At 50.0% G+C, this 144,179-nt stretch overlaps 1 protein-coding gene, 1 long non-coding RNA gene, 1 other non-coding gene and 1 pseudogene across 3 annotated transcripts; 2 read left to right on the top strand and 2 right to left on the bottom strand.

The window, feature by feature from the left end:
* The first annotated feature begins 10,975 nt into the window (after nt 1-10,975).
* LOC786054 (chromobox protein homolog 1-like) lies at nt 10,976-12,057 on the top strand (annotated as a pseudogene).
* A 19,994-nt stretch (nt 12,058-32,051) lies between these two features.
* On the bottom strand, nt 32,052-32,123 carry TRNAS-GGA (transfer RNA serine (anticodon GGA)). The gene has a single exon. It is a non-coding gene; the product is annotated as a tRNA-Ser (tRNA).
* A 5,781-nt stretch (nt 32,124-37,904) lies between these two features.
* Nucleotides 37,905-103,749, bottom strand: CRISPLD2 (cysteine rich secretory protein LCCL domain containing 2). The gene is given in 15 exon segments (NM_001100299.1): nt 37,905-40,284; nt 50,994-51,127; nt 57,354-57,429; nt 60,499-60,571; nt 63,863-63,906; nt 65,059-65,189; nt 65,691-65,757; nt 70,820-70,880; nt 72,695-72,835; nt 77,954-78,054; nt 81,362-81,477; nt 81,903-82,035; nt 83,824-83,942; nt 86,794-87,109; nt 103,617-103,749. Coding segments are annotated over 14 exon segments (1,491 nt in total). The 5' UTR covers nt 87,034-87,109; nt 103,617-103,749; the 3' UTR covers nt 37,905-40,229.
* LOC112442263 (uncharacterized) lies at nt 45,141-55,989 on the top strand. The gene is made up of 2 exons (XR_003030294.2): nt 45,141-50,734; nt 55,855-55,989. It is a non-coding gene; the product is annotated as an uncharacterized lncRNA (long non-coding RNA).
* Nucleotides 103,750-144,179: the final 40,430 nt, after the last annotated feature.

The following is a 144,179-nucleotide window of genomic DNA, read 5'->3' as shown; positions in this document are numbered from 1 at the left end:
ATTTGGTCAGAAAAGAGAGGGAAGCACTGACAGCAGCAGCAACACGGATGAGCCTGGAAAGCCTCGTGCCAGGTGAGAGGAGCCAGACACCCAAAGTCACAGATCGCGTGGCTCCCTTTATGTGGAATGTCCAGAAGAGAGAAGCCCACAGAGGCGGAAGGTAGGTGGGTGGCTGCCAGGAGCAGGGGGAATGGAAAGAGGGAGAAACAGCTTCCTGGGTGCGGGTTTCCTCTGGGGTGAGGGAACATTCTGGAACTGTGTAGAGGTGGTGGTTTAAAACGCTGTGGACGTGCTAAAGGCCACTAAAGTGATCACTTTAAAAGCGTTAATTTTACCTGATACTACCTCAATAAATTAAACAAAACCTACCAAAGTGCGCAAGGCTGAACTCCGGAGAGACCAGCTGGAGGTGCTGCTCAGAGGCCGCGGCAGAGAGGTGCAGGCAGGGCGGGGGTGGGGGAACTTGGGATGTGCTGGGATTTCAGAAGGACGCCCCACCCCCAACAAACGGAAAAGGAGGAGTAGCCCCGGCTTCTGTAGGCCTGGGTGGATAGCGGGGTTCATCAGCGTCTGGAGCACAAAGCCCCCGGAAGCTTCAGGAGGAAAAGTGATGAGCCATCTGTGTGTCGGGTTTGTGGTGCCTGGGCGCCTCCCAGAGTGGAGGTGTGGGGTCCACAGCATCTCCCACCCAGTGAGTCGGTGGGAGGACTGCTAACATCTTTCTGGAAAGACAGGCTGTGGGTCCTGTTTTCTGGAGCCGGCTCTCCCCACCCCACCTTCTGGGCTGAGCCCTGAGATCAGAGTGGCTGCTGTCAGCTCAGTGGGCATCAGATGGGGAGTGTGTCTGGGCTGGGTGTGGCCCTGGAGGTTGGGCTTCTCAGGGTGACAGGGGGCTATGCTCGCGTCAGGGGCATGGCCGGGGTCCTCCCAGCTCCACCAACCTGATGAGCCCCTTCCCTGGGGTTTGTGGAATTTGCCTTAATCCATTTCTCTTGTGGGGCAGAATCCAGATGCTTGGCCTTCCTTAGCTGGATCAGGGCAGATCCGCTGGGAGGGCCCACATGAGGACCCCAGGGCACTGCCCTGATCCACCGACCAGGCTGGGGCCCCTGCCTCACAAGGGTCAGCAGGGAACTGGTCCTGCTGTGTGTAAACCTCAGAAGGCCGAGTGGCCCCTCTAGAAGCCAGGCCGGGTCCACAGACATCTGGAAGCTGTCAGCCTACTTCCCAATCTACACTGATGCCCTTGGCATTGGGAATGCTGCCCTCGGGATGCAGACGCAGGTCTGGGGGTGCAGAAGAGAGGATGTCCCTACAGGAGCGGGGCCAGGGGCCAGGCTGTGGCAGAAATGGCGCGCTCAGTGGCCAAGGGCCAGCTGAGGAGGCAGCTTTTGCTCGGGCGCTCTGAGGACAGGCAGGCAGCCGGTTCAGGACCTTGCATGTGTGCGCCAGGCCTCATCTCAGGCTTCATTTCCTCACACAGGAGCCGGGGGCGCTTCCCTGTGCTTGGCCTCTGTCTGGATGTTCCCCGCACCCCTCAGAGCTCACAGAAACACTGCCTGCCTCCCATTATAAGCTCTTGCACACCCCATTAAACACTAAATCTCAGGGTCTGTCTCCTGGTTGCCAGCCCAGGTGGGCAGGGTGTGTCTGGCTACTCGTGACTGTCTGTGCCTTGTGCATGGTGGAAATCAGGAAAGGACTCGCTGTGTAACTGGACGGATCACTAGAAACCCCTGAGAAATGCTTTTTCCACTGTTTCTCCTGTTATAAATGCATTCAGTGACACGTGGATGACAGAGCTCCTAACTCTGCTTGTATTTTTGTTTTGAGGGAAAAGGAAGTAGATACAAGCAGAAGCTTCTTGTCAACATTGAAGCAACCTAGAGTTGCAGGGGAATGAACACTCGTCACAGCTCTTCAGCTCTTAAACCTTCCGAGGCTTGTACCCTGGGTGGGCAGAGCTGCCCATTGGACTGGGTTTGGGGTGGGGACTGTGGGATCCTGAATCTTCCAGAGAACCAGCTGTGCTCCCAGAACTGTGGTACAGGAGTCTAAGTTTCCTTCAAGAGAGCAGGGGTCAAAAACAGAGCTGTGCATCAAAATGCATTTTCCTGGGCTTTGCCACTTCGGGTGTGAGGTCTGATCTGGGACCCCAGTGTGGAGAGGCTTGAAGGGCTCCGGCTGACGGAATGGCTTGCAGCCTCTCAAGGGACGACCCCTAAACCTGGAGTCTAGGGCTGGGCAACCTCCACGACCCCCAGCTCGTGTGGACACCACCCCCTCCCCACCGTGGTGACTTTGTGGGAATGAAGATAACTGGGGACAGGGTGGCCCTGATTAGCACTGAGACAAGCAGAATGGTCTGACTCATCAACAGCCTCTCTGAAAGCCAGATCTGGAAAATTTATGCAAGGGGAAAAAAAAAAATGAAGTAAACAAACATGAAGAGAGAGGGGGAAAATGTTTTTTAAAGGACTGGAACTAATTTGGGGGTTAAACCCAGCTGCCCACACAGATTCATTTCAGCTTTTCCAGTGTTATCCCATATGATTTATTTCCTGCTAAAGCATCTGACAACTATTGTGTAAACAGTTTCCATTTATCCTGGAAAGGCGTCTTCTCCAGCTCTGGGGGGGTCCAACCAGGCCCCAACTTAATCAGAACAACAACAACAACCGGTTTTGATTTGGAAAGACAAAACCCACAGAGAAACAGAAGAGTAAGACCAATGAGTCCAGAAGGGCCCTTGAGACAGCCTGGAATGAGTCACTCAGGGCGCCGCTGGCTCTTGGAAAGATCCAGGTTTGAGTCCTGCTGTGTGTCCTGGGCAAGTGACTTAGCCTTTCTGAGCCCCGCTCTCCCCATCTATAAAATGGGGAGAGTACTTGGACCACCTCACAGGGAGGCTGTGAGCACAGCACGTTGTGAACACTTACAAACAGTATTACTTATTATTCTTATAAAGTGAAAACATGGCGCACAGTGAAGGACTTTTTCTCCCTACACTTAATACACGGGCTCATTCTGCAAAGGCTCCAGAAAGAAGGAGAGCACCAGGATTTTGGTCTTGGATATGAGGTCACTTACTATGAAGGAAACAGGTGAAGATCAAGAAAGGCTAGGGGATTTGTTTGTTCAAGGCTCAGTCAGCTAAAGGCATGATTGTCTTCTGAATCTAGGAGTCCTTTAGGGGACCTCTCTGGCAACCCAGTGGTTAAGACTTGGTGCTTCCAAGGCAAAGGACATGAGTTCAATCCCTGGCCAGGGAACTAGGATCCCACATGTTGCACGGCACAGCCAGAAAAAACAGTCCTTTAATCTGAAAGAAAAGGGACCTTCCTTTTGAAAAAAGTGGTCTGCCAACCTCACCACTGAGTCATTCTTTCAACGCCATGACCGAAAGAGACCCTTAAAGCCTGTGCTGTGAAGCTAGCTGGAGGAAAAGGAACTTCCCATGAGCTGATACGGGGGCAGGACGGAAAGCAGGCACGGGGGAAGGGGCTTCTGGAAGTGAGTGAGGGGGGCTTTGTGTGCGTGCTGGGGTCCGGGGCAGCCTGGCAGGGGGCTGCAGAAGAGCAGCGTGGCCCCCGCCCAGCACAGCTCCTGAGTAGCCACTGTTCTGTGGGATGTGATCCAAGAGGAAGCCCCTGGCTTCGGCCCAGGGCAGCCAGGGCTACCAGGTTGGCCTAGGAAGTCCACTCTGGCCATGTCTGTGGCTCAGCACAGGCCCTTGCAGGTCAGGGCACAGGGAAGGGCCACTGCCACCTGGGAAGTTCATCAGCAGAGCTGGGCACCACGTGGCAAGAGGAAGTGAGAGGCCAAGGTCTGGAGGCCAGGAGAGCAACTCAAGGTCAGCATTGGCGGTGCCCAGCAAGGGTGAGAGGGGGCAAGGGCAGGGCAGGCCGGCGGCCCCACGCAGCCCCGGACTCCAGCAGGCAGCAGCCAGGGTCAGCACTGCGGGGCCGGCTGGGCAAGGAGAGCCCAGGGTTCCCGGCAGCAACCCCGGCTGTGGCCTGAGGACACAGTTCACTCACTCTCTGCTGTGACCTCGGCTGCCTCCTGTTGGGGAGGGGCGGGTGAAGGGTCAGCGGAGGAGGCGGTGAGGACAGGGAAGCTGGGATGATCTCAGTGTCTGGGGAGGCACCCGCATTCCGGCCTCTTAGCTGTGACGTCCACTCTGACTCAAAGCCAGGCTTAGCACAGGCCTGGAGAGGCCTTGGGATGGGGACACTCCTCAAATTCCAAAAGCATTCCATGCAAGAGGGACTCAAAGGGGTAGCCTGGCTCCTCCCCCCATGTTCATTAGCCCCTCTGCCCTGGGCTGTAGGTTAGGGCCTCCAGGCAGAGAGCCTGAGACAAGGATTTGGGACAAACAGAATATAGCAGAGGTGCTCCCGGAAGGCAGGTGAGGGGTGCAGAAGGGAGAAGGCAGGGGAAAGATGAGGGAGAGAGTGGTCCCGAGCGGGTGGCCTGCTGGGGAACCCATGACTAGGGGCGAGCCTCTGGGCTGTCCCACGAGAGGGGCAGGACCCAGGCTCCCCACACCATGCTCGTCCTTCCCTACCTCAGGGCAGCTCCCCAAACATCAACTCCTCCACGAGGTGACACCCATCCTCGTCTGCCTGGGACTGAGGGCTTTCTGGGCTCTGGGACTTTCAGCCAGATGCAAGTGGGTCGGCCTACTCTCTGGCTCTTCTGGGGAACACTGCTGCACCCCGGGCTTGCTCCTGTGGCCAGAGAAAACCTCAGATGGGACACGGCAAGTAAGAAGCCGTTGGCATGCATCACAGCGGGGAGCTGAGAGGTGACATGGGCAATGGCATCCAGTAGCATCTGCCCCACCAGCCCTGTCACCCTACAAACCTCTAATCGCCCCACCTCCTTCCTGCTGCCTTCCCTTATCCACCAGCTGCAGCGTGCCAGCCAGCCATGACACTGCCCTAAACATTCCCAACACCAATGACCTCAGGGCCTTTGCACTGGCTGTTCCCTTTGCCTGGAAATCTTTTCCCAGACACAACCACAGTAAAGTGTGACCTCCACGAGGGAAGCCTGCGTGCAATCGGTGCAGTGTTCCCAATTACAGAACAGCGCCTGGCACTTGGTGAACGCTTATCCACTCATAAAGCAATGAAAACGACGTAAAACAACATGAAGGAGAATGAATGATCTCAGTGCACCTGGAGACGAGTTTCCAGGCCCTTCCACCCAAGGAGACTGCCTCCCGCAAAGGAAACTGGGGGAGAGTCCTCTAGACGACTGAGAGAAGGTAGGGGTTCCTGACACTCACCCTGGGGTGCTGCCCCTGCTGCCTCATGCCCTGTGCGGCCCCAGCGAGGTGGTCATCAGAGGAGGCGTGACCCAGAACCAGGACTTCTATACTTCTCCACTTCAGAAAATCAGCCTATGCAGAACCCCATCAAATAAACCCCCAAATGTGGTTTTGCCTTACTTAAGCAGGGGTGAGGCATCTAGGCCCATGGACAACCCCAGGGACTGGGGTACAGCGTGAAGTCCACTGACTCGGAGAGCAAGGGGTTTCAGCACAGACATGGAATGCTAAGACCAGAGCTTCTCAAGTGGCTGCACACCCCCAGCTGCGGGTCGTATTCAATGCAGAATCTGAGGCGCAAGGTCTGAACGAGAGCCAGAGCCTCTGCGTTTCCAACCAAACTCCCAGGTGATGCTGAGGCTACTGGCTTCAAGCCCGCACCTTTGGGAAAAAGCCTCACCTCTGCCCAAGTCAGGGAGGATTTGATCCTCTTGCCTGCAGTTGCAACCAGCTCAGCAGAGGGAAGATCTAGGAGAGAGGCGGCAGAGACCTTGGAGTCATCAGCAGTGGGAAGAGCAAGGCAGCCTCTCAGACACACAGGCCCAGGTGTCTGAGTCAGGGTACAAGGTCCGCTGCTGTGACAGAGAGGCCCCCAAATACATTTGCTTAACAATACAAGATATTATTTCTCTCACAATCCAGAGGGAGGTGACTACTAGCAGGGCGATTTTGTGAGCTTCAGCACATGGTTTTTCTCTCTGGACCCAAAGTGGTTGCTGCAGCCCCTGCCGTGGTGTCCACAAGCCCGACACTGGGAAGTGGGGAGAGACGAAGGCAGCCCAGGCCCGTGCTTTTTAAGGGCACACATAAGGACATGCGATGCGTCTGCTCACACTCTGGTGGCCAGACATAGTCATGCGATCATTTCTAGCTGCAAAGTAGGCTGGCGAGTGAGCAGTCTTAAGCCCAGTGAAAACTGAAGCATTCTATCATTAAAGGAAGAAAGACGGTGAGTACTGGTGACATCTGCAGGAAGAGAAGTTGTTATTTTAAAACTCAAAGTTATATGAATGATATTCCAACAGCCTTATTAGGCAGAGGCTGCCCACCCCAACTATGTGGATACAGAGTGTGTGGTCAGTGGAATACTGACCTCTCGCCAAAGACATGCATGTTTCAACCTCCAGAACCCGTGACTGTGTGACTTCACACGACAAAAGGGACTTTGTGGATGTCATTAAGGACCTGGAGGTGAAGAGAGGATCCTGGCTTGTCTCATGGGCTCCGTGTCATCATGAGGGTCCTGGCAAGAGGGAAGCAGGAGGATCAGAGAAAGGAGACGTGAGGATCAAACAGAGGGCGGAGGGATGAGCACTGAAGACCAGGCTGCGAGCCAAGGGACGTGGGTGCCTCTAAAAGCTGGAAAAGGCCCGGAAATAAGTTCTCCCCTGGGGCCTCCAGAAGGAGCAGCCCTGCCCACACCTTGATTGTTGCCTGAAAGACTCATTTCAGACTTCCAGCTTCCAGGGCAGTAAGAGAACACGCTCGTGCGGTTTTAAGGTGTTGGGTATGTGCAGTTTGCTAACAGGAGCCATGGGAGGCTGTGCGGGGAGAAACAGCCTGCTGCTCAGCGGGGCCCTCCAGTTTGCATCCATAGGGCCCTGGGCTCTTTGCTGCTCCCACAGACCCTGCTCTGACTCAGATCAGACCTTCAGCGGCCTCAAAAGACCCCTTTTGGGAGCCATCCTCACCAAGCACAGCTTAGCTTTCACTAACTGATGACGATCATAAGTAACCCGGATGAACCCAGGCCCCATGGGGCTCAGCAAGTCCTCAAAGTTCCCGTCACTCTCCGCCTTGCAGCCACCAGGGAACTTCTGAGAGAATACGTGAGTGCAGCCAGTCCAGAGGTCCCTGCAGTGGCTCTAGACACTACCTCCCTCTCCTCCTGTTCCGTAAGAGTGGCTGGTCTCACTGTGCCCCCAGGCCAGGCTCCGTCTCTCAAGCCCCAGTGTCTGCTGTCACCTCAGCGCCCACGGCACCTCGTGGATCACAGCTCCTGCCGCCCCCTGACCCCCACAGAGGGGCCCACAATCCTCTCTTGACTCTGAAAGCGCAGTTTTCTCTCCCTTGGCCTCTATCTAGAGGATTCCTGATGAATTCTACAAATAAGTAATCTTTTCACAAATATGTGATCTTCACCAAGGGTTTCTTATGCACAGGTGCTTTGCCCAACACAAGCTGACCTCCACGACCTCTAGACCTCACGGCCACCCTTCACAACAAGGATGTCGTTAAGCACCCCTCGCCCCTGCGGCAGGAAGGAAATGGGTGGAGAGGTCCAGTGCTCCGCCAAGGTCACCTTGCCGGGAGGCAGAGGAGGAGGCTGGACCCCGGGCTGGCAGGGCACAGCCTCCTGTGGCTCCACTACTCTGGTCTGTGGCCAGAGCTGCCTGCAGAGAACACGTCCTCCCGCCGACCCGAACAGCCTGTTCACATCTGCTTCCAGAAGGGTGGCCCTCAGGGTCCCCTCAGGCCACTGCCCCCTTTCCTGATGGGAAGATAAACGGAGCTGGCGTTGTGTGTTGCTGGTTGGGCGGGAGGCAGAGAACTCGGGGGCCAGGAGTGATGAATCAGCAAGCATGAGCGCGGCCCAGCCTGAGGGTCAGGTTCTTCTCTGCCAAAGGACACGTGACCTCTCTCCTTGGCTGGGCTGGGAGGCTCTGCTTAAACAGCATCCTTTCAAGAAGCCCACGGAGGGGCCATGACAGCCCCACTTTCACCCGAGGTGACAAGGCTCTCTCCTGCTGTCTCGGAAACCTGGGAAACACTGAGGAGGAGGGGCAGGCTGGCCGGAAGCCCAGCGCTCAGAGACTTAGCTTCTCATCTGTAAAATGGAGCAACAGCCTGTTTCCTGTGTCCAGGTGCTGGAGAGGACCAATGAGATCCTGAAAGAGGAAGTATTTTGGAAACTCAGCTGTGCTTCTTTAAACACTTTGGTAGAGAGCCTGTGAGGCTAGGCTGGGGAGGGGACTTGCTAGGGGGACCGCCCTGCCCTCCAGGAGTTTTCAGCATGGACAAGAAGGCCCCCACACCATCACAGATAGGCCCAGGAACCCAAAAGTGCCAGGACATCCTGGAAGGCCCCAGGGATAGGAGGGGAGCTGAGGCTGGAAGGATGAGTGGGCAGAGAGCAGTCTGACTCTGCAGAAAGAGCAGTCCTGGAGGCAGTCGGAACACAGACTCAGCCCCAGAGTCCTGGCCTTCAGATCCCCACTGGTCACTGAGGAAGCTCCTCAAATAACCTCCAGGGATCTGAGGCCCAGGAGGGAGTGACCTGTTCAAGGGCACACGGCTGGGACCTGGTGGAAGCTTCCCATGACAGCCTGTGCAAAGGCCCTGGGGTGTGAGGGCGTGGGGAGAAGTGACAAGTGTGTCTCGGGGGCCGAGTCAGGTTGTGAGACCTTAGGGCTGCCCCCACCCTTGAAGCTGAACCCATGCAATGGTGACAGCACCATGTGAGCGGGTCCCAGCCAGAGATGAGGCTGGGGACAGAACTGCTCGGTCCCCGTGGGAGGCACACGTGCCGGGAACCCCATCCATCCCCCAGTGGCTCTCCTCCTCCGCCAGGGCTGGGGCGGGCAGGGAGGGAAGACTTTCTCTCTGGCTGGGGATGTGGGGCTGCCTCGCCCCTTGGGACTCTGCTTGGCCCCATCCCTCTGGACAAGCATCTGGAACAGGGTGGGGTGACTTCCTCCTGGAGATAAGGCCCAGGCAGGCGTCCATGGCAGCTGCTGCAAGGACAGCTGTGGACACAGAGCCTGGTTCCCTGAGCCTGGAGATGCTGCCATTTTCTGATGATAATTGAGCCTAAAGCCCCCAAAGATCCTAGGGGCTTAACCCACCTCAAAGACTGTGTGATGTTTTCAGACGAAATGCAGCTGGAAAGCCTGCAGCCTTTAAAAACAGCCCACAGTTCAGCAGGCTGCCCTGCTTTGCTGTGTTATGAGGCCTGACCTTGAGGGCAGCCGGGGCAGAGCCTTTGCTTGCAGATGGTATGTAGCTCATGTTTCTAACCTGTTTTGCTTTTTCGGGAAAAAATTAAAACGTTCACAGGTCACTCTTTCCCTCCCTGCCCTCATTAACAATAAAAAGTAGCTTTAGGGCATCTGATGGGGAAAACATAGCTTTTTTAAGGAGCTCTTCTGGGATATAACTCGCAGGCCACACAATTCACTCTTCTAAAGCACACAGTTGCATGGGTTTCAGCATATTGAGTCATGCAACCATCAATACAATGACTTTTAAAGCATTCCACCACTCCTAAAAGAAACCCTGGATTCTTAGCCATCACCTCCAACCCCTCCACCCCTGGCAACTACTGATCTGCTCTCAGTCTCTCTGCATTTCCTTTTGGACATTTCATATACATAGCATCACACAAGCTGCGGTCTTTTGTGTTTGGATTGGGCTTCCCTGGTGGCACAGACAGTAGAGAATCTGCCTTGCCATGCAGGACACCCGGGTTCAATCCCAGGGTTGGGCAGATCACTGGAGGAGGGAGTGGCTACCCACTCCAGTACTCTTGCCTGGAGAATTCCAAGGACAGAGGGGCCTGGCGGGCTACAGTCTATGGGTTGCAAACAGCGCAACACGACTGAGAGATTAATTTCCTCTCCTTTTTTTTTGACCTGAGCATGATGCTTCCAAGGCTCATCCACGTTGCAGGCAGAGTCAGTGCTTCGTCCCTTTTTAGGGGCAAGAGATCCTATTCCATTCTGTGGACAGACTATGTTTGGCTTATCCATACATCTGCTGATGGAAATTTCGGTTTTTTCCACTTTCTAGAGGCTGTGAATACTGCTGCTACGAACATTTGTGTGCAAGTTTTTGTGTGAACCTAACTCTTCACTCCTCTTGGGTATATAAACAGCATTGCTGGATCACATAGTAACTCTACATCTGACTTTCTGGGTAACAGCCAGACTGGGAAACCATGAAGTATTATAACTTAAATGAAGCATTTATGAAAAACTCACTAACACTTGCGGAGCATTTACTCTGGTCAGGCTGTCAGAATGTTGCCGTTATTTCAGCCCCACGACAAGCTCGCTTGGCACGTACTGCTTCCGTCCCCACTGTGCAGGGCAGGAAGCTGGGAATCAGAGACGCTGAGTCACTGAGTAGGGGGCCCAGCTGCTAAGTGTGGAGCAGGGATATGAACCAGGTTGTGGTCCCTTCCCTCCTGAAGACCTGGGACAGGCGGCCTGCTTCCAGTGTCAGGAGGACTGGGCTTCTTTTTTAGCCAGAGATGTTCTCATTTTGAAGAACTAACAACCCAAAGACCACTTTCTAATTCCTCCTCCTGGGAACTGATCAGAGGCCGGGTCACGATGCTGTGTGGCCGTAACTGACTCACTCGTCCTTCACCTTAACGGTCCACCTGGCTCAGCCCTGGGAAAGGCCTGCCGGCTTGAATCCCTGCTCCAAACCAGCATCCCTGCGGAGAACAGAACCCAACCAGGCCTTTTTCCTTACAGCAGCCCCGACACATGACGGCACGTGAGCCAACTTTCCCAGCTTGCCTGCCGAACTGAAAGCAGTCGTTCTCGGCCCTGAGCTGAGCAGAATCCCGGGGGCCATAAAACCCCAAGTGACTAAACAACCTAAGCGTCCACCAACACATGAACGGATAAAGAAGATACAGTACATATACACACAATGGAATACTACTTGGCCATAAAAAAGAAGGAAATAATGCCATTTGCAGCCCATGGATGGACCTAGAGATTATCATACTGAGTAATGGAAGTCAGCCAGAGAAACACCATACGATATCACTTATATGTGGACTCTAAAATACGATACAAATGAACTTATCTATGAAACAGAAACATGGAGGAGAGACAAGGGGGACGAGGGAGGGATGAATTGGGAGTCTGGGGTTAGCAGATGCAAACTATTGTATATAGTCTGGACAAACAACAAGGTCCTACTATAGCACAAGAAACTATATTCAGCATTTGCGCATCGCCCTTCGGCCTGAGTAGACCAAGACCATGCTACGTGGGCTGGGTGCACAGCTGGGGGATTGGGCTGGAGAGGAAACATAGTAAATTGGGAAGAGGACAGACAGGACAGCCTGGGCACTTGAACCAGCGTAGGGAGGGTTAACGACTGCAAGACCCGAGCAGCATCATCCTTTATACCAGAAAGCTGGCGAGCACTATGGGGAAAAAACAAATCAAGAAGAAAGTGGAAGAGGTGCTAGAAGAAGAGGAAGAATATGTGGTGGAAAAAGTTCTAGACCGTCGAGTGGTAAAGGGCAAAGTGGAGTATCTCCTGAAGTGGAAGGGGTTCTCAGATGAGGATAACACACGGGATCCAGAAGAGAACCTGGATTGCCCTGACCTCATTGCTGAGTTTCTGCAGTCACAGAAAACAGCACACGAGACAGATAAATCAGAGGGAGGCAAGCGCAAAGCTGATTCTGATTCGGAAGATAAGGGGGAGGAGAGCAAACCAAAGAAAAAGAAAGAACAGTCAGAGAAGCCACGAGGCTTTGCCCGGGGTTTGGAACCAAAGCGGATTATTGGAGCTATGGACTCCAGTGGAGAACTCATGTTCCTAATGAAACGGAAGAACTCTGATGAGGCTGATCTGGTCCCTGTCAAGGAAGCAAGGTCAAGTGCCCGCAGGCTGTCATATCCTTCTATGAGGAAGGGCCGACGTGGCATTCTTACCCCTCAGAGGATGATGATTAAAAAGACGGTAAGAATTAACTTTCTTGAATACCAGCCCCTGTCACATCTTACTGGGTTTCAAGTGGGGAAAGAAGGAGTTCTCCTTGTCTTGACACCATAAAGGTGGCTCGAGAAGATGTCCTTTGAAGAGCCAGGATAGTTTCTGTGCCCTACAGCAGCCCAAGGGCTTCAAAGCTGCACACCCATCCGGTGGAGGGGAAGGAGGGTCAGTGTTTCAAGGCAACCCATTCTGAACTTTGCTTTAAAAAAAAAAGCAAAGGGCCTTCTATGAAGGACAAAAAGTAGAACAGGATGTGGGAGAGCAAGAGATACTGTAGATCTTCAAAGAGCATCTCCACAACTCACACAGCCTTCTTCCCAATGGTGTTAACTCTGCATTTTTACAGCATAGCACGTGTGTAAGCTAAGCTAAGTCACTTCAGTCGTGTGCGACTCTCTGTGACCCCATAGATGGCAGCCCACCAGGCTGCGTCGTCCCTGGGATTCTCTAGGCAAGAACATTGGAGTGGGTTGCCATTTCCTTCTCCAAAGCATGAAAGTGAAAAGTGAAAGTGAAGTCGCTCAGTCGTATCAGACTCTTAGCAATCCCATGGATTGCAGCCTACCAGGCTCCTCCGTCCATGGGGTTTTCCAGGCAAGAGTACTGGAGTGGGGTGCCAATGCCTTCTCCAAGCATGTGTGTAGTTTTGGGCTATTACTGGTGTATTATTTGGGGTGGGTGGGGTGGGGTGGGAAAGAAGGGAGATGGGTTAGGATCATTTTTGTTAAAATTTGGGGAAACGGTGAAACAAAGGAAAGAACAACTGATGATTGGGTTCTGTGTCCAGAATATTGTATCCTTTCAAAAATGTCACTGGCAACCTAAATGAGGACTGTGAGAGGCTGTTTAAAAGCTGTGAATGCCTGAAACTTAGAAGCCAAGGTATTCCCTGCCTGAGCATAATGCTGTTCCCAACAAAGGAATAAGAAGCTACCAAAGGTGCCATTTGGGGGATGGAAACTGGTTGAGGAGGAAAAGTCTTATTGGAGTGTGTACACAGGCAGATCACTCTGTCTTAGAGGTGCTATTCATGAAACTGACAAGAAGACCCTTTCTTTTCCTATTGTGAAGTTACAAATATCAGCTTCTCCATCCAAGCCACTGGGGAAGTATTTAGGGAAGGGCAGAGAGTGGTATAGGAAGTGAGTCAGTAGGGAAAGACAAGGGCTGGTGCTCATAGGGTGGAAAACTCTTGGAGCCTCTGCTTTTTGAACTCTGAAACCATCGGTGGCAGGGTTCAGGCACTGACAGCACAAGTTCAAGAGCTGAATGATTTCAAAAGCCCTGGTCTCAGGAGAAGATAAATTTTCATACTGGGGCAGTGGTTCACTTTAAAACAAATTTTTAATCCTAAGAATTAACTAAAATCCAAAACGCTGTCTTGAGCCATGAGATCCATCAGTTGTTGACATCGTCTTGATCTGCATCTAGAACTCTATTGTAATTTTTAGGCGTGTGTTAGGTTTTTGTGAAAACTTTCATTTAAATGTAAACTTCATATCAACACTGTCAGTTTTTTGTCTTAATAAAACTATATACATTTATTAAAAAAAAAAAAGAAACTACATTCAACATCCTGTGATAAACCAGAATGGAAAAGAAAATGAAAAAGAATATGTATGTGTAACTGAGTCACTCTACTGTGCAGCAGAAATTAACACAACATTGTAAATCAAGCATATTTCAATAAAATAAACTGAAAAAAACCCGCTGGGCCTAACCCTCTGAGAGTCTGAGCCTATGGGTCTGGGGTGGGGCTGAGAGTCGGCAAGCTCCCAGGCGAGGCTGACGCTCCAGGTCACTAAGAAGCCAGGTGTATCAGGGCTGGGCCACAAGGCCTGCACAAGGTGTGAAGCGCTTCTGTCTCTACTTGGGCAAGCCTGCCCGTGAGGGATGAGGCCCCTGCTGCACTTGGGACCTTTGTATCCTTGGGCGTTGTTCCTTCAGTTGGAAGGAAGAAGGGCTGTCTAGACGGGTGGGCAGTAGTTTCACAACTTATCAAGGTACCTACTCGGACCCCTGCCTTTCTATTTGTAAACTGATCCCTGGTGCTCTGCTGCCCCCCAGTGGCGGGCAATTCTGCACCACCTCCTTTGGGAGGTGCCCCTCGATTGCTGACTGTAGGCAGGGGTGCCTGCTCCCTGACCCAGAACCAGGGTCCTCATACTTGGTTTTCCTTGGGAACTGATCTGTTGTCAGTCATTTACACTTTAGTAAGAGTAAGTTCAAGTCCTTGCACTTCGTTCCAGCAGAGTGCCACCTGAACTCCAAAGCTCATACTGGAGGATAGGAATGCTTTGCCGCTGGCTTTAAGTTTTATGTACCCGAGAAGGGCAGGTAGGGTCCTTCCGAGAACAGAGGGCAGCTGTCTCCTCTGACCCTGGAAGGTAGGAGAAGCTGGCCGTGGCCCTGCTCCCAGCTCTGTGAGCTCCAAGCTGGAGGGGCGGGTGTGCACTTTGCATCTGCCTTGAGAGATAGACACCAGCCAAGGCCACAGACACCAGCGGGGGCTCAGATAGGCTACGAGCTTTCCTACCTTCATTACTGGCCAGTGAGGAAACTGGAAGACATTTGAGTGGTTGGCCCTGGAATTCTATGGACCCAGAACTCAGCGAGGCAAGAGCTAAAGGGGGTGTGAGGTGACCCGCACATCGATGACACTTAAAACTCTTAGAAGGTGGGTCTAAGAGGAGGGAAGAGGCCCAGGGCTGGGCATAAACGGAGAAGGACAGGAGCTGGCAGGAGAGGCCAGGGAGGGTGGGGAACCTCGAGGGGTGAGGACTGTAAGTGTTGACTGACAGATGCCAGATGGAAGTGTGCGGTCTCAGAAAAACGCGCCGTTTGATCAGCCACTTTGCTGGCTGTGGGGCAAAGCCTGACTGCTTGGAGACAGGGCCAGGGATCCAGCCTGCGGCTCCGTCCTGGGGGGTGGACTTGAACTCGGGCATCTTCCCTGTCCTTCTGCTTGAAGGCCAATTTTGAAGGATGTGGCCACAAGTCAAAGAATGTCTGGGGCCACCGGGAGCTGGAAGGACCCTCCCCTGGATCCTCCCAAGAGAGCTGACCCTGCCCACACCTTGATTTTGGACTTTTGGCCTCCAGACTGTGGGAGAATATATGTTTGCTGATTTAAGTCACCCAGTTTGGGTAATTTGCTATGGCAGCCCTAGGAAACTAATATGACATGGTATCAATGTATCCATATGTGTGTGGATGCTAAATTGCTCCAGGCTTGTCCATCCCTTTGTGACCCTATGGATTGTACCCCGCCAGGCTCCTCTGTCCACAGGATTCTCCAGGTAAGAATACTGGAGTGGGTTGCCATGCCCTCCTCAGGGGATCCCCTCGACCCAGGGGTCTAACCCACAACTCTTCCGTCTCCTGCATTCTTTACCAATAGAGCCACCTGGGAAGCCCTTTTATCTCTATACGTACATAGATACAAAATAGCCTCTCGTGTGTGTGTGTGTGTGTGTGTATATGTATATATATATATATATATATATACAAAACGTATCATGTAATGAGAGTTTACTATCTCCACCAGTGCTTTTCAAAGTGTGGTCCAAGGAACCCCTGTATGGTCTGGATACCTCATCAAACATGAAGATCCCTCCCAGACCTCCAGGATCAGGCTCTCAGGCGTGGCCCCCAGCTGGCTATTTTATGACAGCTTCCAGGTAATTCGGAAGGACCTGGAGGCCTGGGACCCCCAGCGGCCCCTGGATGCGGTCATGAGGGTGGCCTGAGGGCAGTGGGAGGAGATTCCTCACCGAGGGCCCGGGAATGCATCCAAGGAGAGCAGGAGGGACAAGGACAGGCTGTTCTGTGGATGGGAGGTGGCCGGCGTCCCTGCCTCGAGGCTGGTGTGTGTTGTGGGCCCAGAGGTTTGGGGTCACGAGGACCCAGCCCCTCCCCCACTGCAGCTGCCTGCAGGAGGAGCCAGGAGCACAAAGGCTGTTTGACGTGGCCTCCTGATGTTTCGGCAGCTGCTCCGTGTCAGGCTGCTCCAGGAATTCCAGGGCCCAGGAAAGAGGTTGGGGCTGACATCCCAGGAGCAGCTGGTGGGATGGCCACAGGCCCATCTGGAAGGTTTGAGGGCTCAGGGAACACTTATGTGACAGGCTTAAAGGGAAAGTTTGGAAGTTAGCTTAGGGGCTGAGGACAAAGGAGCTCCCCATACAGTGGGCTGAGGGTCCGGGAAGCCCCTTCAGTCCAGTGCCTGCCACGAGGACCCTCTCTCATCCCTCAGGCCCCCCACAGCCCCCACGGGCTCCATGCTGTCAGGGAAGGAAGGACAGAGGGGTGTGTGTAACCTCCCCTTTTGCCCTGTCAGCTTGGCAGAGGGCTGCACACAGTAGGCGCTCACGAGAGTTTGCTGAGTGAACGCGTGCACACATGGACAGTTTCTGCTCTGGGGAGGGGCGGTTTCTCGGGGGGGTGGTCTCTGACCAGCAGCTCAACACCCCCTGAGAGATTAGTAGAAATGCAGTTTCCTAGGGCCCCCCAGATCTCTTAAATCAGAAACTCAGAGGGTGGGTGACAAGCTGTGTAATCATCAGGGGTCCTGCTGCCCCCAGAGTGGAACTACTGTGCAGTGTGGTGATGGTCACCCCGGCTGAGTGCCAGATCGCCCTCAGAGCTCACCACACAAAACCAAGGCCAAGCTCTCCACAGACTGGCTGAGCAGAGTCCCTGGAGGGGCCAGGCACACTGGATCACAGGATCCAGTGATCCTCTGGGGCAGCCAGGCTGGGACCCACACAGAGCCTGCGAAGTGACACGGATCCAAATTTGGATTCAAATCCTGGCCCTGCCTCTTGACAGCTGAGAGACTTGGGGCAACCAAGTGAACGGCCCCCGCCTCAATGTCTTCGTAAGAACACAGGGGACGGTGAGGACAGGACCTTTCCCGCAGGCGTCAGGGAGGCGACTGTGTTTGCTTCTGTCTCGCGTTCCCAGCGGCACCGGGTACACAGTGCCTAGGAAGCGGCAGTGACAGCGGTACTGTCCCACTATCATTGTTGTCACTGGTATTACTTCGAAGCCACGCGTTCCAGGAAACAAACTCACTCAGAAGGACGATGCAGAGGGTGGGGTGCAGTTATTACACCGGCGGCCCAAGGCAGAGTCTCCTCTTAGCCAAGGACCCTGACCAGTTTTTCTGAAAACCTTATATACCCTAAGTGTATGTGCCAAACCCACCTCCCCACATTCCCTGAAACTAGTCTGAACAAAGGAAAAGAAAGATACAATCAAAGCCTAGGTAGTTAACAGGGGACAATTATCAGTAGGCCTGTGGTCATACCCCAATAAGCATAATAGAATTTATGATTCTCTTCGGTTACACAGATAATTAGGGTATTCTTTTAGGCAAGAGACAGTCTAGGTACGAGTCCTGGGGCTCTTCCGTGCAGGGGGCCTGGTTTTCCAGTTGGTATGTCGTTTCCATAGATACTGGGCATAGAGCTCAAAGTCCACCGTCCGGCCCAAGGTGGAGTCCTGCTTTCAAGATGGAGCCTGTTCTGTTTCCTCCTTCATTCCCCACTCTTGATGCTCTTAACTCATAGTATGAGCACCATTCATAGGGATATATTGCACCCTGACTCTCCGACCTCTAATTTGGGAGAACGTCATCAACCTTTGGGTTACAAAGTTCATAATGCATTGTAAAATAAAGGGTCCACAAAGCAGAACTATCAAGGCAGCTATAACAATGGTAAATATAGTTTTCCACCAATCACCCTTCACCCAAGATAGGACTGAAGTCCAACAAGGAAGATTATCATCAGACATAAATTTTACCTGACCTTTCGTGACAGCTAGGGTGGCTGATATATAGCCAGATAAATCAGGAATACAGACACAACATTCAACTTTAATCATAGCACAGGTCCCTGTTTGTACTGAAACTCTGGTTAGTCTCAAGATGATACCAGCAAGTCCTTGTAGCAGCAGTTGATTGCAGAGCTTCCCCTCTGTTTCTTCTTTAAGATGATCTTAGTTTCACGGGGCTCAGTGGGGGCCTGTTGTGTAGTCCACTCGGCGTCCTCCGGGTCTGCGTGGTATGCTCTCCTCACCGTCATGTGGCGGATCCACACCTGCAACTTTAACTCCAGTAGGGCTGGTCAGAACAACAGTATATGGACCCTTCCAATGTGGGGCCAAGGAGTTGTGTTTCCAGGCTTTGACCACACCTGATCCCTGGGCACAAATTTGTGAATCTGTTCCCCAAGGGAGGATGGCGCCCTTTCTTGTACAAACTTAGTTACCTGATTTATCACCTGGTAAGGTGTTCCTTACCCAGTTGTTCCATCTGCTGTGAAATCTCATCTCCCCTTACCTGAGGCAAATTTGTTGGCACCTGTTTTATTATGGGAGGGGGCCTCCCATACACAATTTTGTATGGAGAAGAGCCTTGGGACTGTGGCGTCATCCTGAGTCTGAGCAGAGCTGTTGGAAACAAGTCCACCCAGAAGAGTCAGTCTCTTATGATCCACTTGGAGTGTGTCGCTTTAAGTGTCCGGTTGGTTCCTTCCACCATACCAGGACTCGGGGGCCTATATGTTGTATGTAATTTCCACTTGATGTTTAAAGTGCTGCTTACTTGTTATACTAAATCAGTTATGAAAGCTGATCCAGTGCTGGTAGGAAATCCAAATCTGGGAACTATCTCCCTAAGCAGGCACCAGGCTACTTCTGATGCTCTTTCAGTCCAGGTAGGAAAAGCTGCTACCCATCCCGAGAAAGTACATATTATGACCAGCAGGTAGTGGTAGTGTCGGTGAGGTTTCATTTCAGTGAAGTCTACTTCCAGGTATTCAAAGGGCAGCGTGCCTTTTACCTGAGTCCCTGGAGGTTTCTGTCTGTTCCAAGAGGCAACACTGACCTGTGAGCAGGCAGTGTAGGCTCTTCCGTCCAGGGGGCCTGGTTTTCCAGTTGGTATGTCGTTTCCATAGACACTGGGCATAGGGCTCAAAGTCCACAGTCCGGCCCAAGGTGCAGTCCTGCTTTCAAGATGGAGCCTGTTCTGTTTCCTCCTTCATTCCCACCATGATTATGATCACTACTATTACTACTGCTATCATTACCTCCTACCATCACTATTATTACCGTAACTACAAAAGACTCTGATGCTGGGAAGGATTGGGGGCAAGAGGAGAAGGGGACGACAGAGGATGAGATGGCTGGATGGCATCACTGACTCCATGGACGTGAGTCTGAGTGAACTCCAGGAGTTGGTGATGGACAGGGAGGCCCGGCGTGTTGTGATTCGTGGGGTCACAAAGAGTCAGACTCGACTGAGAGACTGAACTGAACCGAACCATTATCACTGCTATTAATCCCTTGGTCAGGAAGATCCCCTGGAGGAGTAAATGGTAACCCACTCCAGTATTCTTGCCTGGAGAATCTCTTGGACAGAGGAGCGTGGTGGGCTACAGTCCATGGGGTTGCAAAGAGTCAGAGATACTGAAGCAACTTAGCACGCATTGTTACTATTACTATTACTATTATTGTCACTGTTATGATAACCATTGTGTTACTATCATTACTAGTCTTTTTATCATTGCTAGTATTAATGGTAATACCATAACTATTACTACTACATTGCTATTACAATTTCTATTTTGACTACGGTTAGTACTATCACTGTTAGTATTCCAGCTACTATGACTGTTATTGCTCTGCTACTATTGTGTCAAGGCAGAAGCACTCTGTCCTCCAAACTTCTTCAAGGAGGGACAACCACCTCTCGCGCAGGCTGAGATTTGGACTTTTGGAACAGGAACCTGACTAAAAACCCGACACTCTGCAGAACCAAAGGGGTCAGGGTCCTCCCAGGTCTCCAGTGCTGCAGTGCCAGGCTGTGCCCGGCGGGGAGGGAAGCCCTTTGGAAATCAACGGCTGGAGGCTGCAGGGACCTGGAGTGCAGCCCCCTCCCCCACATCTGCATCTGGGGGTTAATCTCCAGGAATGGAGTCACGATCTTCCCCAGACAGTCAGGGGTCCCCCTGCGCTAGACTCAATCCTGCAGGCTCATGTTTTAAAGCGTTTCAACCTTTTGTCGTTCCTGAGCAAACAGACTGGATTTACTGGGAAGGCTGCTTCCAAGGGGCTCTTCCTGACCCAAATCCTATCTTCCTGGGGCCAGACGTGAAACAAAACAGAGCAGCTGTCCGGCCTTTTGAAGCCAGGGAAGGGAACACTTCATTTTTTTTTTTTAAATATAAATTTATTTATTTAATTGGAGGCTAATTACTTTACAATATTCTATTGGTTTTGCCATACATCAACATGAATCCGCCACGGGTGTACACGTGCTCCCCATCCTGAACCCCCCTCCCACGTCCCTCCCCGTACCATCCCTCTGGGTCATCCCAGTGCACCAGCCCCAAGCATCCTGTATCCTGCATCGAGCCTGGACTGGCGTTTTGTTTCACATATGATATTATACATGTTTGAATGCCATTCTCCCAAATCATCCCACCCTAGCCTTCTCCCACAGAGTCCAAAAGACTGTTCTAGACTTCTGTGTCTCTTTTGCTGTCTCGCATACAGGGTTATCGTTACCATCTTTCTAAATTCCATATATATGTGTTAGTACAGTACTCTTGCCTGGAAAATCCATGGATGGAGGAGCCTGGTAGGCTGCAGTCCATGGGGTCGCTAAGAGTCAGACATGACTGAGCGACTTTACTTTAGCTTTTTACTTTCATGCATTGGAGAAGGAAATGGCAACCCAGTCCAGTGTTCTTGCCTGGAGAATCCCAGGGACGGGGGAGCCTGGTGGGCTGCCGTCTATGGGGTTGCACAGAGTTGGACATGACTGAAGCGACTTAGCAGCAGCAGCAGCATACTGTATTGGTGTCTTTCTTTCTGGCTTACTTCACTCTGTATGATAGGCTCCAGTTTCATCCACCTTATTAGAACTGATTCAAATGTATTCTTTTTAATGGCTGAGTAATACTCAACTGCGGGAAGATGTCGAGCACATGCAGCTAGTTTGCTTTGCAAGTTTTCTTTGGGAGAACAGGAGAAAACATGACATTGAACTTACAGAAGAAAACGGCAACGAGCTTATAACATTCGGAGTGCTACACACCTGGATTCAACAAATGGAGCAAGAACTGCTTTCAGAGGAAATGGGGGCTGAGCCTGACTGGCAGATCCTGATGGAAACGGAGAGGTTAAGCTATGGAGTGCCAGCTACGGGAACTTTTCTGCTCTGACCAGCTAGACTTATTCTTTGGGAAAAAATGAAACACTACCTCCATCAGAGGCTGGACTGTCCTAGAACTGATGAAATACACATCCCTTTTCATGTGTGGTTTTCCCTAATTATTGTATTAGTACATGGTCATTAACAATTATTTGGGAAACAGAGAAAAGCAGAAAGTCGAGAATCCTGTGTGCAGAGAGAACCTCTGTTAATCTTCGGTGAATTTCCTTTCACCGAAGTCTTTTTTTCCGTACATTTTAAAACAAGGACAAAAAAATAAATAAATAAAATAAAACAAGGACAATATTGTACTGTAAGCTACGTTTTGTACTTTTTAAGTTTATGATGACAAAGAGTTTTATTTCCCCCTCTCACATGAGTTACCTGGACAAGCAGACACCGCCTGGCCCAATTCTCTGAGCCGGACACCTGGAGGCAACTGTGACTCTGACTTCTCCTTCTGCCCAAACCTGTGAACCCGAGTCCTGTCAGGATGGTCCGTTCAGTACCTCTCAACCCATCCACCTTTCTCCATCCCCTCAGCCCAGAGAGTGGGAAGCACTTCAGAAATATTTGGCTGAGGCCTCTCACCAGGGGTGGGCGACAGCCTCCTCCCTGGCTCCCACCCTCAACTCCAACAAGCCGTTCTCCACAATGTCAGCAGAACACACTTTCAAAATGCAAATCTGATCACTATCACCCCCTGATTAAAACCTCAACTGCTGTAGCCAATTGCTCTTAGGATAAACACCGGACTCCTTCTCCAGGAAGCCTCCCTGACTGCACACACAAGCACTCCCACTTCATAGCACCACGTAACCCTGCCACCGACTGCCATTCTCATGGGTGTCAATGGGCCCACCATCCGGCCTCCCTGAATCATGGCGCCCTGGGAAGCTCCCTATCGTCAGTGCTCAGCCAAGAGCAAGCACTCTGAGAATACATCTGCGTTAGATGAGTGAAAGCAATCCATCAACACAGTACTAGATAGAGCAGCCTTATCAGTCACGTCGTGTTTCAGGGTATGTGATCACCCAGTGCAGCACATCTCTGTATGGCCACAAAATTTTGGCATGGCCATCTTAAATGCTGAGGATGCCATGACCACTCCAATGTCATTATTCAGGGGAGAGATCTGGTTCTCAGTCTACAGAATTTCTAGGGAAATAGCCCAGCAAAAATAACTCAGTTTGTCTCAGGGACTGGTCTCCAGTCCCTGAAAATCCTGTTAGTTATCTGCATCCTTGCCTCCTGGGCATGGAAGGAGGGATGTCCCCTCTCCTGGAGTCGGGAGATGCAGTGGTCCTTTGACCATGCTAATCACTGAGGACCATTATCAGTGGCGGAGCCTCCTGGGGCCGTTTTGAAAGGCAGCTTGCCCAGGTGAGCTGAGGCCACAGGTCCAGCCTAAACACAGAAGCCGCTGGAATCTTTCCAGGTGCCAGCCTCTTAAATCCCTCTCCCCAACTGTACTTTGGGGTTAGGTCCCTGAAGCCCCTGCAGCAGACACACCAAGAGGCCACCGTGGGGTGAATGTGGAGTCTGAGACCCATCCCTGCTGACACCTTAGGAGTTTCCTACTGTTTCCTAAGGTTTGCCATCCCTGTCTTCTTGGTTAAAATAATGATTTTCTTCCGAAGGGCAGGTGGTTAAGTCTGTGACTCACTTTTGGCAAAGCAACGAGGGGAAAAACCACCACACAGTCTGGAAGGAGTGGAGCCGGCCAGAGAAGGAGACTGGACCTCATTCCTCGGTATCTGGGCCACAGAGGGAGAAAATGAGGTGTTTCAGTCTCAAAACGACCGTCATTCTGATCAACACCACCGCTGTCCTTATAAAGCCGTCCAACCTTGAGCCAAGGCTGCGGCACCACTGGTGCCGGTGTTTTAGGGACAAGACGGAGGCCCAGACTCGAGACGTCAGGCTTCTAAGCGGCAGGGCTATGCATCTGGTTCCTTACCTGGGCATCTGGTCTGCGGTGCTCTCCCGCTCCCCGGACATCCCGGCAGCTCTGGCAGGTAGAAGGCTGAGAAGTTGAGAGGGCAGGTTGAGTGGCCCGATTTTCCCCTTGGAGTGATGTCTCCAATGTCATTATCAGGGGAGAAACCTGGCTCTTAAGATTATGGAATTCTGGGGAAATAGCTCCACAATAAGTGGAGACTGGAGACAGTGGTGCCTGAAAATCCTGCTGGTTATCTGCATCCTGGCCTCCTGGGAATGGAAGAGGCAGCCCCTACCCCAGATGTCCCCCCTCCTAGAGCTGTCTCCGGTTCCCATAGATGTCACCCTTCTCACTTACAGGAAGGTGGGGCAGTGAGGATCCCAGGGCCAGCATGTCCCAGCCATGGCACCTGTTTTGGGGCAAGTTAATTACACACCTGGAGCCTCAGTCTTCCCACCTGTAAAATGGGCTCAGGACACCTAACTCACAGACTTGCTGGGAAGCATTTTGCCCCTTCTCCTCTCCTAGCTTTTTCCCTCTTCCTTTGGATCTTGGTGTAAACTATCTCCACCTAGAAGCCTTCCTGCTCCCACCCTGCTCCAGACTACTGGGTCCCTGAGCCCCTCTCCTCCCACCCTCCTCCCCTTGTAATTCCTGTCCTGTGTCTGTTGCTTCCCTGAGGGTGGGGGCAGGGTCTCTCTCACTGACCCTGGGACCACCAGGGTCAGCGCTAGAGCCCAGCATGTAGTGAGTGGATGCTTCTGGCATCTCTCGAGCTAGGAGGAGGAGGATAAGGACATCCAAACCATCCGAGGAATGGGCCACCCACTTGAGCAGGACAGTCTCCAGTGCCCTGGGCGGGGGGTGGGGGGGGACCAAGCCGGCATGAGCGTGTTTCAGGGTTGGAGGAAATCGAGAACCTGAAAGAGCAGTGCTGGGATACAGCGTGACATCACAGGTTTGGGGCTGCTTACTCATTTTTTAGTTATTTTTTGTAACTTTTTATTTTGGTATAAATTCAACAGACAGGTTGCAAGAATATAAGGGATTCCTGTGTACCCTTCACCCAAATTCACCATCACTGACATTTCGCCCTATTCTTTCTCTCTCTATGTGTTCATGTAAATACCATACATATGTAAGTTGCAGACATCGGCCTCCTTTCTCCCTAAACACTCTGGTGTGTATTTCCCAAGAACATGACTTTCTATCACCCAAATACAATAAAATGATCAAAATTAGGAAATTTAACATTTTAATGGAATATAATACAGGGGAACCTCCAAGATGTTGCTGGCTTGACTCCAGGCCACTGCAATAAAGCAAATATTGCAACAAATCATACAAATATTTTGGTTTCCTGCTGCTTACGGAAGTTATATTTCCACTATGCTGTAGTCTGTTGAGCATGCAATAACATTATGTCTGAAAACACAATGTATGTGCCTTAATGTAAACATATTTCATTGTTTTAACATTCTAATCATCACCTTGGCCTTCAGAGAGTCCTCCTCTGTTTGCTGGTGGAGGGTCTTGCCTCAGCACTGATCTGCTGACCGACAGGGTGGTGGCTGCAGCAGTTTCTTAATATGAGACACCAGTGAGGCTGGCTGCAGTGACTGACTTTGGTGAACAGCTTCTCTGAAGCTTGCAGTGCTGCTGGACAGCACCTGGCCCACAACAGAACTTCTTTCAAAATTGGAGTCGGTCCTCTCAAACCTGTTTTATCAACGAAGTTGAGGTCGTAGTCTAAATCCTTTGTTGTCATTTCAGCAGTCTTAACAACATCTTCACAGGAATGGATTCCATCTCACGAAACCACTTCCATGTCGATCCATAAGGAGAATCTCCTCTTCAAGTTTGATCATGAAATTGCGGCAATTCAGCCACATCTTCAGGCCCCACTGCTAGTTCTCTTGCTGTTCCCACCACATCTGCAGCTAATTCCGCCACTGTATTTTGAACCCCTCAAAGTTGTCCATGAGGGCTGTGTATTTTGATACTTGAACCTCTTCCCAAGAATCATGAATGTTCTTAATGGCTGTCTCATCGCCTGCACTGAACGTCTGCTATTCACCGCAGGGCCATCACGCATGAACTGAGCTAGCGCTTCTGCACGGTGCACTGTGTCACCAGGCACTATTATGTTACAGAGATGGCGTCTTTCCTTCAACCTCACGAACCACTTCTGCAGCTTCCTCACCTCTCAGCCTTCGCAGAACTGGAGAGAGTAGGGGTCTTGCTCTGCATTAGGCTTTGGCTTCAGGGAACGTGGCTGGTCTGATCTTCTATCCAGACTGCTCAAACTTCCTCCGTATCAGCAGTAAGGCTGTTTCACTTTCCTATCGTCCATGTGTTCACTGGAGCACCCATTTAATTTCCTTCAGGAACTTTCCCTTTGCATTCACAACTTGGCTAATGGTTTGGTGTGAGAAGACTAGCTTTTGGCCTGCCTTGGCTTTCACTAAGCTTGTTTCCAGCTTTTGATTTAAAGTGAAAGACGTTTGACTCTTCCTTCCACTTGAACACCGAGAGATCACTTCAGGGTTATTAACTGGCCTAATTTCAATATTGTATCTCAGGAACAGGGAGGCCCAAGGAGAAGGAGAGACAGGAGAACACCTGGTCACGGAGCAGTCAGAATACACACAACATTCATGAATCAAATCTGCCTTCTAGTATGGGCGTGGTTCATGGTGCCCAAAACAACTGCAATAGTCACATCTAAGACCACTGATCACCATAAAAATATAGCAATAATGAAAAAGTTGGAAATACTGAGAGAATTATCAAAATATGACACAGAAACAGGAAGTGAGCAAATGCAGTTGGAAAAATGGCACGTGACAGACGCAGGGTGGGCTTCCCTGGTAGCTCGGCTGGTGGACAATCTGCCTGCAAAGCAGGAGACCCGGGGTCAACTCCTGAGTCGAGAAGATCCCCTGGAGAAGGGCAGGCTACACACGCCAGTATTCTTGGGCTTCCCTGGTGGCTCAGATGGTAAAGAATCCACCTGCAGTGTGGGAGACCTGGGTTCGACTGTTGGGTTGGGAAGATCCCCTGGAGAATGGCATGGCAACCCACTCCAGTATTCTTGCCTGGAGACTCCCACGGACAGAGGAGCCTGGCAGGCTACAATCCATGAGGTCGCAGAGAGTCAGACACGACTGAGCGACTAAGGACAGCACACAGACCCAGGGTCACCGCAAATCAGCAATCTGTGAAAAATGGATATTCACAAGGCGCGATCAAGTGAACAGCAATAGACCAAGGCTGGCCTGTACTGCTGGGGTCTCACAGTATGAACGCATTCTGCGTGCTCTAGTATACCTCATTGCTCCTATCTAACCCACCGCTCACTCTCAAGGTCATCTCAGCGACACCGCTAAGAAGCCTTTATTTCCTGGGTCCAGGACTCTCCAGAGACCTATCCCCCTTCACTTTTCCCCTATTTTATTCAGAATCACTGAAGGAGGTAGGCGGGGTGAACATGGGGAAGGAGGCCTTACAGAAACAAATCCTCTTCTCTGAGCTGAGGAAGCAGCCTGCGGCTCCGGCTTGCAGGTCTCCCCCAAAGGGAACTCAAATTCTCCCCCTTCCATCTGTGTGGGCTCAGTTTACAACCACATGTCTTCACCTGCAGCCCAGGGCTCCTGAAACTGGAAAAAGGGGCCAGGCTTGCATGGACTTCTGAACTAGTCTGGTCAGTTTCGCATTCATTCATTCACTCACTCACTCATTTATCCACCTGTTCCTGGTATGATCACTTCTTGTTGCTCAGTTATTTTTATAACCTTTCACTTGTTATTGTGATGTTATCAACACACTTACAGGGCTTTCTTGGCTATTATCCATCAGCCTTTATTAAATAGTCCAGTCCTTTATTAAAAATTGTTTCAAACATGTTACACACACTATCTCACTGACTCCTCATGATCGCTCTGAGACAAGAACTTATGTCTCTTGTACAGTTAAGGAAATGGAAGCACAGAGAGGTTAAGGAACTTGCTCAAAGTCACATAGCTGCAAGAGGCCCCAACAGGACTCCACCCCGGGAGCTCCTCATTCTTCAGTTATACTCCCTTGTCTGATGATACAGATGGGGGTGGGGGTGAAAAATAGACTTTCGAGATAGTGAGAGGCTGATGCTCATGCAGTTGGGGGATGAAAACCAGCACAGGCACATGTGAGGTGTGTGATGAGTCTCTAAGGCAGGTGGGTCTCCCACTGGAGCTCAGATAGGGTTCTGCAAGGCCAACTACACTCAGCAGGTGGAGTGGAGCTGGGATCCAGCCTAGGTCCAGGGTTCTGGTGTGTATCTGGCTGCTGTGTGTCCCAAGTCAGCAGTGGAGGTCACAGAGTGGCATCTGGGTTCTACAGGAAGGTCTGGCCAGAACCTGGTTCTGCCTCTTGTCAGCATGACTTTGGCCAAACGATTTAAGTCAGGCCTCAGTTTCTTCATCTGACAAGTGGGCCTGGTAATAATTCTTAAGTCTTGGTGTTGTTGTGAAGACAACCCACAGCATCTTAGCAGGCTCAGCTCAACAAAGAGTAGCAAATGGGGCCCTTCATTTTGACACTGCGCCGTGTCTGTTACCTTCCTGAAGTTAGCCGGGGGAAGGCTCAGGAAAGGAGGGAGGGGAGGGGGTGGCAGTATGGTTTGAATTAAGCTGTTTATATGCACCCCAGTTCAGTGACAAATGGCTGTAGTGATGGAAGAGCGTGGTTTCAATTTTCCATCTGGGAGCAGACGTCTCGTGGCTCTGCCAGCCTCGTCCACAAGTAGGCAGGTCATCCCAGCGGCCTTGGGAGCCATGGACAGTGGCTCTCTATCCACATGCTCACTCCCAGCCAGGCTGCCCTGCCACCAGGCTGGTGGGGGAGGAAAACTGTCCTTGCCAACCCCACTCAGGCCTCCCCTGGACAAGGTGCTGGGCTACACTGGGCCTGTTTCCTCATCTGTAAATGGGGTATTGTAGGGTTGTGGTGAGGAATAAACAGGGGATGCCCATGAGGTGTGAGGAGTTTTCCAGCCACCCACTCCTATAAGTAACTTGACCTTTCGATCTCAAGTCCTGCCCATGCCTAGTGAACTTGGTAGAATAAAATCAGTCATTCAGGGAAAAGCATCCTGGTTTTTGCTGTCGTTTCAAGTTTAAATTGGTTCATTCAGAAGGCCCTGCTTCTCCTTGAGGTGGCGTTTAATGGCCTTTAAAACTGGAATCAGAGCCCAAACCTCCTTAGCTCAGGTCCCACTCGCAGCCCCGGTTTCTCTGAGCTGAATCCCAGCCCTTCCCACAGCCTCAGGGCTGTCCTGACCGCTCTGGACTCTGGCCTCCCCTCCCCTGCCCCTGCCCTCCCTCCCTCCAGCTTCGGTGGGGTCCCTCGGACCAGGCGCTCTGACTCCCCAGCACCCTGGGGCTCGCTGCTGCCTCCACCTGGGACGCGCCGCCCCTTTGCAAGGTGCCTTCCTGACCACTCAGGGTAGAACACCAGAACACCGACAGCCCCTGCCTCAGTGCTCCCCGCCCCCTTCAGGGTTTATCTTGACAGCACTTCTCACCAGCTGACATACGTGTGTAACTTGTCTTAATGCCTGCCTTCCCTACAGGAAGGCAAGCTCCACGTGGGAACAGACACATTTGTATCTGCTGTGTCTTCATCGGTGGTGTCTCTAGGACCCAGACAGTGCCTAGCACAGAGCAGGTGTTCAATTCTGAATGTCAGGTGGATGGAGGGATGGACAGACAGTGGATAAACAGATGGTAGATGATGGATGGACAGATTGTAGACGATGGATGACAGATGGAGGGTGGGTGGGTGGATGAATGGATGGGAAGATGAGTAGATGGTAGATGATGAATGGACGTGTAGGTGACTGTCTTCAGTCTGCAGGCGGGGGAATTCTGCAAATTCTGGAAGGAAGTGGGGAACAAGGCCCTTCTCCGCTCCAGTTTCCAGAACTGATCTGGGGGTTTCCTCTCTTTTTCCCCACCTGACTCCAGCACAATGAGAGGCAGGCAAAGATGGCCCTTCACAGCACTCACAACTTATTTAAGCAAAAAAGGGACCATTACAAGAATGTTGTGGATTCCCCAGAATCTCAAGGAGAGCTGGAGGGACAGGCGGGAGCATTCTGCAGCCAGAGACCACCCCACAGAAAGGCCTGGTGGGGGTGGGACCTACCTGCTGGGTGACTGCCATGCGGCCCAATGGGACTGGAGTCCAGACGCTCCTGTTAGGCCCCGAAACACAGGCAACCCAGTCCACTATAAACTGCAGATAAACAATAGCATTTTAGTAAAGGTATGCTGCATGCAATAGTTTAATGTTCTTATTCTGTCTAAATCTGGCACCCCCACCTGCTGTCCCTGAAGCCCCTACAGCTCCCCGAGAAAAGTCTCTAGACACCAGCTCCCTCACATCAGAGGCTCCCAGTCTGAAGTCATACAGACACATCCTAGGTCTGCACCTAGCTGCAAGGCATTCTGGGAAAGCAACCGTCTCCAAGCTCCTATAGCAGGAGGGGGCTCCACCTCCTGGGGTCGGGGACTTGCTTAGACCACGGTCAACAGCTGGGTCTGGGCTCCCACTCACCCGTTGTGTGGAGAGCCTGGGCAGGGTGAAGAACCAGATCCTGCCCAGATCTGTTGTGTGGTCCCTGAGATTTGGCTTTTGAGATCTGAATATTTTTTTTCCTCAACCCATTTTCTCAACTAAATATGTCTATTTAGATACAATCTCCACTAAAAGGAAGTAGGGTTCCTTGGAGAAATGGCTGATTCCAGGACTAGGGCAAATTAAGTACAAGGCAAGCCAGGAACACCATGTGCCAGAAGGCTGAGCCAAAATTGATGGGGCTGTGTCAGAAGGACATAGGGCCAGCTGGAAGGGGCTCCTGCTGCTCAAATCTGGGGTGACCTGAGCATGAAAATACAGAAAAAAAATGTAATCCACCACATGAAATAAGAATGAGTCCGTAACAATAAACATGAGTCTATGTTTGTATATAACATAATACACATGGAATATACATTTATAAAATACACTGCGTGAATAAATGAATGAACGGAGGAGAAGGGAAACGTTTTCCTGAGGTGAAACTGCCAACTGACAGATGTGGAAGGCACAACGTAATGAGAAGTAACATCTGATAACCATCACAAAATGCTTGTTTCAGGGAAGAATCATCACCAGATATTAAAATTGGGGACCAAAGGTTTTATGGGGGTAGGACATTTACACAGTTCCAATACATCTCGCTACAAGATAATTAAAATATTTACCACCAAAAAATATAGGCTCTTTTCAGTGGAGAAACCTGGCAGATATCATCTTAACCAAGATATCAAATTGACATAAGAGCCCCACAGCAAACAGGCACATGGCCCCTGGTATGAGGCACTAACACTTACAATATCCCTTCTGTGAGATTCCTTCAAAAAACATGTCATCTGAATCTCATAAGGAAGAAACGTAAGACAAACTTGATGTGAGGAACATTCCACAAAACACTTGGTCAGTCATCTTTTTTAAAATGTCAGCATCATAAAAGAAGAGCATAAAGTGAAGAGCTTATCCAGATTCAAGGATACTAACGAGATGAGAAAACTGAGTGTGATTCATGATCTGAGATCTTTTGCTGTAACAGACATTCCTGGACAATCGGCAAAATCTGAATAAGGTCTGCGGATTAGATTACATAATGCATCCATGTTCATTTCCCTGATTCAGATAATTACACCAGGGTTATGGAAGAAAATGCCTCCTTTGTCTGAAGAGAACATCTGTGTTCTTAGGAAACACATACTTAGGTATTTAGAGATAAAGGGGGTTTCATGTCTGTAACTCCCTCTTAAATAATTTAGAGGAGAGAGAAAGAAGATCAAGGAACAGCAGTAAGTGTTCCTATCTGGGGAAGCTGAATGAAGGGCAGAGGAGAATCCTCTGGAGTATTTCTGTGGCTTTTCTACAAGTCTGAAATAATGTCAAAAGAAAAAGAAGAAATAAAAATCTGTCTAGTAAGTCAAAAGCTAAATAAAACTCATGTCTTTGTTCCTGCTCTTCTGCTACGGCCTCCCTTCCCAGAGAAAAACAGGGGCTGCTGCCTGAAGGCTTAGGGCAGAACTCTGAGTGGGGAAAAAACAAGGAATGCAAAATACATTTGTTAAAATGATGATACAAACTAACATGTATGTAGCGCTTATTATGTGCCAGGCTTCCAAATGCTTTAAGAAAAATATTAACTTGTTTGAACCTCATAACAACTATACAAAGCAGCTGCTATTACAGCTCTACTCACAATAGCCAAGACACGGAACAATCTGAATGTAAACAGATGAATGGATAAAGAAGATGCGGTACATACACAGAATGGAATATTACTCAGCCATAAAAAAGAGCAAAGTAATGCCATCTGCAGCAACTTGGATGGACCTAGAGATTATCATACTAAGTGAAGTAAACCAGAGAGAAAAAGACAAATGTCACATGTAGACTCTAAATTACAATACAAATGAACTTATCTATGAAACAGAAACAAACTCACAGACATAGCAGATTTGTGGTTGCCAGGGTGGAGAGGGTGAGCAAGGGATGGAGTTTGGGATTAGCCTACGTAAACTATTACATATAGAATGGATAAACAGCAAGATCCTACTGTATAGCGTAAGTGAAAGTGAAAGTGAAGTCGCTCAGTCGTGTCCAACTCTTTGCAACCCCATGGACTGTAGTCTACCAGGTTCCTTCCTCCATGGGATTCTCCAGGCAAGAGTACTGGAGTGGGTTGCCATTTCCTTCTCCAGGGGATCTTCCCAATCCAGGGATCGAACCCGGGTCTCCTGCATTCCAGGCAGACGCTTTAACCTCTGAGCCACCAGGGAAGCCCGTATGTATAGCATAGGAAACTATATCAACATCCTGTGATAAACCATCATAGGAAAGAATATGAAAATTCTGACAAAATATGACATATATATATATATATGAGTCACTTAGCTATACAGCAGAAATTAACACACTGTAAATCAACTACACTTCTACAAAACAAACTTTTAAAAAAGCCAAAGTAGCTGCTATTATTGTTCCCATTTCATATATGAGGAAACTGAGGCTGCTGCTGCTGCTGCTGTCACTTCAGTTGTGTCCAACTCTGCGCGACCCCACAGACGGCAGCCCACCAGGCTCCCCCGTCCCTGGGATTCTCCAGGCAAGAACATTGGAGTGGGTTGCCATTTCCTTCTCCAATGCATGAAAGTGAAAAGTGAAAGTGAACTCGCTCAGTCATGTCTGACTCTTAGCGACCCCATGGACTGCAGCCTACCAGGCTCCTCCATCCATGGGATTTTCCAGGCAAGAGTACTGGAGTGAGGTGCTATTGCCTTCTCCGAAGACTGGGTTGAATAGTATCCCTCCCAAATTCATGTCTCCCTGCAACCTCAGAATGTGACCTTACTTTGAATTGGGATCTTTGCAAAGGTAATTAGTTAAGGAGCTTGAGGTGGCCACATGACCTGGGGCAGACATTGGAGTGACGTGGTGAGAAGCCAAGAGATGCCTGGGGCCCCCAGAGCTGGAAGAGGCAGGAAGGATCCTCCCCTAGAATCTTCAAATTCTAGGAAGTTTCAGACTTCTGATCTCCAGAACTGTGAGTAAGTGTCTGCTGTTTAAGCTACTGGATTTATGGTCATTTGTTACAGCAGTTCTAAGAAATGACACCTGTAGTTCTCACCTGTTCACAGGTGAGCTGGACCTGACCTACCCAAGGTCCCTTCTCCCATTCGTCCTCACAGGACCCACTTGACAGCTGGATCTCAACGTGGAAAAAAGACGTATCTCTCCAAACTTCCTTGCAGCAAGGAGTGGCTGTGGGACCCAAGTCTGACCAAGAAGGTATCAGTGGAAATTCACAGGCTGAGACCTCTGGGAAAGCTATGCTTCCGTTGTTTTTCTGGTTGAGGCAGACTCGGGTTCTTGCTCAGAATTCCAGAATTGAAAAATACACTACCTGGAAGAAAAGAGGCAGAATCAAACCGCCATGTGGCTTCTGCCCTTCATGGTGTCGCTTCCTTCCTGGAAGGTCTGCTACGGGGTAGAGGTGAAGACTCATAACCACAAGGACACACGCCACTCTCTGAGGATGGCAGAGCAGTAAGTAGAAAAGAACCTGGAGGACTCCGCAAGCGTGCATCCCCGGGACCTCCCTGCCACTGTGGTTGGGTCTCCGTTACATGCAACTCAGTGCATTCCCAGCTGACATTTTGACAAAATCTAATTAGGATTTGAATTATATTCGACACGTATATTGAATTAGCAAACTGTTGATGGAGACGGGTGCTTATTAAACAAGACAGCACAAGCTTGGTGCCCAGTTAATCCTGGCATGTAGTGGCACTTGGCACAGGTGGGTTCCTTTGCTGCCTTCCTGGGTCAGACAGGGGCAGGGGGACAGTGGGTCTGGACTGGTGCCAGTGGGATGGAGTGGAAATATCCTTGGACCACAGCCATGAGAAGGTGAGAGCCCACGAGCTGGGAGCCTGCTGGCTGACAGGCCAGCCCATCCCCATTCAGGTGGCGGCAGGGCCCAGAGGGCAGCCTTCTGCCCACGTGGGATCCAGGCCAGGCACTGACAGAAGAACTGGTTTAATGGTCTGTCTCCTGGTCCTTGGATGAAGGCTGCTACCGGTTTAGTTGGCCAGGATGAGTCAAAGGAACACCATGAAGGTTTCGAAACCTGGGCCTTCAGCACCAAATTTATTTTTTTAAGGGGCTAAAAGATTTTTAAAGTCCCAGTGGTAGTCTAGGACAGGTCTTAGTGTGAAAAATTGGAAGGAAAATGGGTAAGACAAACAAACAAATCAACCCCATAAAACATGTAACGGTTTCAGGACCACCCACCAAGCTGCAGGGTTTTCACTTTTCCTTTTTAGAATGAAGTGGCCATGGTTTGAGGAGCCAGGATTTCACAATTCCTGCCATCCCTTCTGTGGGTCCCCAGGGCCCTCGGGGCAGGGCAGGGGAAAGAGGGAAGGCAGGTCTCTGCTGGAAGCCAAAATCAGGGAAAAGGCTCTGCGGTCGATCTAGTTCAAGGATCTTCCAGCTTCTGTTCATATTCTTCCAGGGAAGAGGCGTCACTCCCTCTTCATAAGGCCCAGTTCATTTTTGGAAGTCCTGCAATCTGAATCTTCCTCATTGTACTTGGTAGAAACCTGTCTCCCTGTGGCATGTACCCACTGGTATTAGTTCCATGCTGCAAAGCAATGTAGTGATACATGCAGCAGCCGCGGGCACCCACCATGGGCTGAGCACGCCTCAAGTATGACCTCACTGAATCCACATAAGCACCCCGTGAGCGCTTCATTATTGCCCCTTTACAGAGGAGGCCACCGACGCTCAGAGAGGTTCAGCAACTGGCCCAGTGTCACAGCGCTGGTGAAGAGCTGATGTGGGATTCAAACTCAGGCATGTCTGCATCCTGGCTCGTAACTCTTAGACCACGTGACCCCTTCGTGGCCAACGGTCTGCCTCTCTTCACTCTAAACCTTTTCCTGTCACAGTTGCTCACGATAAACCTCGGACTGGGCATGTGACCCACTGGTGATGAAATGAATGCAAAAACAGGCCCGCTGGGGAATCCCAGGAATGATTTTCTTCCCCAGTAAAAGAACACTGTGGGAAAGAGGACCCACCCCCTCGTCCCTTCTTCCCATCTCAGACTCAGTGTGGGGACAGTCTGTGACCGGCGGCCATCCTGCCCACAGAGGAGGGGGGCAGGTTTGCATGGATGCTGACCAGCTGTCCCAGCATCCCTGAGCCTCTGCCCCCAGATCACCTCCCTTCTGACTTCTCATGTGAGATATCTGGATGTTTTCAGAGTGATAATTCTCCAACGGACCCAGCACCAGAATCATCCTGAGGGCTTGTGAACTCCAACAGGTTCTGATTCACAGGATCTGGGTTGGGACCTAAAAATCTGCTCTTCTGACAAGTCCTGGGTCTACCACATGGGTTCGTGTTAGCTGCCGCCCCAAAGCGTGTCACCCAGCACAGTGGCCATGATTACTAGAGCACCTTTCAGCCCGCAGCTCCCCTGGAATCACTGTTCTGCGGTGAGGTCACTGTGAGAAATTCCTAAATGAGCAGAGGCCCAAACAGGCAGAAGTGGCTTCTCTGGCAGGCCAGTGGTTAAACCTCCCCCATTTCAATCAAAAGGCATGGGTGTGATCCCTGGCTGGGGAACTAAGATCCTACATGCCACACAGTGCAGCTGGAAAAAAAAAAAAAAAAACTGTCCAAGCTTCCTCAGTTGGTAAGGCGGTGGGAGGCAGGCCAGGGACCCTCAGGTCAGTGCTCAGCCCCTGGGTCACCTTGTGCGACGCCTCCTCTGTTGGGGTCCCCAAGCAGCATGCTGGCATTCAGCCTGCTCACACCACTCCTGCACACCTTTGCTGCGTCTCAGACCAACTCTGCAAGAAGGGAGCACCAGCTCCCTCCAAGTTGCCATTGTCTCCTCAGCCAGTGCATCTTTTGTGTGTTGGACATTTAGGGGCAAAAACTTCAGGACCCAGGGTTGCGGCATCCTGGGGGTTCAGAAGAACTTCCTGAAGCAGGAGAAAGAGGTGTGGGCACCAAGGAAAGCTGCAGGCTCTGTAGGAGAAAGGCTGGAAGGGCCGCTCCCAGTGCCCGGAGGTTGCCGTTGATTTGGGAGGGGGGGCATGTCTATGGCCTTGACAAAGCATTTGTCAGAAACCTGCATTTCCCAAACATCAGTAGTCATCATCTCATCTTTGTGATTTCTGTGACCCACCCACAGACCTGCTTATGCAGTATTTTTAAATCAACATTTAAAAAGCCTTAAATGGGAACTTCCTTGGTGGTCCAGTGGTTAAGAATCCACCTGCCAATGCAGGGGACACAGGTTTGAACCCTGGTCCTGGAACTAGGACCCTACTTGCCACAGAGCAACAGAGCCCATGTGCCACAACTACTGAGCCTGAGCTCTAGTCCAGGAGCCACAACTACTCAAGCCCATGCGCCCTACAGCCGGCGCTCCACAAGAAAAGTCACTGCAATGTGAGCCCAGGCCCCACAATGAAGAGTAACCCCGCTCGATGCAACTAGAGATCGCCTGCCTGCAGCAATGAAAACCCAGCGCAGCCACAAATAAACAAACTCTAAAATTAAAAAGCCGCAAGTGCATTTATTAAAAAGGAAAGCTGAAAATTCCCTGGTGGTCCAGCAGTTAGTACTCTTCAGCTTTCCCTTAGGAGGCAAAGGTTTAAGTAAGATTTCGCATGCCACTGCCAAAAAAAGAATAAAGGACCACTAATCCCACCATCCATGGGAATGAGAAGCACTTCTTACAAATAGATGGCCGGTGAAGGCAAAGGCAGAGCGTGGATGGGGAGATGAAAAAGGTCCGCCAGGAACCCCCAAAATGGTTTGTGGATGCTCGCGCTCGAAACACACAGAGACACACGACTCAACTGGACAAAAACGGACTGGCGCCGGGGAAGATGACGTCTATCTAGGGCTGAGCGGGGTTTCCCCCTCCCCAAATTCATGTGTTGAAGCCGTAATGCCTGCTATGTCTGTATGTGGAGATGGGGCCTTTGAAGATGAGCGTGCTCAGTCGTTTCTGACTCTTTGGGACCCACTGGACTACAGCCCTCCAGGCAAGAATGCTGGAGTGGGCTGCCATCTTCTCCTCCAGGGGATCTTCCCAACCTAGGGACTGAACCCGCATCTGCCCGCACTGCAGGCGGATTCCTTACCACAGGGCCACCAAGGAAGCCCTTCTGGAGATAACTAAGGTTGAATGGGAGTCTACATGGCAGGAATTGATCCTACAGAACCCGTCCTCCTAAGACGAAAAAGAAACACTAGGAATGCTCCAACAGAGAAGACTCAGTGAGAAGAGGGCGCCTGCAGGCCCAGAAGAGAGGCCTGAGGAGAGCGGCCCTCTGAGCCTTCATCTTGGACTTCCGGCCTCCAGAGCTGTGGGGTCCGCAGACTCTGCGGTGGGAGCGCCGTGGGCAGCCGAGAGGACTAAGACGCTGATGGAGTGAGGGTAAGGCTGTCATACTCACCACGCCGTGCGACTAGGTGGTCAGGAGGCAACCCCTCAGGCCGCAGCCCAGCCCGGCCGACCGGAACCCACAAGAACGCACACACCCACGTCCTCACACACACATGCCTCCACGTCCCCACGTCCTCACGCCCCCATGTCCGCAGCCCCCCAACGTCCTTAAGCACACACGTCCTCACGCATACACGTCCTCGCGCCCACATCCTGGCGTCCCCACGTCCTCACACCCCCACGTCCTCGCGCCCAAATCCTCACGCCCTACATGACTTAACGCTTTACGCACATCGGAGATAGAAATCCTTCCACGATTAGCGTCTCCACGCCCGTGCGCCGCGTTCCCGGGAGAATGGCATGGAAAAGAACAACCAGCCTGTTGCTGCTGCTAAGTCGCTTCAGTCGTGTCCGACTCTGTGTGACCCCATAGACTGCAGCCCACCAGGCTCCCCTGTCCCTGGGATTCTCCAGGCAAGAACACTGGAGTGGGTTGCCATATCCTTCTCCAACCAGCCTGGAAGGAGCTTTTAAACTTTTTATTACACAGATGAGGTGTGCCCTTAAAAGATAAGTCCCAGAAACGTTTTAGAAATAAAATCAGTTTTATTGAAATGACAGCAACGTGGTCCCTGTTCAAGCGAAGCACACATAAATTTACAATAAATTTTTGTACATAGAAAGTAGTAAAATACATCATTTTTCATAGAAAAAAGCACACATGTAAGCTGCGGGCTGAGTGAGCCTACAGACAGTATGAAAAACCAGAACATGACGGGAAAAACCGGAAGGAAACCAAAACTTTCTATTTTGGGGGTCCCAGTAACACTGTCGGCCAGATTTATCATCTTATGGGTGAGGTGCTGAAGGCGCCGTAGGCACTGTTAAACATTAAATGAGAAGGAGGTCCCTGATTAGTAGGAGAGCTTCTCCTTTGAAGCCCTGTGTTCATTTCTGGAAGATAAATGGTTCCAGTTTCGAAATGTTTGTGAGAGTGAAAGAGATAGCAAGACCTGGTTCTGGGCAAGGAGTTTCTAGTCCATTATATGGGCCAGTTAATGAAGGAACTGGGAATTTTACTTTTAAATGATAGAGTTCACTCCTATTGGATGTTTCAGACTCCCTCGGGCAGAATGCTTCAAAAGCAAACCTGAAATTCCCCTGTACTGTCACTAATGCTGAAAACCCAAACTCAGAGTTTGGACATGGTCACAGCCACCAAAGCCTGGTGACAAGCAGAAGCCCAACAGTGTAATACCTAGCTAGCATCTGATCCAAGGACTCAGATCTTTGGCAGGGACAAGATGAGTATCTGACAGTCTGACCAAATTCTTCCACTCTGACATTTGGAGTCGGACAGTCAGTACTTATGAATTATAACAAGCCCATAGTGTGCAAAGCAAAAACAGTCCTGCTCATTTCAGCTCTGTCAAGGTTAACAAACTTCTACAAACTCCCTCTAGCTGGGAATAGTATTTAACTTCTGTTTCTGCTCTAATTACGGATACACTAACGGAAGCAACCAGCTTGGTTCCTCAGGTAGAGTTCCTTGTCCGGACTATCTTAGTTTTTTCTTTTTAACTTTTTGCTAGCTCTTTTGCCTTCGAAATATGCTGATTGAGGGTGAAATCAACTTTGAAACTGGCATTCACGAAAGTGATCTTTTGGCCAGTCTGGTGGTGGAAGGTGGAATTTTACCTTCTGCAAAGAAACACTATTTACAGAAGGGTTTTTTATTTCACTGTGGGTTCGGGTCGAGGCTTATGAAGTTTTATATGGCAATGGGAGCCAGAGAGCACCACGCTCCTCGGAGCCTCAGAAACATTTGGCAAGAACCGTTCCACAAAAACAGGAAGAGAAATCCCCCGCGCGTGTTACCATCTCTTGTTATTATGCTGCAAGATGGTTTCATAACCACAGGCTGTGTCTCCTTCCAGAGCTGCTAACCTCGGCGAGGAATGTACTGAAGAATGAAGCCATTCCTCCCACTGCAGAAAAATAGGTCATCTGACGGATGGGGAATCTGCACACTTCAGTGCCATTTTAAAGGCAGCAACTAAACAGCCCTTCTTTGGCTGTTTTTAGACATCTTGGTGGGACCCACAGAGAACGAGGGGTTGAAATTAAAAGGTGGGCTTCATACAGAATCACTTACTAAGCAAAGACCCTGGTGGGAGACAAAAAAACTAGTCTGGGTGGAGTGTGAGCCGCAGTGAGGAGGGGATCAAAGAAGGGTCCTGGTTTGTTAGTCCTCAATGAGACCAAAGGTCGAGCAGACAGACAGGCCACGTGGACGTAGGGAAGGACCAAGACAAGACACATCTCTGGAATTAGGGCTGAACTTGTAGTCAACCAGCACTGCTGTGTATAGAACCAGCCCGCATGCAGCAGGACGGGAGCAGGACAGGCGCCAGGGCAGAGTCCCCCAGACCAGCCCGTTTGTCTGACCAGCAAACATTAATCCCATTTTCACCATTGGTAGGGACAGATTGTGTTTCTGAATGTTTTAAATAGCTACCTCTACTCCATCCCTGAAACTCCCCCGCCCCCCGAGTGTTCTCCGTGCGCCTCTTCCCATGGCCCCAGTGCCTCGCGGTATCAGCTCCAAATCCTTCATTCTCTCCTCCGGTAGGAATCCTCTCTGCGTCCATAGAAGGACGCCTCTGCGGGGAGACCCCCGGGCCTCGGCAAGATGATCACCAGCTGTCTGCTCAGGACCCCAGGGATGCTCTCTCTTCCAGGTGCGAGGAGCTGAGCCCAAGGCACGGCAGATGGGACGCTGGATGCCAATCAAAGGAAGCTTCCCGACTCCCCACATTCCCGGCCCACCCCGCCCCATGACAAAATAAAAATAAAAAGAGAACCCCTGAAGCCGTCTTGAGGACGCGCCCTTCTCCCCAGCCCTGCAAGTTCACTGCCTGACGGCAAAGATGCGGAAGGCCTTTCCGTCTCTAGGGGTCCTCAAGCTGAAAAAGAAGGAAGAGCGCATGTTACCGAAAGTTCTGCAGGGATCGAGCTGGGGTGGGGGAGCTGGGTGTCCACAGGTCCCCTCAGTGGAAGCAGTGTGGCCAAGAGATGCTTCCTAAAGCTACAGGAACAGGGCTCGCCCCGGCCAGGAGCAGTTGGCAAAGCCCTCTACCTCTGCAGACACACCTGGGTCTGAATCGAGGTCTGGGTTGTTAAGGTGTTTCTGTTAACTTGGAATTGGCTGGCCCCCGTCTGTCTGAACGCAACTCAGCCTTTAGGACTTCTGCCTGGTTTTGCTACCACCTGTCAACCCAAAGAGAAACCACCTGCTTGACTGATTAACAGGGTGGTGTTAAAACAGTAGTGCATGTATTCCAGTTATTAAAAGAGGCACCACAGTTGGGCTCAGATATTGTATAGGAGTGTAGAGAAAGTTGCTCAGTAGTGTCCAACTCTTTGCGACCCCATGGACTATACAGTCCATGGAATTCTCCAGGCCAGAATACTGGAGTGGGTAGTCTTTCCCTTCTCCAGGGGATCTTCCCAACCCAGGGATTGAAACCAGGTCTCCCGAATTGCAGGCAGATTCTTTACCAGCTGAGCCACAAGGGAAGCCCTGATGTGAAGAACTGACTCACTGGAAAAGACCCTGCTGGGAAAGATTGAAGGCGGGAGGAGAAGGGGATGACAGAAAATGAGACGGTTGGACGGCATCACCAACTCGATGGACATGAGTTTGAGCAAGCTCTGGGAGTTGGTGATGGACAGGGAAGCCTGGCATGCTGCAGTCCATGGGGTCGCACAGAGTCAAACACAACTGAGCAACTGAACTGAACTGAACTGAGCTGTAAAGGAAGCATTTTCTATCCGCCTTTACCTCCCTCCCACAGTGGAGCCATTTGTATCCCTATTTTGCAGGCAAGAGTATGGAGGCAAGGAGAAAGTCAGTTTCTACAAGTCACACAGCCAGAAAAAACCACCCTCTCAAGATGGGAGCTAAATCCTTTTTTAAAAAGGAAAAAAACAAAACAAAACAACCACCACCACCCAGCTTCATTGAGATACAACGTGCCATGAAATTCATACTTTTGAAGTGGACGATTGAGTGACTTTTAGTGACTGGGGGGCTATGCAATCATGTCCACAGTCCAAGTCACTACAGTCGTCCCCGGAAGGTCTCTGGTGCGCGTTCACAGTCACTCCCCTGGCCGGTTCTGTTCCCATGGACCCGCCTCTTCTGGACCTCATGTCAGTGCAGTCACACAGTGTGTGACATTCTGATTGGCTTCTGTTCTGGGCATGGTGTTTTGACGTTCACCCATGTTGTGGCCTCAAAACACCATGCTCAGAACAGAAGCCAATCACAGAAAGCCAATCATCCCTAAAGGAGAACAAGTCCATCCTAAAGGAACTCAACCCTGAATATTCACTGGAAGGGCTGATGCTGAAGCTGAAGCTCCAGTACTTTGGCCACCTGATGTGAAGAGCTGACTTGTGGAAAAGACCCTGACACGGGAAAAATTGTGGGCATGAAGAGAAGGGGAGGGCACATAAGGAGAAGGAGACAGCAGAGGATGAGGTGGTTGGATGGCATCACTGACTCAATGGACATGAGTTTGAGCAAACTCCGGAAGTCAGTGAAGGACAGGGAAGCTGCAGTCCACGGGGTCGAAAAGAGTCGGACACGACTTAGTGACTAAACAACAAAACAGCAACATGTTGTAGTGTGTTCAGCACTTCATTACTTTTCTTACCAAGTGATATTCCATCACCTGGGTAGATCACACACCATTAATCCCTTCCTCAGTTGATGGACTTTAGATTTCTTCAATTTTTGGCAAATATAAATGACGCTGCGATGAATATTTGCATACAGGTTCTTGTGTGAATGTATGCTTTCAACTCCTTGTGGGTATATACATGCGAGTGGAATTACTAGGTCGTGTGTTAAATGTATGCTCAACTTCTTAAAAACCTGCCAGACTATTTTCCAAAGCAGCTGCACTGTTTTCCATCCCCACCAGCGACACATAAGCATCTTCCAGCTTCTCCACATCCTGTCAACATTTGTTTTTGTCCCTTTTACAGCCATTGGCTCCCTGTACAAAAACAGCTTCCTCGTGCTTTTGATCCAACTGCATAGTATTCTCTCGTAGGAAGCTATCGTGTACTCACTCGCTAAGTCATGTCCGACTCTTTGCGACCCTGTGGGCTGTAGCCCACCAGGCTCCCTTGTCCATGGGATTTTCCAGGTAAGAATACTGGAGTGGGTTGCCATGCCCTCCTCCAGGGGATCTTCCCGACCCAGAGGTCAAACCCGTGTCTCCTCTGGCTCCGGCACTGGCACTGCACCACGCTATTATCATATAGTTAACTGGGTCCCTGAGGATGGATATTTAGCCATTTCTAATGTTTTGCTTTTGCAAACAATGCTACAGAGAACAACCTGGTCCATGGGGCTGCCTATATCTATAGGAGGGCACCCAGGGATAAGCTCCTAGGAGTGGAATTACTGCATCAGAGGAATGCCCACTGGTGATGTGGGCAACCTGCTGAATTGTGTTTCAGGAAGGTTACCGTGATTCACAACCTCCTCAACTACGCACGGGGTGGCCTGTTAACCCACATGCCTCCAGCACAGCCCCTCATGTGGCTTTTTTATTACCATTCGTATTTTTTTGGTTGAGCTGGGTCTTCTGGAAATGTGTATCAGATGGGAGCCCTTGGCAAGAGGGGGCAGTGGAGAAAGTCCAGAACCCAGAAACGACGGAATGTTGGTGCCAGAAGCCCCCATGGGCCCACAGAGGCAGAGGGTGGACACTGTGGTGGGGGCTGCGGCGACCCTGGCTGCCCTGCAGGTTTCTCAGAAGCTCAGGGCCCCCTCGGGCCTCTGGGCTGCAAGACTTTCCTGGATTCTCTGCCCAAATGAATCGTCTGGGAGAATCACTCAGAGCCACAAGCCAGGGACAGGGGCCACTCAGGCTGTCATCCAGACGGGAACCCTAAGGTTCCTGCCAGACATCCCCACTGAACAACCACCCCACCCAGAAGGCACAAGCAAGCTCTGCTGAACGGGCTGTTTATTTCTCAGCACATCAGACAGTGGGCCAACTGGGTCTCATGTGCCATCAGGTGGGTCCCTCCTGCTGCCTCAGGCAAGGTCCATGCTTCAAACATTTACCAAGCTCCAGTTCTGCTAGCAAAGTGGACAACTGTGTGGGTCTGATGAAAACCAAGTGTGACCTGATAAATTATAAGACAACCTCCTTTTCTAAATCTCACCCTCTGACTCTTTCTAGGTTAGTTTGTAGCTCCCAAGAGGGAATGTAAACCAGCACATTTCTGAACAATTTTCACCAAAAGTGTTGGATGATGTTCCCAAAATTATTGAATAATTTTCATAAAGGGTATTAAAAATCCTACAACTGGTTCTGAACAAATAGCTGAACTCATCATTTTGTCAGTCACTCAACCAGTATTTACTGAACACCTACTATGTATGGGCATTGGGGTGGGTGTCGGGGACACAGGGTTAACCACACCTGTGAAGGGGTTCTTACCTTCATGGAGCTTACGGTCTGGGGGTGAGAGATCAACTGCTAAATAGGTGTAGGAGTAATTGCAGACAGTGGTGGGTCCTGAGGATCTGGTTAGATCGGGGGCGCAGTCAGGGGGGAGGGTGAATGGAGACCCCACAGCAGGAAGGTGCCTCCTTGGGGAGCTGGCATTTTTGTGTAGATGTGCACAACATGAGGGTCCAGCCACGGGAGGTATAGGAGCTGCGAGGGCCCAGGGTTGGGTACCAGCAGGTGCAAAGGCCCTGAGGTATCCAGGAAAGAGAGCAGGCCAGTGAGGGGCACTGCTGTGACGAGGCAGATGCTGTACCAGGAGGGTGGGGAAGTGGGTGGGGTGACCTGCCTGATAAGAGCTGGAGATTTTTTTCTCAGCAGGGCTTGAACAGGAGAGAGACATGCCATGCATCACAGAAAGAGGTCAATTGGTGGCTGTGGCTATGCTGCTAACAGGAAGTTACCTAAGCAAAGTGTAGGGAAAGCACACAGGTTGTGCAAAGATGTTCTTTGCTGTGTTGTTTACAAAAAACAAAAAAAGGAACCAACCCAGATGTCAGCCAACTGGGTAAAGAAACAGTCCGTCCATGCAACAGAATATCATGGAGCCATGGAATGATGGTGTGGCTATGTCAGGCATGGGAAGTATTGGGAAGACACTCACAACTGTTGTTGACTGAAAAAAAATTAACAGAACAATGTGGGCAGTCTGATTCCTTTTTCTGTAGGAAAAAAAAACAAAATCACAAGGGAGTTCCCTGATGGCACAGTGGATAAGAATCTTCCTGCCAATTCAGGGGACACGGGTTTGATCCCTGGTCTGGGAAGATTCCACGTTATATGGAGCAACTAAGCCTGTGCACCACTACTGAGCCTGAGCTCTAGAACCCATGAGCTGCAACTCCTGAAGCCCATGTGCTCTCGAGTCTGTGCTCTGCACCCAGAGAAGACACTGCAAAGACAAGCCCGTGTACCACAACTAGAGAGTGGCCACTGCTCGCCACAGCTAGAGAAAGCCCTCGGAGACGCAGCGCAACCAAAAGTAAACTTAATTAAGAAAGCTAAGAAATAAACTGTTACTGTGCAAACAGAAAAAAAATCTGGAAGGAAACCGCTAGAGTGTTTACAGTGGGATTTTCTGTGATAGTAGTTTCTTAAAACTATTTGCACTATTTCTTGAAATTTCTCTAATCTTACTATGAAAAGTTAGGGGGTGAGGAGGAAGAGACAAAGAGAAAGAAAGGAAGGAAGGGAGAAAGAAAGAGAGAGAAAGGGAGGGGGAAGGGAGGGAAAACCAGCATAAAAACCCCCTCTGAGAACTGGGGAAGAACCGGAGCTGGCCTGGGAAGCCTCTGGGGCATCCCCAGGGTCACTGATCTACTTGACGAGCTGGGATGGGAGCTCTGGGAAAGGTTGAGGCACTGTAGCCTCGGGTGGTGTCACAGCCCAGCCCTGGGGAGTGAGTCCAGGCTTCCGACGGCCCCTCGCCTGCCCTGGGCACCAGTGCTCAGCTCTCCCAGCCAGCGGCTGTGTCTGGCACACACACCGCCGCACCCCACTGCCGCCTCCGTTCGTTATGTAATCTTACCCCATCCAGTCCCCGCAGCCCCCTGAGAGATCTCCAGGGTTCCTCCCACTTACAGAAAGGAAAGCAAGGCTCTGAGAGGTGACGTGATTTGCCCCAAACAGAACACCTGTTCCAGGTGCAGCTGGGACACGGATGCAGCTCTGTGGATGCTCTGGGACCCTTTCCCAACCCTCATCCTAAATGGATGGGCTGTGGCCACACCACTGCTGAGGACCACACTGGCCAACCCCACATGGCAGTTGGGGCTCAAACTCCGGGAGCCCCTTGGGAGGGGGGAGGTTGCAGGTCCGCCAGGAGCCAAAAGCATAAGGCTTTTCCTGGAAGCTCACTCCTGTGGGCGAAAATTACTCAGGGAGGAAGTGGTTGGCGTTTGGCAGCACATGACAGAGACTGGATTAAAGAGAGAGGACAGTGTACCTCTGTCCTGGGATGGACGGTCCACTAGTTGGCAGCTAACCCCGGGGGTATGGAACCCAGCAACAAAAGGATGGCAGAGGATTGCTATCCTGGCTTTAAATGTGCAACATCTTTTTTAGTACTAAGCAATATCACTTATATGCATACATGAACATGTATGTATTTATATGTATAGCGTATTATACATACATAAACATTTTTTTAAATATTCTAATCTGTTCTCCCAGATTCTCACCCTCTACTGATCTTCCAGGAAACTTCAAGAGTCAGACAGAAATAGTTCCAGATCTTATCTATCAGACCTTGGGGTGGTTAATCCATTTCTCTGAGCCTCAGTTTCTGCTTCTGAGGACAGAATTTGCAAAAGCACCCCCTCCTCAGGGGCCCTGTAGGAGGTGAATGAGCTCATCCAGGGAAGGTTCTGGGTCAGTGCTGTGCACTTGACCGGAGCTCAAGCCCTGGGCCATGGACAGCGTCACCCCACAAGACTGAAACCACATTCTCCCATCAAGGGAATGGTGGGCAGGTGCACGGCGGTGAGTGAATTATCCATGCATTATTATCAGTGTGTCCTTACAATGCAGGAGACTCAAGTTTGATCCCTGGGTCAGGAAGATCCCCTGAAGGGAATGGCAACCCACTGCAGAATTCTTGCCTGAAGAATACCATGGACAGAGGAGGCTGGCGGGCTGTATAGTCCAAGGGGTCAGCAAAGAGTCAGACATGACTGATCAACTGACACTTTCACTTTCTATTTAAATAATATGTCTAGGGATTAGAAAAGAAGAGTTCCTATAAGCATTCTGTTAATCTCTGTTAACTGCTTTTTTTTATAACTTTTCCAGACTTCCCCTACCCCACCCTGGGCAATACACATAAAAATGAAAATGGAGATTGTATTTTTTTTCCCTAAAAAAATATCTTCTAAAATTGTTTTCTCCTAAAAAATATTTTCTATTTCATGAAATGAGATGAAGAGGTTTGAGGATTCCAGCTCTTATGAGAAAAGAGGAGTGCAAGTTTCCCACCAACACTTCTGTTTGTACATATTGAAACAATAATAATGTTGATTCATTGGATGAAATGAATGTACTCTAAATTCTCCCTTCTGTTTCTTTTTCACTATGATTACTAGAAACCTTAAAATCCCCATGTGTTGGGGAAAGAATCTAAAAAAAAAAAGTGGATATATGCACATGTAGAACTGACTCACTGTCTTGTACACCTGAAACTAACACAACACTGTAGATCAACTGTGCTCTAATCATTTGCTTCTAAATCCCCTGTGTGGCTCATGGTATGTATCTGTACATGCCCCAGTAGACAGAGGCCTCTGAGGACAAGAATTTTGGCTTCTTCTGACCCTGCTGTGGCCCCAGCCCCAGGGACAGTGCCCAGCACACAGGAGCTGCCCCATAAATGCTACTCCAGGTGGCCTACTATTTGGGTAAACATTGATCCACGTATATACCATCAACCTCTGTAAACAGGTCATTGTGACCAAGAGTATTATCTGTCATTGTTTGGTATATTTCCCAATCTCATTGTGAAATCTGTCTTTAAAATCAGTCCTGGCCTCAGGAAAAAAAAAAAAAAATCCTGAACTGATATTCTTCCAGATGTCACTTCTTTCTGAGAACATCTGGACAAACCCAGGTCCCAACATCTAAAGTTCTCCCGGATTCCTTTCCCTTCCATGCTTTCACGAGCACATGTGTGTGAGAGAGAGAGAAAGTGCCTGTCGTCTTACGTGGTCCCGGTTCTGCATGGTCATCTTTCAAAACTTTCAGGAAATCCTCTTCTAGAAAAAGACAATTGCTAAACTGAAGACACTTTGACGCAGAACCAACTTTTGGTCCGTGTACTGAGAATTCTGTTGAGGAGGTTTGTTTGTTTGACTGATTGAAGGATTCCCTAAATTTAAAGGTGGCTTTCTGTGAACGGGTGCTGTATGTCCAGTGTCCACAGTCTCCCTTGGGATAGCTATGATCACTCCAGGGGCCCTGCAGACACTGAGGACAGAGTTACCAGCCTCAGGCTGGGTTCCCACAGTCCCTAATGGGAACAGGCTCCAGGGAAATTTCTCAGCACTGGTCCGTACGCAGAGGGGCTCTGAGGTCCCATCTAAAGAAGGGGAGGAGGGGGCTGCCCTGCCTGGGGCAGCCAGACATCTCTGCAGGAGCCACATTACCACAGAGGCCCCTCCTGACAGTAAGATGGGGCCCTGCTGGGTGTGCTCGGCTCCCGGCACCACCCTCCACAGCAGAGACGCCTGTGCCCTGCTACTGAAGTTGTTATTTCTGCACTGTCTGTCCTGCAACCAGGTGACAAGTCCCAGGGGGCGGAGATGGGGACTACGTGTTCCCCGCTGGGTCCCAGTGCCTGGGACACTGTAAGGGTTCACCCCATGTGTGACACCTGATAGGTGAGAGCATGCGGAACGGATGGATATCAGGATGAAAGAGTAATTCCTGCACGATGCTTTCTCCCTTGTCCTGGAATAATCCATGTAGGCTACTTCCTAGAGTCGCGTTACCTGACCCTACGTGAAAAGAACCAAAGCGTCCTGAGGTTCAAAACTGGCCTTGAGGTGTCATAACGGCCAGACCAGCGGGTCTATTAGACACTTGCTCTAAGCCGCTGGTGAGCGCTTTGCACATACTTTCTCATTTAATCCTCACAGCAGACACTGACGGAGGCCTGGGGAGACTGCCTGCCCCAGGACACCCGGCTGACGAGCAGTGCAGAGGGCTCCCAGCTGCCCTCAGACCCCATGTTCCCTCTGGGCTGGCCTCTCCCCTGCACACGCAGGGCAGACTACCCCTGGCGCCCACCCATCCCGGCATGGGTCTGGGCCCCCGCAGATACACTACCTCACAAACTATCAGAATCACGGACAGTGCAACTGTGTGTGCCGGGACGTGGCCACCCTGCATCACCCCCTCTGGCAGTAGCGGTCACCCTCCAGCAGGAGTCAGGGCCCCCAAGGGGAGGCTACGCTCCCTAAGTGTCTGTCCCGGGTGGGCCAGAGAATGTGCTTCTCTAGCAAACTCCCAGTCAATTTGGATGCTGCTCTGCAGAGCCTACTTGGAGACCCACTGTTTTCCCCAACACTGGAGGTGGCTGCTATCATTTTCCCTCTACAGGTCGGGAAGCTCACCACAGAATTCAGCTGATCACAGATTTCAGCCTGCACGACCTACTCAGGGGGAAAGAGCCCAAGAAGGAAGGGAAGCAAACTGTCCGCTCAGTAGAACCTGTCTGAGTAGTGGGCATCAACCACTCCGGGGCCTGGGGAAGGCTGCCTGCAAGACACAGTCAGCCCTCTGTATCCATTCCACGTCCACCCGTGGCTGTGGAGTCCATGGATGTGGACGGCCTCCTGTTCTTTGTCATTGTATATAAGGACTTGGGGGCTTCCCTGGTGGCTCAGAGGTAAAGAATCTGCCTGCCAATGTGGGAGACGTGGGTTCGATCCCTGAGTCAGGAAGATCCCCTGGAGAGGGAAATGGCAACCCACTCCAGTATTCTTGCCTGGGAGATCCCATGGACAGGGGAGCCTGGCACGCTACAGTCGATGGGGTCACAAGAGTCAGACGTGCCTGAACGACTAAACAACCACAACGACAATAAGGACTTGAGCACCTCGGGCTGGGGGATCCTGGGGGCCCTGGAGCCAAGGCACCGTGAGCATCAAGGGCAGGTAGAACGACAGCATTTCAGGCGGCTCCTTGGGCAGAGAGAACTACAGATGGACGGGGGCAGTCAACAGTGGGGAAGAAGGCACTTTGGGGGACCCTCTGTTGGTCCCCAGTCCTCCGTAGAGACCCCCCTGTGTCCCAGCCTAGGGTGGGGGTGGAGCTGCTGGGGCCCTCTCAAGGATAAGAAGGCCAGCCTATCAGCTTCTCACCAAGGCGTTTTCTCTTTCAAAGGGACACAGTGAACTCAAGAGATGGGTGTCCTGGGATTTCTTTCCAGCCCCACCAGGAAATTCCACCTAATCAGCTGCTTCATTTCCCTCCCATTAAATCAATGGAATTTCCCTTCATTAAGCTTTTCCCACACAGAGGTTGCAGGCTTTGAAGGAGAAAACGCAGAAGCCACTAACTCCGGGTGTTCGTGGCTGATGGCTGTGACCGAGCACACCCCGTGCGCCCCTACCCCCTGCCAGGATCCCTGTCATTTGATTCTGCAGGGTCCGCCCTTGCAGCGCCCCAGGAGGCTGGGAGGGTGCGGACAGTGGCAGAGTGCCAGGGAGCCACGACAGCCTGAGTTTCACGGGGCCCGGCACAGTCTGTACCCTTGACTCTATATGCCTTTTCCAAAGCGGTCCCCCAAGTACAACATCTTCATCATTTCCCCTGGAGTGGGCTAGCTGGCTTGTGCGCCCCCACCCCAAGTTCCCATGTGGACCTCCCAATCCCCGCTGCCCTCGGAACGTGACTGTACTTGGAGAAGGGGACTTCAAAGAGGTGATTAAAGTAAATGCGGTCATCAGCGTGGGCCCCAGTCCAATGTGGCTGGTGTCCTGGCCAGAAAAGCTGGGCAACAGCCCCATCAGCATTGCAACACCCCCCAGAGGTGGGGACTGTAGTTCTCCCCATGTTCCAGGCCAGAAAGCGGAGGCTTGAGAAACCAGGCAACCGGCTCTGGGTCACAAAGTTGGGAAGGAGCAGAGCCTAGGTCTGCTGCACTCCAGACTCGGCTCTTAGCTGGGTAACGGAATGCAGCTATATTGTGACGCAGCTAGAGAACTGCTGTGTGACTATAACTTGATCCCTTTGTCTTTTGAGGGGAGGGGCGGGGGGGCATGCACACATACATTCCGAAAAAAGGACCATGGGGACGCACACCAAAGATCTCTAACTCCCCCAGGTGAGAGGAAATGGGTGATGGTTTTCCTTGGGGCTTTTCTGACACCTCTAAATTGTCTACAAAAACATGCGCTGGGCAGACAAACAAGCTCTTATTTTGAAAAAAGAAAGGAAGAGAGAAGGACAGGCTTGTCCTGGGTGTTCTACTGAGAACACGCGCCAAGTCTGCCCAAGCTTTATATTAAAGGGCACTGACTGTGGCCCTTCTCCAACGGCCGCCACAGGCCTTGGGTGTTGAGTGTCCAAGAAAGCAGCCCTACCTTTCAGACTGGACTCCATTCCTGAGCGAGGCCACGTAGGTCTTCTTTTTATCCACGGGCATCACGTCCACGTAGCCCCCACTCTCGTTCCGGATGACCCCTGCGTGCACGGCAGTCTTACAGATGCTGGAAGTCTGAAAGTGCAGGAGGGCTTTGATTAGTGTGAAGGTCAGGCCTTCAGTCACGCCCTCATGGGGTCAACCGTGCCTTGGCTTGCTGGTTGGTAGGATGTTGACCCCACCAAACCCTAGGAAGTAACCATCACTACCTCAATTCCTCCGCGGCCTCTCCAGTGAGACCTGGCCTCATCCCTCATTCGTTCCTATTTTGACAAATATTTTCTGAACACCTACTATGTGCCGGGCACTGTACTAGATGCAAGAGGATTCGGGGGGAACAAAATAAAGGTTCTGCCTTCACGGAGTCAAGAGAGACAGACAAACAAATACACAAACGAGGAACTCACCCACGAAGAAAACAAAACCTGATCATGAGATAAGATTAAGGGGCTCTTTTAGAACAGTTAATATGGGAAGACTCCCACAGGCATGGGGACGTCTCTGGGAGGAGTGTCCCAGGAAGAGGGAGCAGCCCGTGCAAAGGCCCTGGAGCACAGTGAACTTGTCATATCCAAAGAATAGAAAAAGGGGCCAGGGTGGCTGGAACACAGTGAGTCAGACAGCAAGCAGCAGGAGAGGGGGGAGGAGGTGAGCAGGGGCCAGTCACTTGGGGCCGTGAGGGCCGTGGGGCATCTGGGTTCACTCCAGGTGCCACACAAGCCCCTGTTTCAAGCAAGGGCAGGAGATGCTGTTTTCTAAAGTCATTGAGTCATCCAATCCCTGGGTAGGACAATCGTCGGGTTCAACTTCCATTAGGGTCTTGACTTATCCAGTAGAAAAACGCTCTTCAGACTGGGTTGTCTGAGAGTAATTAATCAACGTTTCTCAAAGCTGGGGAGACTCATTCAGGGCTGGGGAGGCCAGTGCTTGTGAAAGATGCAGGCTCCTGGAGCTCACCCTGACGTACCTACAGACTCAGAACCATCCCCTCAGGTGAGGGCCAGGTGATGCTGAGGCCGACTCAAAGTAACACCCTTCTGCGGTCCTTTATCCAGCCTGTGCTGGACTCCGACGCTGGCCTTGGCAGCGAGCCTCCACCCTCACTGCAGCTGTGGTCTTTACCTGGTGATGCCCTTCCTATGCCCCCCGATTCCACAGATTTGGCTGCTCTGGGGTGAAGCCTGAGGCTGTGTTTGCCAGGTGCAGCCAGGGCTGCAGGCACGAGGGGGGCCGGCCCACCTGTGGAGTCGACAGGCTCCCACGGTGAGCAGAGCTGATGGCGACTGAGCTTACTGAATACCAGCCCTGGGCTGCTTTTGCTTGTCATCTCATTTCATCTTCCAGTGAGATGGGTGACTACATTACTCCCATTTTATAGTCCAGAAACACAGGCTCAGTGAGACTGGACAACATTGCCAAGGCCCTGAAGACACTTCATGGTTTAGTAGCAATTCCAAACAAGATCAGGCGAAGGGTCAAGTCTGAGCCTCTGTGGTCAGCAGAATAACGGAAATGCCCACTGAAGATGCCCACCCTCATTCCTGAAACATGTGGGCACGTGACCTGACACAGCACAAAGACTCTGAAGACGTGACAAAGCTAGGGACCTCGAGACGAGAGGGTCCTAAATTACCCCAGTGGGTCCAGTGGAATTCCAAGGGTCCTTGCAAGAGGTAGACTGGAGGGTCAGAGGCAGAGAGAAAGACCCAACATCCCTGCAGACTGCCAGCTCCTGCCACGTCCCTTCCAAATCCAGGCTATTCCAAACAAGCTGCTGGTTTTGCAGAAGAAGGAAAAAACACTCACAGTAGAAGGCCCTGCCCTGCCCGCTCCCTGGGAAGTTAATATTGCTGTTAAAAGCTGGAGAGTCTCAGAGCCGACTGGCACCCTCACACTAAAGATGAGAGAACTGGATTTCTTGCTTCCCACCACTGACTGACCTGAGGCGCTGAAGGCCAGTTTTTCTAATCCTGCGTGAACATATCTTGTCTTCAGTTCATACATTAAACAGATAAGGGCCGGATTCCTTAGCCTGAAGCAGGCTCCGGGACATCTGCGAGGCCCTGAGGCTGCAGGCAGAACTCTGTGGGCCTAGAGTGTTGGCAAGAACTTTCGAGGTTTTAGCACTGAGCCTGGGAAACCCAGCATCCCAGGCAAACTGGGATGGTTGGTCAACTTTATCAATACAAAGAAGCCTTCTCCACCCCCACCTCCTCGGAGGAAGGATCCACAACTTTCCAGTTCTCAGAAGGGTTTGTGTCCCTAGAAGATTAACAAGCAATAAGTCTGCTCCATCTCAAAGAGAGGCAGGGAGACTCTACGAAGGAAATGATCATTGTGGAATCCTCCTACGTTTGCTGTTTGCAGGGCTGAGCTGGGGCTCACTGTCCGCCAGTGGGCAGGACTGGGGGTTCTTCCGTCTCCCTCTCTGTATTGCTCACACTCTATGAGTGACCAGACCCAGGGCCTGCCCAGGAGGCATATCCTCTGACCACAGCTGCCAAGAGGCCGGGTGCTCCGGTGTTGGGGCCTCTGGGACGGTCCTCCGCCCCGGCCCCCGAGGGTGTCTGGGCACCAGCGGTACAGAAGTTCCCACGATAACAGCAGGCATGGGACCCTCACACCCAGGACCTCATCCTCCTCACTGCATGGGCTGGTAATCATCGCACACGCCTTCCACTGCTGATGGCAGACAAACACTCTCCTCCGCTTCCTCCTCCCACACGTCTCCTCTCACCTCTGCTTCCCCAAAGGTACAAGGTATCTGCTTTCTCTCCTCAAGACCCGAGGCAACACCAACTTCGTTGTTGTTCAGTCACTCATTTGTGTCCGACTCTGCGACCCCACGGACTGCAGCAGGCCAGGCTTCCCTGTCCTTCATCATCTCCCAGAGTTTGCTCAAACTCATATCCTTTGAGCCAGTGATGCATCCAACCATCCCATCCTGTCGTCCCCTTCTCCTCCTGCCCTCAACCTTTCCCAACATCCGGGTCTTTTCCAGTGAGTCGACTCTTCACATCAGATGGCCAAAATATTGGAGCTTCAGCTTCAGCATCAGTCCTTCCAATGAATATTCAGGGTTGATTTCCTTTAGGATTGAGTGGTTTGATCTCCTTGCTGTCCAACAGACACTCAAGAGTCTTCTCCAACACCAACATATTGGCAACACCGGTATCTGGATACTTATTCACAAGCACTATCAACAGAGATCTGGTCTCAGCACCCCTGCCCCCACCACTGGTTGGCTGGGTGGCCTTGGATGACCTATTTTAACCCTCAGAGGCTCTATCTTCTCAACATAAAGCAGGGATCATCATAGGTAATCTTTCTGAGCATTTATCACTACAGGCCAAGTTCTGAGTGTTTCAAGTGATTGATACAGTAACTCCCAGTAACCTACCCAGTATCATCATCGTCATCATTATTATTATGTCATCATCACCACCACCACTATTATTCCCTCTTAACAGAGGTTTAAAGACTTGCCCCAAATCACTGGGCTGGCAAACAGCAGAGTCAGGACTGCTGCTCAGAGCCGGCAAGCTGTACACTATTCCACAGGGTTCAATAAGACCCCGAGAGGGGCTAGCGAGGTGATTATGTAAAGATCACAGGCTAAATGCAGGCCTGCACACAGCAAGTGCTCAACAGATGTTAGGTAACAAAACAAACACCACCATAATCATTGCTCTTACCATCACCATTATCGAAAATTCCCACAGGACTGTCATCTCCAACCGAGGGGTCCTTAAAGTGCCGTCTCAGACCAGCAGCATCAGCACCACCAGGGAACTTGCTAGAAATGCAGATTCCCTGGCTCTGCCCCAGACCCCCGAGTCTGAAACGCGGTGGGGGTGGGACCCGGAACTCTGTCTGAACAAGCCCTCTGGGGATTCTGGTGCACATACGAGTGTGAGAACTCAAGGAGCCACAGAGGGAGATGGGACAGATCAGAAAACTGAGGTTCAGAACAGGGCAAGGCTCGTCCACCATCCCAGGCCTGTTTAATGTCACAGCCAGGGCTTGAGTTTTTGCATCTTCTGACCCAGACGTGGTTCACAGGCTGCACCCTGGTGCTCCCCCTGCCTGCAGCTCACCACAAAGTGCGGGGTCTGCCAAGGAACGCTCGCCGAGGGAGGCACTGTTGGGTCCTTCAAAGGCCTGGAGACAACTCTCCCAAAATAAATCTCTTAGCTAAACAGACATTTTCCAGGGGCATCATCATTTCCCAGAATACAGAGTGACCTAGAAACCGAGGCCAGAAAAGAGCCTCTGAAACGGGGTTAGTTTTCTCTTTCTTTCTCCCTTCCTTCCTTCCTTTTTTAAAAAATTTTCTCAAGAGATGTTTAGGCATTGACTACTGCAGTATTTTTATCTACTTATTCTTTTAACAAACATTAATTGAACAATTACTATACTCCAAGCCCTGTCATGGGCACCGGCACAGTGATGTCAAAAGCTCAAAATCCTAGTGAATAACTTAGAGACTGAATACAGGTTTTCACACAGGCCTGTTCACACCTGTGTATTCAGAAGTGCAGCAACATTCATGCAGGCAGAACAGGCCCAAAGACAAGACACGCCCTCATCTGCATCTCGCCTTTGCCACTGCCAGTGGCGTGATCTGGGGCAGGTTATTCTGAGCCTCCCTGTCCGTCTCTGTAAGATGGGAGTGACAATACCTAGTGATGATGTTTTTAAGAACCTATAACAAAGTAAAATGTAGCCTTATATTATTATTAAAATTTCATCAAGTTTTCCTTGCATTTCTAAACTTTTTTTTTTTTGCTTTATATGTTTAGCTGCTACACTGTTTGGAGCATATGGACTTGAATTTCACATCTACATTAATTGTACCTTTTGTGCCACTGCATAATGAATTGTCTCGTCCCATTCAGTATGTTTAAATTCCACTTTATCAGATAGCAATATTGCCACTCCTGCTTTATCTATTTGTCTTTTTGTACTTTACTAGAATCATCTTGCTCGTCCTTTTATATTTAAAGCCCTTGAAAATCAAAGACTTTGTCTTTCAGTAGCAGGTTGTGGCTTAAATATTTGGTATAACATTGATTCACATTGTTTTATTTCCTCATTAAACTTGTAGAGCTCCACTTTGGCTAAGCACCTTTCAAGGAGAAAAAAAAAAAAAAGGCTCATTTAAAGAGGAGAGGAAAAAAAGATGAGGGGTGGGGGGAGGTCAGTCATGAAGTTTGCTTTGACTTTATAGAACTCAGTGAGCTCACACTACCGGAGTCCAGAATAAATGAAGGCAGATGGAGGCAAAGGTGGGGGTGGCGACAGTGGATGCAGGGGAACTACAGAAATGAAGATGAGGAAAGCTGAGCAAAAACATTAGCTGGGGTTGAGTGAAGCTGATCTACTCATGGACTTTCAGATCTGGAGGATTCCCCGAACTAGAAAACCCCAGCCCTGGCTCATTCTACACAGAGGTGAATGGCTTGGTCAAGAAGATCACAGAGCCTGCTGGGCAGAGCTGTGACCGTATTCACATCTCCTGGGTCACCGTGTCCCTAAACCCTGGATCACAGGAGGGAGAGACCTTGTTCTGTAGGAGCCACATCTGCAGACTCTTATCTGTAAGATGGATAAACAACAAGGGCCTACTCTGGAGCACAGAGAACCATATTCACCATCGTGTGACAAACCAGAATAGAAAAGAGTATGAAAAAGAATATGTATGTGTAACTGAGTCACTTTTCTGTACAGTAGAAATTAACACAACTCTGTAAATCAACTATATTTCAATAAAACTTAAAAAACAACCAAGCTAAAGTTTCCTTGCTAAACTTAGGATGGAAAAGTGGAATATAATAAGAGTGGTTATCACAGGAGGCAAATTGGTGGGAGTTTGCATTTTCTTCTGTGTGCTTTTAGTTCAGTGTATGTACATAGCCAAAAAGAAATGCAATGAGTAGAGAAGACCAACAGCTGCACAAGCATCAGGAGAGCCAGAAAGGTTATTAAGTATCTGGGGGAGTGCAGTATGTGATGCATGGCAGCCTTCACATGAGAAGAGCTTGTCAGTGAGGGAGCAGGAGTCAGTTCACCAAACTCTGAAGCTGTCTGGGTAAGAGGAGGCACACCCATGTCTGCGTTCATCAGCACACATTGGTGGAAGCACAAATACTTCTGAAAATGCAGAAACTAAAGCACTGGTAGCAGAAATGGATGGTATAAATTTATCTAGAGGCACAGGAATGAGATTTTAAGTTTCTGATGTCCAGACCCTGGGACGTGGTTTCTGTGAGGCGGTCACCGATAAGGCCAGAATACTCACGTCTGCATAGATGTTGCTTCCAAACACGGGAGCCCAGTAGGATGGCTCGTCTTTGCAGTGCGCTGGACAGCGAACTCTGGAAAACAAGAAGCGTTTAGGGAATGGTTATCATCGGCAGAAAACAAAACTTCTTGAGAAAAGCAGCTGGCCCTCTATTTGCTCATCAAGATTTAGTACTTAGATGAAAGGCAATTATTACCACAGTCTACTCTTTAAGAAAAAATACATATATACCTCTCTCGCCCTAGCAGTGATAAAAGATATTTTTCCTTTTCTTAAAAGCACATGTAGAATTTTATTGACATATACACACTACTATATACAAAAGAGACTTTCTGTAAGATCCCACTCTATACTACTGTATAGCACAAGCAACTATACTCAGTACTCTGTAATGACTAAGGAAAGAGAATCTCAAAGAGTAGATACAGATGGAAAGATCGAGGGCAGGAGGAGAAGGGGGTGACAGGATGAGGTGGCTGGATGGCATCACCGACTCAATGGACAGGAGTTGGAGCCAACTCCAGAAGACGGTGAAGGACAGGGAAGCTTGGCATGCTGCAGCCCATGGAGTCACAGAGCCTAACACTACTGAGCAACAGCAATAGCTGATTACATAACTGATTCATTTTGCTGTACACCTGAAACTAAGCCGACACTGTAAATCAACTACACTGCAATAAAATTTTTTTTTAAAAAGCTCTTCATATTAAAAGACATGCACAAACAATGAGGTGAAATGAAACAAAAATCTAGCAGAGGTGAGTATGCAATTGTAAGGGGTTGTATCTCCCATTCTTGGGTGTTTGCCGGTTCACACTGCGGGTACCTTATAGAGATTGTAATCAATAGATTTTTTTTTTAAGGCCACTGCCCTGTTTTGGATGAGGAAAGGGTGGGGGTGCTCACCTCTGTGAGTCACAGAATATTCCAGGGAGGGAACACTGATAACCTGGGGCAGGAAGGGTTTGCTGACTGCTGTGTCAGTCACCACATCCCTGCCACAGGGGATGAGGAGAGTGCCTCAAACTGGAGCCTCTCAAACCAAGAAAGAGCACAAGCTTGACTTAAGAAAAGGTCTTTTGTCTTCATCTGGCACAAGCACACATGTGCTGGAGCCCAGGGACCAAGAAACCAAAAAGGCAGCCGGAAGCCCTCTGGCCCAGAGACAGGCAGGATGCCGAAGGGGAAGAGAGCCAGGCAGAGCGACCGGGAAGTGGAAAGGGTCCTTTGGGGCGAAGGGGCAGAGTGGGCAGAGAGAACAAGGATGTGTCTGAGATTTAAACAGAAAAAAAAAAAAAGAATCTGGGTAAGAATGTTCTTTCCTGCTTCTAGAATGAGAGGTCAGAAACATTTTGGATACTTGTAGTATGTCAAGTTTTTCTTTTTGTTTGTACTTTCTGAAATTACTTCCTTCTGCTTCTCTTTAACATGCGGGGAAATATTAAAGGGACGTTTTCCCTTGAACATTCAGGGCAGGTCAGCGTGGTGATGGGGGTGGCAGTGGCAGTGAGAAAGCCCCAAGGGGAACGTGAGTAGCCAAGGGGAGGAGTCTGGGGCCCAGTCCAGCCCCCTCTCCCTCGTCAGCACCCTCCCGGGATTCCTCCTGCTCACCCTCGGGGGTCTCCGCCTGCTAGGTTTTGGGGGGTCCGCTGCACCCAGCATGCAAGATCTTGGTTCTCCAACAAGGGATCAAACCCGTGCTCATTGCCATGGAAGCAGGAGTCCTAACCACTGGACCACCAGGGAAGTCCCTCACCTGTTGGTTTTAAGGTCAGTCTTCCCCTTGGAGAACCCACAGGCCTCCAGGCCAGGAGAAGGGCTCAGGGGGTGCTACATCCCCCATCTTCTGAGAGGGTCTAATAGGTACTTCAGAGGCACCTCTTCTTTAGTTATGACGCACCATCTTCCAAAAACCAGCCAAGTAAGGTTTAGGCAGATGTGTATAAAACTCACTCCTTAGACAAACTGTGGTACATCCACAGAGTGGACCACGACTCGGCAATGTGAAAGAAGAAACAAATCACCCATTGGCTCTAGGACACAGGTGAATTGCAAAGCATCGTGTGGAGTGAAAGAAGCCAGACACCCAAGTCTCTGCTGTGATGGCTCCATGTACATGAGATTTCAGAAAAGGCACGACTGTAGGGACAGGAAGCGGATCAGGGGCTGGAAGGGATACAGGAGAGAGCGGAGGGAGGGGAACGGACTACAAGGGAACCTGCTGCGGTGATGAAAACGTCCTCTATCGGGACTGTGGTGCACACTGTTCAAAACACACCCACCTGTATGCTTATTACTGGTGGATTTCACTGTGTGTAAGTTTTACCTCCAAAAAGCTGGATTTTAACAAGCTTGTTCTAAAGTGACCCACAGAAAATATCACAGATCAAATATAAGAATCAAAGAGCAGATTCCAAGGGGACCAGTGTCAACCAGCTTCCAGAGTTCTCAGCTGATCTAAGGGGTCAAGAATGACAGGTCCTGAGGTCTGTCTTGGGGCCTGGGAAGAGCTTGGCAGCAAATGAAGTCAAATACTCTCTTCTGCTTCCCTGGTGGCTCAGATGGTAAAGAATCCGCCTGCAAAGCGGGAGACCTGGGTTTGATCCCCGGGTTGGGAAGAATCCCCTGGAGGAGGACACGGCAACCCACTCCAATATTCTTGCCTGGAGAATCCCATGGACAGAAGAGCCTGGCGGGCTACAGTCTACGGGGTCGCAAGAGTCAGATACGGCTGAGCAACTAAGCACATACTCTCTCCTGCTAGTGGATGCGACAGTGAGCGGGGCAAATCACCTTCTCAGGTAAGTCCCTCATGGCGGGCCGCAGGCACTGGGCTGCACAAGGGACTCACGCAGAAGCCTCCAAAGATGCGATGCCCTCCTGGGCCACCCCTGAAGATCGGGATTCGTCCTTTTAATGCCTCTGCGGCAAGTCCAGTGTGCAGCCAGGGCTGAGAATGAGCGGTCTCAGGGAGAAGTCGGGTGGGCCCTCGACTCAGACCACAAAGCAAATGACTTCCTAGGTGGACACATGCCAGGGCCGCGTCTAGAACTCAGCCGTGCGTGGCTGCGTGCGCTGACCACCCTACCCACCCCGCAGCCCAGACCCCGTGTTTGCAAATCCAGATGCCAGGGAGCCTTACCTTGGGCAGTGTGTCCCCGGCTTCTCGTACGGGCAGAGCTGGGCCACGGTGGTGTAGCAGTCCAGGTCTTGCACTGTGAATGGGAGCAACAGGTCATGGGCGGGCCTGAGCCTCAGGCTTCCAGACTGAAAGGGGTTGCTGGTCCTGGGGGCTACTTGGGCCTCTGAACTCGGATGAGAGCCAGGGTGAGCACCCAGCAGGCACCAGGCCCCAGTGCTCCCAACTCCTCCCCCAGGGCCACTCAAGGAATGAGACAAAACTCACGCCTAAGTGTGTCTACAGGTCAAAGGTCATCACATTTACCAGTTTCTCTGTGGGGCCAGCATTGTGCTTTTCTACTTTGAAGTCTTTCCCTCTACCTTATCACGCTGGATCCTCATGGAAGGTATTGTTCTAATTATGTATACGAGGAAACTGAGGTCCCAAAGAGCTAAGAGACCCCCTGAGGCTGCACAGGACAGGCTGAAGGTCTGGTTTTTGATTCCCAGCCTCAGCTCATTGCTCAAACCCTTCCTGAGGGGTAGGTGACTCCTTCAAGGTCAAATGCTGTGTCTAAGGAAGTACTTCTAATACTGAATACCTGTGGTCTCTAACAGCCTGTCCTTGTTCAGTCCAGGCCTCAGCAAACTCTTTCTTAAAGAGTCAGAGTAAATATTTCCAGCTCCCTGAGCCCTATGGTCTGTGTTATAACCACTCTACTCTGCTGTTGTAATAGAAACCAGCCTTCAGTTCAGTTCAGTTGCTCAGTCGTGTCCGACTCTTTGCAACTCCATGAATTGCAGCACGCCAGGCCTCCCTGTCCATCACCAACTCCCAGAGTTTACTCAAACTCCTGTCCATTGAGTCAGTGATGTCATCCTCTGTCATCCCTTTCTCCTCCCGCCTTCAATCTTTCCCAGCATCAGGGTCTTTTCCAAGGAGTTGGTTCTTCGCAACAGGTATTGGAGTTTCAGCTTCAGCATCAGTCCTTCCAATGAATATTCAGGACTGATTTCCTTTAGGATGGACTGGTTGGATCTCCTTGCAGTCCAAGGGACTCTCAAGAATCTTCTCCAACACCACAGTTCAAAAGCATCAATTCTTCCGCCCTCAGCTTTCTTCATGGTCCAACTCTCACATCCATACATGACTACTGGAAAAACCATAGCTTTGACTAGATGGACCTTTGTTGGCAACATAATGTCTCTGCTTTTTAATATGCTATCTAGGTTGGTTATAACTTTTCTTCCAAGGAGTAAGCGTCTTTTAATTTCATGGCTGCAATCACCATCTGCAGTGATTTTGGAGCCAGAAAAAATAAAGTCTAACACTGTTTTCATTGTTTCCCCATCTATTTGCCATGAAGTGATTGATGGGACTAGATGTCATGATCTTAGTTTTCTGAATGTTGAGCTTTAAGCCAACTTTTTCACTCTCCTCTTTCACTTTCATCAAGAGGCTCTTTAGTTCTTCTTCACTAAATGCAGGGTAGCGTCATCTGTGTATCTGAGGTTATTGATATTTCTCCCGGCAATCTTGATTCCAGCTTGTGCTTCTTCCAGTCCCGCATTTCTCATGATGTACTCTGCATATAAGTTAAATAAGCAGGGTGACAGTATACAGCCTTGACGTACTCCTTTTTCTATTTGGAACCAGACTGTTGTTCCATGTCCAGTTCTAACTGTTGCTTCCTGACCTGCATACAGATTTCTCAAGAGGCAGGTCAGGTGGTCTGGGATTCCCATCTCTTTCAGAATTTTCCAGAGTTTGTGGTGATTCACACAGTCAAAGGCTTTGGCATAGTCAATAAAGCAGAAATAGATGTTTTTCTGGAACTCTCTTGCTTTTCTGATAATCCAACAGATGTTGGCAATTTGATCTCTGGTTCCTCTGCCTTTTCTAAAACCAGCTTGAACATCTGGAAGTTCACAGTTCACATACTGTTGAAAAACCATTCTTAGGCAACACAGAAATGAATAGGCATGGCTCCATGCCAATAAAACTTTATTTACAAAACAGATGGCAGGCAGGGTTTGGCCTTGAAGGTTGTAGTTTGCCTGCCTCTAGCAGAGCCTATCATCTAGATGGGCAGGGGTCTGTGCAGAGGTCCAACAAGGGTCTGTTACACAATGGGATGCTGGGGAGACCATTAAAATTAGGTTCAGAAGTCCACTTGAAGGTATATAAGTATATTCTTTGTATATTATTATTCAAAAACTAAATCAGGCTACCAATTTCAATTTTTAAAAACATATCAGTGTATATATTACCAATGTATATACTCAATGCAGAGGGAAAATAAACTCTATAGAAATCCACCAAAATGTTCAGAGTAGTTATCTCTGAGTGGTGGAATTTAGGTCTTCTTTTTTCTTTTTTCCCTACTGATTCTCCATATTTTTAAATTATCTGGAATAAATAGGTATTAATTTTGTAATGTGGTAAAATTTTTAAAATTTATAAAAATATGGTACATATTTTTATAAAGATATCTAACCAGGTAGTCAGGTATCCAGGAGGAGAAGGGGACGAGAGAGCATGAAATGGCTGGATGGCATCACCAATTCAGTGGGTATGAGTCTGAGTAAACTCCAGGAGACAGTGGAGGCCAAGAAGGCCTAGCGTGCTGCAGTCCATGGGGTCACAAAGAGTTGGACACGACTGAACGACTGAACAACGTGTCTGGCATCCAGGCCAAATGACAAGCATGGCTTTCCCAAAGGAAGAGAGGGTAGGCGGGCAGTTTCCCAGCAGGGAGGGGAAGGCTGGTGGTGCCCATGCACCCCTGCCTGCTTGAGCCCCTCCAGGCAAGTGCCCAGTCTGGGCAACTACAAATCCAACCCCAGTTCTGATTACAGCCTGCTCTCCCATGGTCACATGCCACCCTGCCAAAGGAACAAGCCACAGGTCAGGTACAAAGCTGGACGAGATACAGCAAATATAGGCCACGTCCTTCCCCAGGTTTCACTCTCTCCTCTGTGGCAGACATGACTAACCTCTCCAGCTCCGTTTTCTGCTGAGCACAGAACTGGACCTCAGAATCCTTCTCAACACAATGTTCCAGGTAGCCACTACCACTCAGTAGAAATCAATACTGCCTATGAAGCCTGTTAGCTACTCTAGACCCAGGCGATAGTCTTTCTGTGATAGTCAGCTGGGAACTCGGGCCTGTGTTTCAGCCTTAGCCATCTAGGGCCAATGCCAAGTTCAGATATGTTTAGAAACTAGCTAAGGAATCCTTCTCAGGAACCTCTTCAATATTGTGGCAATGCTGAGAAAAGCAGTACCAACAGTTATGATATCCATTAAATCAGTAACTAAGGGGAACAAAATTCCAGGGTAACCTGTGGATTGTGGTCATATAAGAGAAGACTGTCCAGCTTACCTTTTACTTTTGACACCGTGAATGAGCTGGAAGCCTTGTATTTGCTGTAAAAGGAAGCATTAGGTGAATACAAAACAGAACTGCTTCTAAACATGCACCCTTGTTACTGTACTTAGTTTATTTCCACCTCAATTTCATATCTTCCTACTTGTTTCCCATCACCCTGAAAGCCCTTAGGACATTCCAGAGCAAGGTCTAGACTGAGAACATTCTAGAACAGGGCTCATTAACCTCCTTTGTGCCAAGGATCCCTCTAGAGGCCTGGTAAAGCCTTTGGACGCCCCCTCAGAACAATGCTTTTTAAATGCATATGATACATTTAAAAGATTAAAAGGAAGTCATGTATTATTAATATCATTATCAAAGTATGAAAACAAATTTGTGTTAGCCTAATGGCTAACAGACGGGGAGGAGGCAGAGCTGGGTCCGTTTGACCCCAGAGCCTGCAGTGGGTTCCACCATCTCCTGGTCACCTTATGCCTCAGGTGCCATGGACAGATGAAGACATGGCCTCCTGCTGGTCTCCATGGCCCCTCCAACCCCCAAAAGTCAGGACGGCAAGGATGGTCTGCCTTGTGACCCATCCACATACCTTATGTGAAAAGCACCTTGCAAACACAAGTAGGTATTTTTAAAAAATGAAAAGCTTCATTCTCGGGGGTAGAGGGGTATGTAGGGAATGCCAGTGAACAATTAGCCTGAAAACTCAAAGATACTATCAGTCATTACTGAGGTGTCGGAAAAGGTCTCAGTGACAAGCAAGGGAGAAAAAGCAGGATTCAGAACTCACGTCAGACTGCAAGACTATACACTTTCGAAGGTTGTGTACCGAGACTATCTCGAGCAAGTGGGAAAGAAGGGGTCAATATTTCCTTATTTGTTTTTCTATATCTTAATGGCTATATGTACATTTCATAATTAAGAGCAGTATTAACTTTCAAATATGGAATAAACTTTCCTCAAAGCTACAAAAACAAGCAAACATACAAACAAGAAGCTCAACACATTAGACACACACACAGAAACCCAGTGGAATAAAATATGCTAAACAGCTTATAGGGGTGATTTCTGAGTTATAGCATTGTCATCTGTATTATTTCCCACTTCTTTATATGGTCCAGAACTTCCCAAGGTTTCAACAATACTCTCACAATCAGAAAAGAAGTTTTCAGGAGCCCTGATCACAGAATATTTACCTCAGAGACTGCACGCCGTTTCTCTCTGACTTGACAAAAAAGGGAACCTTCCCGTTCCTAGTGACGTCCACCAAGCCTCCCCTGTCGTCCAGGATCCCATAGTGAATGGCGGCCCGGCAGATGCTGGACGCCTGCAGGGCGGGGCCGGAATGTAAGTACATCTGAATTCACCTTTGTCAGCAATCATTTCCAGGAACACACAAGATGTTTGTCCTCAACCCACAAAAAGCCAAAAAGCCGGGCCAAGGCTCACCCCACTGCTGACTCCGACCTCGCTCTATAACACGTCTTTGTTTCTGGGGTTGCTTATCTTTAAGAACTCATCTGTGTTGCTTTACAAACTAAGAACAGTGACAAACAGCCCTTTCTCCCCCTCCAGTGGAGCATATTAACGCTGGGGCTAACATAGAGACTGATCGGCTCAGGGGTCAGCCCCCATTTCCGAAAGTGGCTTCGCAAATCTGTGACCCCAGAAATAGGCATGGATCAGCTATGCCTATTAGCCTTAGCTAAGAGGGAGGTTTGACTACTGAGCAAAAAGAAAATCTGTTCACCTGAAAACCAGCCACCTGCTTTTAACACAGAGACAGGAGTCCACGCCAGCCATTTAAAGAAGCTCTGGCCATACTTACGCTTTCATAAAAGAGAGTCCCAAAGATCTTTGCTCCACTGTGCAGGCAGCCTGCGGGGCACTGGTACCTGATGGGAAAGAAAGAAGATGATTTTCATAAGTTGAATAAAATACGTTGATAAAACCTCGCCATGAATTTATTGTTTTTGTTCCCCTTCAATAGCTATTATTACATATAGAAAAGTGTCAGTGATCTAGCATACACTGTTTGGGAGCAAGTCACAATTTACCCAGGCTGAAGTGTATAGACACATGGACACAATTACAGATTCAACTTGGCCTCTTTAAAGACCATTTTCATGTGCTTCAGATTCAAGTCAAATAGATGGACGTTTCCATGAACAGATGGACAAATGGCTTGTCCAGAAGAAAGACAAGTGGCTTCAAAGGCACCAAAAAAGTCCTCAGATACCAATCATCAAAGATGTGCAGACTAAAAGTTCCAGGTGTCAAACTACAAGGGTGTTGTAATAGAATAAAATTCATTGATGGTGACCACGCTCACAAACAAATATCAATTAATCTTTCCAGAAAGCCTTAACAATTCATGTCTCTTAAACCATAAACCCTGCAAACTGGGAGGAAACATTTGCAAATGAAGTGACCCACGAGCGATTAATTTCCAAAATATATAAATTCATACAGCTTAATATAAAAAAAAGAACAAATAATCCAATCAGAAAGCCCCCTAAATGAGCAGAAGATCTAAATAGACATTTCTCCAAAGAAGACAGCCAGATGGCCAACAGGGACATGAAAAGATCCTCAATGTTGCTAATAGAAAAAATGTACATTAAAACCACAGTGAAGTACCACCCATCACTAAAAAGTTTACAAATAACAAATGCTGTAGAGGTGTGGAGAAAAGGGAAGCCTCCTACACTCTTGGTGGGAATGCAAGTTGGTGCAGCCACTATGGAGAATAGGATGGCGGTTCCCTAAAAAACTAAAAACAGAACCACCGAGTGATCCAGCAATCCCATTCCTGGGCATATATCCCGAAAAGATGAAAAATTCTAATTCGAAAAGATACAGGTACCCCAATGGTCATGCCAGCAATAGTCACAATATCCGCATGGAAGTAAACTAAGGGTCCATCAACAGATAGATGGATAAAAAAGATGGTACGTATATACCATGGAATATTACTCAGCCATAAAACTAAAATAATTCCATTTGCAGCAACATGGGTGGATCTAGAGATTACCATTCTAAGTGAAGTCAGAGAAAGACAAATACACGCTATCATTTATGTGTGGAATCTAAAAAAAGATACAAATGAACTTATTTATAAAACAGAAACAGACTCACAGACGTAGAAAATTTAGGAATACAAAAGGGGGAAATTGGGGAAGGGATAAACTATGACTTTGGGATTAATATATACACACTACTGTATATAAAATAGATAACCAACAAAGACCTACTGTATATTGTATATAGGGACTATATGCAGTATCTTATAATAACCTATAATGGAAAAGAATCTGAAAAGAATATATATATTTGTATAACTGAATCACTTTGCTACATACCTGAAACTAACACAACACTGTAAATTAACTATGCTTCAATTTAAAAAAATTTAAAAATTTATATCCCTTGATTCTTGACTCTCCCAAGAAAAAAGTCAGAAAGTCAGACCTCCATGTTATTCCAACCGTTTATAACTGGGGAAAACTGGAAGTAAGTCAGCAGGTGTCAAAGGAATAGCCAAATGTATTTCTGTGTGGCCAAATGTCAGCGTATTATACGGCCACTAGAAATGAAGTTTTTGAGGAATAGTTATTGACTTTGGAAATCTTAAGTGAAACCAGTAACATACAAAATTGTACAATAGGAAAGGCCTAATCAGAGCACAGAACAAAGGTTGGAAGGAATGACATCAAATTATTACTGATACTAACGAGATTCTTTTTTATTTATACTTGTTTTGGTGGTTGTTTCCTGCCAAAGGCGAGTGGAGCGTTCTCCTGACAAACCTGACTCCACGTCCCCATGGTGTAAAACAGGACCCTCTCTTTCAGGTGACACAATACACCTTCTCTTTTGAGCATGTGCTTTTTTTTTTAATATAAATTTATTTAATTGGAGGCTAATTACTTTACAATATTGTATTGGTTTTGCCATACATCAACCTAGATAGCATACTGAAAAGCAGAGACATTACTTTGCCAACAAAGGTCCGTCTAGTCAAGGCTATGGTTTTTCCTGTGGTCATGTATGGATGTGAGAGTTGGACCATGAAGAAGGCTGAGCGCTGAAGAATTGATGCTTTTGAACTGTGGTGTTGGAGAAGACTCTTGAGAGTCCCTTGGACTGCAAGGAGATCCAACCAGTCCATTCTGAAGGAGATCAGCCCTGGGATTTCTTTGGAAGGAATGATGCTAAAGCTGAAACTCCAGTACTTTGGCCACCTCACGTGAAGAATTGACTCACTGGAAAAGTCTCTGATGCTTGGAAGGATTGGGGGCAGGAGGAGAAGGGGACGACAGAGGATGAGATGGCTGGATGGCATCACTGACTCGATGGACGTGAGTCTGAGTGAACTCCAGGAGTTGGTGATGGACAGAGAGGCCTGGTGTGCTGCGATTCATGGGGTTGCAAAGAGTCGGACACGACTGAGCGACTGAACTGAACTGAACATGAATCTGCCACGGGTGTACACATGTTCCCCATCCTGAACCCCCCTCCTACCTCCCTCCCCGTACCATCCCTCTGGGTCATCCCAGTGCACCAGTCCCAAGCGTCCTGTATCCTGCATCGAACCTGGACTGGCAATTCGTTTCATATATGATATTATACCTGTCTCAATGCCATTCTCCCAAATCATCCCACCCTCTCCCCCTCCCACAGAGTCCAAAAGAGTGTTCTATACATCTGTGTCTCTTTGGCTATCTCGCATACAGGGTTATCGTTACCATCTTTCTAAATTCCGTATACATGCGTTAGTATACTGTATTGGTGTTTTTCTTTCTGGCTTACTTCACTCTGTATAATAGGCTCCAGTTTCAACCACCTCATTAGAACTGATTCAAATGTATTCTTTTTACTGGCTGAGTAATACTCCACTGTGTATATGTACCACAGCTTTCTTATCCATTCATCTGCTGATGGACATCTAGGTTGCTTCCATGTCCTGGCTATTATAAACAGTGCTGCGATGAATATTGGGGTACATGTGTCTCTTTCAATTCTGCATTCCTATACACTAATAATGAGAAAATAGAGAAATTAAGGAAACAATTCCATTCACCATTGCAACGAAAATAATTAAATACTTAGGAATATATCTACCTAAAGAAACTAAAGACCTATATATTGAAAACTATAAAACGCTGGTGAAAGAAATCAAAGAGGACACTAATAGATGGAGAAATATACTATGTTCATGGATCAGAAGAATCAACATAGTGAAAATGAGTATACTACCCAAAGCAATCTATAAATTCAATGCAACCCCTATCAAGCTACCAGCGGTATTTTTCACAGAGCTAGAACAAATAATTTCACGATTTGTACAGAAATACAAAAAACCTCAAATAGCCAAAGCAATCTTGAGAAAGAAGAATGGAACTGGAGGAATCAACCTGCCTGATTTCAGGCTCTACTACAAAGCCACAGTCATCAAGACAGTATGGTACTGGTACAAAGACAGAAATATAGATCAATAGAACAAAATAGAAAGCCCAGAGATAAATCCACGCACCTATGGACACCTTATCTTTGACAAAGGAGGCAAGAATATACAATGGAGAAAAGACAATGTATTAAACAAGTGGTGTTGGGAAAACTGGTCAACCACTTGTAAAAGAATGAAACTAGAACACTTTCTAACACCAAACACAAAAATAAACTCAAAATGGATTAAAGATCTAAACGTAAGACCAGAAACTATAAAACTCCTAGAGGAGAACATAGGCAAAACACTATCTGACATAAATCACAGCAGGATCCTCTATGACCCACCTCCCAGAATATTGGAAATAAAAGCAAAAATAAACAAATGGGACCTAATTAAACTTAAAAGCTTCTGCACAATGAAGGAAACTATAAGCAAGGTGAAAAGACAGCCTTCAGAATGGGAGAAAATAATAGCAAATGAAGCAACTGACAAACAACTAATCTCAAAAATATACAAGCAACTCCTGCAGCTCAATTCCAGAAAAATAAACAACCCAGTCAAAAAATGGGCCAAAGAACTAAACAGACATTTCTCCAAAGAAGACATACAGATGGCTAACAAACACATGAAAAGATGCTCAACATCACTCATTATCAGAGAAATGCAAATAAAAACCACAATGAAGTACCATTTCACGCCAGTCAGAATGGCTGCGACCCAAAAGTCTACAAGCAATAAATGCTGGAGAGGGTGTAGAGAAAACGGAACCCTCTTACACTGTTGGTGGGAATGCAAACTAGTACAGCCACTATGGAGAACAGTGTGGAGATTCCTTAAAAAACTGGAAATAGAACTGTGTTATGACCCAGCAATCCCACTACTGGGCATACACAATGAGCATGTGCTTTAAATAATATGATTCAGCTTTAGATGAACAGACTCCAGGACCAATAGGAAGAAGAGCAAGGGCCCCTCCACCAATGACACGGTTTTCCTGCCGTGAACCTGAGGGTCTGCACATGGCCACTGCACCTGTTGGCCATTCGCTGCCAGAAGGAGCAGCTCAGTGGCTATGTTGCCAAAACCAAGCTTCTTCTTCTTGGCAGATGTTTTTCAACATCCGAAATGGATGATACTAAGTGACTCCATTGGCTAGATTAATTCGTTCCACTCTGGGGGAGATGCTGGCTGCTCCTCGTCTGGTGGGGCCCTGGGGAAGCAGGCTGCCTGGGACTCCGCAGCAGCCGTGCTGGACCCGGCCATGGCCACACCTGCCCTGACGCTGCCGCAGCCCAGAGCTCCAGGTCACTCTGGGACCCCTTCATGCAGAGGGTGGAAAGGAGCACCCACCTGCACCAAAACATTGTTCAGGATCTCCCTGTCTACAGCACACCTGGCATTTCCACAGCAGATCAGCCGACAGGTCACGAAGGGACCCCTGACCCAGAGCAGGTGTATCTAAGGGCTGCAGGTGGTAGGAGAGGGAGGGGCCAGCCCTTACTTACCTGTTGCACGTGGACCCTTTACACTTGTCCTTCATCTTGGTGTCACACTTGACGACTTGGGCTAGGAGAGAAATGCAGAAACACTTGTCACGGCAAGAAACGGGAAGATGAGTCTGAGTTAGCAGATCCCATCCCCACCCTGAGGAACTTTCTGGAATATCCTGGAAGCCTCATCATAATGAGAGCAGCAGTGTCACCCACTGGCTGCAGGCGCAGGGTGGAGGTTTGCATCCCGGCTCCTTTTTCTAGTAGCACTATCACCTCGGACACTTACTTCCCCTCTCTGAGGTTCAAATCCCACTTATTACTGGGGATGGGTACAGTATCCACCTCCAGGGGTTTCTCTGACCCTTGAAGAGAAAGTGAACCAACCCTGGAAGGCAGCCTGGTACACTGAGCTCCCCTCAGCCTCACAGGGCCCTGGAGGGCGAGCCTTGTGCAGCCCAGGAAGCGGGGACCCAGCCATTCTCCCCAGTGTCATCTCCCCTACAGCCAAGAGGACTTTGCCAAGTTTTCATTTTGGTTTATAGGGACATATCAGAATCTTGGAGTAGTATTATAGTTTGACAGAAAGACACGTATTACTTTGTAATTTTACATTATGGAAAAATAAAATAATAATGAAAGAGTTTGGAACCTCTGGACAGACAAGGACATCAGGGTATTTCCTGGTCACAGAGAGCTATGGGCTGACTGAACAGGCGGGAAGCCCAGGGGAGACATAACTGAAGGCCCACGAGAACACCGGCTGGGTGCAGGTGGCGGGAGGGCAACTGACAAAATAGCCAAGGCTTTCTGAGAAAGATGGGCGTGAGCCGGCCCCCTGCTCAGAGCCGAGTCCAGTTGTGTGCTGTGTGATGGTGTGGAGGGAAAACAGAGACACTGGCGGGCAGAGGAGCCATACCTAGTGCCGTGTCTGTAAGAAAATGCTCTCTAGAGCCCCCAAACTTCAGTAAACGTGCCGCATACACAGGTGACCCGGGCCGGGGAGGGAGGAATCAGAGCCGAGCAAGGAAAGGCAGAGAGAAGCGAGCCCCAGGAGGGGAAGGGTCTTGGGAGACCAGAGGTGAGCGTGAGAACAGGGCATCTGGGGACCTCCGAAAGTCTCTGGGGAAACAGCCAACTTCCCACCTTAACGGAGCTGTTGGAGGCAACGCTGAGGACCTCACAGTACAGCTGACACGGGGGGGACCCATGTGACTGTAAAGAGTCCTCACAGCAACCTGACTGAGCTGCAGCCGCTCCGGCAAGGAGATGGGTGAGGAGGGACAGATGAGAACATGCAGCCCAGGTCTAGAATTCATAGCCTAGCTCCTTAGTGACTGCTTCTGTTCTTCTCTGTCAAGAACACAATGCCTCTCCTAAAATACGGACATGGGAAATGCACACACCCGTGTCTCTAAACTAAAACAGTGCTAACTAGAGGCATCAGGGCTCCTACTTTACAGATGAGCACGTGGAGTGTCAAAGAGGCAGGTCCAAGTCACAGGACCCGTGTGCGTGGCGGCCCCGGGAGCTGGGCCCCACGCTGCCTGTTCACTCATCCTTTGGGAGGTGGGCACCCCAACTGGAACCCGATCTCAGCCCCGGTCCTCTCTGAAAGGACAAGAGAAGGTCTAACCTTAAAATAATTGCATGGGGCGGGGAGGGGGGAAGGCTACCCAAGCACAGCTCCTGTAATGCTTCTTTTGAAATGACTTTAAAATATCACTTTTTAGAAACATGTTTGGGTGGTGCTTTTGCAAGCTACACCCCACCCTGGTCCCCGCTGTTTGTCGACTTATAGACCTCTCAACCCACTGGCTCCCCTACTCCGTCCACCCCAGAGAAAACTGGCCCCTCCAGAGGCGGCCGGCAGGGCAGAGCCCCACTCACTCATGTAGTTCACAGGAGAGTCTTTCTTGGGCTTCTTGGGTTTGATCACCCTCGGGGTGACCCAGACGTGCTTCTCATCCGGAATAGGGGCCGCTTCCACCTCGTTCATGTCGTCCGTTTCAGTTTCCTGGCCATAAGTCTCTTAATAGTGAAGGGGGGAGAGAAAAGCAACATGCTGGGATCCAAACGAAATGCACTTGGGAAGAAGTAAAAAAGCCATCTGGAGATGAAACTAGTTTGAGGTTTGCTTTCACAAAGGGTCATTTCAGCAGCAAAGAGAAAGTCCCACTTCAGGGCCAACTGGCCAGGTGGGATTCTCTCCCCCAAAGGCGACGGATGGCTCTCTGCTCGCTGTGCTTGATTTGGAACCCAAGAGCAGCTGGGCTGACCGGAGGCTAGAAGGCCCCGGCACCCACCCCTGGATGGTCAGAATGACTTCTTGTCACATCTCTGCCTACTCACCACTGCCTACCCAAGGAAGCAGCTTCAGGAAGCCACCTCATCCTCTGAACCCAAACCGCAGCTGTCTCCCCAAGGTCCCTCTGCCCTGGGTTCTCACTGAGGGAGGGGTCCTCCTAGATACATGCCATCGGGGTGCAAGAATACCTGTGTCGATGGTCTTAGACACATTGCCCTTTACCGCCCTCACGTTCTGCTCCCTTCCCCACCCCCGAAGGTCAAGATCACTTAACCTTTCTCTGCACTGAAGTTCTGAAACCCAGTAACATTGGAACCATCACCTACAAAGAGCCAAAGACCCAACTCTTGGTTAAAAAAACTTAGTTCACTGGCTCCCAATCTTTTCCCCACCCAAATATGGTTATTTCTCCAAACATGATTGCAACCTTCATGTTTCAAAACATTCTAATTCACCAAACAAATTGCATTTATTAAGCATCAGTTCTCATCATGAAAGTCACTGTGATCTGTAATAGGCCACTTGGATACCAAGCCCTATACTCCAGCCAAAGCAAAGCAAAGTATTGCTTGCGTGCCCTTATCAAACATGAGCTGGTGCACATCTGCTGGGGGACTCGCCAAGGATGCCATGGACCAGAGTTGGAAACCCTTGCCTTCTAAGCTTCTCCAGTGAGAAAAGACAACAGATGTGCTTTGATAAGAAGGAGTTCAAGGAGCAGGTATGGGGCCCTCGCAGGCTTCTTTGTGTCAATGGATTAAGACTCAAGTCCCATCAAATGTCCACCAATTCTGAGCCTTATCTCCATTTCTCCTTAAGGGTGACAACATTTCTTCTCTGAAGGGCAGACCAACTGTTTTGTGTTGACACAAACCATTCAATTGAAGGGCGACTTCAAGATTTCTTCAAGAGATCTTCTCTGGATGCCTTTTGATAGGATACTCTGCAGGCATTTCACTGGCTGACTCATCACTGTACAACCACCACCCCAGGGGAACCCTGGGGATGGGACGGGAGGAGGAAGATGGACGGGATTGAAGCCAGAGGAGAACATCAATCCTGAGTCCCAAGTTCATTACCAGAGCTCGTGGGCCTTCATGTCCGGCTCCTGGACAACAGGCTCACCACCACCTGCCTCCCCCACCAGCTGAAAACTCCCTGAGGCAGCAGCCAGCCTGCTTCACACCCACTCTACAACGAGCTCCAGCACACAGCAGTTGCTCAACAAAACTGGCTGCATGAAGGACCGTCAACCCCCTCCAACCCCTGCAATGAATTCTGTCTTTGAACCCTTTGGAGAGGAAAAAAATAGTCCCAGCAAAGTTTAAAGATATTCAGGAAGGGTAATGCAGGAAACATCATCTGTAGCTAAACTCTATAGGCAAAATCTTTACGAAGATACTGGGTTTGCAAACAGCACTTGGAACCCAGCAGCGGTCTCTGGTCTGTCTTCCCGTCAATGTGGCTATTCAGGCTTGCCCTTCACTGAAAGCCAGAGCTGTCTCTGGAATAAGCTGGGTTTTCTTCCACTGGCCTTTAGGATTTTTATACCTCATAATCGCAGCTTTATTTAGCTGAATATAGTTGGGTAGAGCAGCCTAAAGCATTTGAGGGCTCACTATTTAAGAAAATGGGCAGACAGTCCTCACCCTCGGACACACACATGAAAAGTGGAATGCTTACCCAGAGGATGGGCTGTATTTGAGCACATCCTAATTAAGATCCCCTGAGTGGACCAGCACAGGCCTGGGGAAATTCCGTGCCCAAGTTCACACCAAGGTTACCCTGTGCACCGTCCAGCTCTGGACCAGGGGTCCCAGGGCACCGAGCATTTCTACATCATTCTGCAGACTCCATCTGGTTCTGTAAGTGTGGACAAAGCTCATAGCTAATGTCAAGTTCTCGTGTCATCCTCTCATTGCCCTGGGAGGTGTGAACAGCCCCATTTCACAGATGGGAAAACTGAGGCTTGGAGAGGCTATGTGACCTGCCCAAGCTCACACAGCTGAGAGTCAAGCTCCTTTCCCTGAACCCCACACCCTTCATCACCACACAGGGCCAGGCTAGAGGGGTGGAAACACCTCTTACAGTCTATCCTTATCCCTGCTCCATCTCCATTGAGAGGTCAAGGCTTTGCCAGGCACCTCAGTAAACGCTTATTCAGTAGCTTATGCAGATAAGCTGCTTTAGAGGAGACTTTCTGCATGGTTAGCTAAGGAAATCAGGATGCCCTCCAAGTGAAGTTGGGTATTTTCCACTAAAAATAAAGAAGCAAGTCCAGGAGGTTTCGTTGGGTGGGTTAACCTGTATCTAGGCTGTCTTTGTGTACATTTGTTCTCTGACAAGGCCCCTCTGTGGACTTTGGGGGTGTATTTATTCAGACAACATGCAGAACACACCTGCCAGGTGCCCCTGGAGGCCCTGGCATGAAACCAGCGGTTGTAACTACAGGTGATTCAAGTTCATGGAGAGTCTGGGTGCAGTAAGGGCGTGGAGGCAAGTGAGCAGCCTGGCTGTGAAATCAGGGAAGTCTTCCTAGAGGAGGTGTGACACCACAATTGTGTTTTCCAAGAAAAGAAGGCATGTGCCAGGATCCTGAGATGGATGGGGGCCCCAGTAACCCCTAAGGTGAAGAACTCCAGGCCAAGTGACAAGTGAGGTCATACCTCCTCACCTGCTTCTCCAAGAAAGTAACAGGCTGGGTCCATAAAGTGGTGACTATGTGCAGGCTGCTGTCCTAGTAACTTGTACCTTCCTTACCACATCCTCCCAGCAAACCATCTGCAGGAGATGATGGCATTACTCTTACAGATGGGGAAACTGAGGCTCAGAGAAGGCAAGCAGTTTGCCTGGCACACCCGGCCCCTCTGCCCGCCCTGCATCGCAACAGCCTGCCTCGTGCACACATGGAGTCCCCCAACAGGAGACCTGAGGGGGCACCCTCAGGAGTCTGCCCTCCCTCACAGTCCCCTAACCAGCCCTCAGGATCTGAGAGGGGACTTGTCCCTCTGGGCGACCAGATAGCAGCCACAGGACCCACCTGAATGGGAACTTGGAGCCTGACATGGCTCGAGTGTCGGCCTGCCTTCTCAGCCCTCCTGTTACCCCCAGGGGCTGACACGTCACCCCATGCTCACACAGGAAGACTGAGGCTCAGACTGATGAGGTGACCTGCCGGGGTCCCCCTGCTGGAACGTGCAGGGTTGATAGCCCCCAAGCAGGTGTACTAGACTCTAAAACCCACGCTTGTCCCAGGAATCCAGGTATCGGAGCGGGACTGCGTGGAAATATTTCACTAAGGATGGGCGTGGGGACCCTGTCTCGAAGACGGTGGAGAGGGGGAGCAGGAGGAACTCCACCTAACAAATGCCTGTAGCCCCCTACTGCACGGCAGGCACTGCCAGGACCTGTGCGCCGTGCCATGGCACAGAGGCTTCCTGCCGGGCGCGCCCTTCCCTTCCCTCATCACCAGGCTCAGTCTTCCTCGACAGCTGCCTGCGCAGGAAGCCCTCCCTGACCCGGCCCACGCTGGGGCTTGTGCTACAGCCCCGAGGCACCTGTATCATGCCCTGAAAGGGGCAACGGCCCCGCTGGATGTCAGGTTCCCCGGGGCAGGGCCGGGACTGGTCCCCATAGTTACCCCACCCCATCACCTACCAACATCCTGGCACACAGCAGGCACTCAGGATGGTCACACCAAATGCACTGACTCTCTCATCTGAGTCTGAGATGCGTCACGGACAGATGCATCACCAGGCCCATTCTGCCGCCGGGCAGAGAGACCGAGGGGTTTGAGCAAAGAGCCTCAAATCACTAAGATCCAGAGCCGGAAGTCTCATGTCTGGACTCTGCGTTGAGCCCCTGCTTCCCCCGGAGACTCAGCTCCCCGCACGTAAGTCATAACCCAGGGGACCACATGGACTGGGCCACACTGCCGCACCATCAGACCCTTGCTTCTCCCCTCAGAGGACTCCCCCCAGCCACCGCCCCGCTGCAGCGGGCAGAATCAGCAGGGAATAACTGGCCCAAGAGGGCTGGAATCCACTCTTCACCCTGGAGCCCACTGGGCTGACCCCACGAACCCCCAGCAGGGAAGGGCCACTGCCTCCTGCCCATGCCAACCCTCCTGAAAGGCCCCTCTCAACCGTCACAGGACCTGTTGATGCAGCCACGTGAAAAAAACACACCTTAACCGCAGACACATGGTCAGCGCCTCAGCCGGGATGGAGTTGGAGGAAATAGTCCGAAATATGAGGAGCACTTCAGGCATGAAAAATGTGCATTATTTACAGGAGTGGGGTAAATGGAAACGCCCTGTTGCTGGAAAATACACGGCCTGAAAGCTCTAGCTGGGCCTGAGCTGAGGCGGGGGGAACGTAGATGTTTATGATGAGTAAGGGCCGGGTGAGCCACACACGTGGGTTGGTGGGGGTCTGGTGGGGACAAGAACAAGCAGGAGGGGCTCCGATAGCCCACCCGGCCCACAGCTGGCCTGGACCATCCATCAAACGGCTGCTTTAAATTCCTCGTTTGTTGTCTGTTTTATACCAAAGTCTGAGCACCAAGAGGGCAGGATGCCTCTGGTCAGTGCCGCCTGTGGGAGACGCCCACTGGGGGATGTCCCAAGGGGAGCTGGGGCTCAACCCTGAGTCTGGAGATGGGGAGGGGAGGAGGGGAGTGTGGGCTGGAGTCTGGAGATGGAGGAGGGGAGCAGAGGCCAAGGGTGGAAGGGACCAATTTCTCCCCCTAGCTGTCCAACATCCCCATTTCACATTGGCAGCTCTATGACTCAGGGGTGGGAGCAGAAGCCCGCTCCCAAGGGCTCTGAAGTGGATTCCTACCTTGGTAACAGAGGTTGTTCTTGCAGCCACCGCGGTACTTGCCCGGGCACTCGGAGCAAGGCTGGCCGGTTTTGTAGGGGGCTTCTCCGATCCAGTTGCCCCTGAGGACAGACCAGAAACACCATCACAGGGCTGCCATGCCAGAGCCCGGGGACCCCTCTTTCTGTTCTAGACCCTCTTGGGGCCCTGACACAGTCAGGGAAGAAGGAAGGTATGAGGGGGACAGGCACTTGCCCTGAGCCCCTCTGTGCACAGCGTCTAGAGAATTACAGAATAATCTAGCCAAGAGCCATGAAGCGTCCTTCCCCTTCTCATCCTTTGTCCTGTGGCCCCCACCTATGCACGCTGCTCCCTCGCACAACTCTGAACGCCAGTGGCACCGCCCCCTCCCCCAGCCCCAACACCAACGCCGGGGAAGCTGCTGGGACCCTCCCTTTTAAGCCATTTCTCAAATGAGTGATGGGCAGCCTGTTCCAGGGAGGGCCTCAAGGTTACTGGCTTCTCACTGCATACCAGCCGCTCACTCCATCCTCCAGCACCCTAGGAAGGACATGCTAGAGTTCAGTCCTTTATCAGGAGAGGAAACGGGCTCAGAGATGTTAAGTGACTTGCCCAAAGTCACACAGCAAGTGAGCGTGAGGGCTGGGATTTGACCTCAGCCTGTGCGGTTCAGAGCTTTGACCATACTCTGTTCGTGGGGCTGGGACCAAGGTCCCTCTGGGCATCACAGGCACTGATCTGCCTCCCTCTAAGCTTCCAGGGCAGGAAAACCAGAGGCCGCTCGATGGGATTTCTCCAGAGCCTGGGTAGTGGGTGGTGAGCAGGATTCCAAGGCCCTTCTAGTGGTGCCTTTGGCAGCACAGGCTGGAGCAGTGACTGACTGGGGGCCAGTCTCTGCGATCTGTTCTAGGAACCTCCTTCAGGGTTGCCCCAGTCAACTAGCTATCCTCTCAGGAAATAGATGCAGGGCCCCACTCTTGGGCCAAGGGTAGCCGAGCCATGAGGAGCAGGCTCCGGGGCTAGACCTGGCCCTGCCAGCCAGAAGCTCTGCCCCCTTCTCTGTACAGGGTAACCTTGGGGGCTGGTCGTGAGATGAAGGAGGTGGCTGTATGTACGCCTCACGTCGGGGCTGGCCTCTGGTGATGGTGACACAGTCTCTGAGCACTTGCTAAATCAGCAGCCTCATGGGGTGATGGGCTGACGGCTGTCCAAGGTGGCCAGGGAGGGAGGGGTCCCATTAGTGCTGGCCAAGGGACAAACTGCAGAAAACATACTGTTTGCTCCTGGTCAGCACAAAATAGCGGAATGGAACCACCCAGGGCCACGTGGGTGTCCGGCCGGGGATGGTGGGCAGGGGCTGTCATAATCTGCACCCAGAGAGGGCAAAATAACATCCCCAGCAGGCTGCAGACACTGCTTTGTTGAGCACATCTGCCTCACGTGCAGGCTGGCCAGGACTCACAGAGGGCTTCAGGCTAACCCCCACAAATGGACCATAACCAGGTGGACCCTGGGTACCCCAGCACCTGCCCTGTCACTGGGTGGGGCTCAGTAGGTTCTTCAGACCATTTGGGCCCCCAGATGGGCTCTTCCCCTCCCCCAGCTGAGTCTGCCAGCATATGTAGGCTCCACGTTTCCTCAGTGACAAACCATGCCTGCCACAGGACTGGAGCAGTAACTCTCAGAGTTAGCAGTTGTGGACGTGGGCTGGGTGCCAGGCGTCCTGGGAGCCTGTCTTCCAACCTGGGTGCTATGTTATAGATACATGATGCATGGGCTGAACGTATGTGCACACCCCCCAACTCATATGTTAAAACCCTAACCATCAGGGTAGGTGCATTTGGAGATGAGGCCTCAGAGGAGGTGACTGAAGTTAAATGAGGTCACAAGAGTGGGGACCCTGATCCAATAGGATTAGTGTCCTTATAGGAAGAGACATAGGAAGCTCAACTTCCCCTCCATCTTTCTCCTCAACCCCCTGCACACACTGAGGAAACACCATGTGGAGACATGGAGAGAACGTGGGCATCTGTGAGCTGGGAAGAGAATCCTCACCAGAAACCAGCCCTGCTGGACCCTGATCTGGACTTCTGGCCTCCAGGGCTGTGAGAGAGAAATCTGCTGCTGAAGCCACTTTGTTACAGCAGCCTGTGCTGACTAATACATGTATATACATGTGAAAATTTACCAGCTGTACTTTCAGGATTAGTGTATTACTATACACAGGATATTAATTTTTTTAAGAAAGGGATAGGCGCTAAATAAGGGGGAAGTGGTATTTCTAGTAGGATCTTCTAGTGTTTGGGGTTTTTTAATACACAGTCAAATTGAATGATCCCTCACTCCCCACCTGCCACTCTTCCAGGAGCTCTGACCAGCTTACTGCCCTTCCGTGGGGCTTGGTCCCCCCACTGATGACACAACCCCTAACCTCATCCCTGTGGCTGTGGAGACACTGCCACCACTAGCGTGCCGGATGGTTTACGGAGAGTTTCTATTTTCCTCCCAACCTCAGCGATTCCCCTTCATCCCACCTTCTCACGGCCACTCCTGACCCAACCCAGTAAATGAGGTCATTCCTGCTTCATGCAGTCACTGAGAAAATATGCCTTAAGGGCCCCTGCATGCAGGGCCCAGTGCTAGGATGGCAGCCAGCCCCACGGCCAGTGCGCAAACCACAGGCTGTAAACTGGGTGAGCTGCTCTCCGAGAATCAGCACATAGTTGTCTCATGAGCAACAGAGGCGAATGAGTAAAGGGATAAGAGACACACTGATGACATCAGGACGCCGTGAAGACGAAGAGGGGCTGTGACCACAAAGCCTGACAAGGCCCCTTCTGGGAGGGGAAATATAAAGACACAAAATACCTATTTACCAGAGTGCTCTTTGCTGCATATTTTCAGAAAAAAAGAATCTTTACGGTGGACTCCACTAGTTGCCCAGCCAACAGCTATTCCTGCTTCCGACTTATTCAAGTAGTCCCAGAGGACGATTTGCCAAGCCAACCGGGACAAGTTCATTGGTCAAAGCCAACTGGGGCAGTCTTGTTCCCCCTTGTCCATGAGTAGCCCGGTTCTGGCAGATGACTTAAGGAGAAAGTGGGCCAGGCAAGAGAAAAGCCGAAGGAGAGAACTCTTTTCTACCATTCTCTTCCCTTCTGTTTGGGAAGACTTGGTGCCTGATGTTTTGCAGCCTTCTTATGACCATGAGGAGAGGATAGTACTGTAAGAAGACAGAACGTTCTCATTGATACTGCTGGGCTACTAAGCTAACCTCGACACACTAATATCTGAATGCCTTGTTATGTGAAGTAATGAAGAGATTTTACCACTTAAGCCAGTTCTAGTTGGGTCTTCCACTGCAAGCAAACACACCCCAACCCATAAAACCATGTCACTTGTTCTTACTTTGGAAAATAATTGCAGACGAGGTAGACCGCATTCTCCCAAACATCTCCCCAGACATTCATCCTCGGGCAGGTGTTCACGGCACAGCCGATCCTGTTGGTTGTGGCCCAAACTATCTGAAAAGATGACATCCATACATCAAAGTTTAAGGGGAAAATGGCCAGGGTGACATAATCTGGCCTGAATCCGTAAGGTGCCCACAGTAAATGGGTGTGTGGTAAAGGGGTGAGGCCCAAATTCTTCCCCTCGCCCATGAACGATCCAGACATTTGTTTAAATCAAAAACAGAAAAGTGAACAAAACAAAACAAGGAAAATGCCCCAGCAGTGTAAAACTGCCATAGAAGTTTCTAGTGCTCATTCTCAGCTTCCATATTTGTGAACCAGCCACAAACAGCTCAACCCACCAGTTATACTTTGAGTAGGACTGAATTAAAGGGAAAAAACTAAGGCAATGATAGAACAGAGGTCCTCTGATCGGGGGAGAGTCCCACAGCTCTGGGGCTGCCGGGCTGAGGCCACACCTGATCTTCTGGCCTTACCTGGGTGTAGTGGGTGCACATGGGCCCGGAGCACCTCTCCGGACACCAAGGGTTGCATTCGTGGGGGTAGGGGTAGGTGTAGTCCTTCACCTCATCATACCAGGACTGCACATGGGAGCCAGGGGAACGAGGCCTGCAGGGACAGAGGGACAGACCAGCTTGTTAAGTTCCGGCCACCACATGCACACAACAGCAGAGACCCCTTCTGGCAGCACCACCACCCACGGTGGAGCTGGGGGGGAGAGGCGGTGGGGGGCGCTCCTTCAGGCCAACAGCCCCACATCCCACCTGGCACCTGTTAGAAGTGCTTAAAACCCGAACTGGCCTCCTTCAGAGTCCAGGAGTATGCCTGGGTGACCCAGACACCACCTGTGTGTATGGGAAACGTGTATCTGGCCCCAGTGAATCCTTTTTTATACTAATAATTACGTATTTTTTATATACATTTGGGGAAATATATGCAGCCCCTGAATCCTGTGTTTCACAGATACTACTGCATAAGAAAAGACCGAAGGGGGGCAAACCTTGCTCCAAGCTCCCATTTGGGATCCTATCACCTGAGCCCTCTCTCGCCCCCGGCACTTAGAAGACCCTCCCCACCTCTTGTTGGTGACCGTTGGCCCTCTCTTCAGCCCCAGGCTGGCACTGGGAAAGAAAATAAGCCAGATGCAAGCCCCGGCTGCTGTCACCAGCAAATGTAGACAAAGTGGTTTCAATAAGCAGAACAGATGCAGGGGGAACTGGGCACTTCTGAGGGCACCGTGGGGAGCAGGGCAGTCAGCGGTCTTGTAATGATTACCGTCAGGACTCAGGTAATGGTGGCGTCAGTGCCCTGGCCAGGGAAAGTGCCTCTCTGCTTGGGGCCAGCTCGGAGAAGGACACACAGAGAGCGACAGAGCTCCAGGGCCACAGGGTACCCACCACCCCATCTATCCATGTCCCACAAGCTTGCTGCCAGGCTGGGCCAGTTTTAGAAAGAAAACATTCAGCTGCTGAGGGGCTTTCAGATGAGGGGCTCCGCTGGAAAGTGAGTCAGCAATATTGATACAGAAAGGGAACAGCCTTTTTGCCATGGACCCATCAATCCTACTCCTTGGAGTTTTCCTAATGAAATCATTCAAATGAGCAAAAAGGGAAAAAGAAAAAAACAAAACCCAACTACGAGAATGGAATGCCTAAATTCTGGTCTGTCAACCTGATGGCTCACAGGCAGCCTTTAAAATGTGATAACCGTGACAAGTATGTACTAAAAAACTGATGTTGTATGAGAAGGAAAAAAAATCAATAGCTGTCCTGGCCACAGTTACAACTATGCGAAAATATGTCGGCCAGATGCAGCCCAGGAGCCCAGAAACACAGAAAGAGCTGACCAGGTCAGCGGGCCCATGGGTTGGGTTCCTCTTAGACATTTTCTGGTGATGCTGTCATAAGACTGACTGGATAAAAAGCAGAAAACAACACCGGGTTGCTATGCCTCCACGAAGTCAAGCCTCTAGCCCCGTGATGACCCCTTGCCCAGGTCCTGCCCAGAACAACCCTGGCTAAAGGAGAGTGCAGGGGCTTGGGGTCCCGTTAAAATCCAAGCTCACAAACTGGATATGGTAGGTCTGAAGGCCAGCAAACCTCGCCCTGTGTTTTCAGGGGCTCTGTCCAATCCATATCGATTTTTCAATGAATGGGGCAAAGTGGAAGCAGACCCTGGAACCCTAGCGACTCCTGGGCCTCTACTCAGAGAGCTCGTGTGCCTTGCACATGGCCAGCGAGTCTTAATCTGTCAGAAGACATCTTCCCCGCTTCCTCTAAGGAAACCGGCCCAGTTGACCTGGGCGAAGGTCGGTGGGTGACATTTAACAGATGCTCAGAGGTCCGGCAGTGTGAGTGAGACCCCAGGTCACAAGTAGGGGGCCACGGCGGCTCTCACCTGCCCCAGTGCACGGCCAGGTTCTGCCCGATGGACACCAGCAGGCTGGTGGGCCCATGCTCCCAGATGCATTCCCGGGCCCAGGCCACCGCCGACTTCTCCAGCTCTTCATCCCAGGTCTGCAGGGGATGAGAAACGGGCACCAGGAGGTAGGGTCAGGAGTGTGTGGAAGAACTCAAACTGCACAGATGCCCCCAGCTCGGGCCCCAGGACGACCCTAAGGAGCAGGCTCAGCTTCTGCGACACTGGACTCAAGGACTCCTAGAGCATTTCAATGGTCTCTGGTCAGCAAAGAACCTGGAGGAGCCTGGATGCTCAGAGCTCCTGCTCATCCTGTAACTTGTTGGGAACCCTGGCAAGTCCCTCCTCTCAGCCTCAGTTTCCTCATATGTGAAACGGGAGAATGAATAACCTGGAGATGTATGGTGGTCATGGCTGTACAATGGTGTGAAGGTACCTGATGCCACTGAACAGTGCATTGTAAACTGGTTGAAATGGTAAGTTTTATATTATGTATATTTTACCATTTTATATATACATATATATTTCTTTATACACACACATGCTAAATTGCTTCAGTTATGTCCAACTCTTTGTGACCCTATGGGCTATAGCCCGCCAGGCTCCTCTGTCCATGGGGATTTTCCAGGCAAGAATAATGGAATGGGTTGCCATGTCCTCCTCCGGGAGATCTTCCTGATCCAGGGATCAAACTCACATCTCTTATATCTCCTGCACTGACAGGCAGGTTCTTTACCGCCAGTGCCGCCTGGGAAGCCTATATATAACCCTATATATATACACACGTACATATACACACATATATATAGTTTTTTTTTTCTAAGTAGCAAGAAATGCCTTCAACTCACCCAGTCCTGCTCCCCTCCAGCAAAGCCCACCCTGCCACCTGCAGGACAAAGAATCTGCCACCGGCTCCCCTCCCAGCCAGCACAGGGCCCATACATAACTCCCCAGAAGAGAAAATGGTAAACCAAGTGAGGGAGACCACTTCTCTCTTTCGAGAATCTGATGCCCAGCGCCCTCAGGCTGTGAGCCAGCGGCTGCCCCGCCCCCTCCCAGAGTCACCAGGCAGGCAGGAGGCCCAGCCCCTCGCACAATAGGTGCTCACTGACAGCCTGTATGGGGAGGGCCCTGGGACGTTCCAGGAGACTGGTTCACCAACCACGGGACCCCAGCATGGAGCCACCCCTTGCCCCCATCTCCAGTCCTGCGTCTCCTTCTGGCCAAGATAACTGCACTCCTCAACATCCAGGGGCAAGTCCTAAACCCAGACAGGCTGGCTCCAGAGCCTGTCTACTCATAAAACCTCAAAACAGGGTGTCTTAACTCCATGGGGTTTTATAGTCCACCTCTTGGGATGAGCCTGTTTCAGAGGGCTGTGGCTCAAAGCCCCAGGAAGCGGGGCTGAGCAGGAAGCCATGGATTTGAGACACTCTCTTCCAGTCAGTGCCACCTGTTGTTGGGTAGATGCACGTTGGCAGGCGAGGATCCTGGCAGGGGGCAGGAGGAGCCTAAAAAGAAACCTACCCTAATTCTCTCCATCTTTAAACCTAAAGAGCTCTGCATGGCTGCCCTGCACACTAACATTTTGAAAGGGTGCCCACTCTGCCTCCTAAAATTAGCACAGCCCCTTCAGAACAAACCCCTGGACTATTTTCTTGAGGGGAAAAAAAGAAATGGTTTCATAAGGAGTCCCCAGGGGACAGCCTTTCTCAGGCTCTTCCCAGGCGGGCATCCACTCATCCCTGGTGACGGGCCACCTCATCAGGCACAGCAATGCCTAGGGGCCCACAGCCACACTGGCAGGTGCCCGACCGTGAGGGTGACCAAGGTCAGAGCATGATCAACACAGAGAGCTGCAACTGAGTCCAGAGGAAGGAGAGGGGCCAGGGCCTGGGCTGCACGGAGCTGGATATGGGAGTGACAGGGTGCAGATGCCTGGGGTGCAGAGGGGGGCTGTATGCACAGCACCCTGAGACCTCTCTGGCCACAGAGGAGGAAGGGAAACAAGCTAACCAGACAGACCAGGGCTCCTGACAGGAGGCCTCGGGTGCCAGGCAAGAAGCACAGAGGGCCCTCGAGGCTCCTGCCAGGAGAAAGGCTGGAAGAATAAAGATTGAGGAATTACAACATGATGCCAGGATTCAGAGGGCAAGATGGGAGCCCCTCCAGGGCTGAGGCTGCCCCGCTAATCAAGGCGAGAACAGTATGGGCAGGGAAGATGAAAACAGGTGGAGAAAGAGCCCCAGATACCTAGAGGGGCAGCAGGGTGGGGTAGAGTTCAGACTGAGCATGGACAGGCGAACGAGGGTATGGGTCCTGGACTCAGCCAGACCCAGGCTGGAATCCACCTCTGCCTCTGCCAGCTGTGTGATCCCGGGCCAGTCTGTAAAGCTGGGGGGAACCACGGTGCCCACTTCATGGGGCCGAGAAAACCAGACATGGAGACACATGAGTGAGGGTGGGGCTGGGGACGGGCACCTGGAGCTGGTCGCTCCTTCTGTTCCTAAGTGCGGGGGCTTCTCTTGAGGTACAGGGGACCCTCCACCATCCCTTTTCGGCCTCCTCCTCCCAGCAGAACACCCCACTGCTCACAGACTCAGCTGCCCCTCACTGTTTGGACAGAGGAGCACCTGGAGAGTGTGGGGTGGAGATCATGCTGCACGGAGGCCACGGCACCAGCACAGCCCCAGGGCTGAGCGTCTGTGCTGGGCACGCGATGGGCGTGCCCGCCAGCTACCAAGTGAGTGCTAAGGCCCAGCCCAGCGAAGGAGACACGGAGGCCAGAGCCCAGCCCGTGACCCTCACCACCCCCACTCCAGGAGGGCCTAGGGGGAGAGTCGAGGGCATGGAGCTGGGGCTGAGCTCAGAGAGGTGCAGCCAGGGGAGCCTCTCTGGCCAGGAGCCCTGGGGCCTGGGCCCCGCCCCCTGCCCTGGGCCCACGCTCACCATGTACTCCATGTTGGAGGCGGGAGGCGAGACCTGGCCCCGCAGCTTGTTGTGAAGTGTGAGGATCTCCTCCCGGTCCGCCCTGGAGATGGCCCTCCGAGTCCGTGAGTGGGGCTGGTCCCCCTGGTATTTGCTGAGCAGCTTCTCTAACTGTGTGACATTGGGCAGGAAAAAGCCTTGGGCTCCGCAGAGCAGCAGCACCAGCCCCAAGGGCACGACGCCAGTCAGGACACAGCTCATGGCTCCACGCCGGCAACGAGGGCAGGGAATGACGGGCGGCCTGGGCGCCTGAGGCAGAGCTGGGCGATCTCGTGCTCTGAAAGGAAGCAGAGGGCGGCCAGAGAAGTCCGTCAGTGCCAAACCCGCCACGGCAGAGAGGACCGGGCACCCCTGTCTCCCCACTGTGCAGATGTGGAGACTGAGGCTCACAGAACCCACACTAGCAAGGTCCAGCAGGCAGGAAGTGGTGGAGCTGGGATTCAAGCCAACGGCCTCCAGCACGGCAAGCGGCCTGATGCCACATGGACATCCTGGCTCGGTCTCTCCCAGACTCAGCTTCTCGTGGCGCCTCCTTTTCCTCACTCTGAGTCAGCATCTGGACTCATTCAGGCTCCGGTGAGTCTATGGCCTGAATTAAACTCCATCTCCTGCCCCCAAAAGAGACTGCTAAAGCCATTTCACGTCAGCAAAGGATGTGCCGTGAACCAACAGGGGTAGCAAACTTCCTAGTCCCTGTGAAGTAGGACTCAGTTTCCAAACTGGCCATCAGACACCCCCAGACCCATCCCTGCACAGGCTCCTCCTGTCACGGCCCTTCCACGGGGTGTGTAACCAACACACCCTACGACATAGCCTCCCAGGGCCCAGCCACATGCTCTGCTGGCTTGATCCTCAGAGAAAGAGACGGGCCTCCCAGGGGCACCTGTGTACCCACTCTCACCTTGTGCCCTGCCTGGAAACCCCCCAAACAGTCCAGCACGCAGCCTCCCTTGGCCAGCTTCTGTCTGACAGTGGGCCCGTTACAAGCACTGCCGGGTGTGACCCTCTTGGCTGCTGAGTGAATGGTTCATATGGGTGATTAGCACCCAACAGCTGCATCAACGGGGTCAAGGAAGGGATGGAAGACGGTGGCTAGGACTTCCGGACCTCCCAGCCCCTCTTGGGGCTGTGCTTCCCAAGGAGTGTTTCTGGAACCCTAGCTCCTGACACGTGCCAGGCCAGGGGCTGTGGTGCACGCCTCGTGGTCACATCAGTTGGGATTCACCCCCTCTGAGATCCAGTGCCTGACGCTGTCATTTTATGACCCGTCAAGGATCTTCATGATCCATCCTTGCCTTTGGGCTCTGGGCCCTTTTCCCAAACACCGCCTCTCACTAACCTTTCTTCCTTGGCAGGCATCTTAGGAAAAGCTGTCTTAGTCTTGGAACACACTTACTAATTCTAAAATTCCCTGGCCCGAAGATAATTTATTAGGTTGAGTTTCCGCTGTGCCTGTGCTCCTTCCCAGAGCCCTTCCTGAGCCTCTGCGGGGGCCAGTCGCCTCATCCATGTCATCTCCAGCCCTCACGACAACCCAGGAGGTCGGTGTGCCTTTGCAACCACTTTACAGACGGGGAGGCTGAGGTTCAGAGAGTTGATCCCAAGGCTGCTTACTGGTAAGACTCAAACCCAGGTGTGATGTCCCTGAGAGCCTGGGGTTTTCCACCATGCTGCGCTGGTTCCTCTCACCCTGGGGGGCCAGGGGTCACACTACAGGTCACGAAGTGTGGTCCTCCTGATGGCTTGCTGTCTGGTCCAAGAAGACAGGACAGGGCTTGTCGTTCACCCTCTCACCTCTGTCTCACCCGCAGGGAGAGTTGGTCGTAACCCAGTGACCTTTATTGGCACCCTATTTTGTGCTGCACACTGGGAGAGGAGGACAACAAGGCACTGTCCCTGGCCTCAAGGGGCTCCCAGTTAGGCTGGGGAGACGGGCAGGGAAGCCCCCAACCCCTGACCAGTGGGATAGGCCTGGCTGAAGACAGCACGGAGAGCTGGAGGGAGGGCTCCAGAGACCCCTGGGTGAGCAGGGAGGGAGGCAGCCTGGAGGCTGGCCCACCCAGAACCCCAGGAGGCCCCCCTGTCATCTCCCACGTGAGCAACAGCCAGGGTTTCACTGGTTGCGTTGGCGTGGGGCTGCAAGATGGCAGCCGAAGGCAGGGATCCTCTGGGGCTTGCCCTGGGCACCTGAGAGGCTGAGCACAGAGCCTGGAGTGATGGGAACGTGGCAGTTCCCATCTCCATCCCTGGAAACTCTCCAGGGTCCTGACCAGGCTTACGCTTCAGATAAAAGCAGCCGACATCCAGGCAGAGGCCCAGCTCTGTGGCCTCTCGGCCGAGGAGTTCCCTCTGGGGCAGAGCCGCAGGGACCAGGGAGGGCTTCTGTGTGCTCACTCGCCCCGTGGGAATCAAGCCAGTAACACAGACGCTCCCAGGGTCCCTGCCGCCTTCCCGCTTAGTCACACCACCATATATGACCATTTCCCAGCTGCAGAGGCCAGGCTGAAAAGGATGCCAAAAAGTACTGACACTGGGTTAAGATTTGGGACAAAGCAGGAGCAAGACTGACATCATAAAATGACCACCCGGTCGTCAGAGAAACATCCAATTTGCTTTACTCGGTGCTTCAGCATCCTGAGGGGCAGGGCACTCCCAAAGGTATGAAACAGGAATTGTTTATGTGACTCGACTGGACCAAAACCTGGGTTTGGTTTAAATCACCAATGGGTGCAATTCAAATAACTCTCGGTAGGGGGAGGGGTAAAATAACTGTGGGTCAGTGTGGGCGGAATATTATAAAGCAGGTAAAAGAAAGACCTGGAGCTCTGGGATTGTGAGCAGCAACAAAGCTCTAATCCAATGTTGGGCTAAGAAAGTCGTAGAATGTTATGCTAATGGTACCATTTATGTACATTTTAAGGCATATAAACTATATTTTAGACAAGTTTGTGGATATCATAGGTGCACATGCATATGTATGTATGTGTATATTACACAGACATGTATTACATGTGTTTGTACATATATCATATGGTGTGCGTGCACGTGTTTGTACAGTGAAACCAGTTCATGGTGGTGGTTGACTCTAGGAGGGAAATTGAACCGGGAATGAGAATATGAGGGGATTCATCTTTATCTTTAATATATTGTTTCTGCTTTAAAATCTCAAGCACGTGTGGCAAAGCGTAAGCTCTGTTCATGCAAGGTGGACCAGGTGAGTTAGCTGTGATGCGGTAGCCAGAGCAGGGCGTCCTTGGGGGCCGAAACTCACTGGTGAGTGCCATCTATCCTTTGGACTTGTCTACTTCAAATTTTTAAAAAATATTAATGAATAGAAGAAAGCAAAATGCTAAAGCATGAAAGGACAATGAAACCACCGCTGGTTCCAAGTGCACCCTCCTGGCATGTTCTCCTCAACAAGGGCGACCTTATTCCAGAAGACTTGGTGAGCTGCCTTCACTCTGAACATTCAACGGCCTCACACGGTCCATGGCCCACAGATGGGGCCTTCTCTCCAAGGTACAGGAGAGAGCTGATGAAGCCTCGGGTGGAGCTTCAAAGTTGGGAGAACCACGGGGTTTAGTCAAACCTTCCCCTGGGGAGAAACACAAGTGAAAAGAGGCATTTCTCCAAGTGGTTCCTCCACCTCGAGACGGTCGCTGGCACAGACATGCCGACTTGTCTTGGGTCGGCATCATGTCGGGTAGGACTGCTGGGTCTGAAAGTGGCCTGGCGTGTCTGCAGCTTGGGGCGGGGATGGGGAGGGGCGGGCTGGGGGGCTGGGGGGCCATGCTGGGGACGGGGCAATGCTTGGATCCTGATGGCTTCTAAGTGTGGGCCAAGGAGAACACAGAAGATTCAAGCAGAACTGTAGCAGTAACAGGCCTGGTGTCCCACAACTTTATTCCAGACCATGGCACAGGGCTGGCATACAGAGGGAAACACAGAATCGTGGACTGAGCTATGCCTTCTGCAAATTCCGTCGTTGGAGTCCCAACCCCAGCTCCTCAGACCATGGCTGGGTTTGCATACAGGGTCTTAGAAGAGGTGATTAAGTTAAAATGAGATCATACAAGTGGGCCCTGCTCCAGTATGGCTGGTGTCCTTGTAAGAAGGAGGGATTAGGATACAGGCATGCACAGAGGGATGAGCGTGTGAGATACAGGGAGGGGACCGCTGTCTACACGCCGAGGAGCAATGCCTAAAAGACACCAGCCCTGCCAGCACCTTGATCTTGGACTTCCAGCCTCCATGAGGGTGAAAGAATGAATTTCTATTGTTTGAACTACTCAGTTTCGGGTGTTTGGTCCTGGCAGCCCTAGCAGACTAATATTAATACAAGCATCAGATAATAAATGAAAATTAGGTTCTAAACATCCCGCTGGTGGCTGTATGGAAGGGGGTAAGGGGGGAACAGGGAGGCAAATCGGGCAGCCAAGACTGAGATTGCGGCTGGAACCTGGGCAGAGGCGATTGGTGCTGTGTCTCAGCACAAGGCCATCGGCCGAGGCGACTTCGCCAGGCCCCGCCAGCCCCCTGGTCTGGGCAGACTATTCAACTTCTGCTGCCCAAACAGCTCGATCAGAACTTATGCACAAAGCACTTCAGCCCCCTTTCCATCTATAATTTAAAAGAAACTGACTCACAGACATAACAGCAGACTTGTGGTTGCCAAGGGGGATCGGTGTGGGGGAGGAACGGAGCAGGAGGCTGGGGTTAGCAGAAACAAACTATCTACAGAATGGATCAACAACAAGGTCCTCCGGCAGAGCACAGGGAGTCAATATCCTGTGATAAACCCAGAATGGAAAAGAATATGAAAAAGAATATATACAATGGCACCCCACTCCAGTACTCTTGCCTGGAGAATCCCATGGATGGAGGAGCCTGGTAGGCTGCAGACCATGGGGTCGTTAAGAGTTGGACACGACTGAGCGACTTCACTTTCACTTTTCACTTTCATGCATTGGAGAAAGAAATGGCAACCCACTCCAGTGTTCTTGCCTGGAGAATCCCAGGGATGGCGGAGCCTGGTGGGCTGCCATCTAAGGGGTCGCACAGAGTCAGATACGACTGAAGCGACGCAGCAGCAGCAGCAGCATATGCATAACTGAGTCACTTTGCTGTACAACAGAAATAAACACAACATTGTAAACCAACTATACTTCAATAAAATACATTTTAAGTTTTCCAACAGAGACCCACACACTGCCACCTGGGGCTTTCCAATGACAAGTACAGGCTCCTACCAGGGAGGCCGGTGGGGGCTTACCGGGAGGGAGACCCACCGCATGCCCGTGGCTGCATTTCTCACTCCACCCTCCTGATGATCCAGGGGTTTGTGTTCTACTGCTCCCATCTGACAGATGAGGAGACTAAGGCCCCTGGGTCTTTGGGAACCCACCCAAGGTCACACAACTGCAAGCAGAAAACCTGGGGCTGGAACGCAGCTCTGTCTGGCCTCTGAGCCCCCTCCTCAGTGCTACCACGCCTTCCCCGGGGTGAGCTTCCCTGGGGATTTCCCATCACCACCCACACAGGGGCAGGACCCCCGCAAACAACCCAGCTCACACGGTGACCCTCCCTGCCCTTCTCTGCTTCCTGGGCAGATGGCTGGGCTCAGCGGAGACAGGCCCCACCCCACTCCAGGTCAGCCAGTGACTCTGTCGAGAAGAAGGCACCCACGTGTCATCCCCAGGGGAGTGAAACATTTACGTCATGGTGACACTGCACCACGACGTGCCCCGTCACCGAGCCTAGCACCCACCCAGCCTCCATCTGCCTGTGACTCAAATATGACGCCTGCTCTGACTCTTTCTGCAACCCTCCAGCCCTCCTGATATCCCAAGGGGCTCACACTTCAGGCAAGTGGGTTATCTGAGCTCCCTTGGGGCCTGGAGATGGAGGCCAACACTCATTGGCTCTTTTGCCCCCAGCTTCTCCCAGGGTGGCCAAATGCAGACCTCGTTTCCAGAGAAGCCCTCTCCACTCCCTGTCCCTGGCCTGCAACCAACAGCATCAAACACCCGAGTGAATGCCACACAGTTGACAAAAATGCAGTCTTGGAGAGGTCTCCTTGGCAGCAGTTGAAACTCCCAGCTTGAGAGACCACAAACAAGATAAGGGCACCAGGGATGGGGGGCAGGGGCGGGGAGACACCAACATAGCTTTCAAACCCCCTGGTCGACAGCCACTCAATCTGGGGTCGGATTCCTGCAGCATTGCCAGGATACATTTGGACTCTGGCTGTTTTCCACTCCGTTTTCTGGAAAACAAAACTGAGCCCGGGTGATCTTCCATGGTATGAGTGATGTCCGGGGCTGGACTGATGTGGAACCAAGACTTGAGATCCCACTTCTTGGAAGCATGGAGGGCTTTGTACACTTGGCTGCTGCCACAAAGCTCTGCCATCACCCTCCGCCCCGCCTAAGAGTCTGTGGACGTCAAGGGCACCCACAGCCTCACATGCCCCCAATCCACCTCAGGGTCTCCTGCCACTCAACTCAACTCTCAGGAGCGAAATGAAGAAAGAGAATGTGGATGAACCTGGAGGCGTCACTCTGACCAGGCTGCTTTCGCCTGTGTTTAGGAAAGTCTGCCAGAAAGATGAATCTTCATGGGACCCACCAGCCGGCAGCCCTGAGGCCGTGCCAAGCTCTCTGCTCCTGCACACGCTGTTCCCGTGGCTCAGCCTGTGACCCCAACCTGCCCTGCCCCCGCTGGGGCCCAGCGGATGAATTCCTGCCCGTGGATTAGGACTCAACTTTGGGGTCGCAGCTTAATCATGGCCCCAGACCTGTCCGCCTTGTTCACCACTGAATCGCCAAAGTCTGACCTCGTCTGAACGAGGAGATCTGTACATTCACTTCGTCAATGTTTATAGAACATTGTTGGCGTCTTCGTCGGTGAACAAGATCGACAGGTCTACAGGCGTGATTCAGCTCCCGGAGATTTCCGGAAAGTGGTGACCCTTTGACTCCTCCACTGAGTCTCTCTGTGGAACAGAGACTGATCTGCCTGTGAGGGGAGGAGCCAGGCTGGGATCAAGGGATGAGCCGTGGGACAAGGAATCACAGGGTCACAACATTACAGGGTTCATTGCGTGGTTAATGGCTAATCATATTGGCTATGACAATAATAATGATGCTAAATGCTCCACAGATCCATTGTTTGGAGAGATTTGAGGAAGACTGGGATTAATAATGGTGAATGAAATGAAAAAGGCTATTCTCTCTTATTTCAAAGTCTCTTCTTGGAGACAAATCTAATTTTTAAAACTCCTATTAGATGTCTAATGCTGGTGGGGATGATAAAAAAAAAAAAAAGGCCTCCCTTAAATCTGAAATATGCTTCAGTTCCCTACATGCCTGGGGCCTTAGCCACTTTCTCTCAGCTTTCTGGGGAAGTGATGACTCGAGATGTCACAGACAGGGTCTGCAGCACGAATATGATCAGCTGGCCAGGAACCGGATTCACAATGACAGTTATCCGGCTCGGTGGCCGTTGCTGCCCTGAGGCTGGGTCTCTTTCCAGGGCTCAGCTGAGCCCTGGGTGTCAAGGAGCCAGAAGCCTGCCTCAAGTCTGTTCACACCAGCTGCCTTGCCAGCTAGACTTGGCGCTTCTCGAGGGGCTGGAACCAGTGCTAGACTGGCAAATGTTTAATAACGGACATTTGAAAAACCTTGAAACATTCACCCTAATCTGCAGTGTCTACCCATTCCCTTGGTGTAAATATCCCCACCACGGCAATTTCAAGCCATTGATGTAGGGTCACTGAGTGTGGAGTTTCTGGAAAGAGTCCCACGATAACACACTGTGATGCAACTTTTCCACCATACACATGGAGTAGACAGCAACCACCCCAAGAACAGAGAGAACAGTGAAGCAGGGTAAAAGATTAGGATGCGATAAGTTTGGACTAGTTACTACTTTTATTTTAAGTAAGACTTATTTCATTGTAAGTTTATATAACATATAATGGTGGTTGTGTGTACAGGGAACTATACCCATTATTTTGTAATAAACTATAAGAGCAAAAATCCGAAAATATGTATATGGAGGGCTTCGTAGGTGGCACAGTGGTAAAGAATCCACCTGCCAATGCCACAGACCCAGGAGACAGGTCCCTAGGGGGGAAAGATCTCCTGGAGAAGGGCATGGCAACCCACTCCAGGATTCTTGCCTGGAGAATCCCATGGACAGAGGAGCCTGGCGGGCTACAGTCCAAGGGATTGTAAAGAGTAGGACATGACTGAGTAATTGGGCACGCACATGCACACACACACACGTGTATAACTGAATCGCTGTATTGTACACCTGAGACTTACACGACACTGGGAATCAACTATATTTCAATTAAAAAAAAAATGATGGTGGGATTGAACTGGCCCACAGCTTTTCCGGAAACTTAACCATCAGCTCCCATAAGCCGGTATGAGCCAGCTCCAGCACGGCACTGGCCGAATGGGTCTTACTCAACCCGAAACTTCGGGGCATATTAACTGCTCAACAAACAGTTCTCCCCAATCACCCAGCCAACACGTGATGAGTGAGGACAACGTGGCTGACCTGTTTTGGGTCCTCTACTCCCAGAATCTTGTCTTTTATTACCCTCTCTGCAGACTGCTGGGGTCACTATGACTGTGATTCCTATTTTACAGATGAGGAAACTAAGGCTCAGCACAGACGAGCAACTTGCTCACAGTTGTGCAGAATGCCTGCAGACGACGGCAAGGAGCCTGCCACGCTCTGACTCCCTGCCTGCCTTGCCCTCCAAAATATCAGGGCAGTTCTGACTTGCACCCCCATGTCAGCAAGAGCCCCACAGCTTGCCCCAAAGGCAGGGGCATCAGGGCTCCAAGCTTCCTCAGGAGCATAAAGGAGAACTCAGAATGTGAGCGAGGCCAAAGGCAGAGCAGAGTCAGACCCACAAACCACCCAGAAATTCCAGGAATGAAGTGGCGGCTGGGAGAAGGGGGGCGGGACACCCCAGCCTGTCTCGGGCAGATCCCAGGGCTGGGAAGAGCGGCTGGGTAAGTACCAGACACGCCGAGGGCGGGGATCTCCCTCCTCCACGGGAGCCAGTTTTCCTTAAACCCTTCTCGACAGAATTAGGGAAAGACCATGGAGGACTGTCCCTTCCTTTGTCAACTGCTCTGCCCCCAACCCCACAAAGACGGACATTAGGCTTAACAAAAAAGGCCACCCCCACGGGCACCTTCTTTCCTCCTGTCCCCTCAGCAAAAGGTATGTCCTTATGGGATACACAGGGCAACAACTCGGTATGTTTAACTGAATATAATATATAAAACCCGTTCAGTTTTTAAAATACTATGCAGAGAACATACACAATTCTGAACAAAAAGCGCACTTACGCTTAATCTACTCCGTGCAGGAAAAAAAAAAAAAAACAAAAACAGGTTTGTTCAATGCAAGCCAAGATAATATATGAGAAGCCACTTTAAAGTGACTGGATAATAAATTAATATACTCTTCAAATACCTAGTACATGACGCCTGGGGCCCTTTTCTCCCTTCTCGCAGACATGTGGATGTTTCCTTGGAAACAATGCTCCCAGAAAGCTTTAGATAAGTGGCAGGAAACCTCCAGCTCCCAAAAACAAGAAATCGAGGACTCTCAGGAGACATCAAAGAAAAGTGTGGACAGTGGGTCAAACCTGGTTTGAATCCTGACTCTGTGACGTAGACCTGGGGCTGCCCAGAAGGTCCCTCAGTCCCTCGGAGTCTCCAGTTCCTCCCCGGCAAAGCAAAGTACTGAGTTTCTCCCAGGGCTGGGGGAGAATTTGCCGATTATGGAAATAGTGGTTGTAAGGAGCCCAGCGGCAGAGTCCCGAGACTCACTGGTGTTCAATTAGTGTTTCTTTCCCGCTCCTTGAGGGTGAAACCAGCCACCCCAGACACCTCCGCTCCAGGCTCCAGTGCTGGCAGCACCGGGACTATCCTCCCACCTGAAGTGCAGGGTGCACTGGTGTCAGGCGGTGCCTGCAAGGGGGAGTCACAGCCCTGAACCGAACTCAAGCCTTCTATATAGCACCAGGCTATGGAATTTGCACGTGGCCTCTCGGGAGAAATCCCCAGGGCAAGCCCTCAGGTGGCCAGGGAGTCCCTGGGGTATGCAGTGAGCAAGACTCTGTCCCCAGGAGTGGGGCGCAGTGGTGGGGCGGGCATCGCAGCAAGCAGAGGAGACCATACCGAGGCTGAAGGAAGACAGCTTGGGACACCGGACGGTGAGGGTGGACAGAGGTAGGGGCAGTGACCACTCTGGCTGGGGTGAACTCCAGGCAGCAGGAACTGCAAGGACGAACGCTCTGAGATGGTCACTGTCTTTGGCCTGGACAAGAAGGGTCAGAGCAGTGTGACCAGGGAGAAATGGGGTCACAGAGGTAAACAGGGCCAGGCAGCCTGGGGCCCCGAGGGCCTTGACAAAGAGTGTTGATTTTACTCTAAATGCAAAGCGGAGTGGGGGGTGGGGTGTGTGTGTGTGTGTGTGTGTGTGTGTGTGCGTGCGCACACGGGCGCACACTTCAGGTGCAGAGCAGATGAAGCCAATGGTGACAGGGTCTGATTTATGCTCTGAGAACCCGGCAGATGCAGCTCCGCAGATGGGGCTCACAGACCTAATGCTGAGCTGAAGAGGCCAGACTCCAGTGATGAAACATCCATGCTGCCCTTGATGTAAACTTCAAAACCAGCCAAAACCAACCTACTCCAACAGAAGCACAGAAATGGTTCCTCTCGGGGGTGGGGCTGTGGGAGGGGCCTGGGGGGAGTCAGGCTCTGTCACGCTGGGGCCCGAGCCTGCACGTGCGCACTTGGAGAAAACGCCATCCCCCTGTGCATGAATGCGTGTGCTTCCTTCTCTAGCATGTTCAACTTTAATAAAAAGTTTAAGAGAAGAGTTAAAGAGGCTCTGGCTTCTGTTGGAAGAATGCCTCCACAGAAGCAGGAGAAGAGCACTGTGCAAGAGATTACCGTCTGGGCTCTTCCCTGAGTATCAGCGCTGAGACAAGTCCGGGGCCTGGACTCCGACAGCCCTTCGAAGTGAACCTGAAGGTGCTGGAGCCCAGAGCAGGCTCTGTGCGGCCGGGGCCTCCCAACTGGGCCAGACAGCGACTCTGCCAGACAGGGCCCGGTTCATCTTGGTCTGAGAGGGCACTTTGTCCAGCGATGCCAAAGCTGAAAATATCTCAGTCCCTGGGAAGCCCGGCCTTGACGGTTCCCGGGAATAAACAGTGTTTTTAAAGCAGCCAGTGCTTCCCCCCATGAGAACAGACTGGCTGTGTTGGGAGCCAGCTGGGGGCGGGATGGAGAGATGCAGCAGACATGTACAGACACACAGATGTATTTTGAACGCTGGAGAGGAAACAGCCCTTTCTTTCAGAGGGGCCGCTTAGGGGTCACCAACAGATGGACTTCACAAGGTCCTGGGCACACAGGCTCTAAACACAGCTGAAGGAAAAGGCTGGAACCCTCAGGACATTTGCTCAAGCCCTAGAGCAATGGGTGCTGGCAAACCTAGCGTCATCCCGGAAGAAAGGCCTAGGAACACGCCAGCAACTTGCTCTCAGGGGCCTCGACTTGACAGAAGAGGTCATTATAGCTCCCAAGCCACTGGCTCCATTCGTGCCACGTGACTTCTCTGTGCTCATACCAGGTCCTGTAAACGGAACCGTCCGCCCCAATCAGCCGCCCCGCCCACCCCATTCTGGGCCCCTGCCCAGGGAAAGTCTTCCAGGCTTTCCCGGGCAGTGGGTCCCACCCTGGAGCCTGCACCAGAAACTGCTGGAAGTCGAGCTAAAGCACAGATTGCTGGCCTCACCCCCCGAGCTTTTGGAGGTCTGCAGTGGAGCTGAGAATCGGCATCCTGACAGCTCCCCTGGGTGCTGCTGCTGGCCCTGGGACCTCACTTTGAGAACTGCTGCTCTAGGTGGCACCAGCCTCTCAAATCTCCCCATGCTGCACCTTAGTCCGGTGTTTCGCAAACTCTAGCCCTTGGCACACCCGCTACCCCAAGCTTTGCCCACCTTCCTACCATCTCCCTGTTCTAGTTCATATTTCTTATTTTTATTTGTTGGTTCACTTTGGGAGTTCAAAGAAATTTATGTTAAAAAGGGAACCTTCAGAACTTCCTGGTGGTCCAATGGTTGAGACTCTGAACTTCCAAGGCAGGGAGCACAGATTGATCCCTGGTTGAGAACTAAGCCCAAATGCTGTGCAGGGCAGCCAAAAATTAAAAAAAAAAAAAAAAAGTGGGGAGGAGGGGCCTTCTATGATCAGCATGTGCAGAGAACCTGATCCCTCCTGCTGTGACCGGAAAGCAGGAGTGAGATGAACCTGGGTGAACATGGAGCAGAGCTAGGACCAGAGGCCTCATTGTAGAAGGTGCTCTGTCTTTGTTGTAAAGGGAGGTCAGTCTTGTAAAGGGTGGGTTGCTGCTGGGTCAGCACACAGGCTCAGTCACCTTGGGGATGGGCCGGGATGGGCTTCACACACTGCGGGGGACACCAATCATCCCACCGTGACCTACTCTCAGGGACGAAGGCCACACCGTGACTCCTCTGTGCCCCACAGCTCAGAGCAGGAGATCCAAATTCAGCACAGCTGACCCCATCACAGGGCAGGCTCCTCCACCCTGAGCCTGACCTCCAGACCCCTAGACCCCAGACAGCTGAGCTTCCTGTCACTCTCAGGGTACCAGGGGAGCCCTCCTCCAGGCCTCTGCACAAACATGGTCCCTCTCCCAGCACACCCCTCAACGTCCCACCCACCCACCGTCACCTTCCTTGCCAGGAACACCGCCTCTTTGCTCTAAAACGACTTCTGTGTGTGCATGCTAAGTCATTTTAGTCCTGTCTGACTCCTTGCGACCCCGTGGACTGTAGTCCACCAGGCTCCTCTGTCCATGGGATTCTCCAGGCAAGAATACTGGAGTGGGTTGCCATTCTCTCTTCCAGGAGATCTTTTCAATACAGGGATCGAACCCAAGTCTCCTGCGTCTCCTTTTACCACTGAGCCACCAGTAAAAGAACTTCTAGGATCTTATCAAATCAGCCACAGCAGTTGCCAGCTGGATGCCAGTCCCTAGTTCTAGAGAGATCCAGAAGTTTTCAATCCAAAAGAACGTCAGGGAGGGGTCCATTCTCGGACCACTTGACTACAAACAAAATGGAAGCTGGATTCTTTTCCTTCCAGGATTTTACCATTCTGCACTCACAGTGGGAAATGATCCAGAAACTTGGACTGAAAATGTGGGATTTCATAATTTATAATATTTTTTTAAAATGATGGTCCAAAAGTTGCATAATCCTCATTAGGACTTTTCTTTTTTCCCCTGAATTTGTGGTTTTTTCCTAAGCTGACGCAGCACTTGGGGCAATCAGAGAAGATAAATTTCCCTGGGGCTGGCCACAAGAAACTGTCTGTCCCCACAATCTTGGGTGGAGGGGGTTGTCTATCACCAAGTACCCACAAATGCACAGCCTGGGGTACAAGATGTTCCCCAGGACAACATCTCTGACAAGAATCTCTGCCAGTTGCTCTCCAGGGTGAGGGGTGGGGAGATACTGTGAACACTTCCCCCAAAACACCCAGGCGCCCCATTCTCTATGCTCATGGCAGAGGGCCTTGATTCCTTCTGGAAGGAGATGATCTCAGTTGATGCCTCTTCAAGATGAAACTCTAGAAAAAGGGACACATGATCCTTAACAAGGTAAAAATAAGGTTACCAGGGGACCCACCTATTCTACTCACAGGGGAAGAACCAAAACAACTGAAAATGGGTGTACAAAAAAAAGTGTACACAGATGTCAACAGCAGCATTATGCGCAACAGCCGTAAGGGGGAAATGGCCCAAACTTCCAGCAGTGGATGAGAGGATCAACTAAGGGTGGTCTGTCCTGCCCATACCGTGGAAGAGTATTTGACGGCGAAAAAGGGCGCAGCACTGACGCAGGCTCCAACATGCATGAACCTTGACCATGTCATGCTCAGTGAGAGATGCCAGACACAGAAAGCCACATACCGGATGGTTTCTTTTACACAAAACGTCCAGAATTAAGCAAATCCAGAGAGACAAAGCAGATGAGCAGTTGCCAGGGGCTGAGGAGGACAGAATGTGGAGTGACTGTTAATACTGGTTGTAAGGTTTCCTTTCAGAGTGGTGAAAATGTCCTGGAATTAGACAGCGTTGATAGTTTCACAACACAGCTAATGTACTAGATGCCACCAAACTATGTACTTTAAAATGATAAATCTCATGCTATTAGTATTTTACAATACTAAAATCATTTTTTTCCAAGGGAAAGGAAAAAAAAAAAAAACAAGAGCAGCCTGTCCCTCCCTGTTCCAGAACAGAGTGTGCTCCCCTTGGGACTTTGTGAGGGGCTCCAGATCCCTATCGTAGTCAGCTCAGTGAACTGAAGATGAAATGATGCCTATGTTCCGTTTTCCTTTCTTGACAAGCCATCAGCCCCTTTGAGTGATGCTGGGTTTGCACATCTGGGACTGATCAAAAACCAGTGAGTCTGCAAAAAAAGGGGGGGGGGAGTCTTCCTAGGTCGGGAGTAAGCAGACACAGAGGCACCTCCCATACATAGTAAATTACTCTGGTGACAGAGAAAAGAAATGTTCCAGCTCCCATGAGGCCAAAGAGGTCAGCATTCAGAGGTCCTGCCTTTAAAAGCTGGTTTTCAAATGCAACCTACAGAAAAACCCAGGTATCCAATGTGGGGTCGCTGAGGGAAGTATGAAGTGTGGGGTTCTTCAGAGGCCCATGCTCCACTCCTGAGGCTCCAGCCCCTCCCTATCCAGCCAGCTCTCCTTGGCAGTCCAGAGGCAGGGCTGTGGGAGCAGCTGGCATTGCTCTGGGTTCCCCAGCAGGGCCCCTGCTTACTGATGCAGGTACCTGTTGGCAGAGTGGATCCCAAGCCCCCGTGTCAGTGTCTCCTCTCCAGCCCCACCCCTAACCAGGGCCGGGGAATTCAGACCCCACACGGCAGAAGCCTTGCCCAGAAGCAAGCTCTGAGCTGACAGTCATGTGGCCCGTCATCGGACCAGCATCTTTTCCCAGGATCTGAGGGAGAACCCAGCTAGGATGGCAGCTGTCCCCGACCCTGCCCATGTCATGTTGGGTACATGCCTTCATCACTCGGAGCCTCAATTTCCTCCTTGTAAAAAGGAGGACAGTCCAGCTCACAAATAAGTCAATGGTCATCCATGTAAAACCCCAGGCATGTCTGGCCCACAGTAAGTGCCAGATGAATGTCAGCTGCTGATAGGACTACAAACGCGATCATTACTATTCCTACTCCGATTTTTTAAGAGACTGTAAAAATCAAGACCACTTTCTTCATTCTCTTCCCTGACTGCATCGTCAGGGACGGGCTGGCCCCAACTCTGCTAACTGTGTTTTACCTGGAGCCCCTCTCAAACAAAATGATCCCTCAGGTTTGAAAGTCAGGTTCAGAGGTGGAGTTAGCAATTGGACAGAGAAGTGTCTTAAAGGAGGCAGGACTCAGCCCTTAAGTGTGAAGGCTAAGTGCAGACAGATAGACCTGAGGTGACAGCATCACACACAGCCATCAAGTGCACAAAACAAATAGGCCCAAGAGTTCCCCTCTGGATCTGTTTGGAGAAGGGGGCACGCCTTTCATCCTGTCCTTCACATCCTGGCCTCTCATCTATCAGGTTCTAGACCCTAGATGCCCTGACCCTTCTGGGGAAGGCAGGCTCACCCTAATCTGCCAGGGTAAGGAGCCCAAAGGCTCAAAGTGGAAACTCACAAGCCCACTCTTGGCTGGAAGGTGAGCTAAGCATCTGTCAACTCCCAGCTGCTTCCCTTGACCAGAGCAGTAACTCACCTTCCAGCTAACAGACACCCAATTCAAACTGGACTTCGATGAGCTGGCATTAGCCAGCTGGCTTGTCCACCAGCCCAGCCCTTTCCAGGGAGGCTCTGGGTCTCCACTGCCCAGGGGGCTGGCCCTGGCTCTTCCACTGGGGGTCGCAGATCTCCCAGACCCCAGAGCTGAGCCCTCAGCTGCCAGCGGTTCCCCCCATCAGAAGTTTATACAGATATCTACTCTAGCTGAAGAAACCCGGGAACTCTTCCCAAACCTGTAGAAACTGGACATGCGCCACGCCCGGACACATCCACAGCCTTATGGGGCTTTGGAGGCAGACGGAACTGGGTCCCAGCCTCCGCTCTGCCCGGACACTTCACCTCCCTGACCCTTCAATGCCTTCCTCTGAAATAGAAGAGGAAGACTACCTGGAAGGTTTGTCGCAAACACTACCGTAAAGGGGCGTGGCTCTGTAAACGACCCAGCAGAATACACACGCCGCTAGGATCACCGCAGCCTCCACACGTGGGCAGAACACATTCAAACTCCTGCCACACGCTCTCCACTTACTGACGCCCACAGTGTACACAGGGATGCAATAGATACTGGCGAATTGCCCAGGGAAGGCAAGAGTACACACAGCCTCAGGGAGAACGATTCTGCGGTCAGACCTGCTTTGAGTCCCAGGCTCCCTAGCTTCTAGTATGTGAGGTCTCAGACAACTTGCTCTCCCTGAGACTCAGTTTCTCCATCTGCAGAAGGGGATGCCACCGAGTATGGGTCTCAAATGCAGGAGGCATGCACAGCTAACTTGCTTGCGCACAGTAAACCCTAAGAAATGGCATCTGCTCTGGTTATTCCAGCTCCTAGGAGATTGAGGGGGTGGAGAGCACGGTGCAGAGAGAGGAATCTAAGGCACACTCACCTCCCTCCGCAGGGCTCAACCACCTCCTTGCCGGCGTCTCCTGCGCGGAGTGGCAGCGACAGCAGCGCAAGCACAGCAGACACAGCCGGCAGATCGCGGGATGAGGAACTCTCCGGCCGCCGAAGGATGCAGTGGGTCAGAGGACCGTACGCGCTGCCTCTTGTAGGCTGCCCGGACCCAGGAGCCACGCCCCCGGCGGCCCTAATAGGCTCGCGCCGCCGTGGCCCCGCCCCTGCACGCCTTCGGCTCCGCCCCACCTCACCCCCACCGGCCCCGCCCCTCCTGGCCTCGCCCCACTTAGGAGCCTGGCGGCCTCCGGGAGGCGCTGGCGCCTCGGGTCCGGGGCGTCGCAGGGAGGGCGGGACCACCCGCGTCCTAAAAACTTGAGAAAAGGAGGACGCGCTCAGTTTCCTCATCATGACCATAAAACTAGCGTTTCCATTGAGAAATTAACGGTGCACCCAGCGCGGTGCCAAGCACTTTCCACCAGGGGTTTGCAAATTTACCAAATTCCACTTCTGTGCGCCTCAACTGGTAACTGGAAAATGGGAAAAGAGAAGCTACCTCCTTGGGACTGGTGTGGGCCCTATCAACTAGGGTGTAGAATACACTTGCTCAATTTATCCCCATCCTCTACATCTAGATAGAAAACTTCACTCTTGCCATCCAGACACACATATACACATAGACACACACATTCCCAATGTGCAAATGAAGACAGGAAGATGTTACTAGATGAACGCAGTAAAGCTGAGGCCCAGGCTAATCCTTAATCGTCATTATTTCAGTGTAGGTTCACAGGAATCCATTGAGATGGAAATGATCCCATTTCACAGATCAGGCAACTGAGGCTTGGAGAAGAGAGTGCCCCAAGTCCCTAGCTGGCAGTGCAGGTAAACAATTCAGTGAATTTAGAGCCAGAAGAAATCACCTTTGAGAGATGTAGCCAAGGCCCTGCTCAGCAAAGGAAGAAAGCAAGGCCACAGGAGCTAAAGGACTCCCCAGTGCTCCCCACTCTTAATGTGGACCTACTGTATGCGGGCTGGAAGAAGCACAAGCTGGAATCAAGACTGCTGGGAGAAAGATCAATAACCTCAGATATGCAGATGACACCACCCTTATGGCAGAAAGTGAAGAGGAACTAAAAAGCCTCTTGATGAAAGTGAAAGAGGAGAGTGAAAAAGTTGGCTTAAAGCTCAACATTCAGAAAACTAAGATCATGGCATCCGGTCCCATCACTTCATGGGAAATAGATGGAAACAGTGTCAGACTTTATTTTTGGGGGCTCCAAAATCACTGCAGATGGTGATTGCAGCCATGAAATTAAAAGACGCTTCCTCCTTGGAAGGAAAGTTATGACCAACCTAGATAGCATATTCAAAAGCAGAGACATTACTTTGCCAACAAAGGTCCGTCTAGTCAAGGTCATGGTTTTTCCAGTAGTCATGTATGGATGTGACAGTTGGACTGTGAAGAAAGCTGAGTGCTGAAGAATTGATGCTTTTGAACTGTGGTGTTGGAGAAGACTCTTGCGAGTCCCTTGGACTGCAAGGAGATCCAACCAGTCCATTCTAAAGGAGATCAGTCCTGGGTGTTCTTTGGAAGGAATGATGCTGAAGCTGAAACTCCAATACTTTGGCCACCTCATGTGAAGAGTTGACTCATTGGAAAAGACCCTGATGCTGGGAGGGACTGGGGCAGGAGGAGAAGGGGATGACAGAGGATGAGATGGCTGGATGGCATCACCGACTTGATGGACATGAATTTGGGTGAACTCATGAGTTGGTGATGGACAGGGAGGCCTGGCATGCTGCAATTCATGGGGTCGCAAAGAGTCGGACATGACTGAGCGACTGAACTAACTGAACTGAACTGTATGCGGGCAGTGCTGGTGCCCAAGGGAGCCTGTCCTCACCACGCTGCTTATTCCTGACTGAAGACACCGAATCACTCAGTATCAGCTTTTCCCCAACAGCCCCATCCAGTCACTGCACTGGCCCCTGCGCTGTACAGCAGCGAGCAGGCACAGACATGCCCCTCTGGGCCTGGAATCTGAGTCTGGAGTGTCAATGGTTCAGAGCACTTGGCTGGTCGGGGGAGGGGGTGGTCAGGGAGGATGGGGTAAATATAAGGGAAGAACCTCAGTGACTGGCCAGGCATGTGTGACTAGGATTCAGAAAACTGGAAACTCTTGAAGATTTAGGTGCAGCTCAAATGCAATTTTTTAAAAAAAAGTTATCTTTTTAACTCATTTTATTTTCATCTTTTACTTTTCTTCCTCTTCTCAGTTTTTGAAGCATCGTTCTCAGCTCAACACTTATTCATTCAATACTTATTAAGCTCCCACTATGTGTCAAGCTCTGTCCCAAGCACTGGGCATTTAGTGGTAAGCAAAACAGACTGCTTCATAACCAGCGTCCTCGGTGTGACAAAGGGCAGATCCAAGGGGAGGAGTGAGCTGTATTCCTGACAGATGCCTCTCAGGTACCCAGCCTCATACCTGTCATCCTGGCAAACCCCCCTGTTCCCAACAGCCCTCCGAAGCTGGTGCTACCACCATCAAGAAACTGAGTACAGAGAATGTAAGTAGCTTTCCCAAGGTTGAACAGCTCCCCAGTGGAGGTACTGGGATTTGTTCGTTTGTTTTTTCACTAGAGGAGAAATTTTATTTTACATTTACAATTTCAATTAAACTTTGGTTGAACGGCGACACTGCATCTGAGCCTCGGGAACACAGGGCGGCTTTCTGAAGGCCTCACTTCTCCCCTTCCCTCGCTGGTTCCCTGCTCGCAGGCACGCTCCCACCTACCACAAGGAACTGGGATTCCAACTCAGGCTCGCACTACTCATCTGCTGCCGCCTCGTGCACCATTAACCCTGGGGCTCGGGGGGGTGGGACGAAGCGGCTCCTGCCCCCGCAGAGGGGAAGAGAAGCAACTCAGACTGATTTCTAACGGGCCCAGCATGCAGGGGGGGTGCGGATGGGGGTGGTCAACAACGAAACATCTCCAGTTTGGCTGAGTTGGGCCTCCCCTCCTTTGGCAGCCGCCCTGTGGGCTCCTCGCTACTTCTGGATGGCTCTGGGGACACCATCCCCAGTTCAGGTGTTCCAGGGGCGCCACTGGCAGAGCTGCAACCTGAGGGCACCTCTCTATAATGTCACCCCCAAGCCGACGTGCCAACTCCTATCCAGACTGGCTGCCGCTGCCCCGCCCCCTGCACCAAGGAACTGCCAACACCCCACCTCCTCCACTCCCTGCTTCTCCTTTCCTCTCCCTCTGTGGGCTCCTCTGCATTTGTGCAGCTGCTTCTTGTCTGTCCAGAGCTGCCTGCTGACTTCCAGCAAGCACTCACGTCTGAGACCTTGGCCCCTAAACCAAGTGGCCTGAGGGGAACAGGGAGCTGGATGTGCCACAGTGTGAACCCACTAGACATTTCTCAGCAACCTCATTTCTCTTTAACATCTCAATGGGGTTAATATTTCTCAAACGGGATGTTAGGGTCACTGGTGCTCTGTAACAAACCATCCCAAAAGGTAGTGGCTTAAAACAACCATTTTCCTTGATACAAATGAACTTACTTACAAAACAAAAACAGACTCACAGACTTAAGAGAACAAGCTTATGATTGCCAGGGGGAAGGACAGAGAGAAGGGATACTTAGGGAGTTTATGGCTGACATGTACACACTGCTATATTTAAAATGGATAACCAACAAAGACCTAATACAGCACACGGAACTCTGCTAATATTATGTGGCAGTCTGAATGGGAGGTGAGCTTGGAGGAAAATGTATACCTGGACGTGATGCCTGAGTCCCTTCACTGTTCACCTGAAACTATCACAGCATCGTTTGTTAATCAGCTATGCTCCAATACAGAAGTTTAAAAAAAAAAGTTTAACCTAAAGAAAAAAGAAAGAAACATCACTCTGTTCACGGTTTTACAGGTCAGGAATGTGGGATGGGCTCTGCTGGATGGTTCTTCCTTGCCTCATCGAGTGCCTGCAGTCAGATGCTGGCTAGGCTGCAGACATTGGAAGGTCCCCCCTGGCCGGATACCCAAGCTGTCATTCTCGTGGTAGGAGCTCCATGCGGCCTTTCCAGGCAGTCAGACTTTTTACTTCCCCCAGAGCAAGCCTCCCAAGAGAACCAGGCAAAAGATGCAGGACCTTTGATGGCCTGGCGGTGGAAGAACATCACTGCTCCCACACCCTTGGTCAAAGCACAGGAGAGAGGGCACAGACCACACTTTTCAACAGGTACAGATCAGACAATCTGCAGGCTTGTTTTAAATCCTCCCCAAGTTTTAAAACAGATACAACAGGGAACTCCCTGGTGGTCCAGGGATTAAGACTCTGTGCTCTCACTACATTAGGCCCCAGTTTGATCCCTGGTTGGGGAACCAAGATCCCGAAAGCCATGCGGTACGGCCAAATCAATTAATTAGAAGAACAGACACAATATGTGAAAACACATAAACAGTGCCTGGCATCAAGCAGACATTCAGTGAAAGATAACCGATCCTTCTTAGGGGAAGGAGGGTCTACATGAACGACTTTGAATCCCGGTTCCACCAGCTCTGTGTCTTTGTTCAAGTCACCTGACCTCTCTGAGCTGCAATCGCCTCCCAGGCTGGCTAACCCAAGGGTCAGTTTGAGCCCAGGTCTGTAGCTTTCCGGAACCAGCAGGGCTGAGTTCAAATCCTGGCTCCTCCACCTCCAGGCCTGGCCTTTGTTCAGCTTCCCGTGTGTAAAATGAGGTGATCATAACAGCATCTTTCTCTCCCATGGCTGCCATGAGCATTAAATGGTTAATATAAGGAAACTAGTCAGACAGGGTCTGGCGCTTAGCAAGTATTAGTTAATATTACTGTTATTAGGGCCAACAGAGTACAAAGGGAGAGGTTTGATTTCCATCGACTTTTCCATCATTGTGCAATCTTAGACTTTGGTTTCCAAAAAACTGCATTTCAATTTGAATAAAACGGTGTGTCATGGGCAGTGTGGACTCCTGGGAGGTCCTGGATGGGAAAGAACTGAGAGGCACCCAAAGGTCCTCTTGGGAAGGGACTGGCTACATACATCCATGGGAATCCCAGCAAAGGAGCCTATGTGCCACCCAGGCAGCAGTTAAGTCATGGAGACTTTGAGACCAAGGAAAAGGCTGTCTGGTCATAATGAAGCCCAGGTTGGAAAAAGAACGCTTGGGCCTGGAGAGGTTCCATCATCTTGTCTGCTTGCTCTCTCAGAACCAAGGTGGGCTAATGCGAGGACCACACACGTCTGCAGAATAGAGGGGTCTTCAGATGGCCATGAAAGTTTAATCATCCACAGCAAAGATCAAAGTCTCTCCTTCCTGTCTCTCGAGGTAGCTGCCATAGAACTGATGGGTCTAGAACTCACACCAATGTCTTCTTACCAGCTATTTTCACTGGAGTCTCCTTGAGCTGGACACCAAGCGCCAGGGTCGGGGAGTTCCAGCTTCTCGTTTGTTCCTGCCACACCCATTTAGCAGCTGCACAAAGCCACTGAGCCTCAATTCAGCATCAAAGACCTCTAACAAGTTGAGTCAAGGAGACAAGGGGGTACCATTTTGTGATGGGTATTAGCTTAGAAAGAAGAACCAAAAAAGTGGGAAAGATGGTGACCCCTCTGTGTTGACAAATGCCAACTGTGTGGTCCTCTGGGATCTCGGTGGGATGGGTTTGCTTGACTTGTTGAAGAGGAAGGCCCAAGGGTGATTTCCACATCTTATATTGGCAGGTGACTCTTGGTGGGGGATGTAAATCTAGGGGAAGATCTTGATCAATTGAAGCGGCATGTAACAGAAACCCACTTGAGGTAGCTTAAGCACAGAAGGGGGTTTCTTGGCAGGATACTGGGTTACTGTAGAATTCAAGGACAGCCAAGACCCTCAAAGAATGAGAATTAGTCCTGGAAGCACGTCAAGTGTGCTGTCAGTACTTTCTGTGTGTACTTTCTCACCTCTCACAGTAGGGGTCCCTTCCTTCTCCCTCTGCAGCCTGGCCTTGCTCATCGCCTGTGGACATGGCCATCCCACCAGCATGGGAGCTCACATCTCCCTTGTTCCAGGGACCAGCTCAGGGTGTACCCAGTTGTCTCCCAGTTCCAACTTCCTAGAGAGAGAATCTGACTGGCCCTGTTGGGAGGAGATGTCACTCCACAGTCAAGGCCCCGAAGTGCCTGGGATTTAATGCCCCTGAGACATTGGCCAACCGTGGCTAACAGGGCTGGGGGTGTAAATACCCCAGACCCTGTGCTCTTGGCTGGGATGACTCAGAGGTGGATGTTTCCCAGATTCTCTAGCTGGTCACACAGTAGTCATCAGCTTAATGCTATATACATTACATTCCTGCCCTTCCTGCATCACTAGACTTATCTCCTTCTTGTATTCCTTGTGAGTGCACGCATTCAGTCATGTCTGACTCCTTGAGATCCCACGGACTGCAGGACTCCAGGCTCCTCTGTCCGTGGGATTTTCAGGCAAGATAATGGAGTGGGTTAGCCATTTGCTCCTCCAGGGGATCTTCCTGACCCAGGGTCGAACCCAGGTTTTCCTGCACTGGCAGGCGGATCCTTTACCAATTGAGCCACCTGGGAAGCTCCTGTATTCCTTCTACATCTCAAATAAGCTGCCTGCCCTCAAATCTTCAGCTCAGCATCTGCTTCTGGAAACCCTAACTACGACAAGGACCTGAAGTTTAGGAAGGCGAGCCCAGGAATCTGTTTGCTGAGGATATCTGTGCATTCATGCTTCTAGCCACTATTAGTTGAGCACCTACTGCATGCCAACATGTGGGCCAGTATAGGAGAAGACCAGGAAAGAGTCGAGAAAGTCTAGCCATATAAAGAGAGGAGGGCTTTTTACAAGAAGAAATTGGGAAGCCAAAGGCTGAGCTGTGGCATTATTTAACTACATAAAAACGATGACTCACGTCGGAAAAGTGAACACCAAGTCCCAGAATACGATGGGCACCCCCTTAAAGTTTGAGAGAGGCAGTTTTGAGCAAATGAAAGGAATTCTTTAGCCAACAGTGAAGAGCAAATTTATCCACCTTGAGTTACCCCACAAGAAGTAATACAAGCAGAAAATGTAAATAGATTTTTAAAAATAAATGAATGCCGGAGTTCATTTTTCATTCTATTTGATGACATTTACTGAGGACTTTCTTTGGACCAGGCATTCTGGAAAAAAAAAAAAAAGAGATGAATAAAGCAGACATGAGACAAGCCGTTTGACGGAGGGACCCCGGGTGGATGGTCAATGCGTCCTCTGTGCTGAGGGCAGTAACAGGGATCTAGAGGCTTCCAAGGAGCCCAGAGGGGGCGGGTGTCTGGACGGAGGAGTGAACGGAGGCTTCACAAACAGACGTGATGCAGGGCCAGCTGCAGGTTATGGAAAGGTAATTAGGACAGACTGAGGAAGAAAAATAGGTGATGTGTCAGCTCCTATGAGTGTAAGGCCCAGGAAGAGACCGGTTCAGATACACCTGGGACCAGGACCTCAGAGGAGACGGTCACCACCCCTCCCCTCCGCTCCCCTGACCTCCCCCTCCTCTCTGGGCTCTGCCTGGCACCTCTGGTCAGTCCATGAGGCAGAGTAGGTGGCCAGTGGTAGCTATGATTCAACAGGTCACATTTCCCGCCTGGCTTCAAATTGAGAAGCAAAATCCCAGGGAAGGACATGATTAGCTGGGCTCAGGCCACATGTCCACCTTGGCAGATGCTGCCATGCCCTGTCCTGTCAGCTGCTGGCATAGACACTCCTTTGCCCTGGGCATGGCACAATATCACATGGAATCACACCAATAACTTAATAAGAACTAGAGTGTAAACACCCAGCTCCTGCACCCCTCAGGGGGATGACACTGGCTCCCAGAGACCCCCGGGGCTACACTCCAGGTGCTGAGATGGTAGCTGGTGTGATGCCCACCCTCTGTTGGCCCTTTCCCTCCTCTCCCTCCTCCTGGTATTTCCTGGGATCATCTCCTCAATAAACTACTTGCACTCACATCCTGTTTTGGAGTCTGTTTAGGGGGAATGCAAACCAGGACACCCAGACATCACCGCAACCCTGTGACCAAGGGACAGGACCTGGTACGTGGTGTTCACCCAGTGGCCAGGGCAGCCAGAGTCAGTGATCCGAGCAGGGGAGGAACAGCTGCCCCAAGGAAGCAGACAGATGGGCAAGAGAGATGGGCAGAGAGATGGCCAAGACAGACAGGTCTGGAAGGATGAACAGGAGACAAGGGACCATGGTGGAGAGGCGAGGCTGTGGGGTGGGGATCTGAGTCAGCCTTCTGAGCAGTGCAGACTTCAACCTAGGGGGAGAGAATGAGGAGCCCCCAAAAGGCAAGACTCGCATTTGGGACAGATCCTGGGGCATCCTTGGGGAGACAGCCTGGGGCCAGGAGAGCTGGGATGGAGGTTTTTGGGAAACTCCTGGCACCAAAGAGGATGGTGGGCCACAGCCCCCCACAGCTCCCTTCCACTCTGGGTGCCTGGGTGCTGGGTGAGCCCTGAGCTCACAGGAGAGAACTAGGTACCCAAGCTCGTTGTCTATTAGAGTGCTCTCCATGAGTCCCGTCTCCCATCCCTCATACCGGTGCTCTGAGGTGGGACCTGGGGCATCTCCGTCAAGTGAGAGGAAAACTGAGAGTCACACACATAAATAAGTGGCCCAGGATAACACAGTAAGAGATACAGAGGCTGGGAGCCAGTGGATTCCAAAACCTGACCTTTTAACAAATCAGTGATGTGGTAATTCATCATCAATAGGTCCAATGCAGCATCTCTCTCCCCCTCCCTCCCTCCCTTTCTGTCTCTTCCTGAATCTATTCAGGTCCTAAGTCCCAACTGTGAGCTTCCTGCTAGCAAGGGATACCTCCTGAAGCAAGGAGGTAGTCAGACAAGAGTCAGTTTAGTCAGTTCAGTCACGTCCGACTCTTTGCAACCCCATGGACTGCAGCACGCCATGCCTCCCTGTCCATCACCAACTCCCGGAGTTTACTCAAACTCAAGTCCACTGAGTTGGTGATGCCATCTAACCATCTCATCCTCTGTCGTCCCCTTCTCCTCCCACCTTCAGTCTTTCCCCACCTCAGGGTCTTTTCCAATGAGTCAGTTCTTCGCATTCAGCATCAGTCCTTCCAATGAATATTGAGGACTGATTTCCTCTAGGATGGACAAGAGTAGCCCATGAAATCCTTTGGTTAAAAAGTGCCGGACCCTTCAGGGAGCTTTTTGTTACAGGATTTGGGATGGAAATGCTTTCATGGTCTTGAAGTATAAACAACTACCCTGGAACGCTCATGAACCCTTCCTCCTCAGCCAAGGAAAAGTTTATAAGAAGTGATAAGGTTGCCAAACCATCACCGCTCAGACGACACAGTGTGTGGCCATCCTGGGGCCATAATGCCAGCTTCCCAAGGCTCAGTCTCAATGCTAGATCCCTTGAACTACAAAATTCCCTAGTAGCAACAGAATGCTCAAGTTGCCTCCAGAAAGCTCATCTCTCTTCTTCCTTAAAAATAGGAAGATTTTTTTATTGTCGCTTAGCTAAAGGATGATACTTCCCAGCCAACCTCACACCTTCTCTTGTCTGTAGAACTACATCTAAGTGTGGCTTCAAGGAAGTCTCCCTCAAGGGAAACTTCATGTTCTTCTTCCTTCCTGCCTGGAATATGCATATGATGGCTGGAGTGCAGCAACCACTTTAGACCACGAGGTATGGTGGGAACAGAAGCCTTAAAACTTGGCCACCTATGACTAACATAGGTGTCTATATCAGTCCCTCTACCTACCTCAGATTACTTTTACATAAAAAGATAAGTTTTTATCCTGATTTAGGTGAAGAGGAGGGGTAGGATTTTTATTCCTCCCCAGTACTTACTTTGGGTAACATCTTTAGTTTAAACCTGATAACAGATCTAATGTTCGAACAGGGGAGTTTATTTTTTGTTATTCTTTCTTTGTTTTTGCTCTTTGGGATTATCCATCTGGAACCTCTTCATGCTTGGAGGCAAACAACAAAATGGAAGTATGCTAATATCTTTACAAAAAGGGGGAGACTATGTTTCACAATTTTGTGAGACTCGTTGCTCATGCTGTTTTTGAAATCATTAACCTGGAACAGGCCAAACCCATATCCGAAATACGCCTAGGCTGCCACCGTCACCAAGGTTCCTGCCTGCTTCTCTCCTCTCCAATATTCCAGGAGCAGAGCCAGGGAACCCCTATGACCGTGGCTGAGAATGCCTCTGAAGCACAGCTCTTCTGGCGACTGCTGCATTGATGATTGCTTTCTCTCCGGTGACAATCAGGCTTTTCCAGAGCAGGCTGGGCCCTGGGTATCACATCCAGGGTGTGGCATTTCCAGAAGATTCTAAATCTTCCTGTCAGCCTGCAGATGGAGCCAAGCATCCCGACACTGCCTATTTGCTCATGAACAGCATCCCCTGGTGTGTTTGCTGTACCCTCCATGCCAGCCCGGGGGACTGAGGGGTGAAAAGAATGGAAACCTGTCTCCCCTCCAGACCCCAGCAAGGGAACCCCTCCTGCTGGGGAGGGCCTGAGCCTCCAGATCTCCTACTGGACACTGAAGCCAAGCTCTGTCCTTCCTGTCCTGAGACTCTGGGCCAGTGCCTTGATTTCCCCATCCCTTGTCTCTCCATCTGTGAGATGAGAATAGTAACAGACCCTCTTGACAAAGCCATTGTAGTGTGGTTTTTTTCTTTTTTTGGCTGCACAGCTCAGGATGCAGGATCATAGTTTCCCGATCAGGGACTGAACCAACATCCCCTGCAATGAAAGCTTGGAGCCTTAACCACTGGACCGCCAGGGAATTCCCCAGAGCGGCTGCAATAAATGAGTTAACTGTTGGCATCACCCCTTTCCTCCGTGTCCTCTGAGTTGTCAACACCACTATTTTTATAAATATCGTCCCAGTTGAGCACTACTGCCTGTGGGACGCCTCCCTTAATCTCCCACACCCTACTGCTACTGCTGCTGCTAAGTCGCTTCAGTCGTGTCCGACTCTGTGTGACCCCATAGATGGCAGCCCACCAGGCTCCCCCATGCCTGGGATTCTCCAGGCAAGAACACTGGAGTGGGTTGCCATTTCCTTTTCCAATGCACGAAAGTGAAAAGTGAAAGTGAAGTTGCTCAGCCGTGTCTGACTCTTAGCAACCCCATGGACTGCAGCCTTCCAGGCTCCTCCATCCATGGGATTTTCCATACAAGAGTGCTGAAGTGGGGTACCATTGCCTTCTCTGCCCCCGCCCTAGGAAACAGTCAAATAAGTGGAGTTTCTGGTCAAAGTTGGAAAAGCAGGGTAAATCAGTATATCTGCATCCTGGGGTGTGCCAGAACAAATGACCACAAACTGGGTACCTCAAAATAACAGAAATGTGTTCTCTCACAGTATCCGAGGCCAGAGTCTGAAATCAAGGGGTCGGCAGGGCCGGACTCCCTCTGAGCCCCGAGGGGAGGATCCTTGCTCTTCCCCTCCAGCTTCTCATCTGCCCACTGTGTCCCCTGCTCTCTGCACACAGACACCAAGTCACAGTGCATTAGGGCCACAATGATCCAGTAAGAACTTCACCTTATTACGTCTACAAATCCCTTTTTCCCATAAGTCTTGGATGGATGCTGTTCCTTTGACTCTAAACTGTGAGACCAAGAATATGGCAGAAGGATGCTGGGCCAGGCCTTAAGGATCCGGCAGCTTCCACTTCTTCCTTGTGGGACACTTGTTCTTGGGAGCCCACCACCATGCCAGGAGGAAGCCCAAGCTGCCCCCAGGGAGGGGAGCTAGCAGGCAGCACCAACGTGCAGTCATGAATGTGGGTCCTTCAGACCCAGCAAAATGATTGACTGGTGATGCTCTGAGTCATTAAGTTTAGGAGGTGCTTTCTTGTTCTGCAATAGGTGACAGGAACAAGGAGGGGTGATCCACTCCTTCCTGTTACAGCATGGGGCTGGGCACACAGTGGGCACGCACCAAATGTTCAGGGACTGAAATACAATCATCTCTGACTCCCAAGAAACTACTCAACGATGGCAACAACTGGAGGCATTCATACCCTGTGATCTATTATTACACAAAACATGCCCAGGTTCTGTGCTCCTTCTTGCCTAAACCAAGACAAATTGAGATTACTTCCAAATGATGGGGTGGCTTTTGTGTTCCTGTTAAATAATGGCCCTCATGGAAGACAGACTTCCGGAGCCCCTGGCAGGCTCTGGCTGGTGAGTCAGCGAGACCTGCAGATGCGTAAGTCCCGGCAGGTCTCTGACCCAGGGACGACTGCGAGGACGGCCTCACCCTGCACACACGTGTTCCAGGTCGGTGTCATCAGCTGGATGACTCAGGTCTGTTGCTGACTGGGACCTGCTTTCCACTCAAGCCAAAGCTGGAGAGATCTCCTCCGGGGAGTCATGGCCACATGCTCAGCCATTATGGTGGTGGCGCTCGGGGACCCCACATCCTCGCCCCCTGTATCTCCAGCCCTCAGATCATCACCAGGCGGAGTTTAATGCTCCTCCCTTGGGCCTGGCCTGGCCATGTGGTCTTACTCTGGACAATAGACTGTGGGGGAAGGGATGGGGCACCCGCTCCAAGCCTGGGACCCACGGGGCCTGCAGTTTCTGCTCTTGGTCTCTCAGACCCGAGACAGGTATGCTATGGGGAAGCCCAGTCTAGCCCCCAGGAGGACGAGAGGATGGGGTGGAGGTGGCCAAGGACCCCAGACTGTGCCTGAGCTGCCAGCCAAACCCCACTGCCAGGCACCTGGGCAAGTGGCCTCGGACCCCTATCCCTAGCCAAGTTGTCAGTCGTCTGCAGTGAGAGCACAAAAGGACCGCCCCACAGAGCATGAGAATGCACTGCGTTGTTTGAGGTCCCGACAAACTGGGATGCTCTGTTACACGGCAAAGGCTGACCGAAGCAGAGCACACCATGTGGTGACAAACCTGGTCCAGGAGAGAGCGAACGGGAAGCCACATTCCCCTCCCACCAGCCAGCTGTCTGGTGGAAATCCCAGGGAGTATTTTGTACTTCTCTTATGGGCTGAACAGGGTCCTCTCCCAAAACGCGAACCTTGAAATCGGTTGAAAAGAAAACCACAGGCCCAAAGTGGTGTCGCCTGTGCTGAAGCCTGTGGCAGCAAACCTAGACTTCGTCTTCCGTGTTGAGTTCGGGCTGCACTGGGTGTCTGCTGTGACGCGCAGACTTTTCTCTAGCTGCGGTGTGTGGGGGCACCACGTCACGATGCCTGCGCTTCTCCTGCTGTGGAGCAAGGCTCCAGAGTATGGGCTTAGTAGCTGTGGTGCACAGGCTTAGTTGTCTCGCAGCACGTGGGACCTTCCAGACCGGGATCCAACCCACGTCCCCTGCACGGGAAAGCAGATTCTTAACCACTGGACCACCAGGGAAGTCCCAAACCTAGACTTCACATCTGGCTTGACTGCCGTCTCTGGCTCCTTCCTGGCATGGACGTTCCCTTCCCCTCGAAGGCTCTGTGATGAGCTGAGTAACACCCCCAAGAGGAGCCCAGCTTGATCACTGAAGCCTGGAATGCATCGATGAGACGGCTGGGTGGCATCGCCGACTTGATGCGCTTGAGTCTGAGCAAACTCTGGGAGATGGTGAAGGACAGGGAAGCCTGGCATGCTGCAGTAAATGGGGTCGCAAAGAGCTGGACACAACTGAGCGAAAAACCACTGACGCATCAGTCTCCTAGGGCTGCTACAAACGACCAAAATGGGGGTGGGGCGTGAAACAACAGAAACTCGTGCTCTCAAAGCTCCAGAGGCTAGAAGTTCAAAATCCAGGCATCGGCAGGGCCATGCTTGCTCCAAAACCCTCTGGGAGGATGAATTCCATGCCTCCTCAGCTTCCACCAGTCTTGACGATCCTCGGGCTTCCTGGGTTCTACATCCCTCCCATCCCTGACTCCAAAGTCACAAGGCTGTCTTCCCTGGGTGTCTCTGTCCAATTTCCCTCTTTTTACAAGATACCAGTGATTGGATGGAAGCTACCCTACTCAGGTAGGACCCTGACTTGATTACATCTACAAAGACCCCATTTCCAAATAAGGTCATGTTCTGAGGGCTGAGTGCAGATGAAATTTGGGGGAACACTAGTCCAGTCACCACACTTTGTAGGAGGGGCTTTATTAAGGTGATTAGGATCTGGGAATGAATTATCCTGTGGGTGAAGTATGATCACAAGGGTCCTTTTGAGAGGCAGGGAGGCAGGGGCAGAGTCAGAGGAGAAGGAGGTGTGAGGCAGAATCAGAGGGACGTACTCTGAGGATGGAGGAGGGGGCCATGAGCCAAGGGATTCAGGAAACAGATTCTCTCCTGGAGTCTCCAGAAGGAACCCTGACTAGTCCAGTGAGACCCTTTCAGGCTTCTGACCTCCAGCCCAGCAGGACAGTAGGTTTATGCTGATTTATGTGGCTGAGTGGTAAAGAACCTGCCTGCTGATGCAGGAGATGCAACAGATGTGGGCTTGATCCCTGGGTCAGGAAGATCCGCTGGAGAAAGGTAAGGTGACCCACTCCAGCACCCTTGCCTGGAGAATATCATGGACAGAGCAGCCTGGAGTCCACGGAGTCACAAGAGTTGGACATGACTGAACATGCACATTTCATTTCACATGCTGTTTTAAGTCTCTAAGGTTAGGGTCACTTACTACAGCAGCCATAGAACACTAATGCAGATCCCATGATTTACTGTGATTGCAAAAGGGTATCGGGGCGGCCACGGAGCTAGGCCACAGCCTTCTGCGATGCCCCTTGCAGGGTGAATCAACCAGGGCGCAGGGAATGGCTTCCAGGCAGTGTGGCTCGCAGACCACACAGCCCTCAGCACAGCCTGAGTCATCTGCTCCAAGAGCTGCTTCCTCAGAGCCTCTTTACCAGAAATGTCCTGGGTTCGTCTGGTTATTTTTCTAGCAATCATGTAACATGTTCCAGATGCAGGAATTGGGTGGGGGCCAGCCTTAGGCTTTGTCCTGGTGGGCAGCAGCCGCCTTCCACCATCGGGGAAGCCCTGGACAGCCTGCAGAAGCTGGGACCAGACTGGATGTGACCATGGCCAAGGCATCTTCATGCTGTCCTCCTCCTCCACATGCTTCTCATCCCTGTGGGATAGGCAGCTATGCTCACTCCACTTGTGCTCACTTCACTTCCACTCAGAGGTGTGTGCTTATCTTCTAGAACAGGGCGGGTGGGGTGGTGTGGAGAGTAGTAACTAGTTTAAACTTGACAATAAGCAGTGCCCCAGTCTCTGTCCCTTGACAGCATCTCTGCTCATTTGCAGTCTCAGGTCACTTGTCTGAGATGTGTCATCCGGAGCTTTTCACGGGTGCATCTTCCTCGACTCTCTCCTTCCTACGATGATGCTTCATGGAGCAGGAGCTGTTTCGGGTCTTTGTTGTTTTGCTGGGGCACGGGTAATCCACTCAACCCCCAGATCCTTTTACAAGACACTGGAGCCAAGATTAGGGTCCTGTGGCTGCCAGAACAAATGACCACAGACTGGAGGGGGTGCGAAGGGGATGCTTAAGACAACAGGAATTCATGTTCTCGCAGTTCTGGTGGCCAGGAGTCTGAAAACAAGGTTTGGATGAGGTATGTCTCCCTCCTAAGGTTCTGGAGAAACCTCTCCTGTCCTTTACAGTCTCTGGTGGCTCAGGTGTTCCTGTGGCCACTTCTCCCCAGCCTCTGCCTCCGTCCTCACCTGGCCCCTCCTCTTCTCAGAGGAACACTGGTCACTGCACGTAGAGCCCACCTGGGTGATCTCCTCTTGAGATGGGCCACTTGATCACATCTACAGACTCTTTTTCCAAACAAGCTCACATTTGCCAGTCTCGGGGTGGGCGCGTGGACACAGCTTTTTACCAGCCCCCCATCAACACTACAGCAACACTACTCGGGCTCAGCTCTGTCTACGCCCTCCTAACCAGGCCGCCCCACAGCAGCCTGGACACACAGCGCTGCCCCATGTTGGAGCTGGGCCTGCACGTGGTTGTTAGGGGAAGCACACTGACTGAGCCCACCCACAGGCCATGCACTGTAGTAAGCATCTGCACGAGATTTTTACGACAGGAGATCCTGGTAAGGAACGTGGAACTAACAAGCCACTACCAATGAAAAGAGTTTGGGAAAGGTCACAAGGAAACGCCACGTATCCTACCACCTTTCAGAATCCTTGCTGGCATCCTTCTTGGCTGAGCAATGCGTGCGCCACCAGGAAGGACCCAGCCAGAATGACCGGCCAGAGACAACCTGGAAACTAATCCCATCACTATGAAACCCAAGACTGAGCCACGTGGCAGAGCAGTTCTCCGGGGTCCCTTTCCCTCCTGCTCTCTGCCCGGGTGCCCCTTCCCAATAAATTCTCTTGCTTTGTCAGCACACATGTCTCCTCTGACAGTTCATTTCCTAGTGTCAGACAAGTGCTCAAAAAGGGGTCCCCCATCCTGCAACATGGCAGTCTCCCTTCCGTGTGGCACTGGGGGTAGCTCCGAGTCCTTCTGTTTTCTGCCTCCCCCTTAATCTACCTTCCTCTATCAACTTTGGGGGGACCCAAGGGGGCAGCTCAGGACATGCCCCCGCACTTCTTTCTCATCCCTCCCCTCACCCAGCTGAAGCTGGGAAGCAAGGATGCCCCTTTGGCGGACCCTGAATTTTATTCCCCTCTTGAAGGTCAAGTCCAACGGGCCTCTTTGGTGTCGTCGTCGTTGTTGTTAACTGAAGCACGGCTGATTTGCAACACTGTGTTAGTTGCAGGTGCACAGCAAGTGCTTCAGCTATACATATGGATATATTGCTTTTCAGAGTCTTCTCCATTATAGATTCTTAAAAAATACTGAGTACAGTTTCTCAATAAAGGACAGAAATGGTATGGACCTAACAGAAGCAGAAGATTTTAAGAAGAGGTGGTAAGAATACACAGAAGAACTGTACAAAAAAGATCCTGACTCAGGTAACAACGATGGTGTGATCACTCATCTAGAGCCAGACATCCTGGAATGTGAAGTCAAGTGGACCTTAGAAAGCATCACTACGAACAAAGCTAGTGGAGGTGATGGAATTCCAGTTGAGCTATTTCAAATCCTGAAAGATGACGCTGTGAAAGTGCTGCACTCAATATGCCAGCAAATTTGGAAAACTCAGCAGTGGCCACAGGACTGGAAAAGGTCAGTTTTCATTCCAATCCTTTCAAAAGAAAGGCAATGCCAAAGAATGCTCAAACTAATGCACAAGTGCACTCATCTCACACGCTAGTCAAGTAATGCTCAAAATTCTCCACACCAGGCTTCAACAATACATGAACCGTAAACTTACAGATGTTCAAGCTGGTTTTAGAAAAGGCAGAAGAACCAGAGATCAAATTGCCAACATCCGCTGGATCTTTGAAAAAGCAAGAGAGTTCCAGAAAACCATCTATTTCTGCTTTATTGACCATGCCAAAGCCTTTGACTGTGAGGATCACCACTAACTGTGGAAAATTCTGAAAGAGATGGGAATACCTGACCACCTGACCTGCCTCTTGAGAAATATGTATGTAGGTCAGGAAGCAACAGTTAGAACTGGACATGGAACAACACACTGGTTCCAAATAGAAAAAGGAGTACGTCAAGGCTGTATACTGTCACTCTGCTTATTTAACTTATATGCAGAGTACATCATGAGAAATGCTGGGCTGGAAGAAGCACAAGCCGGAATCAAGATTGCCGGGAGAAATATCAATAACCTCAGCTATGCAGATGATACCACCCTTATGGCAGAAAGCAAAGAAGAACTAAAGAGCCTCTTGACGAAAGTGAAAGTGGAGAGTGAAAAAGTTGGCTTAAAACTCAACATTCAGAAAACAAAGATCATGGCATCTGGGTCCATCACTTCATGGGAAATAGATGGGAAAACAGTGGAAACAGTGTCAGATTTTATTTTGGGGGGCTCCAAAATCACTGCAGATGGTGACTGCAGCCATGAAATTAAAAGACACTTGTTCTTTGGAAGAAAAGTTAGACAGCATATTAACCTAGACAGCATATTAAAAAACAGAGACGTTACTTTGCCAACAAAGGTCCGTCTAGTCAAGACTATGGTTTTTCCAGTAGTCATGTATGGATGTGAGAGTTGGACTATAAAGAAAGCTGAATGCCAAAGAATTGATGCTTTTGAATTGTGGTGTTGGAGATGACTCTTGAGAGTCCCTTGGACTGCAAGGAGATCCAACCAGTCCATCCTAAAGGAAATCAGTCCTGAATATTCATTGGAAGGACTGATGCTGAAGCTGAAACTCCAATACTTTGGCCACCTGATGCGAAGAGCTGACTCCTTGGAAAAGACCCTGATGCTGGGAAAGATTGAAGGTGGGAGGAGAAGGGGACAACAGATGAGGTGGCTGTATGGCATCACCTACTCAATGGACATAAGTCTGAGTAAACTCTGGGAGTTGGTGATGGACAGGGAGGCCTGGTGTGCTGCAGTCCATGGGGTCGCAAAGAGTTGGACACGACTGAACTGAACTTAATAGTTTCTTGTACTATATAGTAGGCCCTTCTTGTGTATCATCTTCAGGAGTGGAACTGCAGGGTCATAGGGCAGTTCTGTTTTTCTGTTTTTAAGGGACCTCCTGACTGGTCTCCATAGTGGCTGCACCAGCTGACATTCCCGCCAACAGTGGAGGAGGGTTCCCTTCTCTCCACATTGCCACACCATCTTCAGCATTCACTGTGTGTAGACTTTCTGGTGATAACTGGCTCTTAATGCATAAGTGGGAGCTAAAGGGAATTAGAAGACTCTTTGTCTTTATCCGAGTCCACTTTCAGGCCTCTGATATCTGATTCCAGGCAAGACTCAGACTCCTCTCTCCTGCTGAGCTCCTGAAGCATTCCTGGTCCCCCAGAGGCAGACAGGAGCCTCAGCTGAGAAAGGGAAGCGTCAGGCACCCTGAAACACAAAAGAGCAAGGTTCATCCCCAAGTTCTCATTTGATCCCCTTCCACTACTAGCAGGGCCTGCACTTACCCAACCTCACCAGTAGGGGGCTGCAGAGGCGTTTTGAAATCAACCCTATTGGAGATCAACTTCAAATCTGATAAAGCACACAGCTGACCAGGTTCCAACTACAATCACAAGTAGAATGTTTCCACCACTGCTGGAAGGGCTGGAGCCTCAGTTCACTAGCCACAAAGTTGGGCTGATAACAGCGGGGACTTCACAGGGGACCTCCTCATCTGGAAAGAGCAGATGAACCAATGCAGGTAAAGCCTATGCTCTAAAATTTGTACACTGGAGAGACGTCAGCTAACCCAAGAGGTGGACTTAAGAATGATAAGAACTTGAAAACACTAGTTAGAAATGTGCTTTGGCTGAGGAAGTTTTGGAGCATGGGACACACAGCTCTGGAGAGAAGCTTAGCATGAGGGGAGGGAGGAGACGCATGGTGGGGGGAAGGTGAGCCAAGGGGAGCTCGTCGTTCCCGGGGACTGGGCTTTCAGCAGTCAACTCATTTCTGCCAAATTTCCAGAACTCTCCATCCTGCCCCTCTGAGAATTAGAACCATAGACACCACACTTGTGAGCTGAGGGAATAAAATGCTCTTGGCTTCCAGTGTGGGATTATTCTGTTTCCTAACTGGTAACCAGAGGCAAATCCAAATATGCATTATTATTATTATTGACCTATTCCTTAACCAATTATCTCATGATTGGGCTCATTATTTTAGGGAAAACGGCTACTCTCTTTGTGTGTGTGTGTGATAACTCTTTTTTTTTCAAAAGAAGACTTTTTTATTGTAAAAACTGATTAAAGTAGGTATTCCTAACTAAAAAAGTCGCTACTTTCTATACATCTCTAATAAAACTTCAACTTTTAAATTATCTACAATGAGAGATGAATTAGAATCAGACAAGCTATGCAACTAATCTGAAAGAGAAGAAAAAGTGAGAAAAAAGTAACAAAGAGGAGGTAAAACAAATGGAAAACCAACAGCAAGATGGCAGGTTTTAACTCAACAATGTTATTTATATTAAATGTAAACTTATATTAAATGTAAATTAATATTATATTAAATGTAAATTATACATTTACATTAAATGTAAATGATCTCAACACTCCAATTAAAATGCAGAGATTGTCAGACTGTACAAAAAAGACACAATTATATGCTGTCTATAAGAAACTAACTTTATGTATGGACATACAGAGAGGTTAAAAACAAGGAGAGGGAGAAATGTACACCAATCAACATGCTTATGCTCATGAAAGGAAAGCTGCAGGGCTGATACTGCAGCACAGTGGACTTCAGAACAAGGAATATTTCCAGGGATAAAGAGGACCTACTACAGTGATAATAGACCTACATGCAGAACCTAAAATCATAAAACTCCCAGAAGAAAAGACAGGAGAAACTCTCAGCTAGGCACTGATTTCTCAAGATACAATATCGAAAGCACACCCTGTAAAAGAACAAGTTAGTAAATGGGATTGTTTAAAGCAAATGTTATGACCCTGAGCTGTTGGTTTACAATGTGTATAGAAATGATAATGTGGTTATAAAAGCATTTAGTATGGGGAGGGTACATGAAAATGTACTGTCTGAAGAAGAGTCCTGTATTCTCCTGGAGTAATTCAATATTAACTCAAGTTAAGCTGTGGTCAAAGATGCATACTGAAATCCCTAGAATAACGTTAAAAATGGTGTGGGGGAATGCTTCTAAAACATATTAAGCAAAAGAGAGGAAAAGAGCATTGTGTCAAGGGTACAAGCTATATTGATATATATACACACATATATATGAATATAGAAAGGCCAAAGGGAATTATGCAATGAGATTATAGAGGTCTGGGTTTACTTCCTTACTGCTGAAAGTCTAACAAAGACATTTCCAGTGAGCATGTATTACCTTAGGGGGAATGTGCAAAATAGGATGATGAAAGAAATACAAGGAGGAAGGAAGAGAAAGGGAAAAAAAAAAAACAAAACGAAACAAGAAGGGAGACAGGGGGAAACAGAGGCAGCAAAAGGACAATTCTGCAGGGAATCCTGGAGGAGAGATGGAGCAGGGCCCCCCCCCTCCACTGCACCGTCACATGTGGGAACACGACCTGCCAGGCACCTGTGGAGCGGGGCATCCTAGACCTGCAGCAGGTGTGTGCCTGTGAAGCAGTCCACAATGGAGCCGCCCTGTCAGCACTCACTATGGACCGAGGGCAGCTGGAGGCATGGTCTAACTTTCTATTAACTGAGGACAGCAACCAAATCCACATCCTGCCTCCGTGAAGCACTTCTGGTGCCTGGATGGCATCCAGGGGCCGTCCCCCTGCCCTCGTGGTCTGTCTCTGAGATTGATTGAAATGATCGGGAGTTGGGGGAAATCGCTGGTCCCACCTCCTGAAAAACCCTAGGGGAGGGCGGGGGTCTGGCCCATTCTGAGTCAGTCTTGCTGACCGGGACAGGGACGGGTCAGCCGAAGGGAAGGTTCTAAAGTTCCCGTGAGTGACGGGGTCTTGCTCCATCTGCGGAAGGCGCCAACCCTGGCGGGGAAACAGCGGCTCTGCGTGCAGGAAGGCCTCTCAGGCTTCCCAGAATTCTTAATCAAAACAAAACACCATCAGCGAACAAACGTTTCAAGGGTAACTCTTCTTTTACTAAAATTTCCTGCCAGTAAATGGAAGTCATCTGAGAGGTTAACGACCTAGCCGCTTTACGACGTCTCTGAGACATGGGCTGACTCCCTGGTTATGCACCAGAAAGGCTTTGATCGGCAGAAATAACACTGAAATTCCAAAGTCCATCCTTGAAAGATAAGTCGGCCAGCCCCCAGTGTTCACTGGGAGGACGTGTCTTCAGGATTTGATTTTTCAGTTTATCCCGATTAAGAGGCACCATCCAAATGGGCCTGGGTTTGAATCCCTGCCATAGCTCTCCCTTGCTGTGTGCCCTTGGGAAAGCCAGTTGCCTTCTCTGGGCTTCAGGCCCCACTGTAAATGAGGGTCCTAAGCACAATCCACCTCCTGGGGCTGCTGTGGAGGTGAATGACAGGATTATAAATGAGTAATGGTCAGGATGCGCGAAGGACTTAGTAACTAGCAGTGCTTATGATTAGTACTTAAGATGTAGACTTGACCCAAGCGCTTTCACTCCAGAGACAACTTATGCTCTGTTAGCGGAGACCCTGAGCACCCTCCAGCGGCATTACAGCCGGGCCCTGGTGGACCCCTCACGTTGGCCCTCTTCCTGCCTCAGTTTCTTCCTCTGTGACATGATGGGCTTGGCCAGCTCCCTCAGGACCATGTCCACTCTGACCTTCTCCAGTTTTCCAGTGAAAACCAGCTCAGCACACACAACTAGGATGGAGGTGGACACACACGCCCAGGAAAGCTGAGTTCAGGCTGGGCCTCATGCTATTGTAGAGGAAAACAGCTTTTAAGCTTAAACCCAAATGACTTCCTGGGTCGGTCCCTGCGATGCCAGGACGCACCGAGTTCCTCGACACACTCAGCTGTCATGGGCTCCCACAGTGATTACTGTTATTAAAAATAAAATCAAGGTGGTTTGACTCCATCAAGATGGACCAGCACTGTCCTTGCTGGCTCTCTCACTGGGATCGACTCAGAAGTAGATGGAGGCAGACAGACTGGGGAAGGAGCCAGAACGCAAAGCATCCTGGGGTGGTGGTGAGCTGACACCCTTCTCCTGGAACCTCCTGGCCTGAGCTCACAGGCAGCAGAAAGGGAACCATGTACCAGGTAGGGCAGAGACAGAGCAGAGAGAACCCATTTCTGGACTGAGCAACACCAAAGGGAGTCTCGGAAGAGTCAGAGAATGTGGGGGCACGCCCCAAGTTGTCTTCCCTCTATTCTGCTTTTCCTATTGTTTATCCCAGCCCCCAGGGAGTCTGCAGCGGGGATGTGGTCGGGCAGGCACCTAGAACCTCCAAGTCTGAAAAGTGTCTCATCAGAAAAGCTGTGGTCCCAACAACGTGGGGTCAACCCTATTTTTTTTACATTTATTTCTGGCTGGGTCTTCCCTGCTGTGCACAAGGTTTCTCTAGTTGCGGTGAGAAGGGGCTACTTTTAGTTGGGGAGCTTGGGCTTCTCATTAGGGAGGCTTCTCCTGCTGCAGAGCATGGGCTCTAAGGGTGCGTGGGCTTCAGTGGTTGTGGCACAAGGGCTCAGCAGTTGTGGCGCATGGGCTCAGTTGCCCTGTGGCGTGTGGAATTTCCCCAGACCAGGAATCAAACCTATATCCCCATCCATCGGAGGGAGGATTCTTAACCACTGAACCAACCAGGGAAGTCCCAAGACCCCTCCCCACTAGCTTCTCCCTCACTCTGACCTTTTGCCACTTGGTCCTAGAGGCAGGAAGGGCGGGAAGAGCACGGCAGAGCCAGGAACTAAGGTTCAGGCTCTCTGGCCGAGGGAGGGGGAAGGGAGACCTCGGTAAGGGGAAAAGGAAAGAGGAGGGAACCCAAGAAAGCGACCCCATGCAGTGGGAGAGGAACTCCTGGGCTCACCTCTGGGCCACACATGCATCAAAGTCTCAAGAGACAGTAGAAAATGTTTTGAATTGAAAATGAAAATGCAAAGTATCCAATTTGGTTGGATGCAGCCAAAGCTATCTTTAGAGAGAAATTTATAGCATTAGAAAATGTTAGAAAAAAATAATAAAGATCTCAAATCCATAATTTAAGCTTCTACACTAAGAAACCAGGAAAACAAAAGTAAAATAAACTCAAAGCAAGCAAAAGAAAGGAATCAAGATGAAAAGCAAAAGTCAATGACACTGAAATCAGTGACAGAAAACCAAGAGAGAAAAATCAATGAAATCAAAAGCTGGTACTTTAAAAAGGCCAATAAAATTTGACAAATCTCAAACAAGGCTGACAACAGGTAGAGACAGACACAAACAGCCAACATGTGGGATAAAAAGGAGTTAACACCACAGACCCCAGAGACACTAGGACGACCATGGGAGAATACCTTGAGCATCTCTTTGCACTTGAACTGAATAACTGAGATGAATTCGAACAATTTCTAAACAGCCACAGATGACCAAAGCTCACCCAAGATGAAATAGATTATTACCCAGGATTCCTATATCTATTAATTAAACTTGTCTAAAACTTTTCAAAAACAATCTTTAGGCCCAGATGGTGTTAGTAGCGAAAACTACCAAATGTTTACAGTCAAAGTAACACGAGTCCCACACAAGTAAGGAATACTTACCAGACTTACCAATTCAGTTTTAGACACCAGTTTTTGCTTTGTTGCTGTTCTTGTCATTTTGTTTTGTTTTCTCTGCACTATGACACATGTGGAACTTCACCAACCGGGGAATGAACCTGCACAGCCCGCAGTGGACGCGAAACCCCTGGACCACCAGGAACAGCCAAGAGGCGAGGATTATTCTGACACCCAAACTACACAAAGACAATGCAAGAAATGTGTGCGGACCGCACGGATCATGGGTGCGGGCCCAAAAATGTTTGATGAATATTAGCAAATAGAATCCAGCAACCTGTGAAAGATATACTACCCTATGATCAAATGGTGCTTATCTCAGGAATGCAGGCTATAGAGTATTAAAAAAAAAAAAAAGAAACAATCAACACAGTCCATCATATTAATAGACTAAAGAAGAAAAAACAGTATCATATTAATTCATGCATGAAAGAAAAACATTTGACAAAATTCAACATCCATTCGTGATATATATATCTATCTCTCTCTTGAAAAACAGAGAGTAGAAAGTAACTTCCTTAATCCAGTAAAAGATATATCTACAATAATCCCATAGCTAGCATATTTAATGGTGAAAGACCTGCCTTCTCTAAGGACCAGAAATAAGACAAGCATGTATATTCTTAACACTCTTGGACCTCATTTACTGGAAGGTCCAGGCAATTAAACCTGGCAAGAAAAAAGAAATCTTAGGCACACAGACTGGAATCAAAGAAACAGAACCGTCCCCACATGCGCATATCTTTGTCTATGAAGAAAATTTTAGAGCATGAGAAAAAGCTTCTGTGAGTTTAGCAAGATCTCAGGATACAAGGTCAACATACAAAAATCAACCCTATTTTCATTCACCACCAATAAACAAATGGTAACTGAAAACTTTAAAAATAATAGCATTTACAATTGCTCCCCCAGAATGAAATAATTAAGTGTTAAGTCTAACAAAATCTGTCTGTGATTTGTATGTTTCATCTAAATGTTGATGAAAGAAATCAAAGAAATCCTTAAAAAGGAAATCAGACAAGACCTAAATAAATGGAGAGACATACCGTGTTTGGGGGTTGGAAGACAAGACATAATTCAGTTGTAAATTCTCCCCAAATGCATCTCTAGGGCTTAAGGTATTTCCAATCAAAATTCCAGCATAAGTTTTTGTAGAGGGAGACAAGCAGATGCTAAAAATCAATGTAGGAAGGCAAAGGACATAGAACAAAGACTAGAACTGAACTCCAGCTGATCTATTTCAAATCCTGAAAGATGATGCTGTGAAAGTGCTGCACTCAATATGCCAGCAAATTTGGAAAACTCAGCAGTGGCCACAGGACTGGAAAAGGTCAGTTATCATTCCAATCCAAAAGAAAGGCAATGCCAAAGAATGCTCAAACTAATGCACAATTGCACTCATCTCACACGCTAGTAAAGTAATGCTCAAAATTCTCCAAGCCAGGCTTCAGCAATATGTGAACCGTGAACTTCCAGATGTTCAAGCTGGTTTTAGAAAAGGCAGAGGAACCAGAGATCAAATTGCCAACATCCTCTGGATCATGGAAAAAGGAAGGGAATTCCAGAAAAACATCTGTTTCTGCTTTATTAACTATGCCAAAGCCTTTGACTGTGTGGATCACAATAAACTGTGGAAAATTCTTCAAGAGATGGGAATCCCAGACCACCTGACCTGCCTCTTGAGAAACCTATATGCAGGTCAGGAAGCAACAGTTAGAACTGGACATGGAACAACAGACTGGTTCCAAATAGGAAAAGGAGTACATCAAGGCTGTATATTGTCACTCTGCTTATTTAACTTATATGCAGATTACATCATGAGAAACGCTGGGCTGGAAGAAGCACAAGCCGGAATCAAGACTGCCGGGAGAAATATCAATAACCTCAGATATGAAGATGACATCACCCTTATGGCAGAAAGTGAAGAGGAACTAAAAAGCCTCTTGATGAAAGTGAAAGAGGAGAGTGAAAAAGTTGGCCTAAAGCTCAATATTCAGAAAACTAAGACCATGGCATCTGGTCCCATCACTTCATGGGAAATAGATGGGGAAACCATGGAAACAGTGTTAGACTTTATTTTTAGGGGCTCCAAAATCACTGCAGATGGTGATGCAGCCATGAAATTAAAAGACGCTTACTCCTTGGAAGGAAAGTTATGACCAACCTAGATAGCATATTCAAAAGCAGAGACATAACTTTGCCAACAAAGGTCCTTCTAGTCAAGGCTATGGTTTTTCCTGTGGTCATGTATGGATGTGAGAGTTGGACTGTGAAGAAAGCTGAGCGCCGAAGAATTGATGCTTTTGAACTGTGGTGTTGGAGAAGACTCTTGAGAGTCCCTTGAACTGCAAGGAGATCCAACCAGTCCATTTTAAAGGATATCAGCCCTGGGTGTTCTTTGGAAGGAATGATGCTAAAGCTGAAACTCCAATATTTTGGCCACCTCATGCGAAGAGTTGACTCACTGGAAAAGACTCTGATGCTGGGAGGGATTGGGGTCAGGAGGAAAAGGGGACGACAGAGGATGAGATGGCTGCATGGCATCACCGACTCGATGGAGGTGAGTTTGAGTGAATTCTGGGAGTTGGTGATGAACAGGGAGGCCTGGCGTGCTGCGATTCATGGGGTTGCAAAGAGTCGGACACGACTGAGCGACTGAACTGAACTGAAGTTTGTACAAGAAAGGGTGCCATCCCCCCTTGGGGAACAGATTCACAAATTTGTGCCCAGGGATCAGGTGTGGTCAAAGCCTGGAAACACGACTCCTTGGCCTCACACTGGAAGGGTCCATATACTGTTGTTCTGACCAGCCCTACTGGAGTTAAAGGTGCAGGTGTGGATCCACCACATGACAGTGAGGAGAGCATACCACGCAGACCCGGAGGACGCCGAGTGGACTACACAACAGGCCTCCACTGAGCCCTGTGAAACTAAGATCATCTTAAAGAAGAAAAAGAGAGGAAGCTCTACAATCAACTGCTGCTACAAGGACTTGCTGGTATCATCTTGAGACTAACCAGAGTTTCAGTACAAACAGGGACCTGTGCTATGATTGAAGTTGAATGTTGTGTCTATATTCCTGATTTATCTGGCTATATATCAGCCACCCTAGCTGTCACAAAAGGTCAGGCAAAATTTATGTCTGATGATAATCTTCCTTGTTGGACTTCAGTCCTATCTTGGGTGAAGGGTGATTGGTGGAAAACTGTATTTACCATTGTTATAGCTGCCTTGATAGTTCTGCTTTGTGGACCCTTTATTTTACAATGCATTATGAACTTTGTAACCCAAAGGTTGATGACGTTCTCCCAAATTAGAGGTCGGAGAGTCAGGGTGCAATATATCTCTATGAATGATGCTCATACTATGAGTTAAGAGCATCAAGAGCGGGGAATGAAGGAGGAAACAGACAGAACAGGCTCCATCTTGAAAGCAGGACTCCACCTTGGGCCGGACGGTGGACTTTGAGCTCTATGCCCAGTATCTATGGAAATGACATACCAACTGGAAAACTAGGCCCCCTGGATGGAAGAGCCCCAGGGCTCGTAACTAGACTCTCTGTTGCCTAAAAGAATACCGTAATTATCTGTGTAACCGAAGAGAATCATAAATTCTATTACGCTTATTGGGGTATGACCACCAGCCTACTGATAATTGTCCCCTGTTAACTACCTAGGCTTAAGGCATATGAATCACAGGTTAACTTTGATTGTATCTTTCTTTTCCATTGTTTAGACTAGTTTCAGGGAATGTGGGGAGCTGGGTTTGCAACATACCCTTAGGGTATATAAGGTTTTCAAAAAAACTGGTCAGGGTCCTTGGCTAAGAGGAGACTCTGCCTTGGGCCACCTATGTAATAAACTGCACTCCACTATCTGCATTGTCCTTCTGAGTGAGTTTGTTTCCCAGAACACATGGCTACAACATTGGGTGCATGGGCCGGGGAACTCCTCACTTTGAGGAGACAAGTCCCATTTGGGACTACTCCGAAGCCTTGTGGCTCGAATCTTCTAGATGGGGGAAGGTGCCTCACCCTTCTGGAAGGATTCTGGTTCTCAATGCCCATACCTTTCACATTAGCAGGTAGTAGACGGCAGCAGGGGAACTGAGCACTCAGGCGAGGAGGAACCAACCCACCAGGTAGGGTGGAAGAGGGGGCCTGATCACCCCCCTGGGAGGGATTAGAAGGGGCGCAGACCCACAGGAGCCTGGAATAGGCAGGTGGCAACGATTGCTTGGTACACAAGTTGACGAGTATGTTAGGGCTTAGAAAGGAAATTTGTGAAGGTCACTTAGGAGGTGGTGTCCACACCATCTTGGGGAAAATTATTACCAAGCAATTGCCAGGGAACTTTTAGGAGAAGAAACTTGGTTTTTGTGTGCTTGTATTCTGCCCTCCCCAAGGAGGTGTCCCATCTGTTATGAAATTCTTGACGCCCTTGGAATTGTCAGGTTAGAAGCAGGGGGATACATAAGTGAGTACGAATTGGCTTTTCCAGAGTCGGCCTGGGACGTGGGATATTTAACCCATCTGTATTTTCATCTGCACCTGATCAAGCCCACCAAGACAGAATGGACTTTACAAGTTAAGGGAGAAACAGTCTTGGACCACGTGGTGTTCTGGTTCGGCTGTGCTGACCGGCAGGTGAAGACACGCTGATCCCCCTTCTCCCTCTGGGATCTGGCAGGTAAGGCTCTTCTCACCCCAATTAAGACGGAGGCAAAACGGCAATTTAAGTGTCACTGAGTGAAAATATCAGAAGTACATAGGGTACTGAGAACTTCATAGACAGAACAAAAAGTAGAAGGTCCGAGAAGGTAAACAAGATGGGGAGAAGTGAATCTAAGGCAACTGTATTGGAGTGCATGATTAAAAATTTAAAGAAGGGATAGAGGAGACTCTGGGGTGAGGATGAAGCCTAACCACCTCCACCTACTCTGTGAGGTCGAATGGCCCCCTAAGGGAGTAGGATGGCCACCAGAGAACACCATGAACTTACAAATAGTGGAAGCAGTCTATACAGTAGTCACAGGAGAGCCAGGACACCTGCATCAATATCCATATATTGACTCATGGCTACGGGCTAGCCAAGACCCTCCTACTTGGACAAGCATCTGTATCAGGAAGGGAAAGGGAAAAATATTAATGGCACAAAAATTGACTGATGATAAAAAAGGAAATTCTACAGGATTTGGATGGGGATGACCTGACCCCTTAAGAACCCCATGAACAATATGAAAAGGCAAAATGATAGGATACTGAAAGAGGAACTCCCCAGGTTGGTAAGTGCCCAATATGCTACTGGAGATCAGTGGAGAAATACCTCCAGAAAGAATGAAGAGATGGACCCAAAGCAAAAACAATACCCAGTTGTGGATGTGACTGGTGATAGAAGCAAGGTCCGATGCTATAAAGAGCAATATTGCCTAGGAACCTGGAATGTTAGGTCCATGAATCAAGGCAAATTGGAAGTGGTCAAATAGGAGATGGCAAGAGTGAATGAACACATTCTAGGAATCAGCGAACTAAAATGGACTGGAATGCATGAATTTAACTCACCTGATCATGATATCTACTACTGTGGGCAGGAATCCCTTAGAAGAAATGGAGTAGCCATCATACTCAACAAAAGAGTCTGAAATGCAGTATTTGGATGCAATCTCAAAAATGACAGAATGATCTCTGTTCATTTCCAAGACAAGCCATTCAATATCACGGTAATCCAAGCCTATGCCCCAACCAGTAACGCTGAAGAAGCTGAAGTTGAATGGTTCTATGAAGACCTACAAGACCTTTATAGAATTAACACCCAAAAAAGATGTCCTTTTCATTATAGGGGACTGGAATGCAAAAGTAGGAAGTCAAGAAACACCTGGAGTAACAGGCAAATTTGGCCTTGGAATACAGAATGAAGCAGGGCAAAGGTTAATAATAGAGTTTTGCCAAGAGAACGCAGTAGTCATAGCAAACACCCTCTTCCAACAACACAAGAGAAGACTCTACACATGGACATCACCAGATGCTCAACGCCAAAATCAGATTGGTTATATTCTTTGCAGCCAAAGATGGAGAAGCTCTATACAGTCAGCAAAAACAATGCCGGGAGCTGACTGTGGCTCAGATCATGAACTCCTTATTGCCAGTGAAATTGAAGAAAGTAGGGAAAACCACTAGACCATTCAGGTATGACCTAAATCAAATCCCTTATGATTATACAGTGGAAGTGAGAAATAGATTTAAGGGCCTAGATCTGATAGACAGAGGGCCTCATGAACCATGGACAGAGGTTCACAACACTATACAGGAGACAGGAAGCAAGACCATCCCCATGGAAAAGAAATGCAAAAAAGCAAAATGGCTGTCTGAGGAGGACTTACAAATAACTGTGAAAAGAAAAGAAGTGAAAAGCAAAGGAGCAAAGGAAAGATATAAGCATCTGAATGCAGAGTTCCAAAGAACACCAAGGAGAGATAAGAAAGCCTTCCTCAGCGATCAATGCAAAGAAATAGAGGAAAGACTAGAGATCTCTTCAAGAAAATCAGAGATACCAAGGGGACATTTCATGCAGATATAGGCACAATAAAGGACAGAAATGGTATGGACCTAACAGAAGCAGAAGATATTAAGAAGAGGTGGCAAGAATACACAGAAGAACTGTACAAAAAAGAGCTTCACGACCCAGATAATCACGATGGTGTGATCACTGACCTAGAGCCAGACATTCTGGAATCTGAAGTCAAGTGGGCCTTAGAAAGCATCACTATGAACAAAGCTAGTGGAGGTGATGGAGTTCCAGTTGAGCTATTTCAAATCCTGAAAGATGACGCTGTGAAAGTGCTGCACTCAATATGCCAGCAAATTTGGAAAACTCAGCAGCGGCCACAGGACTGGAAAAGGTCAGTTTTCATTCCAATCCTTTCAAAAGAAAGGCAATGCCAAAGAATGCTCAAACTAACGCACAAGTGCACTCATCTCACAAGCTAGTAAAGTAATGCTCAAAATTCTCCAAGCCAGGCTTCAGCAATATGTGAACCGTGAACTTACAGATGTTCAAGCTGGTTTTAGAAAAGGCAGAAGAACCAGAGATCAAATTGCCAACATCCACTGGATCATGGAAAAAGCAAGAGAGTTTCAGAAAAGCATCTATTTCTGCTTTATTGACTATGCCAAAGCCTTTGACTGTGTGGATCACAATAAACTGTGGAAAATTCTTCAAGAGACGGGAATCCCAGACCACCTGACCTGCCTCTTGAGAAACTGGTAGGCAGGTCAGGAAGCAACAGATAGAACTGAACATGGAACAACAGACTGGTTCCAAATAGGAAAAGGAGTACATCAAGGCTGTATATTATCACCCTACTTATTTAACTTATATGCAGATTACATCATGAGAAACGCTGGGCTGGAAGAAGCACAAGCCGGAATCAAGACTGCCAGGAGAAATATCAATAACCTCAGATATGAAGATGACACCACCCTTATGGCAGAAAGTGAAGAGGAACTAAAAAGCCTCTTGATAAAAGTAAAAGAGGAGAGTAAAAAAGTTGGCCTAAAGCTCAACATTCAGAAAACTAAGATCATGGCATCTGGTCCCATCACTTCATAGGAAATATATGGGGAAACCATGGAAACAGTGTTAGACTTTATTTTTAGGGGCTCCAAAATCACTGCAGATGGTGATTGCAGCCATGAAATTAAAAGACGCTTACTCCTTGGAAGGAAAGTTATGACCAACCTAGATAGCATATTCAAAAGCAAAGACATTACTTTGCCAACAAAGGTCTGTCTAGTCAAGGCTATGGTTTTTCCAGTGGTCATGTATGGATGTGAGAGTTGGACTGTGAAGAAAGCTGAGCGCCGAAGAATTGATGCTTTTGAACTGTGGTGTTGGAGAAGACTCTTGAGGGTCCCTTGGACTGCAAGGAGATCCAACCAGTCCATTTTAAAGGAGATCAGTCCTGGGTGTTCTTTGGAAGGACTGATGCTGAAGCTGAAACTCCAATACTTCGGCCACCTCATGCGAAGAGCTGACTCATTGGAAAAGACTCTGATGCTGGGAGGGATTGGGGGCAGGAGAAGAAGGGGACGACAGAGGATGAGATGGCTGGATGGCATCACTGACTCGATGGACATGAGTTTGAGTGAACTCCGGGAGTTGGTGATGGACAGGGAGGCCTGGCATGCTGCAGTTCATGGGGTTGCAAAGAGTTGGACATGACTGAGTGACTGAATTGAACTGACCTGACCTCTCTCCCATACTGGCTAATGACGTGCCTGCCTCCCAGTGCTCCACCAGGACCGGAGGCCACCTTACTGCCCAATCCAGGGCCAGGTGAAGTTCCTGCAGCAGCCACTGCTCCTCCACCAGCTCTCCCAGAGATCATAGAGCCGCCATTTCGGCAGGCTCTAATCCCAGCAGTGGAGACCTCTGGTCAGTGCACCCAGAATTCCACCTCAGCTGGACCTCCTAAATTGTATCCACCTCTCCCGGTGAGTACGGATGGGAAGGGGGAAGAAAACGCAGCAATTAGACAGAGGCTGCGCTCCGCCAAGGAACAGGGGGAAAGAACCCCACTACACATGCCCCTCAGAGAGCTACAACAGTCTTCAGTTCAGGACGCTTGGGGCACTACCATAAGCCCCCTGTAGCCTGTTATTACCAGCCATTTCCCTCTACGGATATATTAAACTGGCAGAGACATGCTCCACCGTACTCGGGGGAGCCACAAGCCACGATTAGGCTAATGGAGACTATTTTTCAAACCCACCGCCCTGCATAGGATGACATAATCCAACTACTAGTCTCCCTTTTCAGCGCTGAGGAGAGACACAGGATCCTAACTGAGGCCAGAAAATGGTTAAGAGCAATAGCACCTGAGGGTACTGCAAACCCGCAGCGGTGGGCAGAACTAGCCACCCCGATGAGAGGCCCAGCTGGGACTGTAACGCAGAGGACGGGAGGGCCCACCTGGAGGGATATGGGGTGACTATTTTACAAGGTCTCAAGACGGGGGCCCGAAAAGCAATGAATATCGCAAAACCCTCTGAAGTGATTCAAAGGGAAAACGAATCACCCTCTGAGTTCCGTGAAAGACTGTCCGAGGCCTATAGATTTTAGACGCCAATAGACCCAGCCAGAGGCTGCTGGGTCTCAGATGGTGATAAATGCAGCCTTTGTGTCTCAAGCCTACCCTGAAAATGTCAGATGGGGGATACCAAGTGACTCACGAATTTTTATACATCCCTGAATGCCCAGTACCTTTGTTAGGAAGAGACTTGCTGTCTAAACTGGGGACACAAGTGACCTTTTCCCCCCACAGAAGACCCACTGTTCAAGTGGGCTCAACCACCTACTTACTCTTCCTCTCAGTAACCTCTCAAGATGAATGGAGGTTGCACGATCTCCTGGAAGGGAAACCGGACAGGCTAAACAGCCAAGAGAGAGAGTCAACTCAACAATTCCCTGAGGTCTGGGTGGAAGACAACCCAGCCCAGGGTTGCAAAACAAGTCCCACTGGTAATAGAACTCAAACCTGTACAACGACATCAGCACCTGCCTTGGGCCTGCCAGACCTCGCTAAGCCGTTTACTCTTCACGTGACTGAAAAGGACAAGGTGGCTATGCGAGTGTTGTCCCAGGCTATGGGGACATGGGACAGACCAGTGACTTATCTCTAATCAGCTGGACAATGTTGCCACTGGGTGGCTGGGATGCTTACGGGCAGTTGTTGCAACTGCCTTACTGGTCTGGGAGGCAACCAAGCTGACTTTGGGCCAAAATTTGTTCGTAAAAGTCCCACATGAGGTCAACACTCTCCTGTGAGGGGACCCCCATAAATGGTTGTCAACATCCCGGATTCCTCAGTACCAGGGACTGTTATGTGAGAACCCCCATGTTACTACTGAGCCTTGTCAGGCCCTGAATCTGGCCACTCTCTCTCTTGTGGGAGAAGGTGGGCCCTCACATGATTGCAAGGAAATACGCCAGCAGCCCTGACTTGAGAGACCAGCCAATCCCACACACAGATTGCGTCCTGTACACCAAGGGCACCAGCCTGGTGAAACAAGGACAGTGACTGTTGGGATATGCAGTTGTCATGGAAGAAACCATCGTTGAGGCTAGGTCTCTGCCATCACACTGGTCCACTCAATGGGAGGAACTATATGCTCTAATCCAGGCCCTCCAGCTGTCAAAAGGTAAGACGACAAACATTTACACAGACTCCAGCTATGCTTTTGCCACACTACATGGCTCTGTATAAGGAGAGAAGCCTTTGACAGCTAGTAAAAAAGATATTAAAAATAAGAAAGAAACTAAGACCCTATTAGATACTGCCTGGGAGCCAGAAAGGGCTGCAGTCATACACTGCTGAGACATCAAAAAGAGGATACCCACCGAGCTCAGGGAACAGACTGACAGATAAGACCGCTAAACAAGGCAGCCGAGGGCTTGGGGGTGACAAGTGAAGCCCCGATTAAAGCTCTCATATTGGTGGAGCTACCTGAGCTAACGCTAGACTCTCCAAAATACAGTGAAGCTCAAAACCAACTAGCCAAGGCAGAAGGGGCCATCAAGACTGGAAAGAGATGGCGGGAATTGCCAAGTGGCAAATTATTGGTACCGGAGGAGCTGGCACCCACTCTGGTAAGCCAAACATACCAAGTGATCCATCTAGGCCATAATAAACTGGAAGAGCTAATTTGAAAATATTTCTTGGTTCCCCGCCTCTCTTCCCTATGCAAGACAAAATCTCAGAACTGCACTGCCTGCTCACAGGTCAATGCTGCCTCTCGGCACAGACAGAAACCTCCAGGGACTCAGGTAAAAGGCACGCTGCCCTTTGAACACCTGGAAGTGGACTTCACTGAAATGAAACCTCACCGACACTACCATTACCTGCTGGTCATAATATGTACTTTCTCGGGATGGGTAGCAGCTTTTCCTACCCGGACTGAAAGAGCATCAGAAGTAGCCTGGTGCCTGCTTAGGGAGATAGTTCCCAGATTTGGATTTCCTACCAGCACTGGATCGGACAATGGCCCGGCTTTCGTAACTGATTTAGTACAGCAAGTAAGCAGCACTTTAAACATCAAGTGGAAATTACATGCAACACATAGGTCCCAGAGTCCTGGGATGGTGGAAGGAAACAACCGGACACTTAAAGAGACAGTCTCCAAGTAGATCTTAAGAGACTGACTCTTCTGGGTGGACTTGTTTCCAACAGCTCTGCTCAGACTCAGGATGACGCCACAGTCCCAAGGCTCTTCTCCATACAAAATTGTGTATGGGAGGCCCCCTCCCATAATAAAACAGGTGCCAACAAATTTGCCTCAGGTAAGGGGAGATGAGATTTCACAGCAGATGGAACAACTGGGTAAGGAACACCTTACCAGGTGATAAATCAGGTAACTAAGTTTGTACAAGAAAGGGCGCCATCCCCCCTTGGGGAACAGATTCACAAATTTGTGCCCAGGGATCAGGTGTGGTCAAAGCCTGGAAACACAACTCCTTGGCCCCACATTGGAAGGGTCCATATACTGTTGTTCTGACCAGCCCTACTGCAGTTAAAGTTGCAGGTGTGGATCCACCACATGACGGTGAGGAGAGCATACCACACAGACCCGGAGGACATCGAGTGGACTACACAACAGGCCCCCACTGAGCCCCGTGAAACCAAGATCATCTTAAAGAAGAAACAGAGGGGAAGCTCTACAATCAATTGCTGCTACAAGGACTTGCTGGTATCATCTTGAGACTAACCAGAGTTTCAGTACAAACAGGGACCTGTGCTATGATTGAAGTTGAATGTTGTGTCTATATTCCTGATTTATCTGGCTATATATCAGCCACCCTAGCTGTCACAAAAGGTCAGGCAAAATTTATGTCTGATGATAATCTTCCTTGTTGGACTTCAGTCCTATCTTGGGTGAAGGGTGATTGGTGGAAAACTGTATTTACCATTGTTATAGTTGCCTTGATAGTTCTGCTTTGTGGATCCTTTATTTTACAATGCATTATGAACTTTGTAACCCAAAGGTTAATGACGTTCTCCCAAATTAGAGGTCGGAGAGTCAGGGTGCAATATATCCCTATGAATGGTGCTCATACTATGAGTTAAGAGCATCAAGAGCGGGGAATGAAGGAGGAAACAGACAGAACAGGCTCCATCTTGAAAGCAGGACTCCACCTTGGGCCGGATGGTGGACTTTGAGCTCTATGCCCAGTATCTATGGAAACGACATACCAACTGGAAAACCAGGCCCCCTGCACGGGAAAGACCAGAGATCTCTTCAAGAAAATCAGAGATACCAAGGGGACATTTCATGCAGATACAGGCACAATAAAGGACAGAAATGGTATGGACCTAACAGAAGCAGAAGATATTAAGAAGAGGTGGCAAGAATACACAGAAGAACTGTACAAAAAAGAGCTTCACGACCCAAATAATCACAATGGTGTGATCACTCACCTAGAGCTAGACATCCTGGAATGTGAAGTCAAGTGGGCCTTAGAAAGCATCCCTATGAACAAAGCTAGTGGAGGTGAAAGAATTCCAGTTGAGCTATTTCAAATCCTGAAAGATGATGCTGTGAAAGTGCTGCACTCAATATGCCAGCAAATTTGGAAAACTCAGCAGTGGCCACAGGACTGGAAAAGGTCAGTTTTCATTCCAATCCCAAAGAAAGGCAATGCCAAAGAACGCTCAAACTACCACGCAATTGCACTCATCTCACACACTAGTAAAGTAATGCTCAAAATTCTCCAAGCCAGGCTTCAACATTATGTCAACCACGAACTTCCACATGTTCAAGCTGGTTTTAGAAAAGGCAGAAGAACCAGAGATCAAATTGCCAACATCCGCTGGATCATGGAAAAAGCAAGAGAGTTCCAGAAAAGCATCTATTTCTGCTTTATTGACTATGCCAAAGCCTTTGACTGTGCGGATCACAATAAACTGTGGAAAATTCTGAAAGAAATGGGAATACCAGACCACCTGACCTGCCTCTTGAGAAACTGGTAGGCAGGTCAGGAAGCAACAGTTAGAACTGGACATGGAACAGACTGGTTCCAAATAGGAAAAGGAGTACATCAAGGCTGTATATTGTCACTCTGCTTATTTAACTTATACACAGAATACATCATGAGAAATGCTGGGCTGGAAGAAGCACAAGCTGGAATCAAGATTGCCGGGAGAAATATCAATAACCTCAGCTATGCAGATGACACCACCCTTATGGCAGAAAGTAAAGAGGAACTTTCGCCTCTTGACAAAAGTGAAAGAGGAGAATGGAAAAGTTGGCCTAAAGCTCAACGTTCAGAAAACTAAGATCATGGCAGCTGGTCCTATCACTTCATGGGAAATAGATGGGGAAACACTGGAAACAGTGTCAGACTTTATTTTTTGGGGCTCCAAAATCACTGCAGATGGTGAATGCAGCCATGAAATTAAAAGATGCCTGCTCCTTGGAAGGAAAGTTATGACCAACTTAGATAGCATATTAAAAAGCAGAGACATTACTTTGCCAACAAAGGTCCGTCTAGTCAAGGCTATGGTTTTTCCAGTGGTCATGTATGGATGTGAGTTGGACTGTGAAGAAAGCTGAGCGTCAAAGAATTGATGCTTTTGAACTGTGGTGTTGGAGAAGGCTCTTCAGAGTCCCTTGGACTGCAAGATCCAACCAGTCCATTTTAAAGGAGATCAGTCCTGGGTGTTCATTGGAGGGACTGATGCTGAAGCTGAAACTCCAATACTTTGGCCACCTCATGCGAAGAACTGACTCACTGGAAAAGACCCTGATGCTGGGAGGGATTGGGGGCAGGAGGAGAAGGCGATGACAGAGGATGAGATGGCTGGATGGCATCACTGACTCGATGGATGTGACTCTGAGTGAACTCCGGGAGTTGGTGATGGACAGGGAGGCCCGGCGTGCTGTGATTCATGGGGTCACAAAGAGTCGGACACGACTGAGACAGAACTGAACTGAACTGAGAATTGAATTCAACTTGCCCAGACAGCCCCTCATCTGGGCTCTCCCAGGCCCGACTCCTTTTCTGTGACTAACACTTATCACTTCATCCTCCCCAGAGCCTGGGTCCCACTTTCTCCCTCCGACTGTGAGCCCGTCAAGATGGGAGTTGTCAAACTCCCGACCTCCTTTCATTTTTTATCTCCCTGTATCTACAAGAAAAACGTCGGATCAAGTCAGTACCCAGTAAAGGTCTGATGGGTGAATTAAATTCACTTGAAATTGCCCCAAGCTCTGATTTTCATAAGTTCACAGCATGCTTGGCTGTTTCTAGGGTGGGGAAGGCTCCTTTGTGATGCTGGAGAGACCGGCCAGAGCACCATGATCTGCAGAGCCTACTGGCACCAGTCCCATACTCAGCACAGAGGTCTCCTTGGCATTTACAGTGTTAAGAATGCAGACAAGAATGGAGGAAGCCTGTGTAGACATAGTTATTAAGGATCAATTAGGGCTGGAACCATCTAGGGTTTGGAAAAATGTTTTCAGATTATTTTCCAAGTGTTTGATGAAACCCCAAAGACATTCTTCCCAGGAATATTTCCCCAGAAGTTGGAAACCCTTAAGTATTTAAGTAAGAGTTTAACCCTTAGGTTGAGAGTGTTTGTACTGAGCTCATCCCAGTGGAACGGTCCACAGTGCCCAGATGGCCTGTGCTCTCTGTATTTATTTAAACGTGGAGTTAGATGCTTGCATTCCAGAGCACACAATTGAGCTTCACGTGAATTCTCAAACCAGTGCTTGAATTCCAAGAGGGTATGGACTGGACACACATGCTTCCCCAATGGCTGGCATCAAGATAAGCCTCTGGGGTTGCAACATGGCCAAACTTCAGACCTTAGAACCCTTAGAGAGGTGGGGGATGGGAGAGGCACCTCCAGCAGCTACCTGGGCTGGCTTGGGGACACAGAGAAAAAAATATTTCTAAAACTTACAAAGAAAAAATACCCACTGTAGAGAAACTGGAATACACAACTACACTGCAGGGGTGGGGGAGAACATACAGAGACAAGCACTGGGATGTCTGGATGAGGGTGTCTGCTTTCAGTCTTTTTGGGGGGGGAGTTGTTCTGTGTTGGCATGGCACTGGGCTGTGGGAGCTGGCTTTCAAGGCTGAGATGAAAGGGGCAGAACTGTGTGATTAACCAGCCATAGGCCCTGGTTGTCCTCCTTGGGCAGCAGGGGGAGCTTGCCTGGGACCGGGAAGCAGGATCCAGACACTGACTCCATCTGTCACTCACACAAACTTCCTCCAAAAAAACAGGGAAGCCAGTTTGTGCCCCTCTCCGAGGGTAAGTGGGAGGGGACACCCATGGTGGATGAAACGAGGGGACTCTGCAAACCACCAACCAGTTAAACTTGCTCCCTCGTTTATCAACAGGCTCGTCTGGCTCCCTTCTTGAGATTTTGGTGAAAATAAGGAAGATATCGTGCAAAGAATCCATGGCACCTGGTTAGCCTGGCATCTGCCATCAGGTGAGCATTCAATCAGGGGTAACTGGGATGAAAAGGGTTTTCTATCTGGACTATGAAGAGTTTATAATTTTGAGAATCATTTATCAGTGGTCACCCTGTTACTAAAACTGGCACGTTCTGCATACAAGGTTTCTGTGAGCTTAAGCCCTCCTCACACCCCCATGGAGATTTCAACACCAAGAGACTGTGTTGACCCCGCCACACTGGCGTGATTACAACTGCAGATAACCTTGGGTAAAAGCAGGCACAGGGTACAGGCTGTGTGATGTTGTTTCTATGAAATCCTAAACAAACTCCCTACGGCAGTGGTTCCCACCCAGGGGTGATGTGGGCCCCCAGGGGACATTCAGCCATGTATGGTGAGGTTTCTGGTTGTCACAACTGGAGGAGGAGTGCAGCTGGTACCCACTGTGGGGCCAGGAGGCTGCTAACACCCCACCATGCACAGGGCAGCCACCCACACACACATAGCCACGGCGCCAAGGGTGAGAAGTGATGTATGACCGACGTCGGGCACTGGTGAGACAGGTGAGACCAGTGGTGAGACCTCCACTGGTGGAGGTCCCAGGTGCTGGAAACGCTCAACACATTTGCACAGGAGTGTGAATATGCTATGTGCCCTAAGCTGTGTGCAAGTCACACCTCCAACCCAGCCCTGCCACCCCCATGTGACACCACCACCCTCCCCTTAGCACCAACTTCAGTAGGACAGGATGGTTTAGTCAATGCATCACTTTTACTCAAGTGAAATTAAAGGGTTTGGTTGCAGGCGTTCC

Source organism: Bos taurus, chromosome 18 (genome assembly GCF_002263795.3).
Source record: "Bos taurus isolate L1 Dominette 01449 registration number 42190680 breed Hereford chromosome 18, ARS-UCD2.0, whole genome shotgun sequence".
NCBI classification, from domain to species: Eukaryota; Metazoa; Chordata; class Mammalia; order Artiodactyla; family Bovidae; genus Bos; species Bos taurus.
The sequence above is the reverse complement of the archived record's forward strand: the minus strand, read 5'-3'. Positions and strand labels throughout refer to the sequence as shown.